The following is a 121,896-nucleotide window of genomic DNA, read 5'->3' on the forward strand; positions in this document are numbered from 1 at the left end:
CTTGAATGAGGTGTTAATTCTCCACCAAGGCTGTTCCTTTCAGCTACACCAACCCTAAACGTGGGCGAACTCCCCTTCCCCCAAATGCTCTGTGCCTGAATTTGATCTGTCTCACCTCACCCTGCCAGGCTCCCTGACACCCATTCTCCGCCAAGCATTCCATCTCTGAGCATGATCTCCAGTCCTCAGTGAGACTTGCCAGACATTCCAAGGAGAGGCCCCAGGCCTGCGCTGCCAGTGCCCTCACTGTAGCTAAGGGGCTGCTTTATTGCTAGGAGTTTCTCTATGGCTGAATTCCAGCCTGGGGACTTAATCAGCTTTATTCCAGACAAGGCCCTAAATCCCAGACCTAGGTGCAATATTAGTCCCCAAACTGATCTCCAATCCCAAGCTTGAGTACCTCTATGGACTAGGCACCCACACACCAAGGGAATCTCCCATCTGACTTCACTCTCATAACCATGCTTGCCTTGAGTAGTAGAAATTAGCCTTAGAGTGGCTCTCTCAACTCTGTCTGAGTCTCCCTGGGGACACCTGGCCTTATTCTGAGGTGGGTGGCAGACACAGAAGTATCTATTCTTGGACCTGACCCCTTGCCGCTGACCCCTTTCCCACTGCTCAGTAGCTTTGTCTCGAGGCTTCCGAGAGATCCAAGTCCAGGTCCCTGTCCTTGTGTCCTAGTGTCAGGCTCAGAAAACCCTGAGGTGTGCGGTGTTGGTGTAGGAGAGGTGGGAAGTGGTCTCCATGCTGCCCAGAAAGATGGAGCATACTGAAGGTAGACGCAGTACCGCAGGGATAGAGAGTTGGGTATGGGGAGGCAGCTGGAGGCCAGCTCAGAGGAGAGAGAAAACAATGCAAGGGTCATAAGGACACAAATACACTTAAGCCCTCTCCCTCAGGTTGCCCCTTCACCTTCAGACATTATCCCTTCTCCTCTCTCCCTCACAGTCTCCCAGGCATCCTTCCTTGCTCTTGCAGGACCAGCAGGTCCGTGTCCTCTCCAACCTCTCTGGCTGTGGCTCAGATGCGGGGCCCTGGGGGTGAGAGTTTTCACTCTTAGACATGAACACACACCTCTCATGAGTGGCCAACATTCACTCCCACCACCCAGGATGTTCCAAACACACTGAGACAAGAACTAGAGTCTCAGGAGGTGGGTCTTGGAGTCCTTGACGCCTGTACACTGACATTTGTCATCCATGAGACTGTGGACACCTTACTGGGGGCACAATGCTCATGGCTCATGGGCTCAATGCTAAGAGGATTCCAGCTTCTCCAGGAATGTCAGTAAGAGGGGGCTGTCCAGGCCTACAGCTGGTGGAGTACAGTGAACTCCCTGTTGCCTCTGAGTTGGGTCAAAGCCCAAACAAGCTCCCACTCCCATCTGCCTCACACCATTTCCCATATCGATTTTTGTTCATTGAAACCTATTTCACATAGAACTTTATATCCCATATAGTTTTATACATCAAGTTTAAACTTACTGTTAAACAAGGTGATATTACTGTTTGTTTATGTAATTCTCATAACTCCACTGCATGTGCAAGGTGTTATTTTTTTAAAAAAATGCTTTGTGCCGAAACCGGTTTGGCTCAGTGGATAGAGCGTCGGCCTACGGACTGAAAGGTCCCAGGTTCGATTCCGGTCAAGGGCATGTACCTTGGTTGCGGGCACATCCCCAGTAGCGGGTGTGCAAGAGGCAGCTGATCGATGTTTCTAACTCTCTATCCCTCTCTCTTCCTCTCTGTAAAAAATAAAATATATTTTAAAAAATGCTTTGTAAGAATATATTAATAGCCTCTTAAAACCAAAAGAAAATGCTTATAATGAATGCACACCAAGCATGATATTATCTCTAGAAAGGTCTCCAGAATTTGACAAGAATTTTTACAGGAAACTCTATTAGCTGGGAGTGAAAAATTCAATAAGAAGTATGATTTTCCTTCTTGAATCTTGTAATTTTTTCAATTATTGAAAATTAAAAAATTTTAGAGTCTTAGAGATTAGTTCTCCTGACATTTTTCAGATACAGTGAAGTCTAAAAAAATGGCATATCCTCCCCCCAAGAGTACCAACAAATGAAGCCTCTTGCTTCTTCCTTTTTGTTCTCTCATTCTTTCCATTTACTCCTATACATTATACCTTCCCTCTGTTTTCTAATGTGTCCTTATAAGAAAATTTCACTTCATGAAAATATTACCAGTAATGCCTTTCAAAAAAAATCCCATGTATACCCAGCCTCATTGATGGGGGAGTTCACTGGGGCAGATGGGCTGAATGTGCTTTATAATAAAGATTGAACCTGTCAACTTCCAAAAAAATATCCAGTTTCATTTAAAACCTGAGAAGAGTGTGGCTTTACTCTGCATAGAAAAAAATAAACAGGTAACCATGTGTTAAAATAAATATAGAAGCTTGGGTAGCAATATTGCTTTAGATGTAAATCTCTGGCAATAGAAAGTTTTTTACTTACCACTTGAGGTGTCACAAAAAGTGACTATGAATACGCAGCAACTATACAAAAGATAAATGTCAGAGTGCAAAGGACCTTTAAATTTAAATGTATATGATTATTCTTTTGAAAAGCATAAAGAATTTACCTTACCCTTATCCTTTTATCATAGTACTGGAGCTAAATGTGAAGCCCTTATTTAGCTTCTTTCTTTTAAAAAGATACATTTTTATTGATTTCAGAGAGGAAGGGAGAGGGAGAGAGAGAGAGAAACATCAATGATGAGAGAGAATCATTGATTGGCCACCTCCTGCATGTCCCCTACTGGGGATCTAGCCTGCAACCGGGATATGTACCCTTGACCAGAACCGAACCTGGGACCCTCAGTCCGCAGGCTGACACTTTTATCCACTAAACCAAACTGGCTAGGGTGGCTTCCTTTTTTCTTTATTTTTATAATTGATTTTAGAGAGGAAGGGAGAGGGAGAGAGAGAGAAACATCAATGATGAGAGAGAATCATTGGTTTGCTGCCTCCTGCATGCCCCACATTGGGGATCGAGCCCACAACCTGGGCATGTGCCCTGACTGGGAATCCAACTCTGACCTCCTGGTTCATGGGACGTCGCTCAACCCTGAGCCACACTGGCTGGGCACATTCTAATATTTTAAACAAAACATTTTACATTTGAACCCCATTAAACAAAGATTTAATAAGACAAACTTACAGGTAATGGTACCACTTAAAATTCTCCATTCACTAGTCATTCATGCCTGGACTGTCATCTATATCATAAATGCCTGTGGTTGTGATGCTGTAATGGCAGAACAACCAAACAACCGGTCACCAGGAGGTGCTGGAGAACCTCTCAGGCCCTTCCCCAACCCTTCCCATACCCCCAGGGGGTCGGTGGAGCATCGCGGGGTGTCAGGAGCCAAGAGTCGGTCAAAGGATTAACTCTGACCTTCAGTAAGTTACTGAAACTAGGCCCACTTCCTCTTGCCTGAGGACAAAGCATTCCTTCTGTAGCCACCCTTCAACCGCCACACCCTTTATCTATAGTTATGACTTTAGCCGATTATCTAGGTCAGCCCCCACCCCTCCTAGGCATCCACCCTTCTAGAAATCACATATAAGGAACGCTGTAAAAATAAAGTTTTGAGGCTTGATCAGAATCCCTTTGTCTTGCCTCCATTCTTTGCATCCCTTGTCTGTCTCTCATTCTCTTAGGTGCGCCGCCTCGGTACCCCCGTTAGAAGACCCCGCAGGTCGGGGAAAGCGGGGCGCCAGCAGCGTCGGTGGAGCATGCGAGGCGTCGTGGGGCAGTGGACATGGCCCTAATGGCAGGCTAGGCCTGGGGGACCCTACATGCACACGATTTAATCGTGCACTGGGCCTCTAGTTTTCTATAAAATGCTAGTAAATTTCTAATCTACAAGGCCTACATGTTCATGTATAAATTGTAAGCGAATGGCTGAGACATGGTGCCCTGGTCACATTGCTTTTATCCACTTCAGTTATGTAGTCGAGTCTTTACTGCAGCCACAGAGTCCTGGCAGAATGCCCTGTGATCCTACGGCTGACCACCAACCTGTCACAGGGGTGTCTTATGTTAATCTGCCTACTAGCACTCTATGTAGCAAATGTTCCTCTGCGCCATGTGGACATTGCCATCCCATGCAACAAGGGGGTTCGCACAGTGGATCTGATGTGGTGGATGCTGGCACCATCTCCCATCAACAACCATGGGAGGTCACGTCTGATCTCTACTTCTACAGAGACCCTGAAGAGACTGGGAAAGAAGAGCAGGCGGCTGCTGAAAAGGCTGTGGCCAAGGAGGCATTTCAGGGTGAATGGACTGCTCAGCCTGAGTTCACTGCTGCTCAGCCTGAGTTCACAGACTGGTCTGAAGGGGTGCAGGTGCCCTCTGAGCCCATTCAGCAGTTTTCTACTCTAGACTGGAGTGCTCAGCCTGCCGCTAAAGACTGGTCTGCAGCCCCCACTGTTCAGGCCACCGAATGGGTAGGAATAATCCTGAGAGGTCTTAAGCTGTTCTTCCACAAACTCTTAACAGAATGAAGAAAAGGTTGATGGAAAATAAACAATTTCTTAAAAAACATCAACTGCTTGCTGTAGTTTAGAGGAGGGTTCTCTTTTTATTTTATTTTATTTATATTTTATTGATTTTTTACAGAGAGGGAGAGGGATAGAGAGTTAGAAACATCGATGAGAGAAACATCGATCAGCTGCCTCCTGCACACTCCCCACTGGGGATGTGCCCGCAACCAAGGTACATGCCCATGACCAGAATCGAACCTGGGACCCTTGAGTCCTCAGGCTGATGCTCTATCCACTGAGCCAAACTGGTTAGGGCTAGAGGAGGGTTCTCAATGACAGAGTGACACAACACATATGATTTCTGTTGTGTAGCCAGTCTGGTTTAGTGTCACCCTGTAGGACTAGGCATATGGGGAGTGACAAAATACTGACCTTGCTTTCACTGTGTGTGTAAATAATAAATCCTTTGATTCATTGTATTCTTTCCAGTTGAATCTTATAGAAATATGGCTACTGATACTTAGGGACTCCTTGACCACTGACAAATTGGCACCCAACGTGGAGCTGGTAAAGTCACAATGCCTTTTTTGGAGAAAAGACAAGGGTCATACAGACCAAGTTAGGGGACATGAGGAGACCCCCTGTGACCTGGCAGTGCACACTCTTTTTCTTCTCAGGGCACTGCCACCTGCAAAACACATTCATGGGGAAACCTACCCCCACACACAGTTTGTCACCAGTGGGTGAGTCAAGATTTAATGCAGCCCTAGCCACCTTGGCTCAGTGGATACAGTGTTGGCCTATGGACTGAAGGGTCCCAGGTTCAATTCCGGCTAGGGGCACATGCCTGGGTTGCGGGGTTGATCCCTGGTGGGGGGGCATGCAGGAGGCAGCCGATCGGTGATTCTCTCTCATCATTGATGTTTCTTTTTCTTTTTTTCTCTTTTTTTAATATATTTCTTTATTGATTTCAGAGAGGAAGGGAGAGGGAGAGAGAGATAGAAACATCAATGATGAGAGAGAATCATTGATCGGCTGCCTTCTGCACGCCCCCTATTGGGGGTCGAGCCCACAACCCAGACATGTGCCCTTGGCCGGAATCGAACCTGAGACCCTTCAGTCCGCAGGCCGACGCTCTATCCACTGAGCCAAACCGGCTAGGGCTCATCATTGATGTTTCTATCTCCTTCTCCCTTCCTCTCTGAAATCGATAAAGAAATATATTTTTAAAAAAAGATTTAATGCAAATACCTGTACCTCTAATGTCCAAAGCTTTCACTATATAGATGACTAGAGGCCCAGTGCACAAATTCGTGCACAGGTGGGGTCCAGCCAGCCCACCCCGATCAGGGCCGATCGGGCCAGGCCTGCCAAGGGGAGGGGCCGCGGTGGTTGGCTGGCCAGCCCCACGACCTGGTCAAACTCCTGGATTGAACTCCTGGTCAAGGGGACAATTTGCATATTAGCCTTTTATTATGTAGGATGTCCTGTTGGATGGCAAGTCCAAAGCTTTAGTCTCAGGAGCCCTGACTATGATGTGAGGAAGGAAAATAATTTCCCTTCCTATTCTTTTCAAGTTCTCCTGGCTGGACTAATAATCAAATTAAGATGAGACAGATTAAAGGAGAAAATCACCGAATGTCATCTGTATGTACATACAGCAGTGCCATAAGAATATGGGATCTGAGGACAGATCAGACAATTAAGGCTTATGTACTACCTAGAGCTAAGGAGAAAGGGGGGTTGTGGTTAGGGACTTCAAAGGGCAGGAGGGCAATTCACAAGGAGCTAGAAAAGCAAATATTTAGTAAACAAATGTTTGCCGATCATCTTAAGGATGGAACACAGAGAGGACTTTGATCAAATGGGCCTTGCCAGGTTCCTCCCTGTCCATTACACTTAGTTCATATTAAACTGTGGTTATCTATGATGATCTCAAAGAAATCATGCTGTTTAGGCAGTTAGGGAAAAGTTTTTTTTTTTTCTGCGTCTTTCTTAAATATAACCAGAATCAATACCCCAAAGGCATATTTTGGGGAGGCAAACTGGTACCCCTCAGTGTCATCTCACCTTTACCAGTAGGAATAGCTGATCAAAACCCCCATCCCCTCACCTCTGAAAATCAAGTCCTAATTGCAGATGGCTTCTTGGATCTACCTGGGTGAGTTTAAAGCACTCAGTCCCTCTGGAAGTCAAGGAACAAGACTACTATCTATACTAATAATAGAGAAATATGCAAATTATCCATTACAGCATCACATCACGACTGGATCAGTCAGGCAGCTGCAAGGCCCGGGTAGGATAGGATACAATAGGAGGGGATAAGAAAGGAGAGGGAGAGGAAGGCAGGCCTGCATGCAGACAGGCCGAGAGGAGAAACAGAAATACAAAAAGGGAACAAGAAAAAGACGCAGGAATGGAAAAGGGAAGGAAACATGGGGCTGCACACGGGATGGGAGGGGGAGAAGATGCGCCTGGTGAGGGGAGGGGCGGGAGCCCTGCCCAGATGCAGGAGGAAGGAGATGGCCCCTGGCACAGGCCATTGGCGGGGAGGTGCCCATGGGTCCAGCACGGAGTGGTGGGCAGTCCGAGGCCTTCTGGGTAGAGGCACTCCTGCTTCGTGGCAGCAGCAGCAGCGCCTGGGAATGGGAGCAGGACGGTGGCAGGGAGGCCAGGGAAGGGGGGAGCGGGCGGCGAACACCTTCCCCCCCAACGGAAGCTTTGAGAAGGGAGGGAGGGAAGAACTGTATAAAGGAGTCAGTAGAGAGCAGAGTTAAATAAGGAAAGAAGATGTGTGAGTGAACTGTAGGAGCTATAATGAAAATCAAGTATAGTTGTGTACTGGGGACAGATTTTATTTTTATTTATTTTTATTTTTTATAATAAATCTTTATTGTTCAGGTTATTACAGGTGTTCCTCTTCCCCCCCCCCCCATAGCTCCGCTCCACCTGATTCCCCACCCCACCCCATGCCCTTACCCCCACCACTGTCTTTATCCATAGGTGTAAGACCTTTGTCCAATCTCTTCCTGCACCCCTCAGACTCCCTTCCCCTTGAGAATTGTCCGTCCACTCCCTTTCTATGTCCCTGATTCTATTGTATTCACCAGTCCATTCTGTTCTTCAGATTTTTTATTCACTTGATTTTTAGATTCACTTGTTGGTAGGTATGTATTTGATGTCTTTTTGTTGTTCATAATTTTTACCTTTACCTTTTTCTTCTTCTTCCTCTTCTTAAAGAATACCCTTCAGCATTTCATATAATCCTGGTTTGGTGGTGATGAACTCCTTTAGCTTTTTCTTGTCTGTGAAGCTCTTCATTTGACCTTCAATTCTGAATGATAGCTTAGCTGGGTAGAGTAATCTTGGTTGTAGGTTCTTGCTGTTCATCACTTTAAATATTTCTTGCCACTCCCGTCTGGCCTGCATAGTTTCTGTTGAGAAATCAGCTGACAGTAATATGGGTACTCGCTTGTAGGTAACTAACTGTTTTTCTCTTGCTGCTTTCAAGATTCTCTCTTTGTCTTTTACCCCTGGCATTTTAATTATGATGTGCCTTGGTGTGGTCCTCTTTGGATTCCTCTTGTTTGGGGTTCTGTGCACTTCCTGGACTTGTAAGTCTATTTCTTTCATCAGGTGGGGGAAGTTTTCGTTCATTATTTCTTCAAATAGGTTTTCAGTATCTTACTCTCTCTCTTCTTCTGGCACCCAAAAAATTCGGATGTTGGTATGCTTAAAGCTGTCCCAGAGGCTCCTTACGCTATCCTCACACTTTTGGATTCTTCTTTCTTCCCGCCTCTCTGGTTGGATGTTTTTTGCTTCCTCATATTCCAGATCTTTGGTTTGACTCTTGGGGTACGGTGATCTACAGTTGAGTTTCTGTATATTCTTTATTTCAGACAGTGTATGCTTAATTTCTGACTGGTCCTTTTCCATTTTTTTTGGCATTCTCGTTAAGGTCCTTGAAGGTCTCACTAAGCTCCTCGGAGGTCTCATCGAGTTTCTCAGCGGTTTTTAGAAGATTCTTGAGTAACCTTATAAATGTGGTTTTGAACACTGTGTCATCCAGTAGTTTACTTTCCTCCATCTCTCCTATTCATGACATACTTCGGTGTCTCCGCATTTTGGCTGCCTCCCTGTGTTGATGGAGTGGCTTTGTGTGGTCAGTGACCTATAGGGGCCGGTAGCTCAGCTTCCCCAATCACCCTAGGTGGTCACTCTTGGTACACCCCTTTGTGGGATGAGTGGAAAGTCTTGGTGTAGTTAAAAGCCTTGATTGCTGTTGGTACACTGGGAGGAATTGACCTCCAGGCCAATTGGCTGTGAGGACCTGCTGTGTCTATAATGGAAGCACTGCTGCGCTGGAGACACGCTTGTGGTACAGGGCTTGTTTCAGTGGGGCATTGGTGCTCACTGAGTCTGCCTCCCGAATGTGTCAGTTATGGATGTGAGGAGTTGAAATCCGGTGCCTCACACTGACCACTAGGTATACTGGCTTCTGGATCTCCAATGGGGTGCAGTTCAGCTGCTGTCTGAGGCCACCCAGCAGGAGCTACAGTGAGAACTGCCATCCTCTCCTCCCTGTTTGGAGCTTGGAGGCTTTGGAGCTGTCTGTCCCGGGTTGCAAGTTTACTAGTTTAAACTGCAATAGAAAAGTTGCCCTCTTAGTGCAGTAGGCAGCGCGTCAGTCTCATAAACTGCAATAGAGAAGGCCATTCATATGCAAAAGCCGCTGCTAGGAGCTTGGGTGTGTTTGTAGATTGTGCGGGGTGGAGTCTCAGGGCATCACTAGGCTAGGGCATGGCAAACAGCGATGGCTGGCAGTGAGCCGCCTCCAACCGCATCCCCGTGTCTCACGCCCTGGTGCAGCCAACAATTCTACCTCCACACAGCTCTGCTAGTAGCCACCCTCACTCTCTGACCTGATGGCAGACATCCCAGTCTCTCCCCAGAAACTGGATTTCAGAGAGATTGGGGGCTTGTCTCTCTTCAGATTGAAGAAAGCAATGCCCGCCTCTATCTGGGCTCAGCCGCCAGCCCGTATCACATGCGCGCACTCCCCTGTACCTCAGTTTTTTAGCGTTTGTGCCCTGATTGCTCCCGTCTCTTTCGGTCTAGTTGTACAGGTTCCGCTCAGCCAGCTTTCCCGTGGTTCTGGGTGATAGACATTCTGTCTTTTAGTTGTAGTTTTGGAAATTGTTGTGGACGGCAGCAGCACAGATGTTTATCTACGCCGCCATCTTGGATCTCCTCCCAGGAGTCTGGGGACAGATTTTAAAAGTAGGAGTCAGAAAAGAAAAAAAGATAAATGATAGTGAATAATTAGGCAGATAGATAGATAGATATTAAAACAGTGGAAGTAAGTAGAGAAGAATGTATGGGAAAGGTAGGATGCGAAAGAAAGAGAGAGGGAAGAAAAGTTTTAAAGGGGAGCTGGTAGAGCTTAGAAGGAGAAGGAAGAAATGGGGGAGAGAGAAAAATAGGTCCAAGGGAAGAAGTGAAGAAAAAAATTAAGGTGGGAAGGAAGGAAAAGGGGAGGTAGGTCAGGGGTAAAGATAAAGGAAAGAAGGAATGTGGGGAGGGAGGGAGGGTAGGAGAAAGATGGGAAGAAGGATGATGGAACAGAAGTAGGAAATAAGGAGGAAAGAAAAGTTTATAAATGATGAGTCAGTAGGAAAAAAGTGTTAGATAAAGGAGAGAGAAAAATTTGTGAGAGGGAGAAGCCAATAAGGAAGTCAAATACAATTGTGTGTGAAGGGGATAAGATTTTTTAAAAAGTTAATAGTGGTGACCAGGCCAGCAGGGGAGGGTAGTTAGGGGGATCAGGCAGGCAGGCAGGCAGGTGAGCGGTAGGAGCCAGAGGTCCTGGATTGCGAGAGGGATGTCCAACTGCCAGTTTAAACTGAGGGCTCCTGGATTGGAGAAGGTGCAGGTCAGGCTGAGGGGACCTCCCATCCCCTGCTGTGCATGAATTTCGTGCACCGGGCCTCTAGTCTCTTATAAAGTACAGGACTATGTTTACAATACAAACCATCACTACTGCCAAACTATAACTTAATTTTTTAAATTGATTTCAGAGAGGAAGGGAGAGGTGAGAGGCATAGAAACATCAATGATGAGATAGAACATTGATTGGCTGCCTCCCGAACACCTCCTACTGGGGATCAAGCCCACAACCTGGGCATGTGCCCTTATCTGGAATCAAACCTGGGATCCTTCAGTCTGCAGGCCAATGCTCAACCCGGGATCCTTCAGTCTGCAGGCCAATGCTCTATCTACTGAGCCAAACCAGCTAGGGCCAGACTATAACTTATGGAAAAGTCTTGTGATTAGAGTCCCCATTAGTGAAAAAGGTGAAGGGATTGAGAAGGTCAGATTGGTAGTTACAAAATAGTCCCAAGGATGTAAATTACAGCATAGGGAATAGAGTCAGTAATCCTACCTTATAATAGAGAAACATGCAAATTGACCGAACCTCTGCTACGCCCACGATTGGGCCGGTGGGAGGCGGGACTCCAGGTGGCCTATCCGGCTGTTGAGAAGATCAAGATGGCGGTGCCCAGTCCTCTTAGTTCTGGGGGTCCCTGGGGAGATCGGCAACCCGGGGGTGTGTGGCCGGGCCCATCCAGCTGCTCCCCGGGGTCCCTGGGGCGATCGGCACCCCGGGGGGGCGTGGCCGGGCCCATCCAGCCGCTCCCGGGGGTCCCTGGGGAGATCGGCACCCCAGGGAGGTGAGGCGGGACTCGCCCAGCTGCTCCTAGGGGTCCCTGGGGAGATCGGCACCCCAGGTAGGTGAGACGGGACTCACCCAGCTGCTCCCAGGGTCCCTGGGAACATTGCAGGCATGTGGTTGCTGAGACCCAGACCAGGCCTCTGGCCACAGATTCATAGCTTTGCGGAGACCTAGGGCAGGGATCTGCCTCATCTGCAGAGAGACAGAGGTTCTGCAGTGCCCCCAAGACGTGGGTGGGCCCAGCCAGGGATCAAGGGGCATGGAAGGACTCCTGGCAGAGGGGCAAGGACCCTCACCCCTGAGGCGGGGGTTGAGGGCTGGTGCCACCTCAGTGGAGGGGTGCTGCACTGCAGGGTACTGGACTGACTGATGTGATTCAGAGAAGCTCCCAGTGCTAATGGGCCTCGCTCAGGCGGCCTTCACACTTCAGAGGCAGTGACTCCTGCTCCTGCCTTGACCCAAAAGCAAGCTCGCTACACCCTGCCCCATAGCAGAGCATGCCTAGGCAGTGAGTGGGAAGCCTTCCACCTGCTTCGGAGAAGGGGGGGGGCAGTAAAGAATGGGGGGAGAGGAAAGAATATGGAGCATCCGCAATGAAGAGGTGCTTGAGAAAGAGGCTCGGAAGCCTGACTGGAAGGTTTGTTCTGTTTGCTGGGCTGCTGCCCCTTAGGAAGCGCAAAGAGCATGGCTCTGAGGGCTTCCTGTGTGCTGAGTCAAGTTCCACAGCCAACTGGAATTGGCCTCAGTTTCCTGGTCTGTAAAATGGATGAAGCGTGTCCCAGTGCCTTCACTGAGCTTTGATGGCCAATTGAGATACTATATAAAGAAAATGAGGGAAGAAGTGAGAAAGAAAAGGAAGGACGAGCAACACAAAAGAAAGACTGAAAGGAACCTGTAAACCCATTGTCACTTAAATAGGGAATATAGTCAGTAGTGTTGTAATGATGGTATGATGCCAGGTGGGTACTAGAAATATCGGGGAACACTTTGTAAAGTATATGATTGTCTAACCACTATTCTGTAACTAATATAAAACCTGAAACCAATACAAAATAATGTTGAATGTAAAGAAATGAAAATTGGAGTGAAATTTTTATAAATTTCAAAGTTTAAATAAAAGCTGTAAAGGAAGGAAGGGGAGAATAAAAAGTGTTTTTCATTTTGCCACTTCATTAAAAAGACAGTTGTCTTTATATGGTGTTTTTATACTTTTCTAAGTCATTATTTCATTTTAATTTCCAGGAAACTTAAAGACAAGATAAGTATTCCCTCCACTATTCAAAGAAAGGAAATCTTGGTGTCTGGTCCTAATGATTCAATCGTCAAGCCCTTATTGTAAAGCAGGGTTAGTAAAATTTTCTGTGCAGGGTCATATCTATACTAATAAAGGCCTTGGGGGTGATCAGGCCAGCAGGGGAGGGTATTTGGGGGCAATCAGGCCCGCAGAGGAGCAGTTAGGGGGCAATCAGGCCAGCAAGGGAGCAGTTAGGGGGCAATCAGGCAGGTAGGTGAGCGGTTAGGAGCCAGCGGTCCCGGATTGTGAGAGGGATGTCCAATGGCAGGATTAGGCCCGATTCCACAGGGATCGGGCCTAAACCTGCAGTTGGACATCTCCCGAGGGGTCCCATATTGGAGAGGGTGCAAGCTGGGCTGAGGGACACCCTCCCCAGTGCACGAATTTCGTGTACCGGGCCTCTAGTTCTATAAATGAAAGGATAATATGCAAATAGAACGAACAGCAGAACGATCAGTCACTATGACACGCACTGACCACCAGGGGCCATACGCTCAATGCAAGAGCTGCCCCCGGGTGGTCAGTGCACTCCCATAGGGGGAGTGCTGCTCAGCCACTGTGGGAACCCCTTTCACGTCCCGCGTGGTTCAGGGTTCTGGTTCAGGGTTCGGTTTCTGGAGAAGGCCACACACAAATGAAAGAGACTAGAAAAGTATTAATTTGGGAATAGTGGGGGCCAGGCGGGAGCCACCTCTAGGGGGAGGACTACCGCCTTGCTTTGGCCTTGCCATTCCTTTTATTCAGGTTTGGGATACAACCATGGCCCTTAGGTGATTCCAGTAAAGGCACACTATCTTATCAGTAAGGATTTACATGATTATTTGGTAGGGAAGTTGCCTCAGTTACCATGGTCTCAATTAGATAGGGAGTGGGTGGCTCTGACCTTTCAGAGCTTCAAGGTTGTCCAGCCTTCCGGTTCTTTGTCCACACCTTTCTAATCAGTGAGACAATAATTGGTTTCCGGCAAGCCACAAGCTGGGCTCATGGCTGGTGAGCGCAGCCTAAGCTAGGCCTAAACCAGCAGTTGGACATCCCCTGAAGGGTCCCAGACTGCAAGAGGGTGCAGGCCGGGCTGAGGGACAACCCCCCCACACACACAGTGCACAAATCTCGTGCACTGTGCCTCTAGTGTTATAATAACTACATACTGTGCCAGGTGGGTACTGGTAATATTGGCAGGTAAAGTATATGATTGTCTAACCACTATGTTGTACACCTGACACTAATGCAAAAGAATATGGAATAGGCAAAATATATGATGAGACATTTCACCAAAGATATTGCCATCAGGAAAATGCAAAGGAAAACCACACTGAGACATCCTTACATATCTATTAAAATGGCTGAAATAAACAATGACAACACTGAATACTGGAGAGGATGCAGAGAAACTGGATCACCTATAGTATATACATTGCATGTGAGAATGTAAAATGGTACAGTTACTCTGGAAAACAGTTTCTTATAAACCCAACATGCAGCTGTCATATGGCCCAGCACTGCATTCCTGAGCATTTTAAGAGAAATGAAACCTTACACACAAAAACCTGTACATCAATCGTCTTAGCAGCTTTCTTTGTGATAGCCCCATACTGGAAATATCCCAGATATCTTTCAGTGAGTGAATGGTTAAACAAGTGGTGGTACATCTATAAGTTGGAATATACTCAGTGATAAAACGGAACAAACTGTTGGTTAATACAACCTTGCTGTATCTCAAAGAAATCATGCTGTGTGATAAAGAGCCAGTCTCAAAAGGTTTCCTATTGTATGATTCCATTTATGTAACATTCTTGAAATAACAAGTTACTGAGGTGGAGAATGGATTAGTGGTTGCCAAGGGGACAGAGATGGGGGAGGGAGACCATAAAGGCATAGCCTAGGGCTCTTTGTGCTCAGGGAACAGTTCTATGTTTTGACTGCAGCAGTTGTTACATGAATCTACACATGTGGTAGATTTGCACAGCATCACACACACAAACAGAGTACATGTAAAGCTGGTGAAATCTGAATAAAGTATAGATTGTATCATTGTCAATTTCCTCATTTAAAAATATTTCTTGATGGATTTTATTTATTTACTGGTGACCTGGTGCACGAAATTTGTGCACATTAAAAGGGGATTAATTAGAGGAAATAATTTAATATTGCTATTTGCCCTTTCTCTATAATATAAGTGTCAGAGATGAAAGAAAATTAGTAAAATGTATGTGAAAATCTTCCTCCTGTCAGAGTCTGGGGCGCACCATGGGAACCGGAATCCAAGTCGCTGCCCACCCACGGTGCCTCAAAATCACGCAAGACCCAGACCCGGCCGGCCCCTCCATTGGGCTAGATCCAGACCCGGCCGGTCCCACCCTTGTCAAGCCCCGCTGGGCAGGGGGCATAGCCTAAGGTCCCCTGGCCTGGCACTGGGGTAGGGGGCGTGGCCTGAGGTCCCCTGTAAAGCCCCATGGGGGCAGGGGGACGCAGCCTCAGGTTTCTGCTGATTGCTTGTTAAGGCTCATCATGGGAACTCCGCCTCTGCTGTGGGTGCAGCCATCTTGTGTTATGGAAACCCGGCCTCCACTGTGGGTGCAGCCATCTTTGTGGCGGAGTGACGGTCAACTTGCATATCCCTCTTTATTATATAGGATGCATTCATTGGTTGTTTTTTGTATGTGCCCTGACTGGGGATCGAACCCACAACCTTGGTGTATCAGGATGATGCTCTAACCAACTGAGCCACCCCACCAGGGACAGTTTCCTTGTTTTGATATTGTGCTATAGTTATGCAAAAATTGTGAAAAGGATACATGGAATTTCTTTGTATTTTTTTTTTTGGTGGTGGTGGGGGGGAACTTTATGTGAATTTATTATTTCAAAATTTTTAAAAACTTCATGAAGAGGGGACTGTGCTCAATGGGCAGAGGTGCCAGCTGCGGAGCTTGCCCTGGACTCAAGGACAGTATAGCTTGGCAGAGTGTTACATTAAACAAAATATTTTTAAAACCTTTTTAAAATTTTAAAAAATATATTTCTATTGATTTCAGAGAGGAAGGGAGAGGGAGAGAGAGAGATAGAAGCATCCATGATGAGAGAGAATCATGGATCAGCTGCCTCCTGCACGCCCCACACTGGGGATGGAGCCCACAACCCGGGCATGTGCCCTGACCGGGAATCGAACCCTGACCTCCTGGTTCATAGGTCGACTCTCAACCACTGAGCCAAGCCGGCCGGGCTAAACAAAATCTTTAAAGTAGGAAAACAGATGAAAATGTTCATGCTTATGGAAAATGCATGTCCTACAAATGAAACCAGATGGAGCACTCGGCAATGTCTCAGACACTAATCCATAGCACTGTTAGTCGGTGCAGCACAGGGACTGGTCCTCTAGCTCCCAATGTCTGTTCTGAGGCTGTGACCCCACCCCGACCTGTTGCATATTCAGATTTGAGCTTGTGGAGGGGGATTAGGAAGAGAACCAAAAGCTTGTTTTATTTGCAGCTTTGGATCATACACATTAATCAAACTTTGAATTGCACCATAGTTACATAGCAACTCATAGTTACGTAACAGTCTCAATATTCTAGTAAGAACCAAAATACTAGAAGGATCTGGTTTTGTTTGTTTTTTAACTGGCATTCCTATATCTTCTTCTTTTTTTATTGAATGTATTGAGATGACATTGTTAATAAAATTATAAACATTCCAGGTGTACAATTCTATAATACATCATCTGTGTATTGTATTGTGTGTTCTCCACCCGATCACATTTGTTTCCTTCCATCACCATTTATCTCCCATTACCCTCTTCTACCTCCCCCACTCCCCCCTATTTCTTTTCTGAGTTCTAGTGTGGGTATTTGAAAAATCCTTAGCCCTAGCTCAGTGGTCGGCAATCCGCGGCTCTTGAGCCACATGCAGCTCTTTGGCCCCTTGAGTGTGGCTCTTCCACAAAATACCACCTGGGCGCGCACGTACAGTGCGATTGAAACTTCGTGGCCCATGCGCAGAAGTCAGTTTTCGGCCTGGGCGAGTCTATTTTGAAGAAGTGGCATTAGAAGAAGTTTAAGTTTAAAAAAATTGGCTCTCAAAAGAAATTTCAATCATTGTCCTGTTGATATTTGGCTCTGCTGACTAATGAGTTTGCCGACCACTGCCCTAGCTGGTTGGGCTCAGTAGATAAAGCATTGGCCTGTGGACTGAAGGGTCCCGGGTTCAATTGCAGTCAAGGGCACATGCCTGAGTTGCAGGCTCAATTCCCAGTAGGGGGTGTGCAGGAGGCAGCCAATCAATGATTCTCTCTCATCATTGATGTTTCTATCTCTCCCTCTCCCTTCCTTGCTGAAATCAATAAAAAAAATATTTTTTAAAAGAAAAATCCCTACAATCACTGTGAATTGCTTTGATTAAATTAAAGTAGTAGTACCTCCGGGTGAGGCCACGCGCCCCTGGGTCCGGGTGAGGCCACATGCCCCCAGGTCCGGGTGAGGCCGCGCGCCCCTGGGTCCGGGTGAGGCTGGGTCCCAGGTCCGGGTGAGGCTGCGCCCCTGGGTCCGGGAGAGGCCACGCGCCCCTGGGTCCATGTGAGGCCACATGCCCCTGAGTCCAGGTGAAGCTGCGCCCCTGGGTCCGGGCGAGACCAAACCAGAGGGAGTCGGAACTGCATTACCACCATTTGTCCACCATCCAGAGCTGAAAAGTCAGTGCCGACATGTACACATAAGGAACTGGTGGACATTGAAATTGGGTCTCAAAAGAACTGTTGGTCCAGAAAGAAACTCACTACAGACTGATTCATTTGCCTGTCAGCATAACTATTATTGCTCGTCTCACATTCAGTTCTTATAAGTATATTTCTAGTGACACATGATCTCGCTCATCTAGGGGAAATGATGAACAACATAGACTGATGAACAAGTACAGAACCAGAAACAAGGAGGCATCGATCGGACTGTCGGGCCTCAGAGGGAGGGTAGGGGAGGATGGGGGAGGGGGGAGAGATCAACCAAAGGACTGTGTGCATGCATATGAGCCTAACCAATGGTTAATGACAACAGGGGGGTGGGGTGGGGGATGGGAATGGGGGGATGAGGACAAATATGTGACACCTTAATCAATAAAGAAATAAAAAATAAATAAATAATAATAAAAAAGTAAAGTAGTAGTACCTTGTTAACTTCTAACATGTTCATTTACATTTTTAAAATTTTACTTTTTTGTTGAAAGTATTAAAAATGTCCCCCTTTTTTCCCATTGACCCCCTCCACCACGCAACCGCCCCACCCCCACCTGGCTTGCACCACCCTATTGTCTGTGTCCAGGGGTTATGCATATATGCATGTAGGTTCTTTGGTTGATCTCTTCCCACCCTCCCCTGCCTTCCCTCTGAGATTCATCAGTCTGTTCCATGCTTCTATGTCTCTGGATCTATTTTGTTCATCAGCTTATTTTGTTTATTAGATTCCACATATGAGTGGGATCATGTGATCCTTATCTTTCTGTGACTGGCTTATTTCGCTTAGCATAATACTCTCCAGTTCCCTCCATGCTGTCTCAAAGGGTAACAGATCTTTTTTTTTTTTTTTACTGCTGCATAGTATTCCATGGTATAAATGTACCACAGCTTTTATATTCACTCATCTACTGATGGGCACTTGGACTGTTTCCAGATCTTAGCTATTGTAAATTGTGCTGCTATGAACATAGGGGTGCATACATTCTTTCTGATTGGTGTTTTGGGTTTCTTAGGATATATTCCCAGAAGTGGGATCTCTGGGTCAAAAGGCAGTTTCATATTTAAATTTTTTAAGAAACTCCATACTGTTTTTTCATAGCAGCTGCATCGGTCTGTATTCCCACCAGCAGTGTACGAGGGTTCCCTTTTCTCCACATCCTCACCAGCACTTATTGTTTGTTGATTTATTGATGATAGCCATATGGCAGGTGTGAGGTGGTACCTCGTTGTCATTTTGATTTGCATCTCTCAGATAATTAACTTTGAGCATTTTTTTCATTTGTCTCTTGGCTTTCTGTATGTCCTATTTGGAGAAGTGTCTATTTAGGTCCTTTGCCCGTTTTCTGGTGGATTGCTTGTCTTCCTTTTGTTAAGTTATAGAGTACGTTATATATTTTGAAAATTAACCCCTAATCGGATGTATCATTGGCAAATATGTTCTCCCATGCAGTGGGCTTTCTTGTTGTTTTCTTGATGGTTTCTTTTGCTGTGCAGAAGCTTTTTATTTAGATGTAGTCCCATTTGTTTATTTTCTCCTTTGTTTCCCTTGCCCTAGGAGATGTAGCGGCAAACATATTGCTACCAGAGATGTCTGAGATTTTGCTGCCTATGGTTTCTTCTAGGGTTTTTATGGCTTCACGACTTACATTTGAGTCTTTTATCCATTTTGAGTTTATTCTTGTGATGGTGTAAGTTGGTGGTCTAGTTTCCTCCTCCTCCTCTTCCTCTTCTTCCTCTTCTTCCTCCTCCTCCTCCTCCTCCTCCTCCTCCTCTCTCTTCTTCTTCTTCTTCTTCTTCTTCTTCTTCTTCTTCTTCTTCTTCTTCTTCTTCTTCTTCTTCTTCTTCTTCTTCTGCATGCACCTGTCCAATTTCCCCAACACTATTTATTTTTAAAAAATCAAATTAACTTTATTTAAAAACTTATGTTCTTAAAGGAGAATGTTTATGTGATCACACTTTTTCTAACCTATTGCTTTTCCCCCCTTTCTATACTGGGGTCAATCAGCACAAGCGTGGGGGGGAATTACTGAAGTTTAGCTAACTCCTACTTTTTTTTTTTTAATATATTTTATTGATTTTTCACAGAGAGGAAGGGAGAGGGATAGAGAGCCAGAAACGTCGATGAGAGAGAAACATCGACCAGCTGCCTCCTGCACGCCCCCTACCGGGGATGTGCCCGCAACCAATGTACATGCCCTCGACCAGAATCGAACCTGGGACCCTTCAGTCCGCAGGCCGACGCTCTATCCACTGAGCCAAACCGGTTTCGGCTAACTCCTACTTTTTGGTGGAGGCTCTGGGTCTGAGACCTGCTCTCCTGTTGTTCCATGGCCATTTCCCAATCTTTGCTAGCTGCATTAGGACTTTTGGATGATACAAAGAAAGTTTTAGGGTTTTCTTTTTATTGCTATTTTAAATATGTTTTTATTGATTTCAGAGAGAGTAAGGGAGAGGAAGAGATAGAAACATCAGCTTATTTTGTTTATTAGATTCCACAAAATAAGATGAGAGAGAATCATAGACTAGCTGCCTCCTGCATGCCCCACACTGGGGATTGAGCCCGCAACCCAGGCATGTGCCCTTGGCTGGAATTAAACTGTGACCCTTTAGTCCACAGACTGACACTATCCATTGAGCCAAAGAGTTAGGGCTGTGTATCCTTTTTTTTAAAGACGCATTTTCACAGCTCACGAAGATGACTGTGAAGCTGGCAAATTCATCAGGAAATACTAGTGCATCTCCCATCCTATCTAATAAAGAGGGAATATGCTAATTGACCCTCATGCCATTGCAAAGATGGTGGTGTCCACAGCCAATAAGGAGGGAATATGCTAATTGACTGTCACGACCTCAAAGATGGCGGCACCCACAGCCACAAGATGGTGACGCCCAGTCCCCTCAGCCCCACCAGGGTGCCTGCCTCCAGAGTCCCCCAGTCCCCTCAGCCTCCCAGCTGCCCAGGGCTGGCCTGAGGCACAGGAAACCTCAGATGGTGGCTGCCCAGCCACCCAGGGCCGCCTGAGGCTCAGGTAACCAGGGCTGGCCGAGGCTTGTGCTGCCAGCAGTGGCAGCAGCAGAGGTGTGATGGGGGTGTCGCCCACCCCTGAGGGCTCCCAGATTGTGAGAGGGGACAGGCCAGGCTGAGGGACACCCCTCCAGTGCATGAATTTTCATGCTCCGGGCCTCTAGTACCACAATAAAAACTGTCAGAAGGCCAGGGAGAGAAGTGATTTCTCAACCGCACGTGCCTTGAAGATGTCATGGCCTGACTATATGACTGGCTGCCTTAGTAATGACCCTGAGAAGCCTCAGGTTTGCCATGTTACAGTTTGTTCAGCCATCTTGTTTAATACTAGGCTAATGAAAATGGTCTGAAGCAGTTCTTAAATACTCATGACGAGACTTTAGCAAGTGAGGACCTCAATGAGTTGCTTCCAACATGCATAAGACAACTGAGCATCGCTGCCAAAAAGATCCCCCCAGACTCACATAAATACAGTGCTCTTTCCCTGGCCAGTGTAGCTCAGTGGGTAGAGTGTCAGCCCCCCCTCCCCAAGCACTGAAGGGTCACAGTTGGAGTCTGGTCAAGGGCAAGTACCTGGGTTGCAGGTTTTATCCCCATCCCGGTTGGGGTGTGTATAGGACGATCTCTCTCTCTCTCTCTCTCTCTCTCTCTCTCTCTCTCTCTCTCTCTTTCTTCTCTCTCTCTCTCTCTCTCTCACCTCCTCCTCCTCCTCTTCCTCCCCCCTCCTCCTTCCTTCCTCCTTTCCACTCTCTATAAAAATCAATGGGGAAAATATCCTCGGGTGAGAATTAATGACAAAAATACAAAGTGCTGTCAAGTCTACATAGCACTTGAACAGGAGCTTCAGCCTGAAGATAGTATTTGAAGGACACGGTCAGTGCAGAAAGTCATTGTATACATCACTGGGAAAGGTGTTTGGGTGTGGGTGGTGGTGGGGGGGCATAAATACTAGCATCATCTTTTTCTGAAGTAATCACCTGTTTGTTCTGGAAAAGGTTAAAATGAGTCATCTCTCTCCCAGTGTCTCCTCCACCCACCTCCTTCCTTCACATACCTCCTCCACAGCTCTTACAATTCGGGAGCAGAAACAATAGGCAATAATTACTGCTGTTGCAGTAACTGACATTCACAAACGCATGATTATGAACATAAAATCATTTATATTTTAAAATATGAATTACCAAAATGAGTGAAATATGCATACAAATAGTTAATGGAGGTTGTCATAGAGACAGTTGGCCATCTTGTTCCCATTTGTATTGTTTACCATTGTTCAGGGAATTCATCCACCATAATTATATTCTTCCCAGAATATGAACACACACACACTGAACTCATTCAGGAAATACATTACTACAAAATTTAGGTTATGCTGTTATTTCATCTGTGCTCTTGGAACCATGGAAACAGGGCAGCAAGAGCTCTGTGCTCAGAGCATCATCCAACCCCTTACATTTGCAGATGGAGAGAATGAGGTCAAAGCCTGAGATGGGAGTTAAGAGCAGGCTTCTGAATAGAACTGGACTGTGCTCATTTTCCCTAGAGTAAGATGGCATGGCAAGCCCCCTGGAAAATGCTAACTTCCAGTGAGGGAGGCACCCCTTGACACTGGAGAATGATATCTATCATACACAAAGCACTATTTTGAGGACATTACCAAGCTGTGGAATGTGATATTTCTTTATCTCAAATTGTACCATCTAATTACATTTTAAAAGTGCAAATATCACTTTTTAAAAATATTTTTTTATTGATTTCAGAGAGGAAGGGAGAGGGAATGAGAGAAACATCAATGATGAGAGTGAATCATGGATCAGCTGCCTCCTGCACACCCCCTACTGGGGATCTGCCTGCAACCTGGGCATGTGCCCTTGACCCACATGCTCTATCCACTGAGCCAAACCAGCTAGGGTCAAATATCACTTTTGATGCTATATTTTTGGGAAAATTAATAAGTGACTGTTGCAGTTTTTAACACGGTACTTCCAAAATGGACACACATAACTCCTGATTTCTTGGGAATGCTTTTACACAAAGGTGCTGGCTCATAAAATTTCAACTTAACAAATAAAAGCAGGTCTTCCACAAATTCTACTTTAGGAAACTGTTGGAGGAAACATGGAGGGGATAAGGAAGGATGTTAGAAGGATTCCATGAGAAAAATAAGAAACACCAAAGCATTCCAATAGGAAATTAGAGATGGCTAACAGCAAAGAAAAAAATAAATAAAAAATTAAAGACGTCTGTTCTTCCTCCAAAAAGATCTAGGTATGTGAGGTGATGGATATTAACTAAACTTAACGTGCTAATCATCATGCAATATCTATATCTATATCTATATCTATATCTATATCTATATCTATATCTATATCTATATCTATATCTATATCTATATCTATATCTATATCTATATCTATATAAAGAGCCAGGGTCGTAACATCCACAATGACCAGAGGCTCAACAGAACACCAGGCTATGCACACAGCAGGTGAGTGGGCTGAACTGCTGACCTCTTGGAGAGAGAGAGAGGCAGGGTTGATCAGCAGTGGCAGCAGCTGCTGGTGAGGTCCAGAGAGAGAAGCAGGGTGATCAGACCCTGCTTCTCTCTCCCGGCCTTGCCAGCAGCCAAGCCTCTCTCTCCCAGAGGTCAGCAGTTCAGCCCACTTGCCAGCAGCCTGGGGCAGCTTCTGATCAGCCCTGCCTCTATGATCAGGCCCAGAGATAGGCCCAGAGATGCTGACTGGCATAGAAACGGATCAATCAGAACCAAATCTGGGTGAATTGCGAGGAGACAATGGCTGCCTAGGAGGCGGAGCTTTTGATGCTGACTGGCATAGAAACTGACCAATCAGAACCAAATCTGGGTGAACTGCGAAGGCAGAACCTAAGGTGGGGGCTGAGGAGGGGTTTTAAGGGCAACAGCTGTTTGGTGTAAGGTGTAAGAAAGTGATTCAATTTTTTAATGACCAGTTTGGCAGTATAGTGCATATGGCTGGCTATCAGTCCAGATATAGGGATTCGGTTTTTGTCTGCGAAGAGCATCTCCTCCTGCTGAAAAAGCCCCCCCCCATTTAAGCAATCCTATCCTATATAATCTATCTATACTAATAAAAGGGTAATATGCTAATTAGACCGGGTTGACTGGACATCTTCCAGATGTCTGACTTCCTTTCGGACAAAGCCATGGTGGTGGGGGCCAAGGCAGAGGCAGTTAGGGGCAATCAGGCCAGCAGGGGGGCAAGGTAGGGGCAATCAGGCTGGCAGGCAGAGGGGTTAGGGGTGATTAGGCAGGCAGGCAGGTGAGTGGTTAGGAGCCAGTCATCCCGGATTGTGAGAGAGATGTCTGACTGCCGGTTTAGGCCCAATCCCTGAGGAGTCCCAAATGGGAGAGGGTGCAGGCCGGGCTAAGGAACCCCCCTTCATGCATGAATTTTGTGCACCAGGCCTCTTGTATACATATATCAAATCATCATGCTGTATACCTAAAACCAGTACAATGTAATATGTCAATTATATCGCAATAAAACTGTAAAACAGAAATAAAAATAATAAAAAATAAAGATCTCAGGTGAGCACACATCAGCTGTGAGTTCAGTATGCTCTTTCCCTGTGTAGTCAGATGTCTTTGCTAAGAGGTTTAGAGCTTCAAATGTAGTCAACAAGTAATACATACACTTAATACATTTCCTTGCCATCTATTTAATTGTTTAAATCCAATAAATGTAGCCTACTTGATGTGGCTAACTCTGCCAGGCAGTTCCCTGGCCTATCTCCAGTAAAATAATTTCTGTTGGAGTTTTCTGCTGAGTTTTTTTTAAATATGTTTTTATTGATTTCAGAGAGGAATGGAGAATGAGAGAGAAAAACACCAATGATGAGAGAGAATCATTGATCCACCGCCTCCTGCAGGCCCCCTACTGGGGACCGAGCCTGCAACCTAGGCATGTGCCCTTGATCAGAATCGAACCTGGGACCATTCAGTCCACAGGCTAATGCTCTGTCCATTGAGCCAAACTGGCTAGGGCTCTGCTGAATTTTAACATCAGAAAAGATGTAAGAATTGAACTATGATTATTATAAACTCTTTAAAACTACCAAAAAACTCTTCTTTAACTTGGTTTCTTTTTGCAATGATTACTCTTTTTTTTTTAATAAATCTTTATTGTTCAGATTATTACAGGTGTTCCTCTTTTTTTCCCCCATAGCTCCCCTCCACCTGATTCCCCACCCCACCCCATGCCCTTACCCCCCGCCACTGTCTTCATCCATAGGTGGAAGATTTTTGTCCAATCTCTTCCCACACCCCTCAAACCCCTTCCCCCTGAGAATTGTCCGTCCCCTCCCTTTCTATGTCCCTGATTCTATTATATTCACCAGTCCATTCTGTTCTTCAGATTTTTTATTCACTTGATTTTTAGATTCACTTGTTGGTAGGTATGTATTTGATGTCATTTTGTTGTTCATAATTTTTACCTTTACCTTTTTCTTCTTCTTCCTCTTCTTAAAGAATACCCTTCAGCATTTCATGTAATCCTGGTTTGGTGGTGATGAACTCCTTTAGCTTTTTCTTGTCTGTGAAGCTCTTTATCTGACCTTCAATTCTGAATGATAGCTTAGCTGGGTAGAGTAATCTTGGTTGTAGGTTCTTGCTGTTCATCACTTTGAATATTTCTTGCCACTCCCTTCTTGCCTGCATAGTTTCTGTTGAGAAATCAGCTGACAGTCGTATGGGTACTCCCTTGTAGGTAACTGTTTTTCTCTTGCTGCTTTTAAGATTTCTTTGTCTTTTGCCCTTGGCATTTTAATTATGATGTGTCTTGGTGTGGTCCTCTTTGGATTCCTCTTGTTTGGGGTTCTGTGCGCTTCCTGAACTTGTAAGTCTATTTCTTTCACCAGGGAGGGAAAGTTTTCTGTCATTATTTCTTCTAATAGGTTTTCAATATTTTGCTCTCTCTCTTCTGGCACCCAAAAAATTCGGATGTTGGTACACTTAAAGTTGTCCCAGAGGCTCCTTACACTATCTTCATATTTTTGGATTCTTTGTTCTTTTTGTTTTTCTGGTTGGGTGTTTTTTGTTTCCTCATATTTCAGATCTTTGGTTTGATTCTTGGGGTATGTTGATCTATAGTTGAGTTTCTGTATATTCTTTATTTCAGACAGTGTATGCTTAATTTCTGACTGGTCCTTTTCCATTTTTTTTGGCATTCTCGTTAAGGTCCTTGAAGGTCTCACTAAGCTCTTTGGAGGTCTCATCGAGTTTCTCAGCGGTTTTTAGAATATTCTTGAGTAACCTTATAAATGTGGTTTTGAACTCTGTGTCGTCCAGTAGTTTGCTTTCCTCCATTTCTTTCACTCATGACATGTTTCTTTGTCTCCGCATTTTGGCTGCTTCCCTGTGTTGATGGAGTGGCTTTGTGTGGTAGGTGACCTATAGGGGCCGGTAGCTCAGCTTCCCCAATCACCTGAGGTGGTCACTCTTGGTACACCTCTTTGTGGGCTGAGTGCAAAGTCTTGGTGTAGTTAAGCCTTGATTGCTGTTGGTACACTGGGAGGAATTGACCTCCAGGCCAATTGGCTGTGAGGACCTGCTGTGTCTATAATGGAAGAACTGCTGCACTGGAGACACACTTATGTTGCAGGACTTGTTTCAGTGGGGCATTGGTGCTCACTGAGTCTGCCTCTTGAATGTGTCACTTATGGATGTGAGGAGTTGAAATCTGGTGTCTCACACTGACCACTAGGTACACTGGTTTCTGGATCTCCAATGGGGTGCAGGTCAGCTACTATCTGAGGCCACCCTGCAGGAGCTACAGCAAGAACTACAGTTTTCTCCTCTTTGTTTGGGGTTTGGAGGTTTTGGAGGTGTCTCCCAGGAGCTGCAGTTTATTTGGTTACACTGAAAATTTCAACTATTTATGGTAGTTCTTTTGTAACCCAGAATGGAAAAAAGTAGGTGGTTATTTTGTTGCCCAAGCAGAGACTGAGCATCACCTACTTTGGCGTCTATAGGGCAGGCCATTCATATGCAAAAGCCGCTGTTCGGAGCTTGGGTGGGTATGTAGATTGTGCGGGGCAGAGTCTCAGGGCATCACTAGGCTAGAGCGTGGCAAACAGCGATGGCTGCCAGTCCGCCATCTCTGCCTCTCAGACCGTGTCCCTGTGTCCCATGCCCCAGCGCAGTAAACAATTATTCCTGCACACAGCTCTGCAAGCAAGCCACCCTCACTTTCCAACCCGATGGCAGACAGTCCAGCTTCTCCCTGTAGGAGTTTGGGTCCCCCGTGTCTCCCCAGAAACTGGATTTCAGAGTAATCGGGAGCTTGTCTCCCTTCGGGTTGAACAAAGCAATGCCCACTGCCAGCCCGGATCGCGCGCGCCTCCGTACCTCAGCTTTTCAGCATTTGTGCACGTCTCCATGCTCTTTTCTCTTTCCTTCTAGTTGTAGAACTTCCACTCGGCCAGCTTTCCTGTGGTTCTGGGTGATAAACATTTTGTCTTTTAGTTGTAGTTTTGAAATTGTTGTGCGAGGCAGCAGTTTAGGTGTTTACCTACGCCGTCATCTTCAATATGTTAACTTGGTTTCTTATAAATAAAACTTCACCTTCATTTAAAAATTACACAACAGCACAATCTGAAGCTTCCCTTATTTCTGTGTCCTATAAAAATGAAGTCAGCCCTGTGCCATTCTATCGTGGGAGTCATCAGGACATGCCATAGATAGGTATGGAGACATGGAGCTACCTTGTGGACACCAAAGTAGGTGATGCTGAGTCTCTGCTTGGGCAACAAAATAACCACCTACTTTTTTCCATTCTGGGTTATAAAAGAACTACCATAAATAGTTGAAATTTGCAGGAGGGAAATTCCTAGAGAAAGCCAGTTTTGTTAACCTTTTGCACTCGGATGTCGAGATCAAAATTACTCTTTGAATGTATCAATAATTTGAAATATAAATCCAAATAAATAAGTTTGTATGAAAAGAAACTCCAGTTTTTTATTCTACTGCCACGCTTTGTAAAATCTGGGGTATTTAAAAAATTAAATCCCGAGTAGAATAAAGGAATCGAGAAAAAAGCAAGCGAGTGCAAAAGGTTAAACCACTTACTTTATTTTTTTTTAACCAATTACTTTCAAACATCGGAACGACTAAGAAAGTAGCATTCCCCATGAACCTGGCATCCTCCCTGTGCTCATCCTATGATGAAAAACCCTCCACATGCTAGGACAGCATTAATCTCACTGTGGCGGGGTGCAAAGAGGAGAGGCTAAGGAATGAGATGATCTATAATAATCAGCTGATCTCTAGAGTTGGTCCTACCAACATGACTCACTCCTTCAAATTATAGGAATACATTTCCTTTTTTTTTTTTTTAAAAAAAGCTTACACATGATCGAATGCATTAGGAGGACTGAAAAGTACCTTTGCTTTAAACAAATAAAATTAATTTTTGGCACATGTTAGAAGAAATGTAGTAGTAGAAAGAGTGGGGCTTTAGGGAGAAGACTTGGCTGCAAGATACCACTTATTTGCTGCATGACCTTGGGCAAAGGCAAAATGCCTAACCTCCTGAGCAGCAGTTCCATCATCTGCAACATAGATAACACCACAGCCCACAGTGTTATCACAGAGGGCAAATGAGAATGTGTCTGGAAGGCTTTTGTAATTTCTGAAGTCCCATACACATTATTGGTTTTTTATGACCTTAGAGACTACACAGTTTTTAGTAATAGTTATTCAAGTGGCCTGGCCAGTGTGGCTCAGTGGTTGAGCGTAGACTTGTAAACCAAGAGGTACGATTTGGTTCCTGGTCATGGCACATGCCAGAGTTGCAGTTGCTTGCAGGCTCGATCCCCAGTAGGGGCGGTGTGTGTGTGTGTGTGCAGGAGGCAGCCAATCAATGATTCTCTCTCATCATTGATGTTCCTCTCTTTCTCCTTCTCCCTTCCTCTCTGAAATCAATAATATATTTAAAAAGAAAAGGCTGTGCCGAAACCGATTTGGCTCAGTGGATGGAGCGTTGGTCTGCGGACTGAGGGGTCCCAGGTTCAAATCCGGTCAAGGGCATGTACATTGGTTGTGGGCATATCCCCGGTAGGGGGTGTGCAAGGAGGCAGCTGGTCAATGTTTCTCTCTCATCGATGTTTCTAGCTCTCTATCCCTCTCCCTTCCTCTCTGTAAAAAATCAATAAAATATATTAAAAGAAGAAAAAAGAAAAAGAAAAGGCTGTGTTCAAAGTAGAAACATTTTGTGACACTCTTACTTGCCCTCACACCATCCTCTCCCTGGCACCATGGCAGCCAAGATCTCAAAATCTCCAATGAGTAGCTGGGTTCCCAGCTCCCTCCCTTGAAACCAGAGTGGCTAAAGCAGACCTTATTTGCAAATGATTGTGTAGGTGCACCTTGTCCCATGTTCCTGTTTTCTTGCTGCCTTCTGGATTGATTATTCATGTGTTTCCTTCCCTGAATTTGTTTGAAATTTATACTTTTTCTGGTGTTTAGTTTGATATCCTTAATTTATCAAACCATATTTGCCCAACTGAAAATCTTTTAAAAACATCTATTTCAGAGAGGAAGAGAGGGAGAGAAACATTAGTGATGAGAATCATTGATTGGCTGCCTCCTACACACCCCACACTGGAGATCAAGCCCACAATCTGGGCATGTGCCCTGACTGGGAATCGAACCGTGACTTCCTGATTCATAGGTCCATGTGTTCTATTCCTCAGCACACTTACCTATATCCAAATCACCGATTCCTTCTTCAGCTATGTCTAATGTGTTGTTAAACTTATCCATTGACTTCTTACATTTTGCTATTATCTCAGACCTATTACTTCTTTTTAAAATTTTATTGCTGAGGGTATTACAATGTCCTCAATTTCCCTTCCCCTTTGCTCCCCTCTGCCCAGCTCCCGCCCCTCAGGCCTTCACTGCACTATTGTCTGCATACATGGGCTATGAGCAGCCACGCACCCCTGGGTCCGGGTGAGGCCGTGCGCCCCTGTATCTGGGTGAGGCTGGGTCCCAGGTCTGGGTGAAGCTGGAACCCGGGTCTGGGTGAGGCCATGCGCCCCTGGGTCCGGGAGAGGCCACGCACCCTGGGGTCTGGGTGAAGCTGGATCCCAGGTCCGGGTGAGGCCATGCGCCCCTGGATCCGGGTGAGGCTGGGTCCCGGGTTCGGGTGATGCCATGCGCCCCTGGGTCCGGGTGTAGCTGGATCCCGGGTCCGGGCGAGGCCGTGCGCCCCTGGGTCCGAGAGAGGCCACGCACCCCAGGGTCTGGGTGAGGCCTCGCGCCCCTGGGTCCGGGTGAGGCCGTGAAGCCCTGGATCTGGGTGAGGCTGGGTCCCGGGTCCGGGTGAGGCCGCGCCCCTTAGTCTGGGAGAGGCCACGCGCCCCTGGGTCCGGGTGTAGCTGGATCCCTTGTGCAGGTGAGGCCGCACGCCCCTGGATCCGGGTGAGGCTGGGTCCCAGGTCTGGGCGAGGCCACACGTCCCTGGGTCCGGGTGAAGCTGGATCCCGGGTTTGGGTGAGGCTGTGCGCCCCTGGATCCGGGTGAGGCTGGGTCCCAGGTCCGGGTGAGGCCATGCGCCCCTGGATCCGGTGAGGCTGGGTCCCGGTTCCGGGTGAGGCCGCGCCCCTGGGTGCGGGAGAGGCCACGCACCCCTGGGTCCGGGTGAGGCCATGCGCCCCTGGGTCCGGGTGAGGCTGGGTCCCGGGTCCAGGTGAGGCCGTGCCCCTGGGTCCGGGAGAGGCCACGTGCCCCTGGGTCTAGGTGAGGCTGGATCCCAGGACCGGGTGAGGCCATGCGCCCCGGGGCCCAGGTGATGCTGGGTCCCAGGTCCGGGTGAGGCCGTGCGCCCCTGAGTCCGGGTGAAGCCGCGCCCCTGTGTCCGGGCGAGACCAAGCCAGAGGGAGTCGGACCTGCATTACCACCATTTGTCCACCATCCAGAGCTGAAAAGTCAGTGCCCACATGTACACATAAGGAACTGGTAGACATTGAAATTGGGTCTCAAAAGAAATGTTGGTCCAGAAAGAAACTTACTACAGACTGATTTCATTTGCCTGTCAGCATAACTATTATTGCTCGTCTCACATTCGGTTCTTATATTTCTAGTACCACATGATCTCACTCATCTAGGGGAAATGATGAACAACATAGACTGATGAACAAGAACAGACCCAGAAACAAGGAGGCATCGATCGGACTGTCGGGCCTCAGAGGGAGGGTAGGGAAGGATGGGGGTAGGGGGTAGAGATCAACCAAAGGACTGTGTGCATGCATACGAGCCTAACCAATGGTTGGGGACAACAGGGGGGTGGGGTGGGGGATGGGAATGGGGGGATGAGGACAAATATGTGACACCTTAATCAATAAATTAAATTTTAAAAAAAAGAAGTTCCTTGGTTAATCTCTTCCTGCTCCCCCGAGATCTGTCAACCTCTTCCATATTTCTGGACCTATCTGTTCATCATTTTGTTCATTGGGCTCCATATATAAGGGAGATCATGTGATATTCACCTTTCTCTGACTGGCTTATTTCCCTCAGCATAATGTCCAGATACTTGGGTTCTTTTTCAACTCATTTTTTTCCCAAAGTTTAAAAGTGTTGTTCACTCCTAATTATTTCTATGATGGATAAACACAGCTTGTTTACACTGGTGTGAGAATTAGATCTGAGGCAGCTCTATGTATTTTTGTCTTATTTCTCCCGATTCCTATGCATGGTGTCTTTTTACGATGCCTTTGGTTAAATCAGGGAAGTAACTTTAAATGACTTCACTTGAGGAGGGCTTTGTCCAGCAGGAATTATCCACAGGCAATGAAGTCTTTCTGTCCTTACAGCCCATTTTGAACCAACTCTTTATGCCTGCTTCCTCAGTGAAATGGGGGAATAGTGCTTAAATCATGCAGCCTACCTGTTTAAATGACAGCGTTTGAGTTCCTGAATCCAGTCAGACCTGAAACTAGGATGTTTCCTTTAAGTCGCCTTGAACTCCTTTGTTTTTGCCTGTCAACTGCATGACTGGGAGGTTGGTGGGTGTGTAATGTGGGGCTGAGTGCCCCCCGGGGTAGGTCTCAGAGCTGGTGCAGCAGCAGCCAGGGGAGAATGTTGAAGCGGACTCTGGAAATGCTCCCTCAACTGCTGGACTCCCTTGCTCGGTGTGAAGGACTGGGGCCCTGTCCAGATACCATGCATCTGTCCACTCCACTCCATCCCACAGCTGTGCCCACAGCAGCCATTCCTGAGGTGATAGTTGGGACCAAGAGGGGTCAGGTGGGAGATGTGTGCTTCAACAGCCTCTTAAGCTCCTACTCCACGAGAACCTGTGAGCGCCTTCTATGCTAGCTTCTTTAGCTCCCTCTTCTCTGGGATGGGGCTGGAGGGATCCTGCCCGGTGGGGGAGCTGGGGTCATGGTGGGAGAGGGGCTGAGAGTACAGGGGCACCACAGACACACTTCTATCTTGTCAGGCTGGCTGGTTTGGGCCAGGGGTACCACCTCTGCAGTTCTCAGAGGACACTTCGGGAGGCCGGTGGGGTGGTCTGGATAGTGTCCTTCTGCCCAGAAATCACACATCTGCCCACGTGGATGCCTGTCTGTTCCAGACGCACCTTCCCCATCAGCTGCAGCGCAGGTCATATCCAGAAAGGTTCCCATCCCGGGCCCAGTGGTCCAATGGCCCGCGCAGAGACCAACCCCAGTGGAACCGATGAGGTGTGCTGACCTCCCAACAGAACTTCAGCGATTGCTTGACCTCTGTACCCGTTGCCCCATCTGAAACCGGAAATGACAACTCTTGCCTCCTGTGAGACTGATGAGTTAATACGTGTAAAACGCTCTGGAAAACACAGCCACTTGGTGTTGGGACTTGTGTGTGGTGTGCAGACGGTGCTTCGAAAGCTCTTAAGAGGAGTACCTGGCACCTGGGCAGCACCCACCACACACCTGGCCTTCAGTAAGCACAGAAGCACAGGTGCTCGGTGAGCACGTGAACAAAACAACCAACCCTAGTGCCGAGGGACACACTGGCACTTTATATATACACGGCGCAAAGTACAGGGTCTCAATAAGAAAATACACTCTGTGCTGAGGTGTACCCCCACCCCCCTTCAGTACACCCCAGATGAACGACACAGGAAAGGGAACAACCATAAATACAGGAGAGACGGGGAGGTTAAGGCTCTACGGGGCACACACAGGCAGGGACACACTGCGGGGAGGAGACACAGCCTCTCCTTCCCGGGAAAGAGCAATACGGCGGCACAAGAGAACGGTAGCCACAACTAAGCCTGCGATGCCTGGCACGGGCACCTACGCGGTTAAGAGGACAGGAGCGGAGGGGGGAAGGAAGAGAGCAGAGAGAGCTTCCTTTCCTGCTGTAGGCCCGAGGTGGTTCAGTTTATATCCATGGACTCAGAAAGGGGGTCACAGGCAGGAGGTGCTGGGGGGTCAGGTTGGCCAGGCTGGGGCTTGGTTTGCAGACGACGCGCCACGTCCTGGCGTTGGTAGAAGAGGACGTAGGCTGCCTTGGACTGCAGGGAGAGCACCGCCGTCAGTGTGGATCAGGGTGGAGGGAGGGGCGGGAGAAGGGGAGAAGGCAGGACAGAAGTCACACACCTCAATCTGATTCTCCGTCACAGGCGAGACGCTGTTGTCGTCAAAGTAGTGCCACTGCCCACTGTCCTTGTTGCAGGCGAATGTTGTGTCTGGAAGAGAGGGAGGACTGTCCTCACCCACCCCTGGCCCCTAAGAGGTGTCCAGGTTCGCTCTATTCTCCTCCCACCCTGATGACCCCACCATTGGCTCATACATCTAGTCACCCCACGGGGACATCATGACCCACCCCCCTCACCGACCCAGGGCATGCCCCTGCCACCTACAGTGTCCATCACGCAGGCCGCCGTAATGGTTGGACACGGCAATGAGATCGTATTTGTACAGCTCTGGGGCCGACTCGTCCTGTGGCTTGATGACAAACTCGGAGAAGTCCAGGTCCCTGTGGGTGAGGGGAAGGTTAATACTAGCCTGCCCTGTCCCCACTCCCCGCTGTCCCGCCAGCCAGCCTCCCTGGGCTCCAGACCGAATAGGAAACTCCACGAGGGTGTCCAGCTTCTCTCGGGAGAACTTGGTGTACGAGAAGCGCTTCAGGTGTATGATGAGCGTCTCGGGCAGAGTCCACAGGTCCAGCTTCTTGGTGGCCAGCTGGTGTTGCTTGCAGTTGGGGCAGTACCTGCAGACAAGAGTCCGAGTCAGCACAGACACCTTCTGGGCATGCTCTGTAGCAGGTGGCCCTCATGGGCCCTGTCCAGTCCAGAGGTGCTGATCTGATTTCTAGCCTGCTGGTTAGTCTAGTGTGCTCCTCGCGTGTCATTCAAGGGCTCACCAATTACCTGCTCTGTATGTGCTTCTGTATTGGTGTGTATTTTTATTTGGGTTCTGGCCCAGGAGGCAGTGCTGGTCCTATTTCAGAGCCCACCTCTGGCCCCTCGCTTTCTAGGCATTCACTGGCTGGACTGCTCAATCCTTTGGCACCCCTGTATTTCTGTTCCCTTGCTGCTCCATGGAGATGCTCTTGTATGTGAGACGGGCTTGATCTCTTTGGGCCTCTCTTCATGTTTTGTTTATTCTGCAAGGATCTACTGAGCACCCACTGCATACCCCACACTATTAGAACCATTGTCTTCCGCCGCAGGGGGTTTACTCGAACAGATAAGACAAATAATGAGGCAAAAGGGAATCTAGGATGTGACCTCAAGTGGTGTTACTGAGCCAGAGAGTAATGCCCAGCCAGGAAGAAAAGAGCATTGTGAGGTCATAGAGGGAGGTGACGGGGTGGTAAGAGAACATCCGATAAGCGGACATTGGATAGGAAACCTGAATAAAATGAAGGAGTCCGGGCCAGAACCGGAGGAAGAGCATTCTTGGGAGAAACAGCCCTGGCAAAGGCTCCGAGATGGGAATACAGTTGGGGTGTTGGTGGCCAGAGTGGCACGAGGGTTTGAGTGCGGGGGGGCCGGGGGAGAAAGAGGTACATTTAGAGGGAGAGGGACCTGGGCAGGCGGTCCCACCCAGCTAGAGCCCTCGAGGCCCCGCTCCCTCACCAGGGGTTCTCCTTCTCCAGGGTCTCCACGGTGGTGAAGAGCTCAATGCACTCCTGCAGCCGCACAGGAGCCTTCTTCAGCACGTACCCCACGCAGTCATGCTTGACGTAGCCCTACAGTGGGGAGTGGCCCGCGGGTGTGGGCAGATAAAAGAGTGGTTTAGAGCGTGGACTTTGAAGACAGGAATCTGAGGCCCTGAACAGGAACGCTGTGGTCACAGCTTGAAGGCCTTGGGCGGATGTGTGAGGAGTTCAGGGACAAAGGGACAAAGCTTCCAGTGCCTCCCGCACCCCCCTCCCCAGACCTCGTTTACCTCAGCTTCCACCTCGTCGTAGTAACGCTTCTTCATCTCTGGGTCCCAGTCGATGGCGATATAGGGCTGGGCTGGGGGCGAGGGAGGGGGATCATGGGCCCTGCTGCCAAGGAAACCCCCTCCTGCCGGCCCCCCACCCCCCCACCCCGGATCGCAGCTGAAGGACAAACCTTGAGTATCCTCGTTAAAGTTGGAGCGGTCGCTGGTCCCGTTGGAGTTCACCGTTTGCAGGGTGAACAGGTGTTTGCGCCGCCGCTGGGGCCAGTCAGATGGTCCAGGGGAGCTGTCCGCCGGGGCTCGGCTCCCACTGGCGACTCCAGAGCTGGGCCCAGCCTGCTCCGGCCCAGGGTCTTGGGAGCTGCCGCCAGCCACGTTTTCGGGCTTGGGGATGTTCTTCCCAGCCTCTGTGTCTGCCAGGATAGGGTGGGGTGTCAGAGAGAGGTGTGTGCAGCCGAGTGGGCGAGTGGCAGCGCCTGTCCGGGTGGACTCTACGGGAGCCAGGCTTACCCTGACCCCCTCTCCTCCTAACCCTCCTCTGGCGACGGAACCGCTTATACAAACCCTCATCCTCGTCTAGCCTCTCGCCTCCTTCCTCACCTTTCTCGTCGCCATCATCCTCATCGTCGGAGCTGGGTCTGGTCACGTAGCGTCTAGGGAGAGAGCAGGAGACTCTCAGGAGGAGCGCAGGGCGGAGCCCAGGATCCGACTCTGCCTGCGATGGGCAGCCCTGATGGGCACCCCCACCAGGTCCTCCGTCGTCCGGTTGCAGAAGCGCATGAAGACGCGACCGGACGACCGAGGACCTGGTGTGCCTCAGTGAAGGAAGGAGTGTGGCTCTTAAGTGGGATGAGCCCCTGGCGAGCAGACACCTGATCTGCTGTCAATTCCGGGCAGGGAAGGCCTGTGAGGAGTGGATCTGTAAGTGCAACATGAGGGAGGGCTAAGCCAGACGCCAAGCGCCGTGCTCTGCTAAGGACTCGGGATTGTAAACCCCATGAAAACCCACCGGTGAAGACACAAGCAAGCGAGCCTGTAGGAGGAGAAGACAATGAGCACAAGATGAAGTTGTCTGGATCGTGTCCATTTTCCTCCCCTCTGCATCCCTAGCTCCTAGGAGAGGCGGCGGCCAAGCCAGACATTTAGACAAAGCAAAAGCCTACATGCTCCTCTCTGGCTGTGTGAAGTGTGAGCTGTCTTGCCGCCGTGGGTGGGAGATGGTAGCCAAGCAGCTAGACCCCAGGTTTCATCGAGACCCCCACCCCCGTCCCCCGAAGGGCAAACTCACGAGAGGCGGTACAGCAGGATGTGGTACAGGGCGTCCCAGGAGAGGCGGTCCCGGGGCACAGACACCAGGAGCGGGTGTCCGAAGAGCATGAGGCCATAGTAGGAGTTGTTGTAGTCACGGGCAGGGGTACGTTCTCGCAGGTAGATGGGGATCACGACGTCTTCCCTGGTGTTCTCCGTGATAGAAGACCTGCCTGACACCTCGTAGCTGCGGGGGGTAGACACCAGGTCATGCCCGATCAGGACACCCAAGAGGGACGCTCGGACTCTGACCCAGTCGCTCCACTCACTCACCCCTCGCAGTCTGCAAATAGCTTTATTTTTGTAATCCTCGCCTGCTGAGGATTAAATCCTCACCTGCTATTTTTTCCCCCACTGATTTTAAGTCTCCCAGTGTTGTTCGCTTTGCAAATGGTTGGATGATTGAAATGGTGCATTATGGGATGTTTCCAAAGTACATTATGGGATGTTTCTAAAGTACTTTGTTTCTAAAGTACTTTTATTCACTAGGGAGTGAATAAAAACTTTTATTGATGAAGGGATTTAAAACCATTTTCTTGCCCTGGCTGGTGTGGCTCAGTGGATAGAGCGTCGGCCTGCGAACTGAAGGGTCCCAGGTTCGATTCCGGTCAAGGGCACATGCCTGGGTTGTGGGCTCAATCCCCAGTAGGGGGCGTGCAGGAGGCAGCCGATCCATGATTCTCATCATGGATGTTCCTATCTCTCTCTCCCTTCCTCTCTGAAATCAATAAAAAATATTTTTAAAAAAAAGTGGTTTTTTTTTTTAAAACATTGCTTGGTTACAAAGAACTTCTGTACTCATGAACCACTTTCTATTTTAGCTACCCGAGGATTTTAATGTTTTGAATGTTCTCAGGTTCAGAAAGCATCTAGCGTTTTTGAGGACTGCAGTTATGAGAAAGGAGTGTAGGTCAGTGGTACATAGGAGGTGCTCAATAAGAGCTGAATAAAATAAAGAAGAATCAGGAACCCCCTCACGTAACAAGGAAGATGATGCACTGGATTAGGATCTGTCACCCATTCCACTGCTGGCCCCAAGCCCCTACCCCTCTGAGGCACGTGGCCAAAGCCTTGTGCAGGGCAGGTGTCTATTAATTGGACCAGGAGGGGAGAGGGAACGTGATTAAGCAAAAGATATCGCTGAGGAGCCCCAATCTCCCCGGGCCCCTCACTCACATGAATATGTCGTCGCGATCCAAGATGGTACTCAAAGACTCATCTAGCTGGAATATCTTATAGAAGCGGTGACTGAACACATCGGCTACCATCATCTGCGAACAGGATGCCGCGAAGGGGCCGGTCAGTCGGTAAGGCCTCCCTCCACAGGCCCTCCGACCGCCCTGCCCCTGAATCCCACCCGCCCGCCCTCGACCCACAGAGCCTCACTCACTCTTTCTGGCGAGACACCAGTGTGCTTGGCCAGGGCCAGGCACAGATCCGAGATCTTGCCTTTCTTGGGGACCACGAGGCGGTGCTGTGGGAGAAAGTGACCACGAAAGAGCAGGAGAGCACGCAGGGAGTTAGTGCAGGGACCTGAGGCAGGGTGGAGTCATCAGACGAGCTGACTACACGGCCCTCATTATGTCCTCATGCCCCCATACCTGTTCTGGCTTGCGGCGGGGGTCCATAGAGACAAAGAAGACCTCCATGACCCTCTTGTGGCTGACAGGCAGTGGGACACTGAGGTAGCAGAAGGGGTCAAAGGTCACAGACACGTTGCCACAATCGGGGCACACCAGCGTGGACTTGAAGAGCCCGTGGAAAGTGTCCACGATGACAGAATCGTTCCGCCGCTTGTGGTTCTGCCAGGCCTCCACAGCAACTTCCTGTTGACAGCATCACGGTGGGTGGCGGAGTCACTCGGGGTAGGGGAGCCATGGTTTGGGGTGGATATGCATGGGGTTCAAGTTAAGGTTAGGGCCCCTGGTAAAGTTCAGAGGTAGGCTTGTGGCCAGGGCCAGGGCTGTCTGGAGCCTTTGCTATCAGGGCTGGGGTTTGTTTTGTACAGCAGAGTGGGTGAGGGTTAACTTTGGGTGGGGTACGAGGGCAGATATGGTGTTGCAACTGAGGTTTGAGTTGGGGCTGGGATGTAGGACATCCTAAGGGAAGCCAGAGAATCCCCGAGGGAGAGGCCCTAGTGGCTTTAATGGGGCGCTCAGGATGGCGGGCTCTCAGGAGCACCTACTTGATCAGGCCGCCCAGCAGCTTCACACTGCTCCACGTATTCCTTCTTCTTGACACGATTGAGGTCCTCATGCAGCCCATCCAGGAGGAATGACAGTAGCTCCTGCGAGTCATGCTGCTGGTAGCCCAGAAACTGGGATGCAAAGTGGCCGACCTTGGTCTGAGAAGGCGGACAGGGCCGGCAGTGCAAGAGATTAGGAGTCATATACACACACACTATATATATATAGTGTGTGTGTGTGTAGATATATATATATATGTGTGTGTGTGTGTGTGTGTGTGTGTATGTACACTGAGTGGCCAGATGATGATGATCTCTGAACACATAATAATCTGGCCACTCAGTGTATATCCTATATAATAAAAGGCTAATATGCAAATTGTCCCCTCGACCAGGAGTTCGACCAGCAGGCAGGCCGGCCAACCACCCATGTCCCCTCCCCCTGGCCAGGCTGGCCGGACCCCACCCATGCATGAGTTCATGCACTGGGCTTAACACACACACACACACTCTGTGTGGCCAGATTATTATGCGTTCAGAGATCATCATAATCTGGCCACTCAGTGTATATGTGTGTGCGTGTGCCTATGTGTGTGTGTGTGTGGTGGGGGGAAGGGTAGCCCAGGGCCGAGTCGCACCTTGAACACATTGGGCACGATGTTGCGGTGGTGGCCGGACCAGGCCTGCTTCACCAGGTCCGCGTAGGCCTCTGCAATCTCGCCCTTCATGCCCAGCGGGTTGCAGAAGTTGAGCTCCTCCAGGTAGCGGTTTTTGAGGAAGTACTCGGTGAGCTGGGGCACGTTGCTGAGGCACTGCAGGGGCAGGGGCAGGGCCAGGGGAATGAGGTGGAAAAGAGAGCGAGAGGTGACCAAGGTAGGAACGGAGAAAAGGAAGTGAGAAGGAAGGGGGAGGAGAGAGAAGGGGCAGGGGGGTGGATGAGAGAAGGCAAGATGAGAGAAGACGACAGCATTTCGGGAGCAGGGAGAACGCAGTGACAAGAGGGAGAAGAAAAAGGAAAGCAGGAAGCGAGCGCAAGAGAAGCTATTGATGTTTCAGGAAGGAACGTGAACATGTGAGGTCAGACTTGTGGCCCCTTGCCCCGAAGACCCTGTCCTCAGTCCCCACTGCCTTGAAGCCCAGCCCTGTGGCCGTGCCTGTCACAGCCCTGATGGCCCCACCTGCAGGGCCGAGTTCATGAAGCACGTGTTGCCCAGGTTGGTGAGGCCACAGATGCCTGGCTGGCCCTGGAACTCCTCCTCCTCCTTCGGCCCGCTGCTCCTGTGGTGGGGGAGAAACTGTCAGCTGAGGGCCTACTACGTGCAGGGGAGCTGTGCTCGGGGGCTCCACTGTTCTGCCTACTGCGGACCCCGCTCTGGACCAGATACCCCAAGGGCTTACGCAGTGCGTGTCTGTTGGCTGGGCCAGGTGCCATCCTTGCTTCGGGTCTCCATGACGACCACCTGGTTGGGGGGAGAGCGGAGAGACGGGAAAGGCTGACGGGCACCAGCCCTCCCCTCCCTGTCTGAGCACCGCTGGGGAGCAGACAGGCCCTCCCCCCCTTACCTGCCCAGACTCGAGGGAAGCGTCGCACAATGTGACACGTGTGTTGCACAGCCTCTCAAAGGAGCCCTCTGCGTTCTTGACCCAGAGCCGCGTTTCTTCCTGGGGGCTCACCACGAACTGGTCTTGAGCGGTCCGCAAAACTAGGTCTGTACAGAGAGAAGGGACACATTCAAGGAGGTCCTGGGATCCTGAATAACCAACCCATCTTGGCCCCAGACCCCACCCTATCCCCACAGACCCTGGCCATAACCTTGTTCCCAGTCAACCTCCAGTGGCTGACCCATACTCAGGACTTGCGACACACAGCAGATACCCTCCGCCACATCAGCGTCACCGCTAAGAAGCAGCTCACATCCCCTGGGGACCCCTCAAGGCTCTGCCCCACCTGACCAGTGACTTCTCAGTCCTTTGAACTCTGCCCAGTGCTCTGTCTGTCTGCCACAGCAGAACCCCATGCATTGTTAGGTCACTGAACTATGACCCACAGGGCTGGGACGTCCAGCTCACTCATGGCCCTTAGACTCACCAAGGGAGTCTCTTTGGCTGAATTGAGCGGTACGAGGTGTGTCCATATCACTGTGCTGGGCAAGCAGTAGTTCTACTGGGTACACTTCGACCTCACAGATGCCACGAAAATCCACAACCTGGCAGGGTAATAGAACACACAGTGTACCCACACAGCACACACACACAGCCCTCTCAGGTCAGAGGCGCACAGGCCGACACACAGGGGATACACCAGACACCTGTATCATGTGAGGGGAGAGGAGTGTGGGCACAGGTGTTATCTATACAGTACATGTGGAGACACATGTACACACATGGATCTGGACCCATCTTGGGCCCATCAGGCCTGCCTTCCACCCCCTCCCTCCCTCCAAATCTACCTCCTAACACCCTCCCCACCCACTATACCTTGCGTTCAATGGGCGGTTGGCCATGCTCTAGGCCATACCAGCTGACCAGGTGGTTCCAAGCAGTGGTGGGAAGCAGCACATAGTCCTCACCTTCCACCAGTCCCTTCTTGAGGTGCCAGTTTATGTTGTCTGTGGCGGGGGGGGGGGGGCAGGGGGAGGTGGCAGAGGAAGAAAGAGAAGGAAAGTGATGAGCCATCTGGCCATGTCACCAATAACCCAACACAGAGAAGGGGCTATGGCCATTTGTAGGGACGGAAGGGAAAAGAACTCCAGGGCCAGGCTGCGGGGGGGGGGGGGGGGGGGGGGGGGGGGGGGAGGCAGAGGCAGGGTACCTTCAAAGAGCTTATCATTGTTGATACAGCCAGGGATGATGCTGGGGTCTTCGTCTTCCACCTGCACGTACACCTCCCACTGTTTGTACCAGTTCCGCTCCACAAGGAACCTGGACCGGAGAAGTAACAGGGTGTCACGTGGTTGGCAGGGGGTTTAGTTTTACCACTTCCCAAGGTTAGTAAACTAAAAGTCCCGACACATTATAAATCAAGACGACAAGTTTCATACATCCCTGAAACCAACACCATGTTATATGTCAATTCTATCTCAACTGAAAAGCAATTCCTCCTAGAATTCAAATTTAAAAGGAGTTTCAGCATCATATAAAAATCAGAAGCAGAACTTCTACTGTGAAACTCAGATTGGGATGCCTAACTTAAAAATGTTTTTAATTTATTGATTTGAGAGACAGAGACAGGAAGGGAGAAAGAAAAACATCCATCTGTTGTTCCACTTATTTAAGCATTCATTGACTGATTCTTGTATGTGCCCTGACCAGGGATAGAACCCGAAACCTTAGCCTTTTGGGGTGCTCTAACCCCGTGGTCGGCAAACTGCGGCTCGCGAGCCACATGCGGCTCTTTGTCCCCTTGAGTGTGGCTCTTCCACAAAATACCACGGCCTGGGCGAGTCTATTTTGAAAGAAGTGGCGTGAGAAGAAGTTTAAGTTTAAAAAATTTGGCTCTCCAAAGAAATTTCAATCGTTGTACTGTTGATATTTGGCTCTGTTGACTAATGAGTTTGCCGACCACGGCTCTAACCAATGGAACAACCCAGCCAGAGTGAGATTACCTAACTTCTTAGGGTACTAGAAGAAATTTGATTCATAAAAGAAGACGTGCTCAAAAAAGGGGAATAATTATCGTTTATAGAATAAACAATAATTTATTAGTCTGTGGTATAACACAGTTAAGTTAGGCTCAAAAAACAGTTAAATTATTTGCAGCTAATGTTATTAGGCTTTAGCCCTTCGTTAATTGGGCGTTTGTAACAAGCCAAAAATGGAGGCAAAAATCTTCAGCCAATAAATGGATCAGTAAACTCGGAAAATCTGCTCAGAAACTGAAAAAAAATGTCAATGCTGAAAGAACCCTAAGGTTTTCTTCAAAGACCACATATCACCATTTCTCATCACTTTCGTATTTAGGATTTCTTTGGGCTTTCTAATACACTGTTAAGTATACAGCTCCATTAGCTCTTTTACAGGAGGAACTTTTATAAGGGCTGTTAGGTTAAACAGTTAGGGCTGATGGCATCGGCCTTTGTAAAATGTCCTGAGAAAATGTCCAGTCTGGAAAATAGCTGACATATAGTAAGTGTGAAATAAACGTTAACCAGGGCTTCAACACAAAAGCTCATGTACACCCACACAATCCCTGTCCCCCCCAAACCTGCTCAGCGACGGTATTTCTGACAGCTTCAAATACACTTTTAAAGAAATTACAAAACTGATGAAAAATATGTAATACTTGCTGGTTAAGTTTTCCAGCAATTTAACCCTCTAAAGGGGATTCTTTAAAATGGCCACTTCCCTTTGTTTACAGTTTATAAAAGGATTAGCGAGGTGGGGGATGGAGTAGGAGAAAAAATCCTGGGATAGTCACAAGTGGCTGCCTGAATAGGCAACCATTTTTGTAGGTCCCCCCCACCCCAAACCCTGCACTTCATTCTGCCTAAGACACACACCCTCCCCACCCCATGGCTCCTGCCACAAACCTCCCTCCCATCACTGACCCTACAGCCTTTCCCTTCGTGGTTTTCATTGCCTCTATTGACAGGCTATGAGCTTCATTTATTCAGTTAAGTGAACTTATTGTTAACGGGACTTTCAATACAAAAGGAGGCATTATTCAACTTTTTTTAAAAAAGCAGATTTTTAAGGAAAATTAACATTCAAGCCACTCTTTATAGAGGTTAAGCAAAACCACCAGACCTGGCTACACCTCAAATTTCTAAAGGCTTCAAAGAAGATTGAAGTTTTACACAAATTACTACCATGTTTCTTTAATTCAAAGACACTTAAAAATTTTTAACATCTCTGAAATTGGGATGTCTCATAATGTGTCAGCCTAGGTGGCAGTCATACAGAGTTATCACTGTTTGAAAAGTACCCACATTGTTCTATCTACTTCTAGGTATCAGACTTTTATTTTTGGATGCTACTGTAAATGCCCTCCTTTAAAATTTAATTTTCTCATTTGTTCTGGCTAGTATACAGAGATACAACTGATCTCGCTGAAGTCACTTATGTTTACTTGTGCTTCTTCAAATTTGTTAGAATGCTTTGAAATATGTGCTTATGGAAATAAATTATTGAACAAGATTCGCTGTCCTCCGGTTTTCTCTTGTGTCTAGACAAAATAAAATTGGTTATTTTGGTTAAGATAATAATTTACATAATTTGTTAATATGCTAGGTACAATAATTACGAGAAATAGAAATACGGGTATAAATTAAGAGACATAATTAACTTGTTCAGATGGCAAATGTAATATTACATTGTTCTGAACTGGTTATTCACATATCTGCACAAGCCTAAATACATATATAAAGGCATACAAATAAATCCTTTACTGTAAATTGTTACATAAACGTGCCAAAGGAGGAAAATTAGAATTTAGGTGTTTTTCTATAAAATTACATTCATTTACACGCAGATTAGAAATCCCTTTTTTGTTACCAAATTATTAACTCTTGGTGTTTTCTGATATCCCCTCAGCTCACTAAAAAAATACCTTAACTCATTTTTAAAAGCGATTCCTTGCTTGAAAAATAAGTTAAGCTCTTAATAATCTTTGCTGCTTATCACTGTGTTTTTACAAAGTTTACTATATATATATATTCTGTCTTTACTTCAACTTATATTTTGTCTTTTCCAACAACTATTCTTGTTCTCAAATTTAGGCTCCAAATTGAGAATGACACTGTTAAATGGTCTTTTATGCCTAAAGATCTCTGGGAGATAACAGAGATCTGCTCCTTTCACTCTATAGAAGGAATGACAATAGGCATAATTAGGTGTATCTAAAATTCTCCCAAATTTTGATTAATTTACATTTTTTAGAAAAGCTCTTTCATCTTTCAAACTTAATCTTTAAAAAATGACAAAACAAAAAAGTTTATCTTCCTAGGTTAATGATACTTACATAGAATTAGATATGCTAATATAAATCTTTTCCAATAACTGCCTACTTTGAAGCTAAAAAGCATACTCATGCTCAAGCAACAAAGACTGGTACAGTGAATGACTGTCTAGCAAAAGATTCCCCCCCCTCCCACCTTCCAGGATTCTAGATTCACAAACCCCCTTCCCCTTTTGGTTCGTGAAAAGTCTGAACAAGCACTCAATTACAAAAGAAGCAGATCCAGTCGCCCAGGCACAGCCTACCTTGGGCGAGAGCTAGAGCAGCAGTTGGCAAACCAAACGTGTGAAATCTGCAGTCAACTTAGCTCTCCGGGTCTTCATTAAATGAATGATGAGTGAATTCCCCTCAGCTGTGCAGCTTCCTCCATTGACAGAAAAACCTCAACAGTTTTAGGCTGGTCCTCATCGTCAATGAACACGCTGCTTTGCCTTCACACATCACTATCTATCCTGTGACACGGAATCCGACCACCCTCCTTCCTTTACCTGAACAAAGGACCAACCCCACGCTCGCTTACCTGTTAGGAAATGAGCCGCACTCTGCACGGACCCCCTCCCCTTTCCCTGATTGAACTACGTGTGTAGATGGCTCATCCTCTCCTCAGAAAGAGGATGAGCCATCAAAACGCAAATTTGCCAAGGAAGCTCCGCTATATCGGGGATTTGAATTTACTCTTAAAATGTAAGTTTCCCTTAGAAATGCAACCAGTTCAGATGGCCAAATTAATTGCTCTTGCTCACATCTGCCAGCTGGCAAAAAACCCAGAAAGTACAAATATTAAGAGTGACATGAGGTATATGATTTGGGGGGTTAAGTCCACGAATTCGAATTGCTTTCTAAACAGCAATTTCCTGACCACTGCAGGAAACCTCTAGAAAAAGAACCTGGAGATGCTTTGCTCTTACCTAAGGAGGTAAAGCGTAAAAAAAAAAAAATGCAGTTAAGAAAAAACCGCTTCATATTATCCACAATCGCAGAGATAAATTGGCTTTAATACTGAACCAACATTGGTGGGGTAATTTTTTTAAAAATTTCTTTACTGGTTAAGGTATTACGTATGTCTCCTTATCCCCCCCCCATTGCCCCCCACCCCGGTGGGGCAATTTTTTTTAACCGACCATTCATTTTTAAATCCGCGTAACATAATTAACCATTTTAAAAACGAACAATACAGCAATCCATACATTCACAACGTTGCGCGACCACAACCTCGATCCAGTTCCAAGGTATTTTCAACACCCCCCCCACCCCAAAAGGAAACCCCGGACACCTCCAAAAGGCTACCCAAACCGGTCCCGTTATTGTTGTTTCTTCTCAGCACGGGCTGAGGGTTTTTTCCTTGCTGGAAAGCTACAGCGTGATGGTTTTCCAAAAACGCTCAGGCTCGTATTGCCGATGTAGGGAACCTCGACTCCGTCTCCCCAGTAAGAGGAAGATGGTCTTACCAGGACCGTGATTCTAGATCGCGGGCAGCCGTGCGCACCTCCCTGCTAAGGCCCTCGGGTCAGAGAGCCCGCTGGAACCTGAGAGCCCGCTCCGAGCGTTCCAGGAACAACAGCCAGAGTCCAATATGGCCGGATGGGGAGGGGGAGGGGGGAGGGGCAGGGGGAGGGGGAGGGTCCCCGAGAGAGTGAGAAATCAGAGCGCGCGATCAGCCTCCAACCCTCAAGCCTGGCAAGTCCCGGAGAGAAGGTGAGCACTTGCCTGCGGGAGACGGGGGAGCTGTTAGGATGCTGAGTGACGGATGGCCAAAGACGATGTTTTTAAAAGGATTCCCGTCCATGGAAGGAGAAAAAGAGTCCCTTTTCCATGGAGAGACCCCCCAGATAGCACCTTCGCCAGGGGATCAAGGACAACGTCACGGATGACGTCATGCGGGGACCGTGGACCGCCCGAGGCGAGGCACACGGCGGGCATCCGATGTGATTTCACACGGAGTCCCCACAAAAGGAAAGCTTGGACCACAGGTGCTATTTGTGAGTGCAGGCAGTGGTGGGAAAACATCAGATTAAGAAGTCAGGAGAGTCGTTTCCTGTGGCGCAGAGAGGGGGGGTTTTCACCTGCGAGGTGCACAGGATTATTTCAAGCAAAAGTCTGAATGTGAAGCTGCGTGTTGAATGAAACGTTTTGTTTTCTTGTTCACGGGTTTGTTTTTTTAATGTTGAAATGCTCCGAATAACTGCAAGCACAATACAAGGACTTCCCGTACGCCCTTCATCCCGAGACCCCAACTTTAACAGTCTGCCCAGTTGCTCGATCACTGTTTCAGTACGTTTTAATATAACCTAGTTTTCAACTATTTGAGAGTAAGTTGCTGACATGATGGGACCCCTAAATATTTCGGCGTGTACTGCTAAGATATTCTCTTTCATAACCACACAATTATTGAAAGCAAAAAAGGAACAGTACTAATATCTAATCTGCGGAATTAGTCAAATTTCGCCCGTTTTCCCATGAACATCTTTTACAGTCAAAGAGAGGAAATTAATTTTATGAGGAAAAAGCCTGATTTTTAATTTTTTTTTCCGCTCCAGGATCCAATCCATGACCACACATTGCATTTGGTTATTATGACTCGTTAAATACCCCATTAATTCCCTCAATCTTGAATAGTTCTTCATCTTTTGTCTTTCACGACCTTGAATTTTTGCATTGCACGGACCGTTTATTTTGATAGAATAAACGTTTCATGCAACCTGTTTAGGGCTTACGTAGCTCACGATTTAAAAATCGAGATGCAACTCTGCGAGAAAAAAACGAGCCCAGAAACAATACGCGGCAAACACGGGTTAGCAATGAAACCAGTGAAACAAGGCGATTTATGGAGGTATTCATTGACATGTTGAAAAAATTGCCCTTTTCCCCCCTGATGACACAAACAAAACAGTACTGAAACCGAAAAACAGATGCAACATGGAAGGCCCCTCCCGTGCCAATCACCTGCGCTTTCTCCCGTCCGTCCGGGGAAGGAGGCTTCCGCCAGAGGCAAAAACCTCGCCGCGTCACGGACTTTGCTCACCCGAGGACGCCATTTTCTGCTTCGGCGGCGCCACCTCCCGCGCCCGCAGCCAGGCTCGGCCTCAGGCCACGCCCCCTGCCGCTCCCGCAGCCTCGCTCGGCCTCAGGCCACGCCCCCTCCAAGTCCAGAGCCCCGCTCGGCCTCAGGCCACGCCCTCCGCCTCGCTCGGCCTCAGGCCACGCCCCGCGCCGCGTCACGAGCCTCGTTCCCAGGCGCGGGCTCCCCGCTCCCGCCCGGAGCCGTCGGGCTCGGATTTCGCTCTTCTGACTGACGTCACCGCCTCGCCTCGCGGGGCCTTCGGGACCGCCCCCTCCCCCAGAGCCACGTGACGCCACAAACCCGGCCTCCGCCATGGAGACCGCCCCCTTCCCAGGCTCCCGGCGCCATTGCGCAGGCCCGGGCCCACCTCCGCAGCCGCCGCTTCTCAGGCCTTGCCCTCCGTTCCCGCGCAGCCAATCGCACCCGGTTCTCAGGCGGGAGGCTCCACCGCGGGCCCCGCCTCTTTCCCAGACCAGTCGGTCCATTCACAAGCACTTCCCCGCCCGAGCTCCCTCTCCGGCGCGCAGCCGTTCCCCCGCCCCCACGGCCGCTCTCCGGACCTCCGCGCCGTCCCCCGCCGTAGCCAGCACTCCCCCGGTCCCCCCGGCCAGGCTCGCGGCTCGGCCTCACCAGCTCTCGCCGTCCCGCAGCGGCCGCCCCCGCCCGCTCTCGCAACTCTCGATCTGGCACCACTGTCTGTCCGGCCGTGGCATCCTCCTGCGTCGGGGCGCTCCACCTTTAGCCCCCCGCGGCGGGTTCCCTCCGACCGACGCCATCGCCGTTCGCCCTCTTCTCAGCCCCCGCAGTGGGAGATAGGAAGCGGCCCCTCAACTGCCACTTCCGGATTCTGGTCCCGGAAACGGAAAGGGAGCCCCCCACTCCGCGGAGGGTCTGACCCCGCGGTGAGGCGCGTGCACGGGTTAGGCGGCGTTGGGCCGGGGGCGGGGGTCTGTGCGGCCGGGGAATAGGCAGGGTGAAGCCTCCCCATGGAGCTTTTAGGAAAAGACAGAGGTGTTTGGTGGGGTTCTAACGCCCTGTTGAGTCCAGGCCAGCGGTTTGGGATGTGGAGGCAGGGGTCTCCCGGGTGGGCGGGCATGTACTGGGGAGTGCCTAAGGCACACACAGGTTCCGGGTCTTCCCTGGTCCGTGCTCTGCGGGGGGCCGCGGGTCCCTACCCTGGGAGCGATGTTTTTCTTAGCGTGACCAAAATGCCCTTCCTTCAATGCTCTGCTCTCCTCGGCCCTCCAAACCCAACACAAAACAGGTCACCGCCGCCAGAGCGCCGCCGAGGCCTGCGGGCCACTTCCCCGCCGGAACTAGATTATCTAGACAAATATGTTGAAGGCCAGTCAGCCCCAGGCCCTGTGTATCTGTAGGTAGTTACAGCAATAACTGGTAATAGCCTTGCTTTATTGCAGGTATTTAGGCAGCAGATAACATCACCCGGCGGGGCAGGCTGAGGACCAGGAATGTCATTCACTTGGCCCCAGCCAGCATGCACAACTGTATTCCTGAGCTGTGTGACCTTCAACACCAGGCCAGAGATTCGCAAACTAGGCTTTCCACGCTCCAGGAGACCCCAGGGGAGTTCACAAAGGCAAAGCTATTTTCACTGTCATTCTCTCTTGCATGTGCGGTGGAATTTCCCAGAGGCTACAGGACATAAGCCAAAAAAAACGCTTTTTGAATGTCAACTTTTTATAAAAGGATCCCAAGACCAAGTTTAACAACCACTGCAGTAGCCTAGGTTTTCTCAGCCTAGGCCCTAGGTACTGGTGGCCTTTCTCCATTGTGGGAAGTTTTCCTGCGTCCCTGGGCCCCTCCTCACTATAAATACCAGCAGCACTCCCCAGTTGGGACAACCAAGTGTCTCCAGACATTGCCAGATGTCCCCTGGGGGCAGGGCAGGATTCTCTCCAGTTCAGAACCACTGCGCTAGGCTATGCCATCCTTTTCTCTGCCGGGACTCTTGGCCCTACATGGTGGTGGTAACTTCCATCTTTCAATTATACTTCACTGTGTTTTATTAGTTTCAGGTGTATGTTGGCCCCTCTGGCTCCCTGCATCTACCTTTCTATGGGCTATCCCCAAGTGATCATCAAACTCCCCAAATCAGGCTCATGGTTCTGGGTCTGTGCCAGGGACTTCCTCCACTTCACCACCCATCCCCACAGGCAGTGACACCCCTTGCCTTTCCACATCTCTAGGCCCATGCACACAGGTCCCTGGTGTGTCCAGAATAGCCTCTTCTCTGCACAACCCCCCCCCCCACACACACACACAAGGCACAATCTCATAATTTACTTTTATGTCCCGTTAACCTCTGCGGGGCAGGGGTTATCTTTATTACTGTGATTCTAGCCCTCCGCCCACCTGGGGGGGGGTCACAACTGCTGTGCAAACGGAGAAAAGGGAGCACCCTTTCACCTGGGGTGGTCCCCAGGGTGTCCTTTTAGTTTGGCACTTGGCACATTGCTCTTCAAGCCCAGCTACATCTTATCTTGTCTCTGTATTGACTCTTCTCATTGCCCCTCTGCAGACTCCCCCTCCCCATTTACCCGGGTAGCCTGCCCTTCCTACAATCCAACAGGCCTCCCTCCCCAGATCTGGACCGGGTCTCTCCGCCGCCCAGAGGCCAACCTCTGCCCACATCAATGACCCTACCACTTCCCAGAGCAGTTGTGAACTCTAATATAAGTTTGGCCTGGCAATCCTGTCCCCCTTTGCAAGATCCTCATTTTCCTTTGCTGCCATACTTTACTCTAGCCAAGGGGTGGCACAGAAAGGCGTGGAGGAACTTGGGGAAGTTACAGACATGTTACAAGGAAACGGGGAGGGAGGGAGGGTGCCGTTTCCCCTGCCCGCTTTCCCATCTTGGGGGACGTGGCAGCCATCGTGGACCCATGAGGCTGCAAGCTGAGGTATCACCCAAGTGCTGAGACACCACGGACTAGAAGCCCGTGGGCCCTGCTGCCGGACTTCATTAACCGGCCACTCAGGCTTGCTGTGACCTGCAGCGCTTGCCTGGCCCTGCCCACCCCACCTCTTCTGCCTGGAAGTCTGTTCGTGGCTTTGCCCAAAATGGTGGGACAGGAGCCGTCTCGACTAGTTTTTAATCCAAGTATGTTAGGACTCCCCTACCTACTCAGTGGTCCAAAAATTTATCTTAAAAGTCTCCCTCCAACTGGCTTGCCTCATGGTGTCCAGGTCACACACGTGGTGTTCCTACTGAGCCTGCCTCATCTCCCCACCGCCTGGTTTTATTGGGCCTTCCAAGTGTCTTTCAAACAGCCTCTCTACACCTTCCTGTACCCATCCTGTCTGGCTTCCTCATATTCTTGGATAAATCTAACTCCTCTTAGCCCATCCTCTGTCCAGCCTGCCTTACCTGCTTCAATTCAGAGTCCCACTGTTGCATGTGCAATCCCTCGGGTGCCTTTTTTATAGTCATGACGTGTCCCTGACCCACTCCCAGCGCTCTCCTAGACAGCGGGGACCAGGTACGAATTCGCCCAAGTCCTAGTACTCACCGTGGGTCAAGTCCACCTTCACCTCTACAGGGATTTGCAATCACATTTTTCACTTCAGACTTTTTAATGTTTCATACAGCGATTATGGTGCATTCAGGAACCCAACCTCCCAAACCCCACTAGGAGGGCCCCCACCCATGCCCTCCCACCCCATTTGAAGGCCCCAGGGTTTAGGGCGGAGGAAGGGGAGGTAACCACCCATCTGGGACTGACCCCAGAGACTGTCCCTGCCCTGCCTCACCCTCCCCAGGGTTTAGGGGTTAACACCTGGGCATAACCCGCCCCCCCCACATGTCCGTCCCTGCCTGTGCACATAGACACATTATGGCTCCTCGCTGAGTTGGTCAGTTCCTGGCAGGGCCCCTACTCAACAGCACCGAGTGGGATGGGGGCAAGAGGGCAAGGCTGGGGAGACCCTGAGACGGAAGGAGGCCCCAACTATGGAACTGCAGGAAGGAAAGAGTGGGGGCCCCCACTTGTCCATCTCCCAGGGTCTCCAGTAGTCCTCAGGTACCCCTGCAGCCTGGGATGGCAGGCGGTGGGGAGGGGGGTGGTGTGTGTGTGTGTGTGTGTATGTGTGTGTGTGTGTGTGTGTGTGTGTAGGAAGGCGAGTAGTCGAGGCATGCTTGCCCTTAGCCAACCCCAGGATCTGGGGGTGGTCAGGGTTCTGAATAGGGGCTGTGTCCCTGCCTTGGAAAGGCTGGGGGCAGGGCTTCATTGCACAAAATACTTTGGGAGGGCCACGGGGGGGTGGGGCCCAGCCAGTCTGTACAGAGATATTGCATTTAAAAAATGAAAACCTCATTTAAAATAATTAAAAAAAACCAACAATGAATGAAACAAAAAAGGCCCACACAACACGAGGCAGGTGGGGCACGCAGGAAGGCAGGCAGGGGGAACCTCAGACCCAAGGCATTGCCACATCTTGTCTGAGCTGAGATCCCGAGCCTGGGCTGGCCGGACCCCGCGCTGGCCATGGGGTAGTGGTCCTGGGGGAGGGTATGATGGGGAGGGCTATAGGCCTGGCCTCAGTGTGGGAGGCTGGCACGGCCATGCTGTCCGCCGGCTACTACTAAGACAGAGAGAGAGACAGACAGACCAGGTGAAGGAGCGATGAGAGCTTTGTTAGCACCCAGCAGACAGGCCAATGGATGTTTGGACAGGCAGCAGGGAACACGTGGGCAGGCGAGCATGATCAGGCAGGTAGGCAGGCAGCAAGCAGGGAGGATGCAGTTGGGGGCTGCCCTGTGAGGGGTGTGGCATCCCTCCAGCTGCTGCCTGCTGGGGCCTGGGTCTGTGGCTTAGAACTCGGTGTCCACCACACGGAAAGCTGGCCTGCCTGCGGGCGAAAGCAGAGCGGATGGCTGTTGGTGAACAAGCAGGTAGATGGATGGGGCAGGGAAGAGGGCGAGGGCCACACCTACCTGAGTCAGGCATCGACGAAGAGCGAAGGTTGGCCTCCTTTTGTAGCTGGATCTCCTTTAGTGCAAATATGGAAGTAGCTGTGGGTGGAGTGGAGACAGAAGTAGGAAATGACCATGGGGTCATCCATGGAGCCACCTCCCCTGTGGCCCCACTGGGGGAATTAGAAAAAGCTGCCTTTTCTTCGAGGGGCTTGACTTTCATCCGTGAAATAATCCCACACAAAAACTAGCTACAATGAGGAAAAATGGAATATGAACTATTACATGGCACCAAGAAAGCATTATTATTTTTTATTATTATTAATTTTTCAAGTGTGGTAATGGTATTGTAATTATCACCTAACTCTAGGTGATTGGATGGTGTTTGGGATTTGATTTGGATTAGTCCAATGGGGAGATATGCAAAGTGGGCCAAGTTTTTTTAGGTGTAATAATGACACTGTTATGTTTAAAAAAAGATTTAATAGATACATGCTGAAATCATTTACAGGTGAATAATATGTCTGGGATTTGATTCAAAATAATCAGAAGGAATATAGGTTAGACCAGATTCACCATGAGTTGATGACCTGATAGAGAACTTGGGGACTCATATTAGTATTTGGTCTAATACATGAACATATCTAATTAAAAACGCCCATATGAAAAAGTTTTAAAAAGTCAGATGTAAAAAGAGAACACCCCGTATGATTCCATTTCTGCAGAGTACAAGGAAGGGGAAATTTATCTAAGCTGTTAGAAGTCCATCTAGTGGTAACCCTTGGGGAGAGGCTGGGAAGATCTGAAGGAACCTGGGGCACTTTGGGGGAGCTTCTCACATCCTGTTTTCTGACCGTAGGCCTGTGTCACGTGTGTGTTGCGAAAATTCACTGTGCTGTATACCTTATGACCTGTGCATTTCTCAGTATACACTTTATAAGGAAATGTTTCCTCTAAAAAAGGGAAAGAGATACTGTACCTATTGTTATGTATATTTGGAAATTTCCATGAAAGGTAAAAGGAACTGAAAACTAAGCAACTTGTTTGTAATAAACACGTCACACATGTGACGTGAACAAATGTGTGACCTCAGAGGGGATGTAGCGGAGCCCTACACCACCTGCTCGGCTGTCTACAGCAGTCCTGTTTCCCACAGCCCCCCTCTGGCCCTCCCTTCCCCAGCTCCACTCACTGTCAGGAAGTTTGTGGATCCGCTCCCCCAGACTGAGGAAGAATGGGTGTTTCATGGCGTCGTCTGCAGAGATGCGATTGCGACCTTCAAACTGAGGGGCGGGGGGGGGGGGGGAGTGTTGACACTTTCACAGAGTAAGCCTCTCTTCCTCCCCACCCCGGGGATCCCTGTTTCCCCATACCCCCAGGCCCCAAGGCCGACTCAGGAAGTGGTCTCACCTGCAGCAGCTTGGTGAGGAGATCAGCCCCATCGCTATCAAGTCTACCACAAGGACAAGGGGACCTGCTTTAAATTGAGTTGGGGCACTCGGGCCCTCACACACACCCAACCCCCCGCACCAGCCTCACCGTGGTGCATGGCTCAAAAGGGCCTCGGCACGGTACTTGGGGTAGTTGTGTGTCTTGAACTCTTCATTGGATTGGATGCCCGGCCATGTCTCCTCCGTTGGGGTTCCTGGTGGGAAGAGGCATGACCCTGAGCACCTCAGAGGGCCTCGCTGCCGGTCCCCCCACCTCTGAGGGCTCCCGTCTCCTCACCCAAGATGCGGAAGATGAAGTGTAGCTGCTCCTCCACCGTGGAGCCTGGGAAGAGGGGGCGGCCTGTGGCCATCTCGTAGAATATGCAGCCCACGCCCCTGGCAGGGAGGGCACAGTGAATCAATGGGGAGGCAGCTGACTGGTGGTTGGCCACTGTGACCAAGCCACCCCCTTCCCTGCACGGCCCCTGCCACACTTCCGCTTGTCCTCACCACATGTCAATCTGGGTGGAGTAGTCTGTGGACCCGAGCAGGATGTCGGGGGGCCGGTACCACAGGGTCACCACCTCATTGGAGTAGGTCTTCGTTGGAATTGACTTGGCCCGGGCCAGACCTGGGAGGTGGCGAGAAGGGGCGGCTGGGATTGAGGTGGTCCTGAGCAGGCTGGGGGACTGAGAGGAGGTGGTCATGGGGAAGGGGGAGGCTGGGAGAGTAAGGCTGGGGGGGATCTCTGGGAAGGGAAGGCCGAGGGTACCAAAATCAGCCAGTTTGAGCTCTCCTCTCTCGTTGATGAGTAAGTTCTGGGGCTTGAGGTCTCGGTGTAGCACCTTCTGCCGGTGGCAGTAGGCCAGGCCACGGAGCAGCTGGAACAGGAACAGCTGGGGACCCAGGAAAGGCAGGCGGAGGTCAAAGAGTACCCAGCACCCTGACTCCCAACAGGCACTGCTCCCCCTCCCAAACACAGACACTGAGCCCAGAGCCTTGTCTCACAAAGAGGACAGGGTCCCAATGCCCTGCAATGGCTCCCGGCAAGAAAGCCAAATGGGACGTCGTTTCTGGGGGATTTGTGGGGTGGACTGGGTGAGTGAGTGGCCCTTGTGCCCCTGCTTGCTGCCCCACACCCACTTTCACGTTGTGCATGTTGATGATGTTCCCACAGTCATCCAGGTACTGCTTCAGGTCCTTGTCCTGAAGAGAGAAGACAGAGGGTCACATCCTGTCTGGCCATCACCCAGCTTCCCCCGGGGACTCACTGCCACCCAACCTTACCAGGTACTCAAAGACAAGGGTGAGGGACTTCTCCGTGTGGATAATGTCATGTAGCGTGACGATGTTGGCATGTTTGAGGTCCTTCAGCAGGGACACTGCAGGAAACATGGGGGTGGGACGGGAGAGGAGTCAGGGCCCCACCCTCAGGATAATGACAAGGACTAGACAGGGATGAGCCCAGGGTTTCCTTCTCTCCCTGTGCAGTTTGGAGTGGTGACTCACAGCCACCAGCGCTAGCCCACCTGATGCCAGGAAGCTATGTCCCCATGTTCCAGATGTGGCAACTGAGGCTCAGAGAAGAGTAGGGAACAAGAGCATGGGACTGCAGCCCCAGGATTGTGTGGCACTACATTTCCTAAACCCATTTTTGGTTTCTGGAAAGGGGCCTGGCTCCAACCCTCAGGCCTGTAGCTTCATATGAAACCGAGTTTGCACATTCCCTTTGTATGCAACTCAAATCATTGCAGGTGATGTTCTGACTAACTACTGTATCAAGTAAGTTGGAGAGCACTTTCAGGGATGTCCTCGGAACCAAAGCAAGAACCTTGCTTTCCAATTCTTCTGCCTCTTCTCCAAACAGGACCAGATTCCTGGTTACCTTGATTATTACCTAGATATGTGAGTGATGGGCACTTTCTCATGAAGCCCCGAGTATCCGGAGGGAAGTACCAGAACCTCCAGTCTCATTATGGGGGGGGTGGGGGTGTGTGTGCGCACACCATGGGGAATGCCCAGCAAGCCTGGGGCAGATCTTCCCGGATGTCTGTACCTTCTCGGATGGCGGTGCAGGGTGCTCCCTCTTCATGTTCCAGTCTGATCTCCTTGAGTGCCACAAGGTTATCTGTGAGCTTGCTTTTGCCTTTGTAAACGGTGGCATAGGTACCCTGGGGAATGAGGAACAGTTACAGGAGAGAAGCTTTAGGCTATAGGGAGTTCCCACTGATCCGCACCCGCACCATGGGCCTCCTGGCTGTCCCTCACCTCGCCCAGCTTGTCCAGCTTGATATAGGTCTCCAGTTTCCCAAAACCAATCTCAGACTGTGGAGTAAAGGACACAGGTTGGAGCAGGCTCAGGGAAGGATATAGGGGGCAGAGGAGGTAGGGAAAGGGGAGGAGGAAGAGGACAGGAATAGCAGATACTCACCAAGCTGACACGGCGGAGGCGGCGGCTGAGGGGCTTGTCAAAGATGGGGCTATTGAGGGTCAGCTTCTCAAGGTAGCCCTCGGGCAGCCGGATGTCCGCTGGTAGTGAGAGGCGCTTGTTGATGTCCTAGCAGGCGAGACAGGGGAGAAACAGGAGCATGAGCTCACCACCTCGGGCCCAACCCTCTTTGCCAGCCCCTCCCCCGCCACCAGACAGGAGGGTGAAGCACCTCAGTGGAGATCTTGCGAGGAGGATGGTTGCGCATGCGCACCCTCACTGGTGACTGCACCTCATCTGAGGATGTGGCTGAAGCCTGGTCACTTTCCCCATCAGACCCCATCTTCAAGTCAGACCCCATCTTCAAGTCCTCGTGTACAATCTCTGGTGGTGGCAACAGGGGGAGGGCAGGCCAGGTGGAGTCAGGAGCCCCAGTACACCCAGTACACCTTCCCAACAACATTCACTCATCACACAGGTGTGCATACGGCCCCCAGAGCAGCCTGGGGTCCCTTAGGGAGAGGGTGGCAAGGCCTACGGAGGTTCAGACAGGACAGGAAGGTTGAATGGGGCAGGGGGAATAGTCACCTAGTGCGGAACACCAGGTTCCAGGGGTGAGCTGAGACTGTGGCTAGCCTGGGGCTAGGGGCAGGCAGGCGCCAGGGGGCCTGAGGGTACTGACAGAGTGGAGGAGAAGCGTAAAAGGAGGCTTAGGGGAGCTGGGGCAAGGCCTGGGCAGCAAGCCAACAAAAGGGAAAAAAAGGGAGAAATGGAAATTAAAAGAATGCAAGTCTAAGAGGAGTCTGGCTGGAAAGCAGCACCTGGGAACCAGTCTAGGGGAGGAAGTGGTCAGCAGACCCACCTGGTGCAGAGCTGAGTAGTCCCCGCCCAGAGCAAGGTTCCCCTGGCACAGCGCGGGTGGGGGCCTCTCCAAGGTCACTGCTACCACCAACGCCACTCTCGTCCAGGCCTATCTGTTCAGGGGCACTGTTGGTCTTGTCTACACTTCGGCCCCCTCGGAGTGTCATTGACAGCTGCCGTTTGATCTTCTTCATCCGATCCATGGCGACCTGAGACCGGGGGGGGGGGGGCAGGGCGCAGAGCATAGATGGGAATGGGATCCATGTTAGCATCTGCCTGACCATGGGCCCCCTAAAGCCCATGACAACCTAGTGAGGCACACTGACATGAACTTTTGTCAGTACCTGCCCAACCACTGAGGAGTACTGGAACCACTCAGGATTTCTGGAAACCTGGCACGGACAGGGACCTTTGTCAGTGCCTGCCGACCTACCTACAGCCAGCCCCTGGGGACCCTGCTCCTAAGTAGCCCACCTGAGTGTCGAGTCTTGGGTGGATGGCTGAGGGCAAGGGTCCAACCGATGGAATGTTGGTTTCTATGGGGGCAGCCCCACTGTGGGAGCGGCAGGTACTCTTGGGTGCAGCGGCAGTGACGAACCTAGCCATGGGTGGGGAGGGGGAATTGTCCAGGACCTCAGAACAATGGACATAACCCTGGGCACGCCCGTAGAATGGCATTTTCCGCCGGCACCAACCCAACATCACCCCCAACTGCCAAGGCAGACTGCTCTGTAGTATGGCTACAAGGACCTCTAACCTCCCCTAGCAACCATCGTCATGGTGACTAGTAGACTACACCACTGATCTACCCAAGTGAGGGGTGTAGGGGGAGGAGGGTCTGGCCCAGACACAACCACTAAGTGGAGTTGTGGGGGGATCTCAATGAGTACAAGCTACCCTGAGGGCTGCTGGAAAGGTTCAATCAGGTTGGGATTCATAGGGTCTCACCCAGATTTTTATGAGCCAGGTCACATTTCTCCTGTACTTGAGAATGTACATCTCCCTTATCACCCCCAATAAATGTTCCAGTCCTCAATGTGGCCCATATGGTCTGACCCCATTCACCCCTATTACCTCTCTGGCCTCACCTGCCCCTCAATCACTGCTAGTTGCTGTTCTGCAACCACACCCAGCAGTCTCACCTCAGAACCTTTGCACTGGCAGTTCCCGTGCCAATACCTGAAATACCCTTCCCCCGGATTTCTAAAACAGTTCACTCCCTCACCCGCTTCAGGCCATTGCTCAAATATTACCTTTTCCATGGGTAATCCTCAACAAATAACCCTATTTATTTTTTAATTAAAAATCTTTTTTTTTTATTTCAGAGAGGAAGGGAGAGAATCATTGACTGGCTGTCTCCTGCACACCCCCTACCTGGGGATTGAACCCTGACCTCTGAGCCTATTTAAAATCTCAACCATCCTGAGCTCCCTTCCCCTTGTCAATTACCCCCCAGAATTCATCACCTCCTCAGAAATGGCACCATCTACTTATTAGTTTACTGTCTCCTCACCGCCATAACTAGACAATCAGCTCCACCAGAGTAATTTCTGTTTAGGTCACAGCTATATCCCGAGGACCTGGAACAGGGACTGACACAGAGTAGATGCTCAGAAAGTGCTTATGGCAGAAATGAATGAAATCAGGGGGCTGAGGACCTAGAACCAACCTCTACCAGAGTGAGTCCCTGCTGCTCATGAAAGGAAGGAAGATGACCTACCTAGATGGGGCTGCTGGAGGGAACAGGGCCACCAAAAGGCTTAGGCTGGCCTTCTTCGGCTTCCACCTGGGCTCTGGGCCAGCAAGGAGGGGGAAAGACCTGGCCCAGGAACCATCTGGACTCACAGCAGGGCCTAAGATGGCCCTGGGCCCAAGGGAAGTGAAGCTAGATAGGAGGTCGAGGATGAGGCTGGGCCTGGATCCGAGGAGAGAAGTGGGTCATCTGTTACCTTGAAATCAGGTATTGCTCCAGCGGTCCGCACACCCTGCCTCTGCCTGCCTGACTTCACCACCCTCAGGAGGGGTAGAGGGGCCAGCCTAGTAAGCAAGATCGCAGTGAAGAGGATGAGTTCCGTCCAGAGAACCCAGGACACCAACAAAATCCTGGCCCAGGAGGCTCAACACGGGACCTGAGACTGAGGCAGGTGAAGTATGGCCAGCTCCAAAGACTGTCCTGTGTCTGCATGGCACAGATCCCCAGTCCATTTGTGTGCTGTCGCAGGGAACAGAGGAGCTGGGCGGGGTGGGGGTGGAGGATTAGAAGTGGGGCTGGATGGACAATGAGGGGGGAGCTAAATGGAGCTATGGGTCCATGACCTCTAACTGGAAACTCCAAGGGCTGGACAGGTTCCAGAGTTCAGTTTTATGGGGAGTTGAGGAAGATGGGGTACACCCCCAGTAGGAGGGCCCTGGGTGGGACCCTGTGAGCAGAGACACCTGAACATATTAACCTGAATCCTCTCATCATACCCAAGGACACTTACCTCCTCACACTACACTGAACCACTGAGGACACAGTCGTCACACTCTACTAAGTCCCATAGGATCACACCATCCTCATCCTGTCCGGACTCCCATAAGCACACACTGGGCCCTCAATGTCCTCCTTTTCTCAGTTTATACTGGACCTCCGGGAAGGCCCCTCTGCATTTTCACTGCTATCAGCACCTGCAATTACCCTTTATCTCTAACTGCCGCCAGCTCACAAAGCCCCAGCAGAGCCCAGAACCTTCAAAGTTAACTCCTACCACATTCTTGGGTCCCTCCCAGGCCCAGCTGCCTGTGAGCTTCTCCACAGCGCTCACCCCGTTAACACGCTGTTCCCCCTACATGACTCTGACCCCTATTAACATGCACTTGGGACCCTCTACAGCTGACCCACATTAGCATCCACTGGATTTTCACACTGCCCTACATCCCGTGAACACACAGTGAACCTTGCAGATCCCTGACCCGTTTTCGTCCAAGCTCAGACCCCTCTGCAGACATGACTATCATCACCACGTATTCTGGTCCTCCCACTGTCCTGTCGCCGCCACCTCCCATCGGCACAAGCTAGACCTTCACTTCACCCTGACCTCTATTAGATCACACTGGGCCTCACACGGTGCCTCCCAGGAGCATACCCTGAACTCTTCCTCAGCCCTATCTCCAGGGTCAAGCACAGTTATAACCCTGAACCCTTCCCCAGCCCTATCTCCAGGGGCAAACACACTGTTATATAACGGCCTGACCCTCATTAGTGCACACAGGTCTTCGTTCAGCCCGAACCCCCCCCCTCCCCCCCGGCACTTAGCACACATTTCAGCCATCCATGGCAGCACACCTAGGCATTCACATATTCCTGTTCCTGATTTCTCTTTGCTTCAGCTCCTCCACAGCTCTAAGCCTGGCTGATTCACACTCGGGTCCCTTCACAGCCCCAACCCTCCTCCTCGCACACTGGAAACCCTCAACAGCTCTGCCCCTCATTCGCACTCCCTGGAACCCCAACACATGGCGGTCTTCCATGGACACCAGAGCACAGTGTCTTCGCGATGTTCGGACTCTCGTTAGCATATTCCAGATCTCATGCAGCTCTGCCTCTCCCCCAACTGGCACACACGGAAGGGCCTCCAAGGCCCTAGAGCCACATTAGCAGTCCCCCTAACTTCATGTATCACCCTGCCTCTTCTCCGCGCACCCTAGTCCTGCATCCCCGGCCCTCATGGACACACACCGATCTCACACCATCTTGATCCTGAATACACCGAACCTCTTACAGGGCTGACACTTCCCTCATCCACAACTGACAGCCATCAGCACTGGGCTCGGGTCTGCCACCCCTCCGCCCCCATAAGCACAGACGGGGCCTCACCCAGACTTTTGTTACCTCACGCGCATAGCCTCTGCGGCTATGACCCCCATTGGCAAGGCTCCACACTCTAGTTCTCCCACCAGGCTGCCCTCTATGAGCATACGCTGCAGTCCTCAGGGACAAATAACCGTATTAACGCCATCCTGCCCCTCACCACACAGGGCCTCAAACCCTGACCCTATCAGCACACCTGGTACCTCTACCACCTTATGCCCCATAACACCCAGAGGACCCGATTTGTGTATGTCAGCACTTCTCTGACTTCCACTCGCCCATTATCCACGTTTGGGTCCCTCCACCCTCCTGCACCCCCCCCCCACTAGCACACACTGGACCCCATACCTTACACATCTCTGATCCCTCCAAAACTCAGGCCCCCCCTTAGCCAACCTCGACTCTTTCACCACTCTGCCACCCATTTCTACACTCTCTAGGCCTTCGATCACCCCCCTCCCCATGAGCAACCTCCCCCCCCACCCCCAGCTCCCACACTGGGCCCAGGGCGGGGCCAAGGTCAGGGAGGCCCTGAATGACCCCCTGCCCTGGTGCATTCTGGGCAATTCGCTGCCGGGTGGAGGCCCGTGCGGCTAGTGCAGCGCAGACCCCCGGGCACCGCCTGGGGTCTGGGTGGGTCCTGTGGAAGAAAGGGCAGCCCCCACCCCGCGTCTCGGTGACGCGCTCACCGGCGGGGGCGCGCGAGCAACCTCAGCGCCGCGGGGCCGGCGCGGAGGCGCCTGGGGCGGCGGCCCGCGCTGGGGCCGCGCGACCTCCTTCTCCTCCTCCGGTTCGCCGCAGGCGCCCGTCCCAGTAGTCTTCGGCCATGGCTGCTGGGCCCGGGCCGCCGCCGGCTGAGGAGGAGGAGGCGGCGGCGGCGGCGGCGGTGGCTGAGGCGGCGGCGGCGTCCCGCTCAGCCGGCCATGAGCTTGGCCGCTGCGGGCGATGCCCCCGAGGTGGTCGGCGCCGCTTCGAATCCGAGAGCTCACGGCGGCTCGCGGCTCGGAGCCCGCTGCTCGCGGCGACGCGGTGGCTCCCAGGGCCGAACTGCCTGCGACCCAACTACCGCGCGCGCCGCGCTCCGCGCATGCGCACGCACGCGCTGGCCGAGGCGCAGTGGGAAGGAGGGGACTCACCTCGGACCGCACGTACCAAAGACCCGTCCGCCGCGGGAGGCGGCGCGGCCATTGCGCGCCCACCAGGGAATGTGGCGCCAGCCCTGGGTCGGCTCCAGGGAGGACGGGAGAGGCGGCTTGGTACTCAGTTACGGTCTAGCTAGGAAACTGCCGGCGAGCGGGCAGCAGCTGGTGACCGGCGGACCGGTCACCACTGCCCCCCCCTACTCGCTCTCACTTGGTACAATCCCCAGGATAGCGAATGGGACTTTCGCAAGGAGGAAAAGGATAAGAGGAGGAGGCAGTCGGGAGTCCCTGGAGGTGCCTTGGGAAGCAGGGACTTTTAAAAGGTTCTCGAGGTGACTTTTCTGGGAAAGGCTGCCCGGAGAACCATTGGCCTTGACCGGCCCAGCTGCTCTCCCTCCCGCTCGCCCCCGCTCGCCCCCCGCTAGCTTATTCCCACTGTGACGGGGCGCGGCCCCGCCTTTGGAGGCTGTCGCCCAGCCAATCGGCTTTGCTCCCTGGGGTGAGGCCGTGCAAGAATGAAGGGCGTGGCTGAGCCGAAGAGGCGTGGCTGCGCTGCCTACCACACCTCTGCCTGGTTTTCGTGGCCGGGAGGCGGGCCCTCCTTTTTGTTCCGAGCTCCTTTCATCATAGGCCAAATATCCCGCAGCTGATTGGTCAAAAGAACGTGCAATCAACTTCTGTCCCGCCTTCAACCCGCCCTCCACCCTCTTTCTCAGCCCGGCTCGCGGGGTGGAGCCTAGGCTCAGGCAGGCGGACCTTTAAACAGTGCATCACTGCGCATGCTTGCGACTTGGGGCTAAAACCGGGGGTGTCTTTTCCGCTTCCAAACTTTGGTTTGCTCCCCGAATTGGTGTTTCCTGCCACCTCTCAACTAGCTTTTCTTTGCCCGCCAGAGCCCTGCCCTTGACTCTCCTGGCTCTGTGGGTTTTCTTTCTTACGGGGTGCCTGTTGTGTCAAAGCATTGCCCGACAGACCTAATCCCTCACCCCTCTGCCTGTAAAACTCCCCAAGTCCAACTCACAGGGCAGCAACCTTCAGCAGGTCTTCCGGGACATCTCTACCCTGCGACTCAGCCCAAAGCCAGCTTCACCGCCTGTCCTGGGCAGCCCTTTATGACAGCTTTGCGCACACCAGCTATTCAGTAAGGGTTATACTAGGCGACCATGAGGAAACACTGTACTTGACAAGTCTTCTGTGAGCTAATCAGGTCCCTGACTTCACTGGCCTCACCTCCTACCCTGCTTTCTCTCCCTCCGCTCCAGCCATACTAGTCTCCTAGCTGTTCCGGAGTAAAGCCTCTGGGACTTTGCACTTGCTGTTCCTTAATCCAGCCTCGGGGACTTTGCACTTGCCGTTGTTCCCCTTGTTTGGAATGCTCCTCCCTCAGATAGTCACGGGCCTCCTCCCCTCACCTTTTCAAGGCCTTGCTACAATGTTACCTTCATGAAACCTTCCCTGACTACCCTCTTTAAAAATGCCGACCTGAAGCCCCATCATTTCGGGTGGTGCTACTCCCAATATCCAGAACTGAGTGAAGGGACAAGGAGTCTGTTTTGAAGTGGCTGGGTGAGGGACAGAGGTATGGGTGGCACCCTTAGGCACAAAGAGGCCACACTGGTGCTTTCAACTGTCTGGAGTGTTCAGCCAAGGCCAAGGGCAGACGGAGTATGCAGCCCTGTTGGGGGCCTGGGGTGAGCCTCCTATTTCCTACTCTAACCAATCGGCCACCCACAGCTGACTCTCTTCACAAAGTTAAGAGGCCTCAGGTCAGACAGACCAGGTGGGGGGGCAGGGGAAAGAGACAGGAAGGACGGGGCAGGAAAGGGTTCTTTTCAGGTGTCTTTCAGCTAAACACTCATAAGCCCTGTGGACCTAACATTAATATAGCACGGCGGGGTGTTAGGAGATGGAGAAGGGAGAATTGGAATCCAGCTCACATAAATTGGACCCAGGTACCTGTTCTCTATGGCCTCACCGGTGCCTCCGCTTCTTCCTAAGCAGGGAGGGAAGGAGGAAGAAGGTGGCAATTCCCACATTTTCTCTGCCCAGAAAAGCTGGGGGTGGGTTGGGGGGGTAGGGGGTGGGAGTGGGGTTAGCTTTTTGGGTTACCATCTGAACCAGGCAGCTCCAGGAAGTCCTTTCCTTCCCTGGAACCAGCAGGACATGCCATGTCCGAGTTAATAACTGTTTATTAGGATTCAAGGTTCTGAACAAGGTAGGAAGCAGTGGCGAGAGGGATCAGGTCGGGGGATGAGGAGGGAATACCAGGCTTGGCTAGCTGGGCCACTGCCACAAGTCAAATGGGAGCCCCGGGCGGGAAGGGCTCTGGAGGAGGGGGGCTTGGGGTCAGCGAATGGTGTATCGGACGTAGGGGACCTCGACATCCTCGCCGCTCTCGTCGTTGCAGCACAGCTCAAGCACCAGTGCCCGCACATGGCGGCCCAGCTTTCGCTTCGACACACGGCTTACGATCTCTGTCATCCTGGGGGCAGGGGAGCAGAGTGTCAGGGAGGCAGAAGGGGGAGAGAGGGAGGGCAGGCAGGCAGGGGGGGGGCGGGGGGCAGGAGCTGAAGGGTGGTGAACAGGAGTGGGATAAGCTGCAAGCTGAGGCTCTGCCACCCAAACTCACGGTTGATCCAACCGTTCCTTGAGCTTGGCGGCTGGCATGAAGAAGGAATAGAGCATAGACACGCCCTGGGACAGCATGGTGATCTCCAACTTATGCTCTGTCTGGGGGAGGGAAGGGGGGGTGGGGGTGTCACAAAGGAGGGCAGGCCAGTCACATGCACACTCCGCCTCTGTGTGGGGTCAAGAGGGAGGAAGGGGCCTCACCTTGAAGTAGTCAAGGAACTGTTTGAGGGTCATCTCCTCGCCATTAGGCTGCAGCCCCTGTACCTCAAAGCGATCCCACAACGTCCATTCTCGGGTATAGTACTGTGGGACGAGAAGCAGACCAGGGTGATGGGGGCCCAGCCCCATCACTCTCCCCGCTCCACTCATGCAGGGACACGCTAAGCAAGATCACAAGCCTCGTTTGTCCAAAGCTCTCTTGTGGCTTCCGCCTCACCCTAAGCACTGAAACCTTATGGTACCTGACAAGGCCCTACGTCACTGTGGGCCGCTTCTCTATGCCTCGCCTCACTCACTCCCTGTGCTCTAGCGCCTTCTTTGTCCAACAGGCCAGGCAGGCACACGGCTACCCCTGCAGAGACTGGTCCCGCTGCCCGAAATGCCCCCCTCCCAGAAACCTGCCTGGTCGGTCCCTTCACCTCCTTCAAGTTCGGACTCAAACTTCACCTTTTCGGCAAGGTCTTTGGTGGCCATCTCACATTTAAAATCCCAAACCCAACCCCTTATCACCCGGTACTCTCAACTTCCTAGCCTGCTTTTTTTTTTTTTTTGGGGGGGGGGGGTGGCTCAAGAAATACTTAAGTGAACTAATAAGTGAATTTATTAAGTGAATTAATAAACGAAGCAAGTAAAAGAACTTAGCATAGTAAGCACCTAATAAATGCTCGTTGCTATTATTGTAGTTATTAACAAGCTCCTAGCAAACATCCCATCTTGTCTGAGGGCTCCCACGGGCAGAATGAGACCAGTGCTTAGCACACAGAAGGTACTCAAATACTTGAGTGAATAAACAAGGGACCCACAAAAGGAGCAGCTACACCCTGACAGAACCCCCCCGCCCTGGCAAAAGCCTGGGGAGCAAACCAGAGCCAGCTCTAGAGAGGAACACCCCAACCACAAGCCCACCTCCCCGGAAGCAGACCCTCACCTGGTGACGGGGTGCGGGCAGGGGTTCAGAGAAGGCGAAGAAAGGCAAGGCCAAGTTGAGGAAACCATTCTTATAGGAGTCCAGCCTTCGGTGCCCCTGAACCACCTTGTAGAGCTCCAGGCACACGAGGCCCACCACAGCTGCTGTGGTTGTGGCGATGGCTGGGATGATTTTCCCTGCAATCAGCTTGCTCTGTGAGGCAGGAGACATCCAGGAAGGTGGGAGTTATAAGGAGGCGGCGGTGCCCAGCCTATAGAAGGGATGGAATGCAGGGAACGTAAGCCTGGGAGGGGGGGGACACAGCAGGTGTGGGTCCCCTCACCTTGTGCCGGTCTGCAGCGGGAATGTCATAGTTCTCTGCCCGGAGGTTGGATGCAGCCACAATGAAGTCGATATGGAAGTTGGTGTCGTCATCCTTTTATGGGCAGGGGGAATACGGAAAAGATAATGAGGATCGGACGAGGAAGAGGGTTCCTGGCCTTTGGGGACACTGCAATTACCTGCCGGGCTCTCTCGGATCACAAAGGCATGGCTGGGAACACTTATTTGTTCAGGGCCGCATGGAGAGCCTGTGATCCAACCCCTACGGAGGCCTGGGGCCGCCTCCAGATGCCCAGAGATCTGTTCTGCCCAGCCATGTGTGCTTAGCCCCCACCCCCACCCCCACCCCCCGCCTGCCCAGGGTCCCCACACAGCACCTTCTCAAAGTCGATGGGGTACATCTTGAACCCAGGGAGCTTTTCTGGACTAGGCAGTGTGGCCTTGAGCTCCTCCAGACGGCCGTCATCTGCAGGGAGAGAGAAGACACAACAGCTCCTTAGGTCCCAAGCCAGGGTCCGAGATGAAAACAGAAGCCCAGGTTGGGGCAAAAGGTGTTCACATAGATAAAGGATTTGAAAAGGAAAGCCATCCTGGAGGAGGGGCAAGGGGGAGGGTGAAGCAAGGCAACGGAGCACAAACCTGAAGACAGGAAGTGTGTGTGTGGGGGGTCAAGATCTCTAGAGAGACTATGGAACTTAAATGATGTCATGAGAAGAAAGTGGAGATCCGGGTGGGAGAGCTGGAGATCTTGGGGAGCATGTACAGAGAGGTGGGGAGACATGGAGGAAGAGACGGGCAAGGGGGGGATGCAGAAGATACACGAAGAGGAAGTTGGGGGGGAAATGTGCAGACATGGATGTAGAGGAATGATATGGAGGGGGAGAAAGAAGACACGAAAAGGGGGGAATAGAGGCATGTAAGAGGTTGAGACAGGTGGGAGACTTTATATACATTTTACAAATACCCCATTTACATACGAGAAGAGGGTCAGAGAGGAACATGTGGGGGTATATGTTTGGAAAGGAAGATGGGCGATGGCGAGAGACAGAAGACATATGGAGAGTAAGGGGGAGATGGAAGGGGGAATAGCACAGCTCCTGACCCATTACCTCTGGAGAGAGACAGATGGAAGGGAAGGGCAGGTGGATAAATACATAGACCAAGGGTCAGCAAACTAAGGCCAAGGGACAAAAACCATTGGTGGATATCCTATCTCCACCCCGCCCCCCCATGAAAAGTTCAAGAGGAAACAATACTTTTTCTTTCAAGGTGGATATGCTCAGAACAAGAAGACATAAACAGGCAGCTCTCCTGAGGGCTAGCGAGTGGTAAGGGAGAAGGAGTAAGGGAGAATATGTCCTAACCAACCCTCTGCGTTTCAGGAAGGGAGTCTCGAAGGAAGGTGTGGGGAAGCCTCAGGCTTTGGAGTCGCAGAGCAGAGCCAGGGGCCAAGGACTGGTGGGGAGGCTGAGCTGGGCAGGGGACAAGTAGGATGGTGACGCCTAGCCCCAAACCCTCACCAACAGAGGCACTGGCGCTCTGCAGCTCCTGGTCAGAGACGTGGATCTTGACGCCAGACTTGGGGGTGAACTCGGGGACCTGAACGGACTGTAAGAGTGTGGCCACGGCAGCTCGGTCCTGAGAGCCTCCCAGTCCGTAGGTCTGGGCGAACAGGTTAGCGGCAGCCATCACGTAGTCCAGATGCAGGGGCTAGGAGAAGGCGGGGCGCAGAAGGGGGAGCACGTGAGCCCTCATCTGGGGCGTCTCTGCCTCCTTCTCCCCCACCCACTGACCCTGAGGAGGAGACTTACATTGTTGACATCAAAAGTGAGTGGGTGCGGACATCGTTTGGGTCCAGACCAGAAGGGAGCTCCTGAGCTTGTGAGCTAAGGGAACAGAGAGTTTTGAGGAGCAGGACTGAGAGGGGAGGACTCTCTAAAATCCTAACTCCTCACCTTGGCCCTGACTCAGTACAGCTTGGCACGCACAGGGGGCTGGCGTCAATCATCAAAGACCCAGACCGCAGGGTCCTGGAGCTGGAAGTTCCAATGCCAGGCTGAAGCGGGGACCTCGTGGAAAAAACTACCACCAATTCCTGGGCATTTGCTTTGTGCAAGACACACAGGCATTCAATGAACGTTTATGGATTGCCAAACGCTGCAGAAACGTAATATCCGTCAATGCCAGTAAGTCCTCACACGAATCCCCACGAAGCAGGCACTGTTATCCCGACTTCACGGAGGGGGAAAAAAGCGAGGTGCAAGGAGGTTATGTGACTTGCCCAAGTGCAAATGGAGCTGGGGTTTGAATCCGCGCAGCTTCCTGTGCTCTCAACTCCAAAATGTCTCCCCCATCATCCCTGCAGCCCTGCGAGCCGGTATGACTCGGCCCACGGCACAAGTCTCCTGCTCAAAGGGAACGGAAAAAAAAACTAGCTCCCCGGGCTTTGGGGCACCTGCCACAGTTGGACCAACGGCCGGGAGGAGCCACGTGGTTGGGGGGCGCCCACAGCAGGTTCTTATTTCAGATTTGGCCAAAGAGACCTGGCAGGTGGGCATTACCTGGTCAGGAGGGAAGTTGTGCAGCAGCTGCCGGATGTTGTTAGAGTACTGGCTGTGCCAGTGGTGGCAGGCCCAAGTCACACAGTCGGCCCAGGTCTGTGGCCGCTGCAGCAACAGGCTGCGCTGCAAGGCCTCCAGCACCTCCAAGGGTTGGGTGCCCGCCAGCCGCAGGGTCCGCTCCACAAACTTGGGGTCTCTATCAGGAATTGGAGTGGTCAGAGGGGCAGGATTACATAGCGGCCCTAGGAGTGGACTCCAGGGCAACCCCACTTGCTCTTCCGAAAGCTAGTCCTGACCCGCAGTGGTATGAAGCCCAAGCATTCACTAGTGCACGTGATGGGTCCCTGGTGCTGGGTGCTACTGAGGAAAGCAGACAGGATGCCTTGGCTGGTAGGCAGGGGGAGGAGCAAGGGGGCGCTGGGTACTTACGTGAGGTATTGGTTGACGTTTTCTGCCGGCTGCTTGAAGAGGCCTTCAAACTCATCTCGCGCCCACTGCAGACAGAGCAAAGGAGTTACTTGGGGGCGATGGCCGACAGAGTGGGTTTCCAGAGACACTGGAGAAAGACCGTCGGTGAATAAATCACATACGAAGAACACTGCTCTGGGAGAAGGAAAGCCCCTCAAACACTGCTCCTAAACTTCCCCATCCCCCCCACCCCTAGGCACCTCAACTTAGAAACCCATGAACCTGCCCTTGGCGCTGGTTACAATCGTGAATGTAACCACTCACGAATGGAAAAAAAGTATTCCTAAGCTCCCTGTGCCTTACTTGATGTTATGTCTCAATTACAAAGAAAATGTCAAGGTTGAGACTTTGTATGTGGAAATACAACCTCCCTTTGCAGAGGCGCACTGAAGTGTCAGGGAGTGCGGTGTCGTGGTGTCCGTGACTTACTTCAGCACAAAGGAAAAAAAAACACCACATAAATCTAAGTAGAAAATGTGACAAAACAGGAACAACTGTTAAATCTAGGTGACGAGTGGTATCTGAGCTCACCATCCTACTCTTCATACCTGTTTACATGTTGACAAAATTCTAAGATAAAAGTTAAAAAAAAAAAAGAAAAAAAAAAAGAACCAACCAAGCTAAAAACCTAGGCTGCCGGATAAGAAGCGAAGGACGAGGGTTTGGAGAAAAAGCACATCTTGTGCTTGGGCTTGCAACCCCTAAAGGCCAGGGCCCCGGGTGCTGAGAGGCAGGGGGCTGGCTCCCCTCCCGCCCCCCGCAGCTGATCACCTGCAGGGTGTGCTCGATGGCGTTGGGGAAGTTCTTCAGGGTGCAGATGGGGATGGACTTCTCGGGCGGGTCCTGGCTGGAGCTGTACGACTCTGTCAGGAAGGGGATCACCACCTGCACGTTCCCCTTGGTGCCCAACGTGCCCGACTCCAGCAGTGGCTTCCGGTAGTACACACAACGGCGGTCCATGTACATGCCTGGGGGGGGGAGGGGGGGACATCAGGAGAGGAGAGGAAGACAGGCACCCCCGACACACACACACACACACACACACACACACACCCCTCCCCTTGACCTCCTTCCCCCGCCTCCAAACTTACGGGCATCCACGTTATCCAGGGCATTGGCCACCCCATCCAGGTTCTGAAAGAAATCGTCGTCGTAGATGCGCTCCGTGTCCGGGCCCACGCGGTTCTGGTGGCTGGTCACCCGGATGTGCGGGTTCATCTGGCGCACAGCCGCGGCGGCGGTGTCCGACTTTAACTTCTGGCGGGGGCGAGGGCGGGAGCGGGGAAACAGACCTCAGTTCTTGGTGCGCTCACCAAGCCAACCTCAGGAGGCTGCCCGGGTTAGCCGGGAACAGTCCGTGACCATGGCCACACGGCTGGGGCCGTGCCGAATGTGGCAGGGGCTCGGTGGAAAGGGAAGCAGTGACCAGACGCCGTCCGGAGGCAACAGGCGACCCGTCTGGTCTCTTGCCTACACAACATCTACACAACAGCTCCCAGGGTTGGGGTACAGCCCCCCCCCCAGATAAAACAGGACGTAAGCACACAGATAAGCAGGATGCTCTCAAAGCCCCAAGTCAGGTCCTGTCCCTCCTCTGCTGGTAACTATGCCCCAGCACCCACCTCCATTGGGGATCCAAGGAGCTGGCCCACTTTCTCTAGTCCCTCCCCCTCCGGATCATGGTCTGGGCACTAATCTACTCCCTCACATCCTTTTGAGTCTGCAGACCCTTCTTCACCCACTGTGATCAAAACTGCAAACCCACGTTTCGCTATTTCCTTGGCACAGCACTTATCGTGAACTAGGACGCTGTCCCCCCACAGAAGGCTTCCCAGCTAAACCAGACCCCCGTAGAACCCACCCAGCCCCCACGTATGCAGAACAGAGTGAACCTCGCAGGCGTCAAGCACTCCCCGAGGAAAGGCCTGCTGGCAAGGCTGGCCCTCGGCTGGCGTCTGGGAACCTGGATTTGGGGAGGGTTCTCACCATTCCTGATAAGGAGGCTCTGTGCGCCTAGACTACTTATGCAAGCCACGTGGTTTGTGCCCCAACACCTGCTTTCCTTCTGGAAGTCGGCAACGTGGGTATGGGCCCAGCAGAGGGTGCCTATGTGAGCAGCCCACAGTCCAAACCCTGGGTGCCGAGTCTCCAAAAAGCTCCTCTGGTTGACAGCATTTCCATGTTGCAAACTGGCTACTGGGGGGAATGAAGCGTGTTCCTGTGCGACTCCACTGGGAAAGGAGGCTTCGCCCCAGGGCCCCTTCCCTTTGCTGATGTTACTCTGCATTCCTTGGTGGAAGAATTCATAGCTGTGAACACGACTGACTATATGCTGAGTCCTGAGAGTCCTCTCCGTGAGTCACTGAACTTGGGGGTAGTCTGGAGGACCCCCCACCCAACAAACTGTCCCAACAGCCCTGATGAGAGGTCAAGGGGAAAAAAAAAACCCAGATGACAAATTGTAGATTCAATGAAGGTTGCTCCAATCAATGTCTGTTGAATGAGTGACAGAGAGAAACTAAAGGAAAGAAAAAGGCGGAAAGGCCTCCTTTCCAGAAAGAACGGGAACAAAGAACAGGAGGAACGTGAAATGGAAAAACACTCCCGCCCCCCCACCACAACTTACCGTGACATCCCAGGGCCGGAACAGAAACTGTCTGTTCAGATTTGACTTCTCAATGGTGTCCATGTCTGTGACGATAATTTCTCCGCCCTCCCCACAGCCCAACCCAATCATGGTGAAGTTCTTAAGCAGCTCACAGCCAATGGCTCCCGCACCCACCTAGGAAGCAGCCAAGAGACACAGCCTGGTTAGTGCAGGTTAGCTCGGAGTCACCCATCACTCCTCACCCCCCCTGAACACAGGAGGAGCCTGGATGAGGGTCTAGTGCCACATACCTAAGTCCCACCAACCAGTCATGTGAGGGAGGCAGCACCAGAGGGGGGTTAACAGAAGGCTGCACAAGGCTTTCCCTCAGGACAGGGAACAGCAGAAGGCATGTGAGAGAGGCACAAGAACCAAAAGACCCTCCCTCCGGAGGCAGGAGACCCCTGGAGAGATGGCCACAGGCCAGGAGAGGGGAAGGGAGGTGTCCGGGGGGACCACTCACCAGGAAGTACTTCTGCTTGCCCAGTTTCTCTTGCATGTCTGAGCCAAACACGGCCACCTGCCCGTCATAACGGTTCTGGCGCTGGGGAATGAGAGGGGGAGAGGGTCAAAGAGGAGGGGCCTTACCAGAAGTGCTCCCCAGGGGCGCCTTCCCCATGGGCCACACTCACATACCGGGAGGCACTTGTCTTCTGTGAGGGCCTCTCTGTCCTCAGGGAGACACTCCAGGGCATCGAAGTACAGCCACTGCATGATGGGCATAAACTTCCCAGAGCAGGCCTGGGAATCGGGGACGGGAGGGAAAGTGGTCAGTGGTTCAGGGGGGCAAAACATAGAACAGCGAGTGATGGAGTCAGGGAGGTGCCTGGCCTCTCCCCCGCCCTGCCATTCTCCCCCTCTGCTGACCTTCATGACCTCTTGGGCAGCCAGGCCCCCAATGAAGGCATTGATGGGTGCCAGGTCCCCAGCAGCCACATAGGCCAGCTTGCGGATGAGGTCCTCGTCCAGACTCTCCTGCTGCACTCCTGGCAGGGCTCGGGCATTCACTGCCTGGGCTAAGGCCACCAGCTCCGTGGCATCCTCCTGGTGGGGCAGAAGGAACCGAGAACGCACCTCTCAGACCACTGTGGGTAAGGGGGGGGGAGAGGCGGAGAGGCATGGTGGGCCTTCGGTGCCAAGGTCACCTGCCCGGGCTCACGCACCCACCTCATTGTGGGGCCGAGGGGGCTGGCCGTGCTGAGCACAGAACTGGTGAAGGGCCTGGAAGCCGATATGCAGCTGAGCAGGGCGGGAAAACTTGGCGAAGTCCGTCATCACGAAGTCAGGCTCTACCAGGGAGGCCAGCAAAGATTTCTGTGGGAGGCGGGACATCAGAACCAGAAGAGAGGAATGGAGATCCCGGAAATGCCCAGAACCGCCCCTGACCCTCCACACTCACAAAGCTGATCTTCTTAGGTATTTTGACCTGACTGACGATCCCGCCACGGATATAGTCAGAGAAGTTGGAGGTGTCACAGATACTAAAGGTATAAGGACCTGCGGGACATGGGGACGCGGTCAGGCGGCCTCCCCTCCCGGAAAGCCACAGCACCCACAAGCGAAGGAAAAATCCACTCATGACCTAGCGCAGACATCAGGAACCATCTCTCCTCCACCCCAGGTCCCACGTGGACATCAGGAACCGTCTCCCTTCTGCCCTAGATCCGGCTCTGAGCCCAAGAGACCCCGTGTCCCTGACCCCAAGTCTACCCTGAGAGACATTCCCTTCTCCCTGTCCCAAGCAGCTCAGACACCAGGGGATCCTTTGACCTGCTGTTCAAGTACCAGAAACCTTTCCCCCTCGCCATAAAGACCAGGGACCTAATCTCCCCGGATCAGCTCAGACCTAAGACAGCATCTCTCCCCCACGCCCACCCGCTGCGCTGGGACCCCTAGGGACTGTTTCTGGTTCAACCCAGCCACCCAGACTGTTTCTCATTCAATTCCTCTCGCTCAGAGCCCAGGGACACACCTGCTCTCTTCCAATTCCCCAACGGCCCTGGCTTACCCAGGACTTTGATCTCCATGGGCTGACTTCCGTTGAGTTCAACCATGCCCTGTACTTCTGAAAAGGAGACAAAGTCGCCACTCTCAAACCCGTGCCGGGCCTCGTCCAGGCAGGTAACCACACCAGGGTTGTCCTGGTGAAAGGAAGAACGGGTCTTCAGAGGCACGCTTCGGGTCACGGGCGCGGACAAGAGGGCGTGCTGCTGCTGCCCACCTGCCGGCCAGGACCCCTGAGGCTGGCCTCCTCACCTTGGTAATCATAGAGACCATAGCACTGAGTGGCTGCTCCCCATTGGAATCGGTGAGGATCATTTCCTCTCCGAAGTCACAGAAGAGTTGCCTGCAGAGGGGACAAACGGGGCTGATGCCCGAGTTCCATGTGGAGGGGGGCCCCATATGTCCCTCCAGATGCTGCAAACACTTGCTGAGCAAACTCAGCCCATCCCTGCTGGGAAGCGGGACGGGGTTCTTGCCACATGGGGAGGTGGAACACACAGAATCGAAAACCCGGGCAGCTGCCCTGGCCGGTATGGCTCAGTGGACAGAGCGTCGGCCTGTGGACCGAAGGGATGCGGGTTCAATTCCAGTCAAGGGCATGCACCGTGGGTTGCAGGCTCCTCCCCGGCCCAGGCCCTTGGTCAGGGCACGTGCAGGAGGCAACCGATCGATGTGTTTATTTCACATCGATGTTTCTCTCTGCCTTTCCCTCTCTCTAAAGATCAAGGGGAAAAATCTTCTCGGGTGAGGAAATAAATACATAAATAAAACCTGGGTAGTTGCCGAAACCGGTTTGGCTCAGTGGATAGAGCGTCGGCCTGCGGACTGAAGGGTCCCAGGTTCGATTCCGGTCAAGGGCATGTACCTTGGTTGCGGGCACATCCCCAGTGGGGGGTGTGCAGGAGGCAGCTGATCGATGCTTCTCTCTCATCGATGTTTCTAGCTCTCTATCTCTCTCTCTTCCTCTCTGTAAAAAAAAAAAAAAAAAAAGAAAAAGAAAAAGAAAAAAAAAAAAAAAAACCTGGGTAGCAAATGAAACCTGGGTAGCCGAGGGCAGTGAGAGCTTGGGGGGTCTTGACCTGGGCCGGGTAGGGTTTGGGGGAAAAGGGTGGGGACACTCACCCAAACAGGCCTCGCGTGTCTGCCACCACCAGCTTGATGCCACGACTGTGACAGAACTCACCCACCAGCAGCTGGTCTTCCAGGGGGCTGTTGGTGAGGACCACCACCTGTGGGCAGGCCGAGAGGCGCAGGCTCAGCGGTGGGAGTCATTGAGGAAGGCTGGTGGGAGGGGTCAGGGAGGGCTTGGAAGGCTTTGCGGGTTCAACTCTTTCAGAGATACAGAGTATCTACTATGTATCCGACTTAAGAGCGGTGAAAAGGTGAAACCCGAGTTAAGAGAAATCCAATCCCTAGGAATCCCTAGAACACACCAGGCAAAGTAAAGAGGCAGCTGGGAAGACAAGAGTCGCGAGAACATGACTCATTCACTTGCCAACACCCGCTGCTGCCTGCCTACAACCCTGCCATGCCCTGTGAGACGCAGCAGAGGCAAAACCGTCCCAGCCAAAGTCTGAGCTCACTCCTGCCACACCCACTCGCTCCCGATCCTCAAGGCGATGCCTGCTCGGCCACCAGCCTGGGGACTCTGCTCTCTGCCTGAATGGGCAACCCTTTCCCACCAGGGTGAGCTCCTACCCCGGCACCTCAGGGTGCCATGGCAGTGCGTCCTGGCTGCTGGGACACCCCAGGGCCGAGTCTCAGCTCCCAAGGTTCCTCTTTCCGGCCCGAGTTTTTTTTTTTTATTGAAACCAACAACCAGGTGGCTCTTATCACGTGCCAGCTGCTATGCTAAGTGGTTAGCCCTCCCCAAAACTCCATGAGGTTGGTTTTACTACCACACCTGAGTCTACAAACAGGAAAAAGTAAGGCACGGATTCAGTGACCTGCCTGAGGTCACACTGATAGAAGCAGAGATTCACGCCAAGACAGGCTGGCTCCAGTAGGTGCTATGTCCACATGCCCCCCCCCGCCCCCACTCCCCAAAAGGGAGGTCTAGGAACTAAATCCTGCCTGCATCCCCGAGATACACCGCCGGCAGGAAACCTGGCACACGGCCCGTCCAGTGAAAACACTGGACAGATGCACACGCCAGAGGTGGGCCCTGAGAGAAGTGGGCAGGGGGCTGGGGGGGCCTGAGGTACCTGAAAGCTGCTAAGGAAGTCCTCAACGAGGGGGCCCGTGTAGGCACTGACAGGCACGTAGCTGTTGAGCTCAGCGAGGCGGGGCTGGGAGACCTCAGCCCGGTTTTTACCAATGTCCTCCTCCCGCAGGTAGAACTGCAAAGTAGAGTGGGGGGGGGGGAGTGAAGTGGCTGCGGAGCCTGGGGGGCGGGGGGCCGGTGCCCGGGCAGGGGAGAGAGGGGTCAGGAAGAGGTACCTGGGAGGAGAGGTCAGCCCACTGGGCAGTGCCTTGGTCATGGAGGGTGACAGCCTTGACCCCGCCAAGGATGATGTTTTTGGCAATCTCCACGCCCAGCCCCCGCAGGCCTGATACCAGCACGCTGGATGTCTGCAGCCGCTTCATTGCATCGTGGCCCAACACGTATCTGCCAGGTTAGGGGGGGGGTGGTGGGCAGCAGGGGTCAGGGCCTGGCCCTCCTGACCACATCCTCTCAGAGCCCCACCCCCACCCGCTCCATCCAACCCAGGCCCCACGTACAGCTGCCGGGAGTAAAGGCCCTCATCTATGTCCGCTTCATTGCCGTTCTTTGCCATTCCCTAGGGATAGAGGGCAAGAACAAGGTCAAGGATACATGACAGTCATCGAGGGTATGGACAGTGATACAAAGTATCTCCCGCCCCTCCCCCCCCCCACACCTGCCAGGTTCCAGGAAGAAGACACTCACGTTGGTTGGCACCGAGGACACTTCAGACAACACAGAGTGGGCAGAGGAACAGTTAGAACCCGGCTTTGGATCAGGCCCGGACACGCGACGTTTCTTGGACAGCGGCGAGCTGGACATCTGGATGGAAACAGGAGGGTCAGGTGGGCCCGCCGAACACGCATGTGTCTGCGGATGCGTGGCGACTGCGGGGGAAGGGAAGGCGTAAGGGCCAGTAGCTCCAGATTACAGGAGGGGACAGGTACGGGGAGCTGAGGCGACTTTGTCCAGGGTCGCACAGCGAGCGGAGCTAAGGTCTGAACCCCGGTGGGCTGGCTTGCAATCCATGCTGCTGACCCACCAGGCCGCTGGCCGTTCTCCCCAGCCCTGCACAGCGAGGGAGCCGCCACTCCTGCAGGGTGAAAGGAGTTAACAAGAATGTGCTTCTGGGGAAGTCAGAGGCGGGATGGAGACTCAGGTCAGCCTGCCACTCCTTATCAGATGGCATTTAACCTCTATGCGCTCAGTCCCCTCACCTGTAAAATCGGGTTGATAACATCACTTACCTACCCCACGGAGTTGTGGAGACAGAACACAGACCAGAGAGCCTGGCCCAGAGCAGGTGGGCAAGAGCGAGCAGCCATTCTCCTCTCCCTTAACCCTGGCGACAGGGGTGTGGGAGGGAGACACGGCTCGGACATCCATCAGGGTGGCCTGACGGCAGAGAACCCGGTTCCCAGAGGGGCTAAGGGAGGGGTTTTACAAAGCCCACCCGCTCCCCTTCCTCCCAGCACAGCTCTGGGAGATACCCAGGCCAGTAGGTTAGCAGGGGGCGAAGACACCCCCCAACCCCAGCCTTGTCTTCACGGAGTCCCTGAAGCAGGTTAACAATGGTGAGTGCTAATTAGAGCCCTCCCTGGGCTAATCATCATACTAAGTGCTTGACACTTTGTTCTCAGGGCACCCTCATGAGGTGGGAGCGCTATCAGTCACATTCCCTAACTCACTGCTGAAGGGGAAAAAAAAAACTCGCATAGGGACTGAGGTTCCCACATGGAATGTCCAAGCTGGACCCAGGCCAAGATCTGCTGTGCCTGAGGCCAGGCTGCCTCCCTGTGTGATCTCGTTGAGTATCTTTGCCAGACAAACGCCAGACAAACGGGAAAACCTGAGGTTATAGGGCAAGTTCACTTGCCTGAGTGTCACACGCTAGGTGCCAGAGACAGAACAATACAGATGGCTGTGGAAACGAAACCCAGGGGCGGGGCCGGTGACTGGATGCAGCCGCCCCGGAGAGTCATTTCCCCTCGCCTCTGAGGCTCCTCTAGGCCTCTCTCTGTTCTGCACTGGGCCTTTCTAACACACAATCACACCGAGTACCCCCGCTGCTAACCCCGCTGCCGTAACATTTCATCTTGGCACCTGTCACACTCGAGTGCTAAGCAAGATGACAGGAGCTCCCTGCTATCTCCCCAGGACTCAGCTGCCTGTTAGTCAGAGTAAAGGGCTTTGTCTAATCCTAACAATACCCAGGGACCCGATAACCTCAGGCCCACATCACAAAGAAAACAAAGGCCCATCACCTGCCTAGAGCTGGTGGGACTGTTTGCCAAAGGCTTCCTGGGGGGACAGAATGGGGACCCAGCTCAGGGCCGAGGGCCCAGTGCTAAGGGATGAGGGGTGAGGGAGAACCCAGGAGACATGGCTAAGGAAGAGATGTGGCGAATTAGGGAGAAAAGGCAAATCATAATTTTCCCATTTACTGACTCTCTGCCCTGGGGAATCACATTTCCTCTGAGCCCCCTTTTCTCCCAAAAGTGGGGACAAATGGAAATGTCCTCAAGGGGCTGCTGGGAAGGTTAGAAAAAAATCAAGGTCTGTGGGCAGAACTCGGTGATCTGAGAACATAAGCAAGCTCCTCCCTTGGCACATGCAGTGGCCTGCATTACTTAACTCCTTGCCTTGTCACTCACTGGTTTGCTTGTTTGGGACACACCATCTCCCAGCTCACGAAACCAGAGATGAATCGAGGGCCCGAGAGGTCTTGAATATCCTCACCTTCGACCTCTGGACCCCTAATGCTAGCAGCAAGGGCCTGAGCAGGTTTGGGTTCATTGTTCTCGAGTGAATTTCAACTGCAGAGGTTTGCAACAGGCCAGTCTCCAGGCAGGCAGGCAGAAGGGGGTCTGGGCATAAACCCCAGGGAGGGGCTAAAGATCCCCCACCCCCAACACAAAACTGATAGCCTTTCTCCCTCCACATATGCTCAGACCCCCATCAGGACGCAAACACTATCCGCTGTTCAGCAAAGCTGAACTGGGGACTCGAGAGTTTCAGAACTTGCCTGAGGTCTCCAAACTGGTGGTTTTGAAGCCTGCGCATTCTCTAGCACTCAAACCAGAGAAGGCCTGAGGTAGGAGTCCTGGAGCAGGTTTGAGAGTGGGCAGGCACAGGGTCAGGTTATTAGGATGAACCTAGGGCACTGGATGCTGGGGCCTGTTAAGCCTCCTAGGAGGGATTAACTGAGAAGTCCCTAGGAACATAAAAGAGAGGAAGTCAGGAGGCAATTGTCTGAGTCCAAGGAGGCTCCGAGGAAGGGGATGTTAGAAGCCCTGGGGGCCAGGTGGGACGGGGGCGGGCCAGGTTGGTAAGACTCAAATTATTGAAAAGGGGGCTTTGGGGAAGGGCCAAGGAATGACAGGGGAGGTCCCCAGAGGCTACAAGAAGGTAGAAGGGAAGCTGCTGGGGTTATGGGTGGGGGGGGGGGGGTTCTGGGGTCACCAGAGGCTGCAGGAAAATGCTGGGGTCTGGGGGGGAGGGGTATTTCCCATCAGGAGGATGCCGGGGTCCTGAGGTTCTTTTGGGGGCAGGTGGCAGAGAGAAATCTTTGATAAAAAAATAAGGACTTGCAAAGACAAAGCATAGGGGCTCTCAGGGGGAAGGGTGTCTTTGCCATCTATGCCAGAGTCCCAGGAGGCGAGGAGGGTGGATGCTGAGGCCCAGGGTGGGGCTGGGAAGGGATTTCTACAGCAGCATGAAGGCCTTGTTTAGATCTCATCAATACAGGCTAGGGCTCACATCTTCTCCCAGGGGGTAGAAAGGAGAGGCTAAGCCCAGATGGTTCTGGACCTAGAAAGTTCAGTAAGCAGATACTGGCTAGGTCACCATGTGGGGTTGGGTTTCTCTGACTGATTATGTGGGGTCCTATGGAGGCTTAGAGAGCAGAGGCTGAGAAGCGGGCTTTCTCCTCTGCTGGAGAAGTGGGACCGCTGAGGGGAAGGGACATCTGACCGTGATGTGGAGTCCTGTGAAACTGAAAATGAAAGCTGAGGGCCTCGGACTGCAGATGGTGCCGACCTGGGAAGGTTCTAAGGGTAGACTCTGAAGCCGGATGGGAGGCTAAGGGATCTGGAAGAGAAGCTGGAAGGCTGGTTTGCTTCTGAAGGCAGAGGCTGAGCTGAAGGGTGGGGTTTGAGAGGCAAGTCTCTGGTGGAGGGGGCCAGGAGCCAGCAGGGTCTGCAAGGGCAGTTGCTGGCATGGGGATCGCTGATGGAGGACTCTGTGTCTAAGCGGATCCTCGCTGGTGCCTGGTCCCCTGGGAGGCTCTGAGGGAAGCTACTGGGGCTTAGGTGGATCTGATGGGGGAGATGCTGGGGCCTGCAAGGGGTTGCCTCTTAAGAGAACACTGGGATCGTGAGAAAGGAGGCATTCCTTTATAGCGATGGTTTCTAGGCGCGGGTTCTAGAAATTGAAAGGAGGCGCTAAAGGTAAAGGCTGAAAGGACCCTCTGAATAGAAGCGCTGGCCCCTGAGGGTTTCTGATGGAAGACGCTCGGGCCAGGGTGGGGTTGGGAGACCTGCGATGTGGAAGAGGGGTCTCTGACATGAAGGCCAGGCCCGAATGGTCTTTCATAGGGTCTAGTCCCCTCGGAAGCTCCGAGAGCAGAAAACGGTGTGCGCGCGGCGCGGTGTCGGAAAGAAGATGCTAGAGAAGGATCTTAGACATGAAAGCCTATGAAACCCTCCCTCCCCAGGGTCTGGCCCCTCTCGGAAGCTTGCGAGGGCAAATAATGAGGGTCTAGGGATGTATGAAGGGTGATTCTCGAGAAGGTCTTTTATACTTGGCTGGTCCCTTACGGGAAATGTCGACCCCGCCCCAAGATCGGCCCCCCATCCACCGATCCCCAGCATCCCCGATCGGCACAGTCCGCCCCAACATCGGCCGGGCCCAGCGCTGGCCGGCTCCCCTCCAGTGCATCCCCGAAGCCCTGCCAAGGTGCTGAGAACAGCCATTCGTTACCAATGCCGGTTCCCCGGGTCGCGCCGCCGCCAACTCCTCTAGGAGCCGAAACCGAGCTCGGCCGCCACCCTCCTTCTCTTCTTCCCCGCTGTCTGGGCCGCTAAGAGTCGCCGCCGCCTGCGCCGCCTTCTCCTCCTCCCCCGGCTGTAGTGGCTGTGCTCGTCCCTGCCACCTCCTTTAACTCAGCAGCCGACACAAGATGGCGGCCGTTGAGCGCGAGGCCGGAACAAAACCTTCGGCCCCACCCCCAGGAACCCGGATGCAAGTAGACCGCGCCCATTTTGGTCCCTGCCCGTCTGTGACTCATTCAAAGAGGAACAGCTCCACCTGGTGGCTACTATGGCACTCGCGACGAAAACAGGTAACACACACCACGCCCCATTGAACCTGAATAATGAATATGTTGCCGTTGCCATGGAAACCAAGAAAGGGCATCACACACACACACACACACACAGACACTTCCTGATCGTGAATTCTGCATGAGGCCAGGGGGTTGGTGGACTAACACCCGGCAACCAGAAAGGCAATGTTAAAACATGAAGCCACGCCTCACTGCTCATGAATAATGAATGACCTTGCAGCAGCCCGGAAGCCAAGGAGACCGAGGCCACATCTCTCATGAATAATGCACTCATCCCGGTGGGCTGGAAAAAAAGGGACAGGTCCGCCCTATTGCTTCATCGAACACCCTGTAAGCAGGGAAATAGGGCTGCTACAGGAAAAACACGCCCCCCCCCCCGCCACCCCGCCCTCGCTCATGAATAATGAATAACGATGCTGCAGCAGCTTAACCTGGAAACTCGGGGAGGTCAAGAAAGGTCCCACACACACTTCTCATGAATTATGCATGAGGCTGGATGGACAGCCCTGCCCAGCAAGTAGGGATGAGGATACTCCGGCACCGGCAATAAGACCACTCCTTCCTGTTCATGAATAATTAAAGACCAAGGATCCGAGCCACGGGGGGAAATGGACTTGCCTCCGCCCCACCCCTGATTAACTGCAGGTGAATCAGGGCTGCCTCGGTCCAACCAAATCCATACTCACCTATGCTTTTGACAGGTGCCTCCGTTTCCACAGCTGTAAAATGGGGATAGTACTCACCTCATAAAGGCAATGTGTGTTATCAAAATTAGAGAATAGAAATTATGGAATGAGTTCAGGGCAGTGCTGGCACAGGACCCTTAAATTGATATATAATATATAAAAATGTAATTATATATTAGTACAAAGGTCAGATGTCCCTCCCAGAAGGACAGTGGAATGCTAAGGCCACCAATGTCCATTCAATAGGTAGGGCAGACTACCCGATCATCGGAGATAAACCCTGGGCACACAATAAGCACCCGACACTGTCGAATAACAACAGATCCCATGAATACATACGGTGGCTCCTGTGGTGTTTCCTTTCCATGCATGGTACCACCGATCAGGAAATCGGTTCCTTCTTGTCCTTCAGGTCGCAGCTCAAAGGTAACCTCCTTAGAGTTCCTAAACCCTCACAAAACTCATTCCTACCCACGGAGGACTAGCTGTGTGACCTGGGGCCAGACAGTTCACTTATCTGGGCCACTGTTTCCCCACCCACGGAATGAGAACAGTGACTTACCTTGCCACGGAGTTTCAATGAGCAAATATGCAGAAAGGGCTTAGAACAGTGCCTGGCACATAGTGCTATATGACTGGCATCAGTAGTAGTACCATTAAATTGGGGAGGGGGGGGGTCGATTCTAGCATTTGATTAAAATTACAGACTGGAGCTAGACTGGTTAGGTTTGAATGCTGGCTCAGCCACTCACTGACTGTAACTGCAGGCAAATTACTTACCCTCCTGGTGTCCCAGTTTCTTCATCTATTAAATGGGATAATAATAAGCTACCTCCTAGGACTGTTGTGGGGATTAATGGGCTAATAAAGCGCTAAATGCATGTAAGCTAATCTGATCAGCATTTCGCCTATACCTATTTTTCAGGCTCACAGAAAGATTTGCCAAAGATCACATAGCTGGCAAGGATCAATGGGATTTGAGTTCTAGAGCCTCTGTTGATAATCTGGGATCAGCGGGTTTATAAAGAAATGAACCACGTCTGAGGGAGGCCTCGTCCGTTCCCTAGAGGAAAGATTTTTCAATCCTGGAGACTCGACGGGAAAGCGAACAGTGGATCATGTAGATGAAGCCGCGTAAGCCACGCCCCCTCGTGAATTATGCACAACGCCCCTAGAGAAGCTTACGGAAAACTCGGGGAGCTTACTCACCTTTACGATTTATCAATGAGTTCTAGTTTGCCAGAAAGACTGTAGAACGACCCTTCAGCATGCTCATCCAACCCTCTTGAATAATTCACAAGTCATACTTCCAGCGCACTAGGTGCAAAAGAGGCAAAAGTGGACTTCCTAACAGCCCCACCTCCTCATGAATAATGGATGAGGCCGGGCTAATGAAGGCTCGGTGGAACCCGGTCCCCTCGGGAAGCGCTTAGGGCTTCAGTGCCCCTTCCACAGTACGGGCTTGGGGCCCCTCTCCCTACCAACTTGTGGGCCCCGACGTCTCAGTCTCTCTGCCCCCGGTGCCCAAGCACGGGGGGACCGCACCATAGAACCAGAGGTCACAAAGGCCACGGATACCCTTACAATGCCACGTTGGTCCCGAACGTTCCCACAGTCACCAGGACCTCTCCTGAAACAAGCCATCCCCAAATTCAGCCTTGGCTTCAGGAACCTCAAATTTCACCTATCCCCTTAGGGAGCGCCCCAAATTCTGCCCCGTGGAGAGAGTACCCATCCATAGACCCTAAAGGTCTCCTCAAACATCCTCTTAGACCCTGTCTCTGGGGGGATACATACATCCTGCCTCCGAGGGATACTCCCTAGAACAGACTCCCGCATCCCACCTCGAGTCCCCGAAGATCACTTGCTTAGGGTCCCTCTTAAAACAGCCACCCCTAAAAGCCACCCGGGGCCCGGAGCCTCTAAACATGCCCATTGGGGGTTCCCCGAAACTGAGACCTCCTCCCTCAGATGCTGTCCACGGGCTGGGGAGGGGGGACACCGTGTTCTAACTCACCCCCTGCGTCGAGCGGAAGCCTCGCCTTCCTGCTGGAGATGAGCCGACGCCACGGGGCAACGGAAGACCAAGGCAGCGCCTCCGTCGCCCAAGAGAAGCCAGAGTTTGCGCGGAGCTCGAAAGCGCGGGGCCTTGGGTGCCTCGGTTGGAACGTACCACAGGCGCTCAACTCCGAGGGGGTGTCCGCCTCAGCGCCCGCGCCGTCGGCGGCCCGCGTCAGACCCAAACGCCCCTGCGGGTTGTGGTCCTTCCCAGAGGCGCGGGGCATGCTGGGAGTAGTAGTCCGGCCCAGCTGGTGCTGGGTGCACGTGGTGAGCATCCGCGCCAGAGTATTGGAAAAGTAAGCCTGAACTGGGGAACTCTGGGAGCGGTGCTCTGGGGCGTGGGAAAGGGCAGCGGAACGCCCTTCCATCAGATCGTCCCCTTCTTATTTCCCCCCCTTATTTATCCTCAGAGATCTGCCCTGGTACCCCATGTGCAGCAGTCGCGGGACGCCTCCCAGAGAAGACGTCATGTGGCAAGTGAGGCCCCTGTAACAGGAGGAAACCATCCCAGATAGCGGGGACCTCAAGTGCGGAGCCCCGAGGTTGCAAGTTGCTGTAAGGTTTGGGGACAAGCACGAAAGTCTGTAGCTGGAGAGGCGCGGGGAAGGGAGGGCACCGTGAGATAAGACGGAGGCCGTAACAAGTAGGGCATTGTAAGCCAGACAGAGATGGGCGATCCGGGGAGAGCTGGAAGAGGTTTTCAGCGGGGGAGTCACATCATACAAACCATCTGGCTGCTCTGTGTGGCGAGAGAAGAAACGAAGGAGGAAGGTGGAGGCAGAAAAACCAGTGGAAAGGCTACTGCCGGTCCAAGAAGTGACGAGGGGATCAGAGTAAGATAGCCGATGTGAGGAGGGAGCACCCTAGTCAAGACATGGAACCTGCCATGGCCGGTGCTCGGTTGGTTGGAGCATCCTCCTGCACACCAAAAGGTTATGGGTTCCACTCCCCGTCAGGGCACATACCTAGGTTGCAGAAGGTCCAATCCCGGGTCCGAGCCCTAGGCTACCTATGTGAGGGGGTTTCCCCTCACAATGATGTTTCTCTTTCTCTAAAATCAATACAATCTTATCTTCCGTCAGGATTAAAAAGATATGGAACCTTTTCATTATTCCGGAAAGCTGCCTTGCAATCCTTTCCAGTAAACAAACCCTCTCCACCTCTATCCTACTCTGTCTGCTATCGCCATGTGTTCCATCTGATTGAAAACTCCACTCAAGTGGACTCATATACTTTGTATTCTTTTTGTGTCCTTTCCCCGCTCAATGTGTTTCTGAGAAGCAGTCATGTTGTATCAGTACTTTGTTCCTTTTTATCGCCGAGTTGTATTCCATTACATGAATAGACCGGAATTTATCCATGCTCCTCTTGTTGCCTGTTTGGGTTACCAGTCCCGGGCTATTACGAATACAGCTGCTATGAATATCCATATAACAAGTCCTTTTGTTGACGTTTGCATTTATTTGGGGTAAACACCTAAGCATGGAATTGTTAAGTCATAGGGTAAGTATATGCTTACCTTTGTATGAAACAGCCAAAGTTTTCCAGAATGGCTGTGCCATTTACTGCTGCCAGCCATATAGGAGAAACCTTTGTTGGGGCCCCATGGGGACAGCCCTGGAGAGGATGGGGCTAAGGGGAGACCCACATGGTCCTGGGGGTGACTCCTGGGACCTGGGATTGGCAGGCCAAGCTTCTCTCTCCACTCCTTGGGGTCATCAGCCCTTCAAGGGCACAGGGCCTACTTGTGTCTGATTGCTCTTGTTATCCACTTGGAGATGCCCTAGGGCAGTGGTTCTCAACCTTCCTAATGCCTCGACCCTTTAACACAGTTCCTCATGTTGTGGTGACCCCCAGCCATAAGATGATTCTTGTTGCTACTTCGTAACTAATGTTGCTACTGTTAATGAATCGTAATGTAAATATCTGTTTTCCCATGGTCTTAGGCGACCCTGTCGCGACCCACAGGTTGAGAACTGCTAGCAAGGTCGCCTAAGACCATGGGAAAACAGATATTTACATTACGATTCATTAACAGTAGCAACATTAGTTACGAAGTAGCAACAAGAATCATCTTATGGCCGAAACCGGTTTGGCTCAGTGGATAGAGCGTCGGCCTGCGGACTGAAAGGTCCCAGGTTCGATTCCGGTCAAGGGCATGTACCTTGGTTGCGGGCACATCCCCAGTAGGGGGTGTGCAGGAGGCAGCTGATCGATGTTTCTCTCTCATCGATGTTTCTAACTCTCTATCCCTCTCTCTTCCTCTCTGTAAAGAATCAATAAAATATATTTAAAAAAAAAAAAAAAGAATCATCTTATGGCTGGGGGTCACCACAACATGAGGAACTGTATTAAAGGGTCGAGGCATTAGGAAGGTTGAGAACCACTGCCCTAGGGCCGTGGTCGGCAAACTGCGGCTCTCGAGCCACATGCGGCTCTTTGGCCCCTTGAGTGTGGCTCTTCCACAAAATACCACGGCCTGGGTGAGTCTATGTTGAAGAAGTGGCGTTAGAAGAAGTTTAAGTGTAAAAAATGTGGCTCTCAAAAGAAATTTCAATCGCTGTACTGTTGATATTTGGCTCTGTGGACTGATGAGTTTGCCGACCACTGCCCTAGGGCCTTGTCCCAGACCCAGGGAGGGCCAAATGCAGTGTAGCCTTGCCATTACAGAAATGCCCCTGCAGGGTGGCAAGGCCAGGGGACGGGGTATTCAAAATGCTGGCTGTGACCCTGGTGGACCTCAAGCCTGACGGTGCCCTGGTGATGCTGGATTTCCTGGCACAGCAGGACCTTCTGGCCCTGGCCGTGGTGAAGGGCTGTGACCAGAATCTTGTGGGTTGGGGCACAGGCCAGAACCGCCCCCCCCAACTGAGCTGGTAGTTACCATGTACAGACACTGAATGCCATCACTGCCACCCACCTCGGCCCCTTCTCCATCTTTGCGGATGCTCCTGTGTCTGTGTGGGCCACAAACAATGCCGCGACACGAGAAAGAGACATGCAGGCTGTGGACTTTTCAGCTTTTATTACAAAAAGAACTTGATCCTAGCCCAGTTTTCCAACAAGTCACCAACTCAAGAGTCTGACTTGGTCACGGCCTGTCTGGCTGGGGAGTGGGCTGGTGGACAGGCGCGGAGCCCTGCTCAGAACAGCAGACATTTCCTTCTTCCCGTCCCGGGCTGGTAGGAGCAGATGTAGAAGGAGCTCTCCCAGGTCCTCACTGGGCCTCGTTAAAGCGGGTCACCATTGTCTTGTGCAATGTTTCCTTGTAGGACTCCGTGGAGGTGACCCCGTAGGAGCTGCCTCGGGCACCCAAACCGGAGCCCCGCACCCGTGTCTGGGCCTGTGTGAGGAAGGCAGACTGTGTTGGCTTACTGGCAATCATCCCCTGGGGGGGCTGGGGGGCTGGGGGGCAGGCGGGGCTGCAGCAGAGAGAAATGGGGGATGGGGATGGGATCACGGGAGACTCACCTCAATGGGTGTCACAATGCCCTGCTTCTTGCGACCCAGGCCACTGCCCTCTTTCCAGCCCATGGCCTGGAGCATGCGACTGCCGATGTTGTCACTGCCCAGGCCGTCCCGCGTGGGCTGCTCAAAGTCTCTGCGGGGGGCAGGAGTACAGTGTGAGTGCCTGGCCTGCTGGCCCCAGGCCCCCCACCTGGCCCTGGGCACTCACACGGAGGCGGCAGACATGCCACCGTACTTCCTCCTCTTAGGCTCTGGTGGCTCAGGGATGCCGTATTTCTCTCTGCGTTCGGCTGCCCGGTCCCGGTACTTCATTTGCTGCAAGTTTGTGTGTGTGAGAGAATGGGGGAGCTGGTCACTACTGGCGGGATATATGGGCATCGATGGGGGCGGGGGGGGGTCCCAGGAGGAGGATCCAGGTGAGGCAGGCAGTACACTGTGGGTGTGAGCAGCCGGCATGGGGGGATCGGGAGACAGCCTCACAGGGACAGGATGCGAGATACCTGATGGCAGCCGGGCTGTTCTCGGCCGAGAACTTGAGCACCAGCTGCCCGAGGGGATGGACACGGCAAGGGACAGAGGGGATGGAGGCTAGGATGGATCACCCCTCACCTCCATGTCGTTCTTCTCAAGTGCTTCTAGTTCATTTTCTGACAGGTGTGCTCGCCGGTGGATCTCAAGGTTTTGCTACAAGAGGACAGGAGGAGTGAAGCGGCCGGGCCGGGCCAGGCCGGGCCCGGACCAAGGTTTTCCTGCCACACCGCCCTCTGTCACCTTGTGGAGCCCGGAGAGCTGCTGGTGCCGGATGAGCGCCTCCTTGCTGGGGAACTGGCGCCGGCAGAGCAGGCAGGCCAGCTTCTGCCAGTCCGTGAGCTTCTCTTCCCGCTCCGGGCCCCCTCGCTCCTGCTCCTCCTCACTGTCACTCTCCCCGCTGTAGGCTGCCACCAACCCTCGGGGTGGGCTCTGTAGAATGGGCAGGAGGGCACAGGAGGTCAGGCCTGGCAAGATCAGAGGCACCTGACCCCCCCCCCCCCACTTCCTGGCCTGGGCACTCACTGGGCGGTCGTCGCTGGCCAGTTTCGGGAGGTCCATGCTGGTGTGCTGCCTCTCGGCGAGCGCTCCCTGCGGTGGAAGGACGCAAGTTCAGGGACGCCGCAGGGACCGGCGGGGTGGTAAGATGGGGGGAGGGGTGCGGATGGGCGGCCACAACCGTACCTTCTTCTCCAGGATGGCATAGCCGGCGTCTGCGGTGGCTGACTCCCGCCTCTCATCGTCCCGCAGGGAGCTGATAGGCTGGAAGCTGTTTTTGAAGTTTTCTTTCTGCTTGTTGAGACTGCGGGCCCAGCGCTCCATGTCCTTGGCGATCTAGGGGGGAGGGGGGGGGGAGGCGCTCAGAAACCCAGCTCCATGCCCCACCCTGCCCTGCACCTCAGGCAGGTGAGAGGGGCAGTGCTGAAAGCTCGCATTTCTCTGTCACTGTCACCGATGGCCATCAAGCCCCTCTCCAGCTGTGCGCCCATTCTCCTGACAGACACCCGCATTATTATGTTCCCTGTGTTTTTTCTTTCTTTTTTTTTTAAAATACATTTTATTGATTTTTTACAGAGAGGAAGGGAGAGGGATAGAGATAGAGAGCTAGAAACATCGACCAGCTGCCTCCTGCACGCCCCCTACTGGGGATGCGCCCGCAACCAAGGTACATGCCCTTGACCGGAATTGAACCTGGGACCCTCCAGTCCGCAGACCGACGCCCTATCCACTGAGCCACACCGGTTTCGGCTGTTCCCTGTGTTTTTTCATTTCGCCGTTCTAAAATGCACAGGATGGCTTTCTCTTGTCTATAATTTTTATTTACATCTGATCTTTTGCCACATCCCATATTATATTGTCCCCGCCCCCCCCCCACACACACACAACACCATTTTTAGAATTGGCCAGATTGCCAATTTCTTGCTTTTAAGGCCTGCCCTCAGACTGTCACACTCTCCCTATACACATGGACAGTGAGGTCCCCGCCAACTGCTCATACACAGAACACCGCCGTGGCTGGTTCCTGCCCACCCCCTGCTGGGCCGGAGTTCTCTGGAACTTATCTACATGCAGACATGGACACCCCCATGCTGTGAGTGGGGTGCGCCCCAAGGTGTATGCAGGCCCACACCGGCCTACACTCCCACCAGCAGTGTGAGGGTTCCCACTGGGGGACAGGAAAGCTGGCGAAGCTCACGTGGATGGCACTGGCCACCCCAGGGAGGTGTGAGGCCCTGTCCCGTACTGAGGAGACTGCCCTGCCTCAAGGTCACATAGCAGAGAACGGAGCTAGACCAGGGCCTGGTACCCCTTGAGCGAAATTCCTGCCCACGTACGCATGCTCCCTCAGCAGCGGGGGTAACAGGACGGCAATGCAGTCGTTGGGGGACAGGAACAGCCAGCAGCGACTGCTGGACCTGGGTGCTCACCTGCTGGGCCGTCTTGGTCTTGTGCTTCTCCTTCTTCTCTTTGCCCTCCTTGGAGGGCGCCCCCGTCTCCTTGTGCCCGTCGGCTGACTGCTCCAGGGCCGGAACGTAGGTCCGCCTTTCCCCATCCCAGTACAGGTACTGCTGGCTCTGAGCATTGTAGTAATACTGGGGGGGGGGGAGAGGAGGGGGAAGGGGCATGAGGGAGGAACGCAAGAAGGGAAATGCAGCCCCCACCCGCTCACTCCCCGAGCCGCCCCGTCACCTGGGAGTTGGGGTCATAGTAGAGGCCGGTCTGAGGATCATAGTAGTAGCCGGATGTCTCATCGTACTGGTAGGTGGAGACGTCGGGAACAGCTGGGGACGGTAAGGGGGCGTCAAACCCCTCCCTGCCTTGTTAAGAGCTCCCCACCACCCACGCGCAGCCGGGCTACTCACGGTACTGGCTGTAGGACTCCTGGGCAGTGGGGCTGGTGGCTGGTGGCAGGGCCGAGCTGGGATGGGTGGGGCTCTGGAGCTCAGATTTGAGCACAGCAGGTGACATGATGGTGTATGACTGCTCATGGGGCCAGACAGGGGAACAGGGCTCAGTGTCTGCTCATGCCCACGGCGCCCGCCGCCCCCTTGGGGCCTCCCTCCGGCCCCCTCACCTGGCTGTTGGCAGCAGCGCTCTGGCTGCCGCTGGCCTCGGCTGCCGACTGCTGGTAGATGCCAGGGGTGGCACCAGCGGGGGCGCGGGAGAAAGCCTGCAGCGACACCGAGTCTACTCCCGGCTCTAGGGAGGCCTCGGCACCTGGAGAGAGGGCCGGGGAGGAGGGACGCGCCTGTGAATGGGGGGGGGGCCAGGACCCCGTGCCTGCCGGCCCCCACGGGGGACAGAGGAGGGACGCCGGGGCTCACCTGCTCCAGCTGGGTCCCCTTTGGCTCCCGTCATGCCGGGGCCCTTGGCGCTCTTGAGGTAGCCATGGGCATAGAGGGAGGACTCTGTGCCCTGGCTGCCGCCGTAGCCCTCGTCCTGTTGATAGTAGCTGTAGTCCACCGATGACTCCTCAGCGGTGGCCCAGGCTCCCTCCCCACCCTGGGAGGCCTGAGGGGCAGGTGGGAGGGGCTCATTAGCGAAGGAGGGGAGACGGGGGGCGGGGGGGCGGGGGGGGGGGGTTAACCTGCTAAGCAGCGCTGCCCACAGCCGAGGCTAGTGTCTGCCGACAGAAAGCATGCGGCCCTCGAGACAAGTGAGGCGAGAGGGCTGCGGGGCACAGCGGAGCGGGGAGGCAGCGAGAACAAGACGGGAGCCAAGGCGCATGCCCATCGCTCCCGGGGCTGGCGCGGGTACGTCTGGCGTGTGGTGCGTGTGCTGGGCGTCGGGCCAAGGGAAGCATCCTCCTCCCCTGCCTTAGTCTCAGCTCCCCGTTTTTGTTTAGCCCCTGACCAATAATTCCTTTTTGGCAAAGAGGTGGTAGTTAACTCGGGACCATAGGGTAACCGCCACACAGGAGAGAAAAGCGGCCACAGCGGCATGGAAGATGGGAGGCCTGGGAGGTGAGGAGGAGGGAGGGAGGCTTCAGAGCCCACGGCAGCCACTGTGAGAGGAGGGTTTTGGGTCCATGGAAAAGCAAAAGAGCAAGCCAGCCCTCGTGCTCGCAGAGAGGGTGCGAGCGGGTCGCGGCGGCCAGCTCTCCAGGTGCCGGGGCGGAGGAGAGTCGTTGAGTACCTGTGAGATGGCCCACTGGGCCGCAGCAATGGCAGTGCTGGCCACAGAGGCAGCATTGATGCGGCTGCCTTCGTTGGAGGCCATGTCCCTGGGGAGGATGTCAGACACTGGGAGTGAGATGGGGGGCCCCCCGGCTGGGGGACAAGCTGGGAAGGGACACAGGTGGGACCCTGACCTCTTAGAACCCTTTGCAAACTCAACGTTGATGGTCTTGCCATCGATGGTGAGCGGCGGGTGCAGGGCCTGCAGGATCTGGAGCAGCTGAGCTGCCTCCTAGGGGAAGGAGGGGGAAGCAGGGGCAGAAGGGTCAGGCCCGGGGAAGTCCCCGGCTCCATTGCCCCATTGCCAGCCATGGGGCCGCGGTGGGGGCTGGGGTCAGGGTCCCCCCTCCCCGCCCGGGGGCCGGGACCCTGGCTGCCCGGCCCCCCCTGTGCCGCCCTCACCACGATGGTGGAGAGCTGGATGAAGGCGAAGCCACGGTTCAATTGCGTCTGCTTGTCCTTGATGACGCGGACGTTGGAAGAGGAGAGCACTGCGTAGGGTGCCAGGGCCCCCAGGATGGAGTCCATGGTGCTGTGTGGGTTCAGGTTGCGCAAAATGATGGCTGCGGGAAGGGGCCCGGCGTTAGGGGGCGCCCCGGATTCTCCGCTCCAGCCCTCCCCTTTGCTGGCTCCCACCGCACCCTCTCCTCCGGCCTCCACAGTTTGGCACCTGCTGCTGCCCCTCACTTCTTCCTCCGGGACAAACTACACCCGTCAGCTCCATGTCCCAGCTCAGTCGCTCCCCTGCCGAGAACTTCCCAACACCCCCGCCCCCCAAAGTCGAGTCCAGTCGGGTCCTGCTCCGCCCCGGCTCTCCCCCCATCACCTGCCTATCTCCCCACCAGCTGGAGATCCCTGGGAGGACTCAGTCCTGGCCAGCATCTGCCTGGCCTTGGAGAGCCCAGCCCAGACACCCGAGGGCAGGGAGGAAGGAGGAACAAACAACTGACTCACTGTCGTTGGCGTTTTCGGAGCTTGGCTCTGAGCCCTGGGACAGGGACTGGGAGGCCAGCACGCCCTGGGCCTGGTAGGGCTGCGGCAAGGGGAGCAGGCCCTGGCTCAGCTCCCGTCCCCCCAGCGGCAGCGTCTGCTGATCCAGCCTGGCCCCCAGGGGCAGCTTCTGCTCTGCCTCTGTCGGGGGAGGCAGGAGACGGGGCAGTGACAAAGGCGAGGCCCCAAGGCTGGCCACCCTCTGCCCTCTCCCACCAGCGTCCCGGGAGCGGGGAGGGGGGGGCCTCACCTGACTTGGGCACGCCACATTTGAAGCACTTCTCTCGGCGTTTGAAGTTCTGGACGCCACACTGTGAGGCACAGGCCAGGCCGTCAGAGGGAGGGGGGAGGTTTCCCGTTCTGCCCTCCAAACCTGGATCCATGGGTCCCCCAGGGAACCCTGGCCCGCCCCGGGGAAGGGAGGCTCCAGAATCAGGGGGCGGGGGGCTTTGGCTGTCATTCTCGGGCCTGTGAATCTCCCCTTGACTCGGTCTCCAATCTGCCCCCCGGCGCCAGCCCAGCTCAGGAATCCACAACTTTACCACCCAGGAAACTGCTGCCTCCTCCGAGGTCCCACCACCCGGGCCCGGCCCCTGCACTGGCCCGTTAGTAGCTTCCTCTTGCCAGAACTGGCTTCCCTGTTAGAAACCTCCGATGTTTCTCTCCCTAAAAGCCAGGAGGCCCTCTCTTTTGCCAGATTCCCAGCCCTTCTTTATCTCAAGGACTAGGATCCCGCCGCTCCCGAGAAATCTGCCTCTGGAGACCCCCCCAGCTGCCACACGTCTCTGCTCCAAGGTCAGGTACTGAGCACTCTTGTGCCAGGCTCTGCCCTGCATGCCCAGGACGTGGCCTCTGCCCTCAGGGCCTGCCAGCAGCACGGAGGGGCAGGTGAGCGTGCGGGTCCAGCCACCATCAGGGCCCTGGGGAAGACGGTGGGCCCTGGGGGGCACCGCTCACTCGGCTTGGGCAGGTCAGCAGGGCTGTCTGATCTGAGGAGACCCCGAAGTCTGGTTTGGTGTGGGTTTGCTGGGAAACCAGAGGTTTGCTGTGGCTGTTGAAGGAGGGCGAGGAGACGGGCAAAAGCCGAGGCTGGGGAGGAAGGGTGATGCTAGGTGATGGAGGACGGTGGCGCTGAAGCTCAGAGCTCTGGGGGTTTTAAGCAGAGAAGGTCAGGGGCGGCTCTGAGGGATGTTACAGGTGAGAAGGTGGGAAAGACGCCAGCAGACCCGAGGGGGGCCATGGTGACTGTCTGGGGGAGGGGAGGACTGGCCTGTGCAGTGGGAATGGCAGGGAGGGCATTTCTTTCTTCTTTTTTTTTTGTTAATCCTCACCTGAGGATATTTTTCCATTGATTTTTAGGGAGAGAGGAAGAGAGAGGGAGAGACAGAGAAATATTGATGTGAGAGAAACACATCATTTGGTTGCCTCCTGCATGCACCCTGACCAGGGATGGGGTGGGGAGGAGCCTGCAACTGAGGTGCCCTTGACCAGAATCAGAACCCAGGACCCTTCAGTCTGCAGGCCAACGCTCTAGCCACTGAGCCAAACCAGCCAGGGCGGGAGGGTATTTCCAACAAAGACGTGGGGGGTGAAAAGAGGAAAGGAGAGAATTCCCTGGTCTCGAGGAGTGTCTGCAAACATAAGGGGAGACGGAGTTCCACTGTTGCTTTGTCCCTACCTCTCTGGAGACAGCAGACACCTGCCTTCTGGCATTATTCTTCTTTTTTAAACACAAAAGCCCCAACCCCATTCCTAGGCAGAATTCGTCTTGAGGAGAGGGCCAGGGAGTCCCCAAGTTTTCCGCCCTCCCCATGGATCTCAGGACTGCCACCCAGCTGCGGGGGGTGGGGCTACAGCTTAGGGCTGCTTGTGAGGCCGGCCCCGGGGGGGGGGGAGGGGGGAAGACCTGCGCCCAGGGTCCCTGTCATCAGGAGCAAGTCATGGCTCAGGGCTCACCCACAGTCCCACCTCTCTGGAACCTCAGCTTCCTCTTCGGGACTAGAACTACAGAAGCCTACAGCCCGAGCCCTCAGTCTCAGGTGGCCGTGGCTGTGTCGCAGTGGCCTCTAAGGTCAGGTCACCTGACACAGACTCCGACACCCTGTGCCTTCCTCCAGAATAACGGCTGACATCCAACGGTGCTGCTACCTGTGGGCCAGCTGCTGTTCCAAGTGTGACCTCCTCATCACCACATTTTAATCCTCCCAAGCACCTTTGGGGACCGGTGCCATTACTATTTGCATGCTGGAGATGGGAAAGTGAGGTAGAGAGAGGGAAAGGGCCGTGATCAGAATCCGGGTGGAGCTGGGAGAGTCTCACTCCAGCCAGTCTGGTCTGAGGTCCTCCTCGTACACACCATGTTATGCCTCCACTATCACTAGTTCATCATTTACGTAAGTTATTTGTGGGCCATCTACTGGGACTTCCGGCAAGATCACGCTTCGTGAGGGCAGAGCCTGGCACCCAGGAAAAGCTCAGTACACACGGGTGGGTGGGTGGGTGGGTGGCAAGGAACTGTGGCCACGTGAGCTGAGCCAGCCCTCAGAGGTCCCGGGGGGACAGAGATGTTGCCGCCCCGGCTGCTGCCGTTTCGGTCCGCGGCCGCCGCTGCCCGCCGCCCCTGTACCTTGTTACACAGCCAGTCCTCATTGATCTTGGGCTTGGGGTCGCTGTAGTGCATGGACACCTTCTGGCCCAGGATGCTGAGCGAGTGCTGCAGGGAGAAGCAGAGCCGAGTGAGGCCCGGGCAGCAGTGCCCCAGCACCGCTTCAGCACAGGAGAAGAGAGTGAGCGAGCCCTTCAGCTGGATGGATGAGGGACAGGGAGCGGAGGGAGGTCGGAGAACTGACGAGGGAAGAAGGAAGGGAAGGAGGGAGGGAGAGCGCCACAGCCCCGGGGCGCAGCTGTGCGCTGCCTGGTCAGGGCACGCACACGTGAACACAGGCCGGCCGGGCACACGGGGCTCGGCGCAGCGACGCTTGCCCGACAGCGGGGGAACCCCCACTCGGCCCTGCCACTGCCAGGCCACACTCGGGGCCAGCACTACACAGGCTACACTTGGGATGAGGGGGGCGGGAAGGGAGGGAGAGGAGGGGGAGAGAAAGAGAGAGAGAGAGAGAGAGAGAGAGAGAGAGAGAGACAGAGAGAGAGTACACGCGCACTAGTGCTGGAGAAGGGGAGAGAGAGAGAGGCATATTGAGAGGATGGAAGTTCCTGCTGGGAGGAGGTGTCCCCGTGGCCGGCTGGGTCCGGCACTAGCCTAGGGACCGGCAGAGAGGTCCCAGGGGCGGCCCCACTGAGCCCTCTTCCAGCACACCTGTCCCCCCCGCCCCCCGCCAGTGACAGCGCCGCACACCACCGAGCCAGGCTCTGGGTGGGCAGGCAGGTCCTTAGGACTCAAGGTCCCAAAGCCGCTGGGGGAGCAGGCTCCCTTCCCTTCAGGCAGCAGGGCTCCTGGCTGAGGGGGCAGGCGGGGACCCCTGTGCGGGTGGGTGCAGTGGGAGGACTGGGGCGGCAGGCGGGTCCTGGTGGATAAAGCGAACACACTTGACTGGTGCTTTACAGCCACAGAGCACGGCTGGCCTCCTGAGCAGGAATCAAAGGGCCGCACCCACGGGCAGGGAGCGCTGGTGCAGCGGGGCCTGCTACTGACTGTGCCGCCAGCCACGTTCCCCCGCGGCTGGATCCAGCCGTGCCGGACGGGGGGACAGAGGACTGGCGCTGCCTGACCCGGGAGCAGGACAGGCCCCCCCGGGAGTGGGACCCTTCCTTCCAGCCTTTTCTCTGAAAGCTGTGCCCGGAGAGGGGGAGGGGCGGAGCTAGTGCTTGGCCGGGGAGGGGCAGGTGGTGACTGTGGGCTCTGGATGGGCTGCCCAGTGGGTAGCGAGAGATGGAAAGAGGAGATATTGAGGGTCAGGAAGGGGGAGAGAGAGGGGACGGGGAGGGGGGGTGGGACACAGGGCCACAGGGCAGGGAACTGTGTCCATAAGAATCAGGCGATGGGGAGCGCTCGATTACAAAGTAGTATTTGTTTGGGGGGGGGGTTCAAGTGCGGCAAAGCAACCTGATTGGCTTCCATCCATCGTGTAGCGTCCTGCAAGTGACTAAACTCGACGAAGGCGAAGCCCCGGCTCTGACCTGGAGACAGCATTCAGATACAGACGCAGTGGGTTAGTCAACAGCTTTGGACACACGGCGTTCCCGGGGGCGGGACCCGAGGGGAGAGGATGGGGGCAGAGAGGGAAGGGGGGGAGGAGAAAGGCAGAAAGGGAGAGAAAGAAACAAATCAGAGAGAAAGACCATGGGGTGGGAGGCCAGGGAGATGACTGGGAGGAGCAGGAGAGAGGAGAGGAGAGGAGGAGGGGGGAAACAGCCAGAGAGAGGTGGGTGGGTGGGAACAGATGCACACACGCCAGCTGGGAAGAAAGACAGAGACGGGGCTCAGGCCAGCCCGGGGTGACAGAGACGGAGCGGAGGAGCTGGGAGGGACAGGGTACGAGTAGAGATCTGTCTCCAGAGAAGGAAGGAGGGCAGGTGGGCAGGCTGCTGGCTCCACATGGGCCAGAATAAGTAACGGAAGGGCAGGGCCCAGCTCAAGGCCAGGGGCGCCCGCGAGGGGCCCCGTCATAGGTGTTTCATCCAAGGAGCAAAAGGAAAGCTGGGCCGAGCGGCTCGGAGAGGCTCGGAAGGCTCCAGGCCCATCAGGAACCGGGAGGGCTCGGGAGACAGTGTCACCTCAGCCTTGCCACAGTGCATGGGGGAGGTGGCCTCAGGAGGGAGCCACGTCAGGGCCCGGGGGGAGGAAGAGAGCCGCCCCCAGCCCGGGACCGGCCAGGCAGACCTGGAAGCATCAGTGGGTGTCTGGGAGGCGTGCCCAGGGCCGGAGGAGGCCGCACCTGGGGCACTGCTGGGGGCGGAGACCACAATCTCAATGGCCTGTGGCCGGGCCAGGGTGAAGTGGGGCCAGGCCTGCATGCTGCCGAGAGAGACTCCAGGCCTGGCCAGGGCCAGGAAAGGCGCCCGGGCTGGAGGCTGCGGGAAACAGCTCCACCTTCAGAGGTGGACACAGGGAGGGCTAGGATGTGGCGGGGCTGGGGGTGCATGCTTATCTCCAAAAGAAGAATTGTTAGGGTGCACAGGAGGGTGGAATGATATGATGATAGATAAGATAGATAGATAGATAGATAGATAGATAGATAGGGACACAGAGAGATAGAGAGAGAGACAGAGAGAGAGAGAGAGATGAAGGCATGGGGAGGAGAGAGGCTGAGATGGAGAGAGAAGCCCAGGCAGAGTGAGGCCCCACTGTGCCTGCCTTGGGGAGCCTGGGCCAGAGATCCTGTAGAGACAGCTCCCCCCAAAACCCCCTACTACCCTCAGGCCACCTCCAAGCAGCCTGCAAGAGGGAGGGAGGGGACAGGTGGGGCCAGAAATTCTGGCTGCTCCTTGGGATGGGCCCTGGGGTGAGAGCCATCCCCTGCCTCCCCTCTTGGGATACATGGGTGGGGCCGTGTCAGACCTCCTTTCTGGTCAGAGGCTGTTACCAGAAAAATGGGGGGGGGGGAGAGGGAGGGCAGGGGAAGGAGAAGAACGGAGAGGGCAAGGGGTACAGTGGGAGGCGGTTACCATCTCAGATACTCCGAGTCCCAGAGAGGAGGTTCCCCGGAGCCTGGCCCTGGCCCTGCCCCTGGGGAGCGCTCAGCTCAGCTCAGAGCTGCACCTCCTGCCCAACAGCCCCTGGGAGGAGACTGCTGGCCAGAGCTGTGAGGAGAGCGGGATGAAGGGGAGAGAACAAGAGGGGGACCCCAAGCTGCCCGTTCCCAGCTGTGGCAGGAAGGCAGGGGAGGGAGGGTGCGGAGGAGGCAGAGGCAGGAGGAGACTCGTGGCGGAGGCTGGCCAGCAGAAGGGGGAGGCGCTCGAACGAAAGCTCACCTGAGGATTTGTTCCTCATCAGCCGGACCTCGCGCGCTTGGATGCCATGGGACTGCAGCTGGCCACGGATCTGTAAGGGGAGAGACAGGTTGGGGCGGGCTCAGCACAGGGGCTGCTGGGGAGCTGAGGCCGGCTGGAGGCCTCCAGGCCCCGAGGGGCCATTGGGGATGCACACACACCGTCTCCTCTCTCTCTCTCTCTCTCTCCCTCCCTCCCCCTCCCTCCCTCCCTCCCTCTCTCTCTCTCTCTCTCTCTCTCTCTCTCTCTCTCTCTCTCTCTCTCTCGGGGCTTTCCCCCAAGTGACCAGAGCCCCAGCCCCACACCAGTACCCAGTCTCAGCATGCGGCCCGGACTTGGAGAGTCAGGAGGAGGACGGGCCTGGCGCAAGGTGAAGCATGGCAGTGATGAGCCTCGGGGCAGAGGACAATAGGAGAGAGAGCGAGCGAGCGAGCCTGGCCCCGGAGGATGGTGGGCGGGCGCAGCCACAAAGCGAGGAAAGCTGGGATGCAATTCCGGCCCTTGGCCAAGGGGCTGCCCCCTGCGTGCATCACGAGACCTGTGACGCACGCACGAAACTAGAAGGGCTGGGGTCTGAGCAAACTCCCAGCCGTGCTTGCTCCGAGAACCCGAGGGGAACAAAACTTGGGGCAGAGACGAAAAGGTGCGGCTTGGCTGAAGGAAGCCAGAGGGGCGCTGCAGAGGCAGCTGGGGATGTGGCCCAGGTGAGGCAGGGTCTCTAGGCCAGTGGTGGCTCTCGCAGAAGCCTGGGAGTGCGTGCTGGGCATCCTCAGGCAGCAGCCTTAACGCCTCTGGGCCTCGGTTCCCTTCTCAGGTAGAACAGAAAGGAGATTAAACACACACACACACACACACGAGGATGAAAAGGGACACACACAGGAGATTATCAGGGGCACAAACACTCAGGAAGGACTCAGGAAACTGCAAGAATTTGGGCTCTGGGGCCCACCTGCTCGGTTTCAGACCCCAACTCTGCCCTGCCCCTCACTGGCGGGGACTTGGGACAAGTCCCTTCGCTGCTGGGGGCCCGGCTTCCCCATCCAGAGACTGGAAATACAAGGGGTACCTTCTCCAAGGGGTGGCTGAGGACTAAGTCAGACGTGGTGTGTGGCCCGCTCTGAGAAATCCTCAAGAGGGGTCAGCGCTCAGTACTGTCTGACCAGGAAGGGGGCAGGCGGGCCAGACTGGAGGGGGCTGGCAGATCTCAGGGGAGAGCTGAGCAGCATTCACAGAGCAGGGAGGTGGCAGGGAGGAGGAAGAGACCACAGGAGGCTATGCTAGCGGCCCTCTCGGGTTTTACTGGGGCTCCTCGGGGGAAGGCTACAGGAGAAGGACCAGGAGAGACGGGAGGAAGAGGGAAGGGAACGCCACCACGGAAAACAGTATGGAGAGGCTGTTAGCGCAGGAAGGAAGTCAAAGAGAAACCCACGGCTTGTCTGGCTGGAGTGGCTCAGCTGGTTGGAGCCCCATCCTGTGCATGGTTCGATTCCCGGCAGGGCACACACCCAGGTGGTGGGTTCGATCCCCAGTTGGGGCATTTACGGAAGGCAACTGATCAATGTTTCTCTCTTTCTCTCCCCCTTCCTCTAAGCATTCTTTCTCCTCCCTCTGTCTCTGCCTCTGCCTCTCTCTCCCTTCCTCTAAGCATGAGGATTAAAAAAAAAAAACACAGAAAAAAAAACAAAACAACCCCGAGGCTTTGTGGCCAGGCCAGTAAGGGGATCTGATGCAGGTGCCAAAAGAGGGCAGGGGGAGGGGTGAGAATAAAATCCCAGGAGGACCCTTTCCACCAGCATCACCTCTGCCACCAGCAATACCCGGCATGGGGCCTGGCGAACCTCTGGCCCTTAACCAACATGCGCAGAATGGACGAAGGCCCAGGGGCATGTGCGGGAGGAACGCTCTGCTCCCTCCCGCATCCAATCTAGCCGCCACTCCGCTCCTCCTTCCAGACCAGGAGGACAGGTCAGTGCCGGGAGCCGGGAGCTGGGGGGGGAGAAGGGGTCACAGGTGCCGAGGGCCGGGGGAGGGACAAGGTGCGGGCCCTGGAGGAAACCCAGCCTGGCCTCCTGCTCTGCCGCCTGCCCGGGGCCACGGGGGGCACGTACGTCATCCTCAGTGGCTGCCTGTGGCAGCATCCTCAGCATGACGATGTTACTGGCCTTCTCCTCCTCCTCCTCCTCCTCCTCCTCCTCCTCATCCTCCCCTTGCTCCGTGCGATAGTCCTGGTCCCGATAGTCGCCGTCTCGGGGGAAGCCTGGCGGGCCGGTGGGGCTGTGCCTGTGCCGCCGCCGCCGCCTACGCTGAGTCTCGGAGCCCGGGGAGGCCTCGTAGGAATCCTGGCCAACAGAACGAGACGAGAGACGCCAGACGCGCGGTCAGTCTGGGGTGGGCCTGGGGGCTGGCCGCTGGCTCTCTGAGGCAGGCGGGCTCTGAAAGCCAGGGCTGGGCGGGCTCCGGCTAAAGGCTTGGGGCAGGCAGGGGGGTTGGCCCTGTGCTGCAACCCTCCGGGGGTTGGCCATTCTCCCCGGGACGTGACGCCTCCGTGGGCTGCCTGGGAGGGGAGTGGGAAGGAGCCGGCGGCTCTGCTGGCGGGGGGGGGGGGGGGGACTCCCACGGACTGGTGGCCAGACCCTGCTTACATCTCCTTGGGAAGAGGTGGCCTGAGGTTGGCACGCTAAGCCCCGCCCTCTGATTCTCCCTGCTCCTCCCCAGGCAGCTCAGCTAGGACTGCCCAGAGCACGGCTTGTGACTCCCGGCCTGGGCCCGGGCCCTGCAGCCCAGTCGTGGGGATGGGCACAGCTTAAGATCTTGGTCAGAGCCAAGCAAGCGTGCAAGGGCCACAGCATGCCTCCCGGTCCCTGATCCTCCGCCGGACCAGCCCATCACCACCAGGATCCCATCCTTCCAGGACCGAGCAGGCCAGGCTGGGGTCCACCCCTCCCGCCCTCGGGAGGGCCAGATGATTCAGTGCTCCGCTCCTATCCTTCCCGCCCCAGCTGCCTTCCCCGACTGGGAAAGCTGGGCTGCTTAGCACAGGGGTCTCTGCATCAGACACCCCCCACCCCCACCCCAGAGGGAGGCCCACGGCCCACACTCTGCCCTTCCAGGGCTGAGGCTGCAAGACCATCCTTCCCACCCGCTGAGGAAGGGCGCTGCCTGCTGGCTCAGACCAGGGCCCTGGCTGCCCCTCAAACGGGGTTTCCCTAAGGCAAGGCTGCCTCTTCCCCTCAGCTGAAGGCCCCCTCATGGGGAGCACCGTGCCTCCCTACTAAGCCTCGGGCTGGCTCCCAACATGGAGCACAGCGGACAGGCCTCGGGGGGGGGGGGGGCCTGCCCTTCTGTCCAGGGGCTCTCGCAGCACCGGGAACGCCCACGGCGGGCCTCCCGGGAGCCTCGTCCGGCTGGGAGCAGGCCCGCACGGCTTGCCAACCGTGGGCCCGAGCCGAGGCCGGGGGAAGAGGGAGAGAGGGGGTGGCGAGGGGCCCCCAGAAGTACAGAGCCAAGCATATGGAAGTCAGGGAGCCCCAACTCGGGAGAGGAGCCCCCCCCGAGGGGGAGTGGGGACAGAGCCTTCAGGTGAGGCAAAGCCACTGAGCACAGTCCAAAGGCATGGGAGCGGAAAGCTACCTGCAGGAGCCACCCCCTGCCCCCCGCCGGGCCCGGCCGGCCCTGCCGCCCTCACCTCCGCACTCTGCTCCTCGGAGGAGTCGTCGTAGTCATGCTTGCCCTCCTGGCTGCCGTACTCGCGGGGGTACGAGCGGTAGTCCATGTCCCGGTAGTCATGGTCCCGGCTGCGGTTCTCCCCACTGTCGTCCTGGGACCGGTCGGTGGCTCCGTAGCGGCCAGTCCTGTCCCCACGGCCACCCCTGGGGGAAGGCGAGTGGGAGGGGTTACAGGGCCGTCCTTTCTGGAACGTGCGACAGGTGAGGCTGAGCCCTACCCACTCCCTCTTTTTAGACCCTCCGCCCCGGGCCCCACCAGGGGTCCCTAAATCCAGACCCCGCGGGGCGAGCGGGCTCCCACCTCTCTCACAAACACCATCCGCTCCTCTCCTTCCCTCCCTCGCCTCTCCCGTCCATGCTGTCCTCCTTCCCTGGGCTGCGGGTGTGGACGCCTGGCCTCCACCCGGGACTCCAGCCAGCTCACTCTCTACACCCCAAACGCGAGTGAGTGCTCTCCAAGGCGAAGCCAGCTGAGCCCAGTCCTGTCACCCCCTTCAGTGTCTCCCTCTTACCCTCAGGATAAAACACCAGAATGCTCACCCAGGTCCTACAAGGTCTGAGGGTCCTGCAGGCCCAGATCCCTGCCCATCTCCCCCCCCCCCAACCCCTCTCTCTCTCTCTCTCTCTCTTTCTCTCTCTGCCTCACCGTGCATTTTGCGCCCTGCCTGTGTCTCAGTCACCTTGCCAGCACTAGCAGCTGTTTCGTTTAAACTCCCACTGCAATAACCGTAAAGTAATTATCGCCAAGTTGACTTGATGTGCATTTCTTCGATGACTTACAAAGTATTAGACTGGCCCAGCCAGCATGGCTCAGTGGCTGGCGTCGACCTACAAACCAGGAGGTCACGGTTCCATTCCCGGTCAGGGCACATGCCTGGGTTGCAGGCTCCATCCCCAGTGGGGGGCGTGCAGGAGGCAGCCGATCCATGATTCTCTCTCATCGTTGCTGTTTCTCTCTCTCCCTCTCTGAAACCAATAAAAATATATTAAGAAAACAACAACAACAACAACAACAAACAAGGAGAAACAGACACCATATACATTACCACTAGCAGGAGCCCAATCCCGGGCAGGGACAACACTAGCATGTCCATTACTAACGTTGTTCTTTTTTTTTTTTTTTAAATATATTTTTTATTGATTTTTTGCAGAGAGGAAGAGAGAGGGGTAGAGAGTTAGAAACATCGATGAGAGAGAAACATCGATCAGCTGCCTCCTGCACACCCCCCTACTGGGGATGTGCCTGCAACCAAGATACATGCCCTTGACCAGAATCGAACCCGAGACCTTTGAGTCCGCAGGCTGACGCTCTATCCACTGAGCCAAACCGGTTTCGGCACTAACGTTGTTCTAAGATACTAGCTAAAACAACTAAACAAAGGAATGAAGAAAAGGGATTAAAAGCTGGAAAGGAGAAGGTAAAATCACCAGTACTTGTCAATGATATGAGGATATGACTGCAAAGTCTGAGAGAATCAACTGAAAAATGATTGCAAAGCAGTAAGGATGCCAGATACAAAATTAATACGCGGAAATAAATACCTTGCCTGTAATTCAGGGTGCCGCTGGTTAGAAAACTGGAAGATCCCAAGCATAACTGCATCAAGAAGATGAACTAATGGACATGTGCAAGACCTTATAACTGACTATACTTCACTCATATAAACCAGGATACATTTAAAATGGGTCAGTAATTGCCCTGGCCGGCTTGCCTCAGTGGATAGAGCATTGGCCTGCGGACTGAAAGATCCTGGGTTCAATTCCAGTCAAGGGCACATGCCTGAGTTGCAGTCTCGCTCCCCACTAGGGGGCGTGCAGGAGGCAGCCAAATCAATGAGTCTCTCTCATTATTGATGTTTCTATCTCTTTCTCCCTTCCTCTCTGAAATCAATAAAAAATATATATATATATAAAAGATCTTTAAAAAATAAAATGGGTCAATAATTGAAGGATTTTTTAAATCCTTACCCGAGAACATGCTTAGAGAGGAGAGGGGGGAAAGAAAGAAACATGGATGTGAGAGAAGCATGCTCTGACCAGTGATCGGACCCACAACCTTTCGGTGCACAGGACAACACTCAACCAACTGAGTCACTCTGGCCAGGCTGAAATGGGTCAGTGATATAGATGGAAAAAATGAAACATTAAAAGTAGAAGAAAACATGGGATAAATTCCTTGATAAGCTTGAAATGGGGAAAACTATGACACAAATCCAGCAGCCATGGAAGAAAAGACAACTAAATCTGACTTCATGAAAATAAAACATGTCTGCTTGGAAAGAAACAAAAATCATCATAAGCCAAGTCAAGACAAATAATAAACTGGGGAAAATACAAAAAAAAAAAAAAAAAAGGAAAAAGGAAAGGAACAGAATAATTCACAGTAAAGAAATATAAACGATTTATATTTGAAAAGATGCTCTATCTCAATCATATGAAAGATGAAAATTAAAATTACACTGGATACACCATTTAAAAATAAACATTTAAATTTTAGTTTTGTGTGTTTTTCTAAATCATTTCTATTGTGGTAACATATACGGAACAAAAATGTACAATTTTAATCATTTTAAGTGTTCAATTCAACGGCACAGAGTGCATCATAGCAATGTACATTCTTCACCACTATTTCTAGAACCTCTTCATCATCCCAAACAGAAACTCCGTGCTCATTGGACAATAATTCTCTGCACAACCTCTATTCTACTTTCTATCTCTATTAATTTGCCTATGCTAGGTACCTCTTTTAAGTAGAATCACACATGTCCCTTTGTGTTTGACTTATTCCATTTAGCATGTTTTCATGGTTCATCCATGTTATAGAATGTATCAGAATTGCATTCCTTTCTATGGCTGAATATGTATGTATGTATGTATGTATGTATGTATGTATGGTATATACCTCATTAAAATTTTTAAAAAATCCTCACTGAGTCCTGGCCGGTCGCTCAGTGGTTAGAGTGTTGGCCAGCAGACCGAAGGGTCGTGGGTTTGATTCCCAGTCAAGGGCACGTACTTTGTTTGCAGGCTCGGTCCCCGCTGGCCCAGTCAGGGCGAGTGTGGGAGGCAACCAGTCGATGTGTCTCTCTCACATGGATGCTTCCTTCTTTCTCTTTCTCTCTCTCTCTCTCTCTCTCTCTCTCTCTCTCTCTCTCTCTCTCCCCCCCTTCACTCCCTTCCACACTCTCTAAAGATCAATGGGAAAAAATCCTCACCCGAGGATATGTATCTTTAAAAATTGATTTTAGAGAGGAAGAGGCAGAGAGAGAGAGAGAGAGAGAGAGAGAGAGAGAGAGAGAGAGAATGAGAAACATTGGTCCGTTAGTACGTGGTCTGACTGGGTATCGAACCCAAAACCTGGGTATGTGCCCTGACCAGGAATTAAACCCGCCACCTTCTGGTGTACGGGACAATGCTTCAACCAACCAAGCCACACCAGCCAGGGCCGGTACACATTTTGTGTATCCATTCATCGGTTATGGACACCTGCATTGTTTCCACCTACTGGTTCTTCGGGGAATTGTGAATAACGCTGCTACGAACACGGGTGTACAAGTATCTGTCCGAGTCGCTGCTCCCAATTCTTGTGGTAAATTTCCAAGAGTGGAATTGCTGGATCACACGGTAACCCTCTATTTAATTTGTGAGGAACTGCCAAACTGGGTTCCACAGCGGCTGCGCCAGTTTACATTGCCACCAGAAACACACCAAGGTTCCAATTTCTCCACATCCTCACCAGCACTTGTCATTCTCCATCTTTTCATGCGCTTATTGGTCGTTCGTATATCTCCTTTGGAGAACTGTCTATGCAAGTGTGGTGTCTACTTTTGAACTGCTGCAGGAGGAGCTCTTTATATATTCTAGGTGTTAATCCCTTATCAGATATGTAACTTGGAAATATGCTCTGATTTTATGTGGATTGTCTTTTCCCTTTTCTGAATAGTATCCTTTGATATAGGCAAGTTTCTAATCTTGATGAAGTCAAGCTTCTTATTTTGAAATAATTTTAGATTTACAGAAAGCTCAAAGATAACAGAATTCTAGTATACCCTTCACCCAGCTTCCTCTAATGTTCACAGAAGTCAACTAAGCTATACACTATATTAGGATTTCACCAGTATTTCCACTACTATCCTCTTTCTGTTCTGTTCCAAGATCAAATCGAGGCTACCATATTCCACTTAGTCATTATGGCCCCCTCTGGTCTGTTAAAGTTTCTTGGTCTTTCCTTGTTTTTTTTTTTTTTTCTTTCTGTTGTTGTTTTTATGATCTTGACAGTTTTGAACAGTACTGTTAGGTATTTTGTAGAATGTACCTCAGCTTGGGTTTGTCTGATTTGTGATTAGACTTGACGTGATGAAGGTTCCAGTGTTTTGGGGAGAAGAAAACAGTAGATATGAGCTGTCCTTCAGATCACATAGTACCAGGGTGCACATGTTAATAACATGTCTTATCACTGGTGATGCTGACCTTGATCACCTGGTTGTGTGGTGGGATCTGTCAGGTTTCTCTTTATCCCTTTCTACTCTCTATTCTTTAGAAGCAAGTCACTAAGACCAGCCCATCCTCAAGAGGAGGGGAATTAAGTTCTACCTCCTACAGTGAAGAAAATATATATATATATATATATATATAAACTTGGAATTCTTTTGTAAGAAAGGTTTAAGATAGAACACTTTCAACTTAACAGATCTTCAAAAGTCCAAATGTCTGACAGCAAACTGCTGGCAAGGCTGTGTGGAGAACAGGAACCCTAATATTGCTGGCAGGAGTGAAAATGGAACAATCCCTATGGAGGGGGCTTTGGCAATAGCTGGCAAAACTCGAAATCTATATACTCTCTGAATACAGTTTTCCTGGGATTTAACGGGCTGATATGCTTGCATACATACAGAAATATTATTTACTGCAGCACTGCTTATAACAGCGAGGGCCAAGAAACCACTCGGCAGGCTCAGGAAAATTGTTTAAAATAAAGGCTAGCCCTAACCGGTGTGGCTCAGTAGATAGAGCGTCGGCCTGCGGACTGAAAAGTTCCAGGTTCAATTCCGGTCAAGGGCATATACCTTGGCTGTGGGCACATCCCCAGTAAGGGGTGTGCAGGAGGCAGCTGATCGATGATTCTCTCTCATCGATGTTTCTAACTCTCTCTCCCTCTCCCTTCCTCTCTAAAAAAAAAAATCAATAAAATATATTTTTTAAAAAAAGGCTAACCAGGGAGAGAGGAGCCCCATCCAACATTAAAACATATTGTAAAGGTGGGACAACTGAAACACAAATGAACAGATCAGTGATACCAAAGAGTCCACAGTACAAACACAACATACGGAAATTGAGAATAAACCAAAGGTTGCATTTCAGGCAGGCAGAACGGTGGGAGGTGGAGGAAAGGGATGGATTAGTCAATAAATACTAGTTGTGATAACTGGGCCAGGAATCGGCAAACTACAGCCCCTGGGCCAAATCCACTCACCTACATAAAGTTTACATATTGTCTGTGGTTGATTTCAGGTGCGTAGCTGTGACAAAGACCATATGGTCTACAATGCCAAAAATATTTGCTATGTGGTCCTTCACAGTAAAATTCTGACCATTAACAAAATAAAGTTATTTATCTACTTCACTTCCTACACCAACTAAATTCTATATGGATAAAAAAATTTAAATCTTATACACAATTAGAAAGAAAAGAATATGGTCACCTCAAGAATGGGAAAAGGCTTCCTAAGCAAGACAAAACCCAGAAGTCATAAAAAAGAAAACATAAAATCTGGCTTCATAAACATTTAAAAATATCTAGAGTGTAAAAAACACTATAAACATGTGATAAAGCAAGTACGGTAAAATGTTAATGACAGAATCCAGTGGATGGGTATAGAGGTGTTCACTGTAAAATTCTTTCAACTTTGCTGTATGCTTGAAATTTCACAACATATTCCTGAAAAAAAAAAAAAAAAAACAAACACCACACACACACACACCTATAAAGCTAAAAGAAAATTAACAAATGGGTAAAATAAAATGTCTCCAGACATTTTGGTTGGTTTGCAATTTTTGATAATTGTTCATTCATTCAACAAATATTAACATAACATTTGCTATGTGTCAGGCACTGTTCTAGGTGCTACAGATACTACTGTGAATGAAATGAAGTCCCTGTCCTTGTGAGCTCAGCTTGGAACCCAAATTGTTTCCTTATGCTAAATGGCTCAGCATGAAGTGGCTGGTATAAGTATTCTTAAGGTTTTTTATATGAACAATGCTTTTTCATATTTGCTTACTATAGGTATCCCTCAATATCTGAACTCTAGTCATCAGAATTTAGAATTGAACAGATTGCCCTAACCAGTTTGGCTCAGTGGATAAAGCATCGGCCTGCGGACTGAAAGGTCCCAGGTTCGATTCCGGTCAAGGGCATATACCTTGGTTGTGGGCACATCCCCCGTAGGAGGTGTGCAGGAGGCAGCTGATCGATGTTTCTCTCTCATCAATGTTTCTGACTCTCTATCCCTCTCCCTTCCTCTCTGTAAAATAATCAATAATATATATTAAAAAAAAGAAAAAAAGAATTGAACAGATTGCCCTGGCCGGCTTGGCTCAGTGGATAGAGCATCAGCCTGCCGACTCAAGGGTCCCAGGTTCAATTCTGGCCAAGGGCACCTGCCTGGGTTGCGGGCTCAATCCACAGTGGGGGTCGTGCAGGAGGCAGCCGATCAATGATTCTCTCTCATCATTGATTTTTCTATCTCTCTCCTTCTCCCTTCCTCTCTGAAATCAATAAAGAAATATATTTTAAAAAAAGAATTGAACAGATTTAAATAAATGTTTAGATTAAATCCTAACCCTCTGACATTGAGAATATAAACCAAATAAATTTGGATATTAAACTCTTATTATTTTAATTAAAGAAGAGAACAGCCCTGGCTGGTGTGGCTCAGTTGGCCAAGTGCTGTCCCATGCACTGAGAGGTCGCAGGGCACATGGTCCCCAGTAGGTGGCATGCAGGAGGCAGCCGATCCATGTTTCTTTCTCTCAAATCAAAAAAAGGCCACCATTAATAAAATCTGTAAAGATCAGGAAGGGAACAGACTTAGATAGCAAGGGATACTTTTCATTGGCCACAGAGCACTTTGATTCAACACCGTTCAAAGGCAGACCCTGTTCATAAGACATTTCTAGGAAGCCGGACTGAATCATAATATGTGAGGACTTCCACAAAATGAGTATATTTCTAGAAAACATCAAATTCCAAAATTGGTAGAAGTAAACAAAATAATAATAAAATACTCAGGCCCTTTTATTTTATTTTTTAAAAATACTTGGATTGATTTCAGGGAGTACGGGAGAGGGTAGAGAGATAGAAACATTAAGGATGAGAGAGAATCATGGATCAGCTGCCTCCTGCACACCCCCAACTGGGGATTGAGCCTGCAACCCGGGCAAGTGCCCTGACCGGGAATCAAACTGTGACCTCCTGGTTCATAGGTCAACACTCAACCTCTGAGCCACACTGGCTGGGCACAGGCCCTTTTAAAGGTGAGTTTTACCAAGCTTTCAAGGGACAGATAATCTATATATATAACGAGCCAGGGGCCGTCGCATCCGAGACAACAGAATGGACAACCGAACAGGCTGAGTGGGGCGACAAGGCCAGCAGGGGGGGTTAGTGAGGGACGACCAAATGACTGAACAGCAGGCTGCGTGGGGTGGCCAGGCCAGCAGGGGGCAGTGAGGGGCAACCAGGACGGCGGGTGGGGGGCAACCATGCCGGGGGGGCAGTTGGGGGCAACCAGGCTGGCAGGGGGGGCAGTAAGGGGCGACCAGGCTGGCAGAGGGGGGCTGTTGGGAGCGACCAGGCTGGTGTGGGAGGGGGGGTGTTAGTGGCGATCAGATCGGCAGGCAGAGGTGGTTAGGGGTGATCAGGCTGACAGGGTGGCCAGTTAGGGGAAATCAGGCAGGCAGGCAGGCAGGTGAGCAGTTAGAAGCCAGTGGTCCTGCAGTCGGACATCCTCCGAGGGATCCCGGATTGGAGAGGATGCAGGCTGGGCTGAGGGGGCCTCAGTTCTTATATAAATTTCTTCAAAAAAGAGAAACAGCAAAAGTTGCCCAATTCATGTCATGAGGCTGCTTTGTTTCAATGCAACATAAACAGAAAAGGATATTATAGGGCCACTTCACTGATGGACACAGATGCAAATATCCTAAATACAGTCTCTAATAAAATGTGTTTAAAAATATTTAAATATACTATCTAATAAAAGAGTAATATGCAAACTAACCATCACTCCGCTACACCCCACAAGCCACACCCACCAGCCAATCAGGAGCGAGTATGCAAATTAACCCAACTAAGATGGCTGCGGCCACAGAGCGAGCAGGAGGCTTGGGTTTCTCCCGCAATAGAGGAAGCCATGCTTTCCACACACCCTGGTGGGCCCAGGCCTCTGCTTAAGGTTACAAAGTTTCAATTATAGAAGTTAAATAAATCCCAACAAAAATGGCTGTGGCCACGGAGCGAGCAGGAGGCTTGGCTCCACTCAAGGCTACAAAGTTTCAATTATAGAAGATAAATAAATCCCAGTTACCAGGGCCTCTGCTTGGGTCACCAGGGGGCGTGGCCGGCCTGCAAACCACCACAGGCCCCTCGCCCAGGCCATCCCATGCCCCAAGGGTACCCCCACCCTGATCTGGGACACCCTTCAGGGCAAACCAGCCAGCCCCCACCCATGCACCAGGCCTCTATCCTATCTAATAAAAAAGTAATATGCAGATTGACCATCACTCCAATACACAACATGGCTGCCCCCATGTGGTCAAAGATCCTACCCCCCATGTGGACACAAGATGGCTGCCACAAGATGGCCAGCAGGGGAGGGCAGTTGGGAGTGATCAGGCCAGCAGGGGAGGGCAGTTGTGGGCGATCAGGCCAGCAGGGGAGGGCAGTTGGGAGAGACCAGGCCTGCAAGGGACGGCAGTTGGGGGAGATCAAGCCTGCAGGCAAGGGCAGTTAGGGGTGACCAGGCTGGCAGAGGAGAAAGCTGGGGGCAACCGGGCCTGCAGGGAAGGGCAGTTGGGGGGGGGGGGGCCAGGCCTGTTGGGGAGGACCAGGCCTGTAGGGGAGGGCAGTTAGGGGTGACCAGGCCTGCAGAGGAGGGCAGTTAGGGGCAATCAGGCTGGCTGGGGAGCAGTTAGGCATCAATCAGGCTGGCAGGGGAGTGGTTAGGGGGTGATCAGGCTGGCAGGCAGAAGTGGTTAGGGGCAATCAGGAAGGCAGGCAGGCGAGCAGTTGGGAGCCAGCAGTCCTGGATTGTGAGAGGGATGTCCGACTGCCAGTTTAGGCCCGATCCTACCGGGATCAGACCTAAACGGGCAGTAGGACATCCCTTGAAGGGTCCCAGATTGGAGAGGGTGCAGGCTGGGCTGAGGGACACACACCCCCATGCACGAATTTTTTGCACCGGGCCTCTAGTTTCCTAAATAATAATTCTGCCAAAAATTCATGAGTAAAGGTTAGAAAAACCCAAATGGAGAAACATCTTCAAAGCAACTGACTTGTACTTTTTTCCAATTTATTATTATTTTTACCATTTTAAATTAATTTAGTAAAAAGTTTTTCAATTACAGTTTACTTTCAACATTATTTTGTATTGGTTTCAATGCAGCACAGTGATTAGACAATCATATACAGTCAAACCTCGTTTCTTGAACAATTCAGTTCTCCACCAAGTTATTCAAAGAAAAATGTCTCGGTTGTTGAACCAAACTTCAGGTTTCGTCCTGACAACCCTTTCATGCTGAAATAGCATGACAAAAAAAAGTATGTTTCAGGCAACAGACAAGAGAATGCTTTCATTGCTGATGAAATCAACCATTAGCACAATTTTAAAACATAAAGAGGCCACCAAGAGTGGTAATGTTGTTTCACGTCTCTCTTTTCTGATTTTATTTGGGTCTTCTCTCTGTGTTTCTTGATGAGTCTGGCTACAGGTTCATCAATCTTGTTTATCTTTTTGAAGAATCAGCTCTTGGTTTTACTGATCTTTTTTTTTTAGTCTCTATGTCACTTATTTCCACTCTGATCTTTATTATTTCCTTCCTTCTGCTTACTCTGGGCTTCTCTTGATTTCTTTCTAATTCTTTAAGTTGCAGGGTTAGATAACTTATTAAAAGTGGGTTTTTTGTTTTTTTGAGGTAGGGCTATAATGCTATGAACTGCCTCTCAGGACTGCTTTCACTGTGTCCCATAAATTTTGGGTTGTTGTGTGTGTTCATTTGCATTTGTTTCCAGGGTGTTTTTTTATTTCTTCTTTTATCTCTTTGGTAACCCATTCATTATTTAATAACGTGCTATGTAGACTCCATGTGTTTGAATATTTTTGAGTGTTTTTACTGTGATTGATTTCTAATTTCATGCCATTGTGATCTGAGAAGATGTTTGATATGATTTCAATCTTCTTGAACTTGTACTTAGTGTTCTAACATGTGCTCTATCTTTAAAAATGTCTCGTGTGCACTTGAGAAGAATGTACATTCTGTAGCTTTGGGGTGAAATGTTCTGAAAATGTCAATTAATTACATCTGATCATAACCCATGGACACAGACAATAGAGAGGTGAAGGCCTGGGAGGGGTGGGTATGAGGTGGAGGGGGTCAATGGGGAAAAGAACCCACAAAAAAACAAAGGGACATCTGTAATACTTGCAGCAATAAAGATAAATTTTTTTGAAAGATTGGTAATGTTTGCTGAGGATGTGAAAGAAACAATGATCACAGGCAACGGAAGAGGTAGAAGAACTGTTGTTGATTTGGATAAAGGAAAAGCAGTTAGCCAGGTAACAGCACTTCGAAGGCAGTGATTCGTGAGCAAGCAAAGATGCTGCATGCTGACCCGAAAGACACCCCTGGACCGAATGCTGAAAGTGAGGTAAGTAAGGCTAGTGGGATGGTTCGATAAATGTCAAAAGTGTTTGTTTCTAGATTAAACAGTATATTAGACATGTACTGCATATAAGAAAGGTTAAAACGGAATCATTTGGGGGTATGGAGCAGATCAATTTACATTCTTCCTAGTAGGAAAAATGATTTGGTTTTCGAACAAATCGCTTCTCAAATAGCCTTCTGGAAGGAATTAAGTTCGAGAACCGAGGTTCCACTGTACTTTACAAAGTGTTCCCCCCTGATATTTCCAGTACCTACCTGGTACCATATCCACTAAATAGTTATCACAATATTATTGACTATATTCCTTATGCTGTACTTTACTGACCTGTACTTCTGAAACATCAAGGTCATAAAAGGCAAAGGAAGACTGAATAACTCTTCCAGATTAAAGGAGACTAAAAACTCAATGCAATGTGTGTGATCTTGAACTGGATCCTGGACTAGGGAGAAACAGCTATAAAGGACATTATTGGGACGACTGATAACATGTGAATATGGACTTTGTATAACACCAAGTATTACACCAACGTTAAATTTCCTGATATTGACAAGTGTACTGTGGCTATGGAAGAAAAAAAGTCCTTGTTCTTAGGACATACATGCTATAGTACTTAAGGGTCATGTCTGCCACCGACTCAAATGATTGGGGGGGGGGGAATGTTATATGGGGGGAGGGGGGAGAGCAGGAAGGAAGGAGGAAAGGAGGAGAAGAGAAAGGTGACAAAAACTCCATATGTTTGAATATTTTTGAGTGTTTTTACTGTAATTGATTTCTAATTTCATGCCATTGTGATCTGAGAAGATGTTTGATATGATTTCAATCTTCTTGAACTTGTACTTAGTGTTCTAACATGTGCTCTATCATGTCTGCCACCGACTCAAATGATTGGGGGGGGAATGAATTAATATATCAATTCAACGCAACCTCAATAAAAATTCTTGAATGCTTTTGAGGGACTTGGCTAAATCAACTTTGAAAAATAAGAGCAAAGTGGGAGCTATTGAGACATTCTATAAGGCCATAATAATAAAAGACAGTGAGGTTCTAGCACAAGAAAGAACAAATGAATCAATGCAACAGATTAGATCACTCAAAAGACAGACCCATGTACATGAGATAACTAGAAATGAGATGAGATACTACTATTTCGGAGATGGTACTGGGGAAACTGCCCACTATATGAAGGAAAATAAAACCAGAATCTACCACATTATACCATATTCAAAACTGAATTTAAAGACCTGAATGAGAAAGGTAAAACTCTACAGTGAAAACCATCGCTGCGATCCAGAGGTAGCAACACAGAAGATTCTGAAAGCACAGATTGTAAGACAAAAAAGTGATGCATTTTAGCACCCCCGAAATGAAGAGCAGGTAGCCATCCTTGGGGGAATCATTAAGCAAAATGCAGGAGGCATATCCCATGGTGTCTTTGGGACCAATTAGAAGCAAAGCACTAATACACACATGGCAATACAGACAGATCTTTAAACAGATGCAGTGCGGAGTTATACCAAGTTCAGGGGGAAAAGGAAGGCTATAGCACTGTGTCATTTGTGTAAAGCGAAGACACAGACAACTCTAAACACTAGGTATTGTCAAAGAATACATTTCAAACACGACAGAGAAGCTGCCTACAGCTATGGGAATTGGGAGTGAAAAGGGAAAGATAACGCAAGAGAAGGCCGATGTCCTGACCTATTATAGAAACCTACTGTGAACTAGACAAGCGTGATTAACCCAAACCTCTGCATCTGAGGTCCTTTAAAAGCCCAAAAAAGAAAGCCAGTGGCTTTATTTGGTAATAAAGTCTGAAGCACGCAAGTTATGTCACCTACTCAAACTCAGAAACTGCCACTGGGCACTTCCAGCGAATCCCATCCCAAATCAAATGCCTTTCCAAAGACATTTTTAAAGACGGTCAAGACTGAATAACACCACAGCCCAATTTGGGCTCACTTTTCAGAAAACAAAATATTATAATTCTACTTTTTTTGTGTGTTCATCCTCGCCCGAGGATATTTTTTCCATTGATTTTTAGAGAGAGTGGACGGGAGGGGGAGAGACAGAGAGAGATGTGAAAGAGACACATGGATTGGCTGCCTCCCACACGCACCCCGACCAAGGCCAGGGATTGAGCCTGCAACCAAGGTACATACCCTTGACCAGAATCAAACCCAGAACTCTTCAGTCCACGGGCCAACGTTCTATCCACTGAGCCACACTGGCCAGGGCTAATGCTACATTTTTAAAAGGGCCTGGTGGTAGAAGACGACCTTTGTAGGACATTAAAAATTATTTTTTCCTGCCTTTTTATAAATCTACTGAACTCTTAATAGAGGCTTTTGGGGAAGAGGTGGGTCTGCTTTCCTATGTAACCCTAAAACATAAAGAATAGATCACGTGCATGAGAATAAGCTGGGGAGATGCAGCAGGATGGTGAGGGAATGGCCTGGGAACTCTGGATTTTATCAAATGCCCCAACTGTTTCTTGTTCTACCAGAGTTTAAAAATAACTGCATGAGAGTGTCCCATTCCAAGACAAGTATCACACCCAACTTCAGCCCACTCTGTCCCTGCAATCTCCCACCATCTGACCTGGCTTGCCCCATACTTGTCCTGGCAAATTCCTGACGCGGCAGGCACCCCTCTCACCCCTCCCTTCAAACCCAGAGCCACGGCTCACACCTCTGGCGAGAATCCACAGGCACTTACAACCCACTACCCCCTCTCTGCCTCTCCTCCCACGGTGGCTGTTCAGTCCCCCAAACTCGAAAGCTTTCTCTTGATCCCTCCCGACCCTCACAACCGACGGTGGCGCCCACCCGAGTGTTCTGGAATCACCTGCACACTGTGTGGTCTCCGTTGTGAGACCCGGAGTAATCCAGAGAAGGCCGCAATCTCTTCTGTCTCATCCACCGTGGCATTCCCAGAGCCTAGCACGCTGGTGCCGGCTCACACTGGCTCCTCAGCCCGAGAGCCCCCTCCTCGCCCCCTTTCCTGGATCAGTTCTCACCGGGGGACGAGCCCCGCCTGTCTGGTGGAGGCGGAAGCAGGTAACTCACCGTCTTTCATACTCCATGTCCTGATAGGGCCTTCGGGGGCTGCTTGGGCCCCTCTTCAGCCGCTGGCTCCGTTTCACTTCCCAGCCACCGCCGCTGCTGTCACCATGATCTGCCAGCCGGGGTGATGCCTCCTGCAAGGGCTCTGGGGAGAGAGGCGGGAAGCAAGGGGTCAAAGCAGTGGGGGCCCCTCCTCGAGAAACCCCCGTTTGTCAAGGCGCTCCGCTGCCTCTTGGTCCCGGGACGGTGATTCTCAAGGCAGCCCCTCCGTGGCCCAGAGCGGGGAGGCAGCCCCTCCGTGGCCGGCTCCGCTCCTTTCCCCACCAACGCGAGGCCAGAGCTCAATGGGGCAAGGCCTTCGGCGGGCACGGAGCACCCTGCAGAGAGAGCGAGACCTGGTGGTGCCACCCATTCTGTGATCGGAGCGTTGACACCTGAAACTTGTAGACGCGTTCAAGGCCGCAGCTACCTGCGCACGGGAGCTCTGGGTGCTGAGTGACGTTAGCGAGCAGGCGCCGGAGGCACGGGTGCGAGACTTCGCAGGAGCAGTCCCAGGCGCCCGCCACGGGCCCCCGGGTGCCACTCATCCTCCCCACAAGAGGCTGGCTGCCCCTTACAAGACGGCAGGAGACCGGGAAAGGCTGAGGGGGCGAAGGGGCCACCTTGGCAATGAGACAGCTGCCGCCTCCCTGGGCTCCTGGCCAGCACAGCCCTGGCCCTCCGAGGGCCAGTGGCTCAGCCCTGAGTGCCGTCTCTTACGTGCGGCCAGGCCCCAAGGCAGCTCTCTCCCTAGGGTCCTGGGGCCCAGTATTCAGAGGCCAAAGGAGCCCTTTCGGAGGCTGCGCTCTTCCCACCCCCCGGGGCTTGAGATCTAAGGAAATCCCGGGAGCCATGTGACCTGGCCAGGGGTCACCAGGCCGTATCCCAGAATCTTCAGGCCTGCCCTCCGGGCAGCAATTAGGAAAGACAGGCCAGAACAGTACCTACTAGGCTGCCACCACAGCTTTCCTCCATGCGCACACACACACACACACACACACACACACACACACACCGATTTTCTCTTCCTCCTCAAGCCGCAGGGAACCAGAGTGGCCTGCTCCCAGATGGGTAAGAGTTAGAATCCCAACCAGGGATTACCCCAGTGGGTAAGTGTCCATACAAAACCCTCGTCAGACTCTGGCAAAGGGGCCGCAGGCACACACCGATAGCCACAACACACAGGGGCGAGTCAGACACGCGCCCCAAATAACTACGGGCCAACATCACAGACAGGGACTCACAACAAATACGGGCCATAAGCACCCCCTTGCAATGGATGAACATCACAGTCAACAGACAACCCCCCCCTCCCCCAAGAAGGGGCAGTAAGTCATACACCCTTTCCTTGCATCCCCTCCCTACCCAGGAGGCAGGTTAGGGCCGGGCGCCGGAAGACTCCCTACGGATAAGGACCTCTCCCAGGAGCAGCGGGGGACCCGAGTTAGACACACACTGCGAGGATAAAGACCAGGGTCCTAGAGGGGTTCTCCCGCCTCCTCTAACTCCAACTCCCAAGGATCCGAGGCTCAGCACACTTTCCCACGGGCAGAGAGAACAGACCGACACCACCTCCTCCCGCCGGTAGATAAGAAACAAAGTTGCAGACACCTGCCTCCCGACGGATCAAGTTCCGCGTCGCACACACCCCGGCGGCAGCCCACTCCCATCCGCCTCTCCCTTCCCCCAACCCGCGTGCACCCATCCTGCGCCCCGATCGCGCACGCGCCCCCGGTCGCAAAAGGAGTCCCAAAATTCAAGACAACCCCTCCCAGGCTCGGCCCGCGCACGCATTCCTCGGTCCCGGCCCGCAGCCCGCGCTCTCGCCTGCTCCGCGCGCCCCCCGGCCCCCGGCCCCGCACCTCCGCCCCCACGACCCGCGTAGGTCGCTGCTCACCTCGGCTCGGGCTGTCAAGGGAGGGCTCCCAGACATCACCTCGGCCCTCCGCCACCTCCACCAACTCGCCCAGCTCCGCAGGAGCCGCTGCGCGCCCCAAGCCAAGTTCGAAGCTGGAGGCGCAGAGGCGGAGGGAGGAAGGGGGAGAAGCGCCGGGCGCGCTGCCCTCCCCGGCAGGCCCGCCGCCGCCTACTCCCCGCTAGCCGCAACCACCAGCACAAAATGGCGGCCAGGAGCAGGGAGCCGGCGCTCCGACCACCATCCACCTACTGAGGGAGCGCGCTCTGGCTGGCCGCGGCTATTGGTCGCCATCCGCCATCGGCCAGCCCCGGGCCGCTCTGATTGGCAAGCGACTGCCACCTCCCCGGCCCCCGGCCCCGTGCGAACGCCTGCGAGTGGAGAAGAGGAGGAGTTACTGGCCAATCGGGCGAGGCCCGCTTTTTAGACGCCGAGCTTCCTTCCAAGATGAAAGCCAAGCGGAAGCTCTGCCTCTTTCCACGGAGGGCAAGGGAAACCCGGTGCGATTGGCTGGGAACTGCACGCACCCCCCCACCCCCCCAAATGTCATCGCTTTCTTCTCACCGAGGAAAGGAGGAGACCCGGCAGGCCCCTGGGGCAGAACTCCCATAGATAGCTTAACCGAGAGAATCAGGAAATGGTTGCTCTATTAAGGCTGTGCCACAGGGAGCAAAGAGGGCTGCTCAGTGCCTCAACTCGCTTGAAAAGAACCTCTAGATGGACTGGGACCTATTTCGTGCGAACGGGGCGGAGCGACAATCAGCGCGCCCGGGGCCACTGCGGCTGCGCGCAGAGTTCCACTTCCGGCCCCGCCCCTGAGAGCCTGCAGCACCGTCTGTCATGGCGCCCGGACTGTTAGGTTTGTACGCTCGCCGCCTTTTGGCAGCGGCGGCGACGCGAGGGCGCCTGGCTGCCCGGGCTCGCTGGGAATCCAGCTCTGCTAGGGCTGTGATCGCTCCGCCCGCCGCGGTGGGGAAGCGGAAGCGGGAACCGACAATTCGCTGGCAGGAGGACCCAGAACCCGAGGACGAAAACCTGTATGAGAAGGTGAGAGAGGGGAAACGGGACGCCGGTAGGGTCAATCGGGGGCGGCGGACGGGGCGCCGTAGAGGACTTTCTTAGGCGGTTGAGGATTGCGCAACTGGTAAATCCTCGAAGACTTGTTTATTTTGCCTAGCTTGTTGTCCTCATGTTCCCCGTGTTATCTTCGGTCCAGAGCCAGAGGAGAGACTGACCTTATTTTGCAGAAAGGTACCAAACCTGATTGGACGCTTGCGCGGTGCCAGTCTTCTAAACATTTTACAGACATTAACTTACGTGATCCTCCAAACAACTGTGTTTCTTGGGTACTGTTAGTATACTCCCTGTACAGGTGATGAAACTGAAGCACAGAGCTGCCAGGTCACTTGCCCAAGTTCACATAACTGAATGTGCGGCAGGACACATTTGAACTTGGGTCTCCCAGGTGTCCTGTGCTGTGTGATAGCAGAGGCTCTGAAATCAGAATGCCTGGGTTGGAATACAGGCACTGACAGCTACTCACCTAAGTGACCTTGGGAAGCAACTTAACCCCTTAGTGCCTCCGTTTCTTTGTAAAATGGGAAAAATATTAGGACACCTTTTGAAAAATACTAAACCTGCATCGTATCATTAAATGAGTCAAAATGCTCAGAACAGCATCTGGCACTTAGTAAGTACTCAGCATTTAGAAGGTGTTACTTATTATTGCCATTTTCCAACTCATTGGGATATTGTGAAGTCTGTGTATGTGAAAAGGCCTGGCACATAAGAGTTCCTTCGTCAATATTAATCTCTGGTTGAGGGACTTGGATATATAGGATGCTCCTTCATTCATCCATTCATTCTGTAAATAGGTATTGAGGGCCCGCTGAATTCCAGGCACAGTTCAGGGCCTGGGGGGCCAGCAGTGTAGAAATCATAAAAGCCCTTGCTCTTATATAGCTTATACAATAGTGGAAAACACAGAAGATAAACATGTCAAATACTAGAAAATGGTAATATGGAGCATGTAATTGGTAATATACAGGATCTGTGGGATGCTACTTTGGTAAACCAATACATGCTAGAAAGAATGTTAAGCAGGATAAATGGATCGAGAGTGACTTGGGGGTTGGTGGTACTTTTATTAGGTTGAACCATAGGAAATGGCCAATATTCAACCATTTTTGACCAAAGAAAATGGCAGCTTCCAATAGTTCAACTTAATAGACAATGTGACTAGGGAATGCCTCTTAAGAGAAGATGAGAAGCCAAAACTTTGAATAAGGAGGCAGATCCAGCCATGACTCCATCTGGGGGAAAGGCTTTCCATTTCCAGGCAGAGGGAGCAGTAAGTGCAAAGGCCCTGTGGTGGGAAGGAGCTTGACAAGTCCTAAGAACAGAAAGAGAGGAATTGAGGGAGTGAGGGGAGACTGATTTGAGGTGATACTGGAGAACAGCTTATGCATGGCCAGCACCTGTATGTATTGACCTCTTCTCCTTCCACAGAACCCTGACTCTCATGGCTACGACAAGGACCCTGTTATAGATGTCTGGAACATGCGGGTCGTCTTCTTCTTTGGCTTCTCCATCGTCTTGGTCTTTGGCACCACCTTTATGGCTTATCTGCCTGACTACAGGTTCATGGGGTGTCCAAGCAAACGGGATGGGTGGGGGCAGAGGTAGGGGTAGAAGTCGAAGGGGACTCTGCCAGGAGTCCTGTCCTGTACCGTTGAGGAATGGGGAGCTACGGTGGGGATTGATGTCCAGTGAGGCTTCCTCATGTCTCCCCTCCCCCATGCTGCTGCCTCCAGGATGCACGAGTGGGCCCGCCGCGAAGCTGAAAAGCTTGTAAAATACCGAGAGGCCAACGGTCTTCCCATCATGGAATCCAACTGTTTTGACCCCAGCAAGATCCGGCTACCCGATGAGGACTGATTGGATGCCCAGTGGACCTCAAGAAGCACCGCCTTTTCTACCCCCTGCCTGCCATTCTGCCCTCTCCGCAGAGCACCTTATTAAAGAGACTGAAAATCTGACTGGCTGGTATTCATTTTGTTGTGGGGGTGTCAGACCTTAAGAGGGCCACTGCAGCCTTTCCTGGGTATCCTGGTTATCTATTGCTGTGTAACAAGCATCCTCAAACTTAGTGGCTTTAAATGACAATTTAGTATTGTTTTGCATGGTCCTATGCTTGACTGGGCTCAGGCGGTTCTTAGGGTCAGATGGTGGCTGGGGCTGGATTCATTTGAAAGCTCATCTGGGCTGGATATCCGAGATGGCTTCTTCACTCACATGTCTGGCACTTCAATCTTCTTCCAGGGCGCCTCTGTCTCCAGGAAGTTCCTTCAGGTCCACCCTCCCCACCCCAAGGGTAAACACTCTCCCAACTTGTCACAGTGCAGGTTCATTTGTCTAGTTCAATACTTCCTGTAAGTGCAGGGAGACATTTTTGCATGTGACTTCTTTCACTTAGCGCTATGTTTGTGAGATCCACGTTGTTACATGGTCAGTAGTTACATTACTGTGCTCTCTTCCATTGTGTGAATAGACCACACTTCATCCATTCTAGTGTCAGTGGGTGTTTGGGCACTTCTCTGTCTGGGGCTATTAAGAATAATTCTTGCCCTAACCGGTTTGGCTCAGTGAATAGAGCTTAGGCCTGCGAACTGA

At 52.5% G+C, this 121,896-nt stretch overlaps 5 protein-coding genes across 16 annotated transcripts; 1 reads left to right on the top strand and 4 right to left on the bottom strand.

Moving 5' to 3' along the window:
* Positions 1 to 32,304: 32,304 nt before the first annotated feature.
* USP11 (ubiquitin specific peptidase 11) lies at positions 32,305 to 47,152 on the bottom strand. Of its 2 annotated transcripts, XM_054714266.1 has the most exons (21): positions 47,095 to 47,152; positions 41,008 to 41,117; positions 40,674 to 40,804; positions 40,285 to 40,402; positions 39,759 to 39,904; positions 39,594 to 39,655; positions 39,374 to 39,473; positions 38,834 to 39,007; positions 38,196 to 38,354; positions 37,612 to 37,836; positions 37,401 to 37,484; positions 37,187 to 37,281; positions 35,991 to 36,197; positions 35,303 to 35,355; positions 34,876 to 35,115; positions 34,706 to 34,776; positions 34,393 to 34,505; positions 33,372 to 33,521; positions 33,172 to 33,287; positions 32,909 to 32,997; positions 32,305 to 32,823 (listed from the first exon to the last, which is right to left on the bottom strand). In XM_054714266.1, the coding sequence occupies exons 4-21, from the start codon at positions 40,328 to 40,330 to the stop codon at positions 32,686 to 32,688; spliced, it is 2,268 nt and encodes a 755-aa protein (XP_054570241.1). In that variant the 5' UTR covers positions 40,331 to 40,402; positions 40,674 to 40,804; positions 41,008 to 41,117; positions 47,095 to 47,152; the 3' UTR covers positions 32,305 to 32,685. The 2 variants fall into 2 exon arrangements, with proteins under 2 accessions (XP_054570241.1, XP_054570237.1); XM_054714262.1 differs by lacking the exons at positions 40,285 to 40,402; positions 40,674 to 40,804; positions 41,008 to 41,117; positions 47,095 to 47,152 and adding an exon at positions 40,009 to 40,129.
* A 4,693-nt stretch (positions 47,153 to 51,845) lies between these two features.
* Positions 51,846 to 62,956, bottom strand: CDK16 (cyclin dependent kinase 16). Of its 6 annotated transcripts, XM_054714277.1 has the most exons (17): positions 62,878 to 62,956; positions 62,422 to 62,502; positions 56,866 to 57,073; positions 56,236 to 56,387; positions 56,007 to 56,132; positions 55,844 to 55,900; positions 55,632 to 55,746; positions 54,863 to 54,957; positions 54,719 to 54,781; positions 54,348 to 54,471; positions 54,086 to 54,206; positions 53,874 to 53,971; positions 53,685 to 53,790; positions 53,556 to 53,619; positions 53,338 to 53,428; positions 52,167 to 52,244; positions 51,846 to 52,081 (listed from the first exon to the last, which is right to left on the bottom strand). In XM_054714277.1, the coding sequence occupies exons 2-17, from the start codon at positions 62,482 to 62,484 to the stop codon at positions 52,044 to 52,046; spliced, it is 1,599 nt and encodes a 532-aa protein (XP_054570252.1). In that variant the 5' UTR covers positions 62,485 to 62,502; positions 62,878 to 62,956; the 3' UTR covers positions 51,846 to 52,043. The 6 variants fall into 6 exon arrangements, with proteins under 6 accessions (XP_054570252.1, XP_054570256.1, XP_054570260.1 ...); XM_054714281.1 differs by lacking the exons at positions 62,422 to 62,502; positions 62,878 to 62,956 and adding an exon at positions 61,851 to 62,231; XM_054714285.1 differs by lacking the exons at positions 62,422 to 62,502; positions 62,878 to 62,956 and adding an exon at positions 61,404 to 61,773.
* Positions 62,957 to 64,027: 1,071 nt separating this feature from the next.
* Positions 64,028 to 83,948, bottom strand: UBA1 (ubiquitin like modifier activating enzyme 1). 3 transcript variants are annotated; one of them, XM_054714291.1, is made up of 27 exons: positions 83,886 to 83,948; positions 83,078 to 83,185; positions 76,544 to 76,660; positions 76,357 to 76,415; positions 76,075 to 76,243; positions 75,840 to 75,974; positions 74,758 to 74,864; positions 73,888 to 73,978; positions 73,640 to 73,772; positions 73,031 to 73,128; positions 72,799 to 72,945; positions 72,499 to 72,675; positions 72,268 to 72,372; positions 72,095 to 72,175; positions 71,611 to 71,766; positions 70,076 to 70,241; positions 69,756 to 69,952; positions 68,946 to 69,010; positions 68,517 to 68,712; positions 67,767 to 67,841; positions 67,476 to 67,665; positions 66,333 to 66,421; positions 65,957 to 66,049; positions 65,635 to 65,826; positions 64,689 to 64,790; positions 64,486 to 64,586; positions 64,028 to 64,338 (listed from the first exon to the last, which is right to left on the bottom strand). In XM_054714291.1, the coding sequence occupies exons 3-27, from the start codon at positions 76,658 to 76,660 to the stop codon at positions 64,203 to 64,205; spliced, it is 3,177 nt and encodes a 1,058-aa protein (XP_054570266.1). In that variant the 5' UTR covers positions 83,078 to 83,185; positions 83,886 to 83,948; the 3' UTR covers positions 64,028 to 64,202. The 3 variants fall into 3 exon arrangements, with proteins under 3 accessions (XP_054570266.1, XP_008151227.1, XP_054570268.1); XM_008153005.3 differs by lacking the exons at positions 83,078 to 83,185; positions 83,886 to 83,948 and adding an exon at positions 80,819 to 81,013; XM_054714293.1 differs by lacking the exons at positions 83,078 to 83,185; positions 83,886 to 83,948 and adding an exon at positions 78,864 to 78,940.
* A 2,991-nt stretch (positions 83,949 to 86,939) lies between these two features.
* On the bottom strand, positions 86,940 to 118,567 carry RBM10 (RNA binding motif protein 10). Of its 4 annotated transcripts, XM_028127662.2 has the most exons (25): positions 118,207 to 118,567; positions 116,274 to 116,415; positions 102,227 to 102,410; positions 100,650 to 100,880; positions 98,524 to 98,593; positions 96,656 to 96,729; positions 95,219 to 95,305; positions 94,741 to 94,836; positions 92,843 to 92,903; positions 92,557 to 92,733; positions 92,005 to 92,165; positions 91,737 to 91,834; positions 91,562 to 91,649; positions 90,751 to 90,937; positions 90,501 to 90,643; positions 90,289 to 90,406; positions 90,116 to 90,207; positions 89,854 to 90,018; positions 88,610 to 88,759; positions 88,451 to 88,516; positions 88,169 to 88,357; positions 88,007 to 88,081; positions 87,606 to 87,712; positions 87,401 to 87,530; positions 86,940 to 87,272 (listed from the first exon to the last, which is right to left on the bottom strand). In XM_028127662.2, exons 2-25 carry the CDS (start codon positions 116,288 to 116,290, stop codon positions 87,147 to 87,149), a joined length of 2,892 nt encoding a protein of 963 aa, XP_027983463.2. In that variant the 5' UTR covers positions 116,291 to 116,415; positions 118,207 to 118,567; the 3' UTR covers positions 86,940 to 87,146. The 4 variants fall into 4 exon arrangements, with proteins under 4 accessions (XP_027983463.2, XP_027983465.2, XP_027983468.2 ...); XM_028127664.2 differs by lacking the exon at positions 94,741 to 94,836 and having other exon boundaries at positions 92,008 to 92,165; positions 118,207 to 118,566; XM_028127667.2 differs by lacking the exons at positions 94,741 to 94,836; positions 100,650 to 100,880 and having other exon boundaries at positions 92,008 to 92,165; positions 118,207 to 118,564.
* A 320-nt stretch (positions 118,568 to 118,887) lies between these two features.
* On the top strand, positions 118,888 to 121,262 carry NDUFB11 (NADH:ubiquinone oxidoreductase subunit B11). Its single transcript, XM_008153002.3, has 3 exons — positions 118,888 to 119,271; positions 120,733 to 120,863; positions 121,038 to 121,262. Exons 1-3 carry the CDS (start codon positions 119,065 to 119,067, stop codon positions 121,159 to 121,161), a joined length of 462 nt encoding a protein of 153 aa, XP_008151224.1. The 5' UTR covers positions 118,888 to 119,064; the 3' UTR covers positions 121,162 to 121,262.
* The last annotated feature ends 634 nt before the right edge of the window (positions 121,263 to 121,896 follow it).

Source organism: Eptesicus fuscus, chromosome 1 (assembly GCF_027574615.1).
Source record: "Eptesicus fuscus isolate TK198812 chromosome 1, DD_ASM_mEF_20220401, whole genome shotgun sequence".
Lineage (NCBI taxonomy): Eukaryota > Metazoa > Chordata > Mammalia > Chiroptera > Vespertilionidae > Eptesicus > Eptesicus fuscus.

Coding starts and splice junctions, on each gene's coding strand:
- USP11 (XM_054714266.1), bottom strand. CDS start 40,330: ATGGACACACCTCGTACCGCTCAATTCAGCCAAAGAGACTCCCTTG. Junction 38,355..38,833: donor TCGTGCCCAATGTGTTCAAG/GTGCGACTCGGC, acceptor CCGCCTTCTCAG/ACCAAGGTCGGCCACTTTGC. Junction 34,777..34,875: donor CTTTAACGAGGATACTCAAG/GTTTGTCCTTCA, acceptor CCTCGCCCCCAG/CCCAGCCCTATATCGCCATC.
- CDK16 (XM_028127679.2), bottom strand. CDS start 57,470: ATGGCTAGGTTCGTCACTGCCGCTGCACCCAAGAGTACCTGCCGCTCC. Junction 53,620..53,684: donor CTTTTGAGCCATGCACCACG/GTGAGGCTGGTG, acceptor AATTTAAAGCAG/GTCCCCTTGTCCTTGTGGTA. Junction 52,082..52,166: donor TTCGTCGATGCCTGACTCAG/GTAGGTGTGGCC, acceptor TTTCGCCCGCAG/GCAGGCCAGCTTTCCGTGTG.
- UBA1 (XM_054714291.1), bottom strand. CDS start 76,660: ATGTCCAGCTCGCCGCTGTCCAAGAAACGTCGCGTGTCCGGGCCTGAT. Junction 70,242..71,610: donor TCCGGCCCTGGGATGTCACG/GTAAGTTGTGGT, acceptor CGCCCCCGCCAG/AAGTTAAAGTCGGACACCGC. Junction 66,050..66,332: donor ACCCCATCGACTTTGAGAAG/GTGCTGTGTGGG, acceptor TGCCCATAAAAG/GATGACGACACCAACTTCCA.
- RBM10 (XM_028127662.2), bottom strand. Junction 98,594..100,649: donor AGGCAGCCACTGAGGATGAC/GTACGTGCCCCC, acceptor CTCCCCTTACAG/ATCCGTGGCCAGCTGCAGTC. Junction 90,019..90,115: donor ACTATGACCCCAACTCCCAG/GTGACGGGGCGG, acceptor CCCCCCCCCCAG/TATTACTACAATGCTCAGAG.
- NDUFB11 (XM_008153002.3), top strand. CDS start 119,065: ATGGCGCCCGGACTGTTAGGTTTGTACGCTCGCCGCCTTTTGGCAGCG. Junction 119,272..120,732: donor ACGAAAACCTGTATGAGAAG/GTGAGAGAGGGG, acceptor CTCCTTCCACAG/AACCCTGACTCTCATGGCTA. Junction 120,864..121,037: donor GCTTATCTGCCTGACTACAG/GTTCATGGGGTG, acceptor TGCTGCCTCCAG/GATGCACGAGTGGGCCCGCC.